The following is a 142,656-nucleotide window of genomic DNA, read 5'->3' on the forward strand; positions in this document are numbered from 1 at the left end:
AATTGTCATTGGACCGAGTTGTTAACAAGTCAACTTATTAGTGACTTGGTCCAAATTAAATGAGTTCAATTTGTTCACTTCGATTCAAAAAAATTGTATAAATCATTTTTTTCTTAAAATAAGGTCCAGCTAAACTTAATGGACCAACTCGCCAACTTAATCCAGATCAGAACTCATTCTTAACGATTACGATCTGAAATTTCAGTTCAGACTTCAGACCAAGCTTCTAAATAGCGTTTATAGCGGTATAGCGGAGAGACAAAAAAAAAAGCTTTAGCGAATAGCGGAGCTATAGCGAAAGCTATTATAAATAGCGTTTTGTTATTTCAAAAATTATATTTGATATTTCTACTAATAGTAAAAATGTCTCGTCAAGAAAAAAAATATCAAATTAATTAAGAAGTTCTAATATTCATATTAAACCAATACAAGGTTCAAATTGTCATTCAAAATATCCCTAATTCAAAAACTAACGATATATTTTATATTCAAAATATACCACTACCATATATTAATGCATGATACAAAATTTAATTGATATAGCGGTATAGCCCGCACATGTTCAATTGTATTGATATAGCTTAATAAAGTTAAAAAAAAAAAAACCAATGTAGATATTAAGGCTCATTAAAATTGCAAAATCATGTTTTCAGAAAAAAATTTGCAAAATCATAACCCATATAGCATAGCGGACCGCTATTGCCGCTACGCGCTACACGCTATAGCGGACCGCTATTACCGCTATAGTGGTCGTAGCTTGATTAGCGCAGTTTTAGCCCGTAGCTGAACTTTCTGGGTCCAAAACCGCTATAGCTAGCTATTTAGAAGCTTGGTTCAGACTCATAATCTCAGCTTGATCCAACTCGCTCAGTTACTAATGAAACCGAATTAGTTGGTTGCCACCCCTAATAATAATTTGAAAATTATCTGAAACATTCAATTTTTTAAAGCAGATAACTTGCTATCAAGGTCCGGTGCAAATTTTTTTTTCTTTTTCTTAACGAACGAATTTCATTTCATATCCTGATAAAACATATCATGTGACAACGACTGAACGACAGAAGGATCAGAATTTGTGATTCGATTAATAGTTAATAACCTAATTCACAAATTTATTTCATTTCCAGTTTTCCACCATACAAATCCAAAAAAATTGATTTGCTCATTTGCGCAGCGAGACATGCGGCACTGACCACCGTTTGCCTCCTCCTCTCTGTCGTGGTGGGTGCCACGCCTCTCTATACAATTACATGTCAGTACCTAACACTATATACATTCACACTCACAAAACGACTAAAAACACCGCATTATCGTATCTCTATAAAAAAACAAAGAAACACTACTGCATTAGGCGGAGAGATCTTAGCCGTTGGATGTGGATCGTGCCGTGGAAAACGAGGATATGACTCGGAAACCAATATTTGGGTCCCTCGTTTTCAAATAATTACGGCGTCCAGCAGTTGCTTGCCAGCTGTGCACCTGACTGGCTTTCTTTTCTGGTCAAGGAGACTTCATATGTGCACATGAAATTTTAATATTTTCTGTTTAAATTTCTTTATTTTTGTTCCATGTCTCTATTTTTTAAATATTAAAAATTAAAATTAAAATAAAACAGTTGAATATGATATATATCATTTTATATATATATATGTGAAAAATATAACATTTCAACTTTGTTTTCATTGTCATCGAGAACTTATAAAAATGCACCAGTATAAATAATTTTTAAACATTGATTTTTCAACTTATTGATTAACATAAAAAAAAAAAACAAAATTGAAATGTGATGAATTTTTATTAGCACATAAAAAAATAACATAGATCATATCTAACGGTTTTATTTTGACGTTTATAGATAAAATTTTAAATTATCAACGTTTTAAAAATAAAAACATGATAGAAACATAAAAAATAAAGATATTTGAATCCTTTTATTTTGGTTTGGTCCTTTTTTTTCAACAGTTAATTTGATTTTTATTTTGTTTATTCGCTTGTCGTGGGTCAAGATAAAAAAAAAATTCATCAATTTTACGTGAAATAAAATAAAAAGGTAGTAGTTAACCTGGCTAATATGAAGTAAAATAAGATAAATGTGCAATTAAAGAGATAAAAGTTCAGGTGCTCTTAAGCTCATCAATTTTTTTTATGAGTTCAACTAAATAATTTATTAAATTGAGTTAAAAAGAAGAATTCAAACTATTAAAATTAATTTATATCACAACTACAACTATTGTGTTTACATGTCAAATTTATTTTTCAAAATTATTTAGTATAATGTTAAGTGGTAAAAAAAATAAAAAATGAATGTATTAAAATTAAATTATAAACATTATAAACACATCGCTCGTAAAATAAATCGATTTAACGGTTTAGATTCGTTGCTTAAAGTTATTTTAATAAATTTTGAAGTTAAGCTCGCCAAAAAAAAATTGTACCCTAGCTTAGTTCTACAAACAATAATACTGAAAAATTAAGATAATTAGTAGTTGAGTAGTTTATTTCAAGAAACGACATTTTGCTAAAGTTGTTAAATTTTACATGTTAAGATGATGGTATATTTTTAATCAAAAAAAAAGATGATGGTATATTACGTGTTGCATCTTTCTTTCTTTCTCTTTTCTATTATTTTTTTGTTTTTTGTTTTTGTGTTAACGAATATATATGATTTGAACCCTCATCTACGCATGAATTCATATCAATTAAGGTACGCATCATTTTTTTTTATCCTTTGGTTAACGAGTGTTAAATGAAGGAATTCTCATCCTCTGAGTTATCTCAAACTTAATTTTAGTATTTTTTTTTTTATTGGAAAATCTCAACTGTTTAAATACGTTCTGCACGAATCTTAAAGCACAAAAATATTGGCTCCTGCGCTATCCTCGAATAGACACCGTATGATGGAGATATCTCAGAGGGGGGACTCGTACTGGCCGGTTTGATAGAGTTGATCCGAATTCTAATTGGATGGTTGAGATTCAAGCTTGAATGGAGCGGATCTTAATACAAACCAAGAGGTGCTTGGTTATTCCTGTAATTTTAATTTTTTTTTAATTATGTATGTAAAAATTTAATTGTTTTAAAAGTTACATAATTAAACCTTATATAAAATGCTAAATTTATATTTGTAATCTAGTGGTTGAAATTATGTTTTAATTTTGGAACAATTCTTAATTACCACACTAAACATTTTATTTTTCAGTTCCTCAATTTAATTTTTTTAATTGAGCCCTTGTATATATTGTAATTTGTAAACGAAGTTCGTGCTCTTCTATTATCACGGGCAGATTCTGAATTTTTATTAGAAGGGGTCAAAAAAATATCAAATCGGATTTAAATAGCTAATAGGATTTAAACCCAGTAACTAATTGGATAGTCGATAAAAAAATAATACTTTGACTTCTATTTTTCAATGCTCTGACTTGTAATTTTTGGTCTTTAACTTATAATTCTAAGAGCATCTGCATCACTGAAACTCTTTGAGTTTCTAATCTGACGTGGCAGTTTCTAAACCAGTTTCAGAGATGCAGATGGATTTCTTATTTAGCAACTTTGCTTCAAAGTTTCTTAATAAGAAACCGTTTATAAACTCTGACATGGCCAAATAATTCGCTGAAATTCTTTTCTCTTGTAATTTATTTGCTGATGTAGCAATTAAGAAACTCTAATTTTAGTTTCAGGAATGTAGGAGTGTAGAAACTTTCAGAAACAAGATTTCTAAAAATTAGTTAACAGTTATTTAGAAACTCCAAGAGTTTCACGGATGTAGATGCTCTAATTACCAATCATGATTCAAGAAATTTATTTTAATTTTAACACTAAATTTAATCCAAATTACAAATCAATCATTCAGAGGAGTACAAAAAAAATTCCAAAAAAAAAAATCAATTAGTGTACCGATAGATCACCACTAAAACTCAAAATAAAAAAGACGACGGCTACCTTGTTATATGCTAATTGCTAGGTCCGCTCCTTCCTCTTATAGTCACGTACTCACGTCCATGATATACATGCTAGAAATCTCGCAAGCATTAATCTCAATTAATGGCAGCAAACAATTGAAATTCACATGTGGCTATTCCGTATAGTAAAATGTGGACACATGCTTTTTAAAAAAATGTTATTTGAAAGAGCAATTTCTGTCGTATTATCTTATTAGTAAGACATAAATAAAGAAGCAGACAAGAAAAGAGAATAATTAATTTTTTTGGCATTTATTTCAGTTATCAGACACAAGATATTACTTAATCGGATAACATTTTTTTATTACAACCTTAATAAAAAAAAAAATTTGTTACACTTTCAACTGGAGTTCTTTACCAATTATGACGCTTTTAGTGTGGAGTTTGGCTAATATAATATCAGTGTTATTTCAACATATATAACACTAACTCTAAAACCTATCAAATTGACTTCAAATGGTGAATCCAAACCGTTCAAACCGATCTACTTTATTAGTTGTGCGTTTACATGCAAAATTTATAACTTTTCGAATTTATTTAGTATTAAGTCAAGCGGTCAAATGTGTGACTTTTTAAGTTAATTTTAATACATTAATTTTTTAATATTTTTACCGCTTGATTTGATACAAAAATAACTCGAAAATGTAAAAAATTTGTATGTAAACGCATCACTCATAATGCAAATCGGTTTGAACGGTTTGAATTAGTCATTCGAAGTCAATTTGATAGATTTTAGAGTTGATATTATATAGGCTGAAATGACACTGATGTTATACTAGCCAAACTCTTTAGTGTGAGTTCATATTTTATTAAACAGTATAAAAAAAAAGGAGGGATCAACTCAAACGCTTTCTTGACACATCATCTACCTTTTCTCATTAATAATATTTCAGATCTCAAGAGAAAAGTTGTTCGCTTTTTTTTTTTTTTTTCGCTAAAGTTACAACATTTATCTCAAAATATCATAATTTTTTATACCTACAAAAAATAATATATTCATTGCATCTAACCGTTTTATTTTAATATTTAAATTTAAATTTTTTTATTATCAAAGCATTAAAGAAAACATTAAAAAAAAACTTAAATCCTCATTTAATACTGTTCACATTAAATAATATTTCACATTTGTGATATTTAAAAAAAAAATTCATCCACTAAAAGTTACAACATTTACCTCAATATTACAACACAAAACACAAACTCACTCGGGTGAACCTACAATCGGACATTAAAAATAATAAATCAAGTAAACTCGCCTGACTAGGACTAAGGTGTTCTTGAGTTCACGGAGCTTCTTGTGAATTCAATTCTAAAATCTATCGAATTGATTTCAAATGGTGTATTTAAACTATTGAAATCCATATATCTTGCGAGCGATGTGTCTGCATGCAAAAATTATAACTTTTAATTAATTTAGCAAGAAGTCAATATGTTAAAATTAATTTTAATGTATTTATTTTTGAACTTTTTTTACCACTTCACTCTATATAAAATTAATTCAAATTTTTTAAATTTTCACATATTGACGCATCGCTTGTAAAAGTTAATGAATTTCAACAGTTCAAATTAGTCATCCAAAGTTAATTTGATAGATTTTAAAATTGAGTTCATATATGAACTTGATGAATTAAAAAAAAATACCTAGTTCTACCAGGGATGAAAAAGGAGCGGATAGTGGTAAAATAATATCCATATTTTTTTTTTTTTCGAATACATATACGAAACAGATATCAGACGAATACGGATACAAATTCAGACCTAATCGAATATTAATTATTAAAATAATATTAAAATATTAAAATTCAAAATATTTAACGAATTATAAAAGTAAATAACATAATTTTTTCATAAAAATATATTAAAATATATAATATTTATCTACTATTCGAATACAGCTAATGAAACATAAAATCATATCAGAATATTTATCCACACAAATATTCGAATGTCCGATATCTACATTTAAATTTTCAAATAATACGGATCGGATAATATCATACCGTTTTCACCCCCTAAGTTCTACTCATACTCGCCAATATTTAACCCGTTCATTGGTCAAAACATACCGTAAAATATTTAATTACCAAATCTGGGAGAAAAAAAAGTAGGAAAGTACGTTGTGTACTCGATAATGATGAGCATTGCCATGGCCATGCGGTCCCACCGTCCCAGTATTATCTGTCGTGGCTGCATGCATGACGCGTATATTTTATACTATTTTTAATTAGTGTTAACATATTAAACTCCATTTACTCTAAAATACCGCTGTTAAAAGGACGTAGACAGATTTGTGTCAGAGGAAAACAAAAATATCAGACTATGTAAATTTTTTTTTACTACGGTACGTGGACAACAAATTCATATTCACACGAGATTCATAAAAAAAAAATTCATAACAATTTTTTAAATTCAAAGTAACTATCTACTTCCGGTAGAACGTGGCTCTGTCAACGATGGGAAATCAATATGCTGTGATTTTAAAGAGATCGCACGACTCTGCGATTTCAAATTTAATCTTTTACTTTTTTGAAATGTATAAATCTTAATAATACTTATTTTTTATGCACGAATTTTTAAATAGATAAATGAATGGATATGGAATAACAGAGTCCTGCGATCTTTTTAGAATCACGACAGATTTATTTTTGTCGACGATGCTGTTACTGTTGTATATATTGGAATTATGTGCGGTCTATTACGTAATTTTTTATTTTGAGAAATAAAAAATTAAATTATTGATAACAAAATTTATTGTTTTTTTATTCACATAGATATAATTCAGTTCTATTGAAGCAAATATTGTGGTCAATAATTTTCGTAATTCAGTTCTATTGAAGCAAATATTGTGATCAATAATTTTCGTAAGCTGCTGTGTGTTAGTGCAGAAAAGTCTAATAATAGTCATGAGATTAAACTATTGATTCAATTTACTAGTTTATGTGAAATATATAGACTCTATCTTATTTCTTTCTTTTTCTTTTCCACCCGAGTCTCATTAGGAAGAAACCAATGTGACCGAACCAGTCTAATTGATATTCTATACTGTGTGCTCGGTGGCATGATAAATTCTGAAAATCAATAGAACTGAATTATTGGTTCAGTCTCATTTGCCCTTTAAAGGTGAAATCAATCCAACAGTACAATCTTATCTACTTATCTAGAAGAAGAAAAAAACAATAATTGACAATTTTGAATTTTTTATTTTTAAAATTAAAATATAAAAAATAACAAGGTTGTTGAGATCAAATCAGTAATTCGGTACTTCAGTCTCAGTAGTTTATATAAATTACATCGTGTTTTAATTACAGAAAAATTGAAAGTTACTGCGACCGAAACATTGATTCGATCGAACCCAATCCCAATAGTTTATTAGAAATTCTTCTTTCTGATTTTTTTTTTCTACCCAGACTCCATGGAAGAGAGGCAATTTCATTAATTTTTCACACTGTATGACTGTTAGTGCGATAAATCATGAAAATTATTGAAATCGATTCTATCTTTATCTTATTTTCGATAATCTAATATTTTAATTCTTAAAAAGTTTTGATTTTTTTTTTAATTCACAAAAATAAAAGTTTGCTATTATAACTTGGCACTAAAAAATAATAAGGTAGCTGGTAAGGTAACTTAGAAGCGCACGTTAGCGTGTTGGGTTGGCGAGACAGGATCTTAGTTGGCCTCAGACCCTCAGGCCTCAGTGCATGTGCGTCGCATCCCGCCTTTTCTCTTCTTTACTTTAATTCAACACTCATTGCACTATCTCCAGTGAATGCGTATCCTCTGCATTAACTCAAAAAAGAATCTTTTGAGTTAATGAATCTCAACCGTCTGATTTTAAATGGAGTCAATCCGGTCACAGCATATGATATAGAGGTCCTTTACTATTAATTCGGATCTAGTCTACACGAATCGTAAAATAGATCGGATGGTTAAGATTCATTAACTCAAAAGATTCTCTTTTGAGTTGATGCAGAGGATACGAAATCATCCCCGGTACGCTGTAAGCTGTATGCTGTTGCTGTGTGCACCACCAAACTTCCACAACTACCATTTTTTCAAAATCTTTATGATTTTTGCATTTCAACCTCCATTTTTAATTTCCAAAATCATCAAATTTTCTTGATAATCCAATTTTTTTATTTATACCATATTAAAAGAAAAAAAAAAACAAAACACCTCCAATTATAGAGATTTTGAAAAAGTATTAGGGCTTCCAAGCCAATCTGCGGCTCCATTTTTCAGATGCCGTAGATTGGCCACGATATCAACAAACTAAATATAAATATATTTAGATTTTCAACTTCTTTCTCTGGCTTTCTTGTGTTAGTCAGGTTCATCCTGGTGTTAATACTGCCGCAGATTAGCTTGGAGGCCCCTTAAAAATCTAAATATATTTAATATTACAAGATATTTTTTTTATTTTGTAAGAGGCTTCCAAGTCACTTTATGAGGCTGCAGATTAGCTTGAAGACTTTGTTATTTTCAAAATCCTCCAAAACATATCTTCAGTTACTAAAAAACACAAACGCGCGACAGAAGCGAAAAAGAAAATGAAAAAGAAAAAGAAAAGGAAAAGGAAAAGGAAAGCTAGGGTTAGGTCCGTTGCCGTTTTGAGAGTTGGAGGCGTCCCCCTCCGTCCCCGTCCCGTAGCCCCTCGCTTCGCCTCCTCCCCGTCGCTTCTCACCCCGCCCATTTACTGAGCAGAGGAGGTTCTCTTTTCGAACCGAGCCGACGAGGTCCTTCTTTCGAGTCGAGCCGACGAGCTGACAAGGTTCTCCTTTCGTAGCGACGCTTCCCCAACTACTACCACCTCGTTTCCATTGAGCCAACGCTTCTACTTCGAAGCTAGTCGCGGCTCATTTACTCCGCCTTGTTTTACTCCATCGTCCTCGTCACGATCCGACGGCCACGGTATGGATTTCTCGTCTCTGCTTCCTCTAACCTTGGATTGCGCTCAAGGCCACCTTCCCCTGCTTCGTGACGACACTTGGTAGCATCGATCTCCTTCTTGTCTCTTCTCTTTATCTATTATAGCTATATATGTCAATAAGGTAGATGATTTATGGTTGTTGTTGATAACGAGATTGCAAAGAGTTGTCTCCTTCCTCATCTCTTTCTTCTTCTTCTTCTTCTTCTTCTTCTTCTTCTTCTTCTTCTTCTTCTTCTTCTTCTTTCTCCTTTTTGAGTGATGACTGTCCCAGTCCAGTTTGATTCAGTGTCTTTTCAGCTGAGTGATGACTGTCTCGGTCTGATTTGATTCAGTGCCCTCTCCTTTATTCTCTCTGAGTGGTGACTGTCCCGGTTCGATTTGATTCAATGCCTTTCGGCTGCGCATTCCTCTGGGCGGTGTCGATTTTGGAAAGAAGATATTTCGTCCTTATGGAAGGGTAACATATCAAATGCAACTAAAAAATTACTGCTGTGTCTACATTTCCGGGGAAGGAAATCGATTACTAGGACTATAGTAGCTCACATATCTGTTAGAAAATCGATTGCTAATCGGGCAAAAATAAACCAATTCGCATTATCTGGTTTCACATATTTGTTATTTTCTAATATAGCAAATTAGATGATTTTACAAGTAGCTTAATGTATATATGTTTTATGCATTTTAATCTAAAAAAAATCCTATGTAATAACTATCTTATAAATCATTTGATCGCGACTTTTCACCAAAAATAATCCTCCAAAGCATAATTTTTTTAGTTTCTTTTTTTAATATAGTATAAATACAAATTTCGGCTTGATAACATTCTCCTCCGCGAAATCGTCAAGTACAATAATAAACCCGAACCGCATTGGATCCCCTCAATTAATAATATTTTATTCTATTCGCTTTAATTGATTACTAGGACTATAGTAGGAGTTCACGGCGCTTATTATATAGGAGACAAAAGAACCTCGTCTTTTCTCCTCACTACCTTTCTCTCTCTTTCCCCTCCGTTCTGTCCTCTCCATTGCTGTCCTGCTTCAGGATCCTCCGTTTGAAATGGAAATTTCCTGTATTCTAGAATGGAGACTATGACAACATGTTCTGAACCTGCCAGCTATTACTATGTAATATTTATACAAGAGTAGGACTAGGAGGAAAACTAAGGTGTTCTTAAGTTCATCAATTATTTTGGTCAACTCAAGTTTAAAATCTATTAAATTAATTTTAAATGATGAATTTGAATTGTTGAAATCCGCTTAATTTATGAGTGATGCTTCTATATATAAAAAAATTAATTTTGCATAGACTCAACTGGTAAAAAAAACATTCAAAAAATGAATGCATTAAAATTAATTTATTAACCTTCTAATTTTGACCGCTTGACTTTATACTAAATTAATTCAAATGTTTAAAGTTTTCATATTTAGATGCATCACTCATAAAGTATGCGGGTTTCAACGGTTCGAATCCATCATTTAAAACCGATTTGACGAGTTTTAGACTTTAGTTCACCGAAGAACTTGGTGAACTTAAGAGCATCATAGTCCTACGAGTAGAACTATGGTGCTCTTAAGTTCACCAAGCTCCTTAGTGAACTCAAGTCTAAAACCCATCAAATCAGCTTCAAATGACGAATTCAAACTGTTGAAACCCGCCAACTTTACGAGTGATGTGTCTACATATGAAAATTGTAAACATTGGAATTAATTTAGTATAAAATCAAGCGGTCAAAAAATAAATGTATCAAAATTAATTTATTAAGGTTCTAATTTTGACAGCTTGATTTTATACTAAATTAATTCAAATGTTTAAAATTTTCACATGTAGACGCATCACTCGTAAGATATGCGGGTCTCAACAGTTCGGATTCGTAATATGAAGCCGATTTAACGAGTTTTATACTTGACCAAAAGGCTTGGTGAACTTAAGAACACCCTAATTCTACTATTTATACAGTATCTACTATCTACTCGCACCCTAGTTCTACTATTTATACAGTATCTACTATCTACTCGCTTTGCCTTGCCTGTGGATTTTCTTTTTTTAAATAAAATCAATTTTAAATATTTTAACAGAACAAGCACTATTGATTTCGTTTTTACAAAAAACAACTTCACCGATTTGCAGGATCGATGGAGGCACAAACATATTTGCTCCACCAATGCGCAAGATCTGTGGAGCTATTTATTATTGATTTCCTTAGTCAGATAATATATATGAGTTATAAAATGACTCCATCGATCTAGCGGATCAGTGAAGCAAACATCTTTGTGCCTCGAGTGGTGAAGTTTTTATTTGTAAAATTCAAATCAATGATACTTTTTCGTTAAAAATATTAAATTTGATTCTATTAAAAAAAAAATCCATGGCTATGGGTTGATATTTATATTTTTTATTGATAAAAAAACATAATATATATTTAAATTTTTAAAATTTTATGCATGGTATTATCTTTCAATTATTTTAACTATATTTTGAGATAGAAAAACAGAGATATAACCTTCCAACTTTTGTTTAATATCTATAATTTCTAACTCACGATACTTTTTCCACCCAACCGATTCTTTATTAGTAAGTCCTTTATGACTATTTTTTATTATTCAAATTTTCTTACTTACTGTTATCATTCTTCAAAAAAAAACTAATTTAACCATAAATCAGAAAGTAAACCTTTTAATCTTCTTAACATCACCAATTACTCAAATAAGAACATGCTTACGTAATTTGTTTTATTAATTTATTTCATTATCTCTACTCTTATAATTACAAGATTGAATCTTCTATACAAATTTGTTTTAAAAAAAAAATATTTCGATGAGAAATAATTTTTATTGTAGCTTTTTTCATATAAGAGAGTAATTTGTGAGGGACAAATTTGTAAAACAATACTTAACATTATAAGTTATTAGCATTCAGCATCCCTAATACTTAACAAAAATACGGTGTTAATATCAGCATTCAGCACCCCTAATAAAACTTATTCATATTACCTAAGCTAACATAATTTCTCCATTTAGATCTGGACCGTTCAATCAGAATCTGCACAAATATTATAGGAGCACGTCCATTCCATCTCAGACCGGATTAGTCCAGATTCTGATCGGACGGTCTGGATATAAGGATAAATATTCTGTTACCTCAGAGGATTCGGATATAAATAAAAGCAACCAGCAAAGAGAAGGAATTCGTATCCTCTGAGATATCTCAAACTTTGCGTGACTTTATGGAAAATCCCAACCGTTTAAATACGTTCTGCACGAATCTCGAAGCGGACATAATACTGACCCCCTACATCACCCCCGAATAGGCACCGGACACGTCGGTCACGCAAAAGTTGAGATATCTCAGAGGATACGCACTCAAAGAGAAGAGTAGCAGAGTAGGAGCGAGAGAGGCAGGATTGTGTGACACAACTGCGGAGTAAGTTCGGTGAGCTCTAGGACCGTCCAATCTTCGTCAAGCTATGTGCTCTAGGCTTTAATATTCGTACAGCCTATTGTCTATTGCTGTACACGAATCTTAAAGAAATTGAACAGTTATGAAACCCATTGAATAAAAAGTACATTCAACAGACATCGGACCTACTTTGTCGATACAATTACAAATTCTCTGGAACAGAGCAAGAGAGAGACGGTACAGTGGTCATATTATCTCTCTGCTTTTCGCAGTAAGGAGACAAAGCGGAAGAGAGAGAATGCGCTTCAACTTGTGCCACCATTAACACTGCAAGCTGTACTCTCTTTCATTCTCCACTAAACAATGCGTCAGCTCCAGTTTCTCGTTTTCTTTCTCCTCTACTTCCTCCATCCCTCTCTCTCCTCCTCCTCCTTCCAATCCCAATCTCTCCGGTACAAACTCCACCGCCGCATTCCCCACCGACGCCACCATGCCTTCCACCTCAAGCCCCTCTACCTCTCCGATCTCCAACGGCAGCATTGGATCAGATCCACCATCAAACGAAACTTAGCAAACTCTGACAACTACCATCCCACATGCCACCAATCAACCAGTGAAGCATTTGAAATGCCAATCGGATCGGGTGCGTACACCGGCATCGGGCAGTACTTTGTGCGGGTCCGGGTAGGGACCCCCGCAAAACCGTTTCTTCTAGTGGCTGACACAGGAAGTGATCTCACCTGGGTTAAGTGTCGGAGGCATCACAGCAATGGCATCAAAGAAAAGAAAGATAATGGCGGAGCGAGGGTTTTCAAGCCCGAGCAATCTTCATCGTGGAGTCCGATCGGATGCTCAACCGACCTGTGCAAAAAGACGCTTCCTTTCGCATTGGCAACCTGCCCTGCACCAGATAGCCCCTGCGTGTACGACTATGGGTACGCAAATCATTTCATGAAAATAATTGCTTTGTTAGCATTTAAACCACTAGATGTCTAGATATCGGATTTTGTTGGTGCTTAATTCTTTTCAGTAGTAATGTCGCTCACAAAAAGTCTCGCGTGGGTAAAGATATTGACAGAGCAGTTATTTGGTTCATGCGCCGCATTAATCATATGCCGTACGGTTTCGGCTCTACTGTTCGTTTGCTGCATGAAGTGAAAACTGCTATGTCAATAAATTTACTCGTCTCGAGTTGCGGGCTTGAGGATATTGGTGTTACGCTGCGTTTTATCTACTTAAATTCTGTGCAAAATCTGGACAACTCATATCCTGTATGCACGAATCTCAAAGCACATTGAACTGGCGCCCTCCATTTCCAATAGGCACCGAACATCGTTTAATTGTACTCGTATGTTTGAGATTTCTCGGAGGATACGGTCATACGGACTCGTGGTTGTTTGGAGTGTACCGCTTTGAGATTAGGATAGATTACAAGGCGCCGTGATCGCTACGGTCAACGAACCTTATCTGACCAATTTCTCCACAAGCAGCGCACATTGTTTTTGTTGGCGTAGTGCGCTAATTAAGGACGCCCATAATGCACGCAGAAAATCCTTACATACCGGTCCTACTGCAGCTGCCCGTAAAAAAAGTTGGATGAAAAATCCAAATTATTAATCTCACACTGTTGAGGTAAAATCTAAGTAAAATCCAAATTTATTTCCAGTAGAAAGTAGTATCTGCTCCGTAGCTATTTCAATTCTGAAGGGAAATTGGAATTCTATAATAGTGTGCACCAGCACCACACATTGAATGCCATCATCCTCTAAATCTTTAGTAGTGTGATATAACTGCATAGCAATGTAGCATAGCTGTAAATAGGCCCTTGTAGTGAAGAACAACTTTGAATTTCCACCAGAGTTCTGCAATTCTTTAATATTTGTGCCGGGAAGTAGGTTGGTTAGTTGGTGCTTAGTGCATGTGCTATTGCATTTGGTGGTTGCATTGATTCCCGCGGTGTGCTGATTTCTTGGGTTTGTTTTGTAATTTCCTCATATGTGTGTGTATATATATATATATCAATTATTTTCCCCATATCTCAGTTCTCACCTGATAATAAATGGCCATATCTTTGCAGTTGTGTCCTTTAAGCTGGCACTTTCCTGGACTTAGCTTCCTTTTTTTGAATTTGGATCTCCTAATAAACCAAAATTTGAGTTTGAATCCAGACTGGCCGATCTGTTTTGGCACAAATATTTTTTTTTGAATGAGAGAGTTGGACCTTTGTTATTACAACAAATGACTTTTTCTATCCGGATTTCGAACCCATGAGTTTTGGCGCAAATATTAAAGGGGCAGATTCTAATTGGACCGTCCCGATGCAAACTCAACATTTGGGTTACTTTAGGGGATCCTGACTCGTTGTTCTTAGGGGTGTTTGGTTGGTTTAGTTAAAACTTAAACCAAATTAAAATAGTCAAACTAAAATTTTATTTGATTTTTAAAAATCTAACAAAATCAACCGAATTAAACTTGTCAATTTAATAATAACCGATAAAAAAAACCATAGTAAATTTTAATTTGTTTGGTTGAACCAAAATAAGAAAGATTAATTTCAAAAGATCAAAACTCAATACATACACAAATACATTTAATAATCACAGAAATATATACCAAGATATATCAATCGAACCAAAATAAGAGAGATTAATTAAACCAAACCAAATATAGAAAACCGAAGTAATTCAAGTAAATTTTGGTTTGTTTGATTGAACCGAAATGAGAGGGACTAAACCGAATCAAATATAAATAACTGTAGTAATTAACAAATTCAACCAAACCGAACCATTTAATCCAAAATTTGACGGTTCGGTTGAAAATCAAATAAACCTAGATCCAATGAACACCCCAGCTGTTCGTCAGGGATTCTTAGCATGTTAACTGCAGCTAAATGAAAGCTTAGCCGTTTAGTTGACTGCAATTGATCTTATTAATGTCAAAGATTTTCCTAAAATTACCGTAATTAGCAAAAGCTTGATGTGAAGGATTCAACTCAAAACCATTTTTCTGTTGCATCTTAAACTAAGGTTACCTATTGTGTGGTCCTGTCTTGGTACCGAAGTACTTGATACCCTGATCCCAGTTACCAAACCTCCGAGTCCGTATCCTCTGCATTACCTCACCATTTGAGTTTAAATTCAGACCATCCGATCAGAATGTGGGTCAATCCGACCCAAGTCTGTAATGCACGGGTCCCCTTTAAGATTTGTGTCAATATATAACGAACGGACCGGATTCAAACTCAAAAGGTGAGGTACCTTAGGTGATATGAATTCCTAAACCCCCACATCCCCTACCCCATTCTTAGGTAAATAAAAATCCTAGAACTGATAAGAATATTCTGCAAATTTTGTTTGCGGTAGATTCTTAACAGTACTGATTATCACAATATTACCACAGTCCACAGCTGAATAATTTATCCTAATTAACTCAGTTTGGAATTGTATGCCTGTAAAGGAAGTATTAGCACAGTTGCTAAAAGTTATACATTTCGTAATTAGTGACAAATTGTTAAAATTCAATTGCTTTAACATTTTACTAGTTCATATTGGCACCAAAAGTATACCGATAATTTCACCAAAAATCTTGACTTGTCCTGGTAGTGACGTGCATTCGTATCTGCTATTATTCTTGAGGGAAATATGTTCGTGTTTTCTATTTGGATCCTTGAATTTAAGAATTTTTCAGACCAGATTAATCCATGGACATCATCTGAGGGTTTTTTGTGATGTGAATTTGATCTATTTTTTTTAGATTGAATGAACCAAAAATACATAGCAGGACCCTACAATTTTGAATGAGAATAACAGCAGAAATGAATTCGCAGTGGTGTGGTGGTTGTGGGGAATATTTATTGCTTCTAGGTTAGATTATAAAAGGAAAAGATACTAAAAAACTATCAGGATCATATGTTTTTGTTTCAGATCTGGCCAGGAATTTAGCTCCAATAGTGTAAAATTTCTAGCAGTCTAGGAAGCTATAATAACTTGTGTGAATTTGAGGAGTTGAGAGAATTTGACGTTTATTTTCTGGAAGTAGCTAATTTTTTTTATTACAATTAAGCCATCGCTCTTTCGAATTCGGATTGTTGATCTTAATCTGCTTAATGAGCCAACTTCAATTTTTTTTTTTTTTTAGTACATCTTTTATAGAGTAAAGAGGTGGCAAAATGAATTGTTTTGGGTGAGGAACTTTCAACAATTTTGACATCTCGATCTTTTATACAACACAAACTTAAATATTATAAATATAAATGTGTGGCTTATCAAGTAGGTTAAGATCAACAATTCAAATTCATCATCTGAATCCAATCCAGTGGCTTTGGAAGTAAGCTCACAAACTCCTTTGTGAGTTCATACTAGCTTTATTACGACAGTATTAGTCAAACATGGTGCATACTCATAGTCTCATATATGCACTAGAAAATCCGAATCGAACCAATTGGTTACCCCCTATGCATACTGCATGGATAGGCCATCAATGCATTTCTCTCCAGGTGCAAGTGTCCCTCATTAATGTCTCCTTGCTTTATAGATACATAATACTATTCAATTGCTCTTGCATGTTAGGGATTTGATTTGCTTTTTGATATTTTGTAAAACAAACCATTGTACCTAAAACCAAAGTACCCATGTATATTTCAACTTAAATGCTAATCTACTTCTCAACTGCAGTTACTCAGATGGGTCCCGTGCAAAAGGAATATTTGCAAATGAATCTGCTACAATCACACTATCAAGTGGAAACAAGACGAAGTTACACGGGCTGGTGGTCGGTTGCACCACAAACTCATCGGGCTTAAGCTTCGGCTCCTCTGACGGTGTTTTGGGCTTAGGCTACAGTACCACCTCTTTCGCCTCACTTGCTTCATCCATTTTTGGTGGACTTTTCTCCTATTGCTTAGTCGACCACCTAGCACCCCGCAACCTCTCCTCGCTCCTGACATTCGGCCCCACAATTTTCACATCCCTTGTCCCATCAACCCCACATATCACACCTCTTATCCTTGACTCCCGGTTGAGCCCTTTCTATTCGGTTTCAGTCAAATATATATCTGTAGATAATGAAACCTTAGACATCCCGTCTAAGGTTTGGGATATAAACTCTGGCGGTGGCACAATTTTGGATTCGGGTACCAGCTTGACAGTTTTAGCGGACCCGGCATATAAGGCTGTAGTGTCTGCTTTAAGTCGGAAGCTTTCTGGGTTGCCACTGGTTCAAATGGACCCGTTTGACTATTGCTACAACTGGACAAGTATAAAGGCAAAACCTGAAGTTCACATACCGAAATTGGTATTGCATTTTGAAGGCGCAGCACGGCTGGAACCACCATCTAAGAGTTATATAATTGACGTGGCAAATGGAGTGAAGTGTATAGGATTTACGTCAGCGCCATGGCCAGGAACATCGACTATTGGAAATATTTTGCAACAGGAGCATGTATGGGAGTTTGATATAAGGAAGAAACAGCTCAGATTCGAGCACTCGAAGTGCCAACAGCACTGATTTGTTTTGGCAGAGACCCAAAGGATGTGATTCTTTTGAGAATTTTTTACTTAATATTTTTTTTGGGTTTTCAACTTTTTTTTTTTCTTTCTGTATTTCATTTTCTTTGCTTGTGTGAATTAGTGACGTGAAATGTGAAATGTAATTGTAATTGTAATGATGATCAGAATTGGTGATCATGACAATAATTATAGAGATCAGAATATTGTAAGTGCAAAAGCTGGAGAAAAATGACTATTATTAGTGATTCATTAAAGCGGTAACAAACTAACAATTGACAACTATTAAATTAAAATGCTAACTAAATACCCATTATGGAAGCTTAAGTGCAATTACCTGAAGATCAAAACAAATGGAAGAATAACAAAAATATTATATCTATTATGAATAAATACTTAATGGATGTCCATTAATCACTTCAATTGTTCTCCACAAAGAAATATGGTTCATCTTCATCTCTCCAAATATGATTTATCTGAATTTCTCCATTTAGATGTTGTAACCTATAGATAAAGATTTTGGAAGCTTGTATTGTATTTTACGCAAAAAAAAAAGTTACCAATAAGAAATAACTATAATTTATATATTCTCAAGTTATATTTTTTTTTATCTTCAGTTTATAACAAAAAAATAAATATAAAGAAAGGAGAATGTATCTCTTTCTAGTTGCTAGGCTAGATTAATTAGTAGACATGTTCTGGTCAAAACTAGACTTAAAAATTTGGTTGGAGGAGAAGTTGATTTGAGAGAAGGCACATTAATTTGAGAATGGTACTTCCTAGAAGAAGCAACAGTGTTATTATGGCATCTGTACTAGACTGTTAGACATTAATGGACAATTCTGAGAAGATAAATGCCAAGGGACTTGATGACCATTTCTCATCGTGTACTGTCGGCAATCAAGCAATCACTTGTCATTGGCTTTTTCCAGGAAGCAACTTAACCGTTCCAGTGTTCCTCTTCACACCAAACTCAAGATATCTTTGGTCAGTGATTAGAATTTTTTTTATAAACCATAATTAGAAAAAAGATTTTTATGAAACCAACGTGATTACTTTTTGTTTTTTACAAAAATCATTAAAACCGAAATGCCATTTCGGTCCTGAATTTTTTTCTTTTTGGACCGAAATGACAATTCAGTCTCAGCTATTTTTACAATTTTTCAATGTATTTTTTTCTTGAAATCTGTGAAAATGGCTGAGACCGAAATGAAAATTAAGTCCCCCCCAAAAAAAGGGGATTGAAATGACATTTCGGTTCTTATGGTTTTTGAAAAAAAAAGTAATCATGTTGGTTTCATAAAAATCTTTTTTCTAATTATGATTTATAAAAAAAAATTCCAGTGATTATCCTCTAATTCAGGGAAATAAATCTGCTGTTATTCTTGAGGAATAACAGGAATCTGATCCCAACCGTTCAGATTTTTCTACACACGAATCTCAAGAAAAAAACATTTTCATGTGCAAATCTCAACCAATATCAACGGCTGGGATCAGAATAACAGGTTCATGTTATTCTTCAAAAAAAGCCTTAATTCATGCATGTCTTAGATGCACGAAGATTTTTAAAATTCATGTTATGTTAAAATAAATAGTTTGAATCTCATTCTACTAGGTCAGGTACCTCATTGAATCTGGATTCATGTTTGGTAAGGTTTTTTTGAGATTGGATCTCAAATTTTCTTTTTCTTACAGAAAATTAATTTGATTTTTGGATTATAAATAGATAAATGTTTTCTTAAAAACATAAGCAAGAGAGAGAAAAGAATATGATATTTTAGTCTTTATCAATTTTGTATCATTGATCACTTTAACATACCTCATATGTTTCATTAATTACATTTAGTGCCAGAGCCATATGAAATCAGGAAATGCACTTGTCTATCTCTCGTCTAATTTTTGTTTTCTTTTTTTGAAAATATACATCTTTTGTTATATCTTTTCAGAAAAAATACAACTTATGCTTGTATATAAAATAATAATATAATTACTGATCTTATTGTTGTTGGTAGAGAGAGCGAAAGGGAGAAAATTACTGATCTTATTGTTGTTGGTGGAAAGAAAGGGAGGAAATTGTGAGGCAGTTGCTTCGTATGTCCCACGCTGCTAAAAATATCTTAGTATTCTCATTTCTCAATTGTTGGCATAGAAGGTGCAGGAAAGAGTATCCTCACTAGGTTAATATGTCATGATGTCTGAATGGAGGATTATTTTGAGATTATACTATGGGTTGATGTCGGAAATGAATTTAATATTAATAGAATTGCAAAGTTTGTGATTGATTAGGTAATAGGGAAAGATTGTTGCTTGTCTGAAGGTGACCCTGATTTACTACAGCGCCGCATTTACCAAGAATTAAGCGGGAAGAGATGCCTTCTTGTGTTGGATGATGTCCAGATTGAGGGTAATTTTGAAGAGTCACAGATATTGATATCATGGCTTAACCAATCTGCCATTTTTTTAGTTACCACTCTAATTTTCAAAATTAAATGATTACTACCTGATTAGTTCGAATTTCATTTCTACCACCCTCGCAGACTGGATCCGCGCACAGATCTCAATCGGTTCGCAGACTCATTCTGCGCAAGGATTATTATGATTTTGAGATGAAACTTAGATGTGAACGTCACCTGTCCCGCCAGCAACGCACCAACATCTGTTTTTTATTCTTTTTATTTTTTATTATCGGGACTGTCAACTTATTAGGAATCTCGGTATTCACACGATGGACTTGTTTCAAGAGAACCATTCATTGAAATTTGGTCCCCACGTTATAATGGACCCACTATTCAGTGGAATGAGAAACTATTCGTCCTGTGTCTTGTGGAATAAAAAACAATTGGTGCGCAGACACAGTCTGTGATCCGATTGAGATTCGTGCGCGGACTCAGTCTACGAGGGTGGTAAAAATGAAATTCTGGCTAACCGGATGATAATCATTTAATTTTAATTTATTAGGGTGGTAACTAAAAAAAAAAGGATAGATTGGTTAAGCCATGATATCAATATCTGTGACTCTTCAAAATTACACTCAATCTGGACATCATCCAACATAAGAAGCCATCTCTTCCCGCTTAACTCTTGATAAATGCGGGCTGTAGTAAATCAGGGTCACCTTCAGACAAGCAACAATCTTTCCCTATTACCTAATCAATCACAAACTTTGCAATTCTATTAATATTAAATTCATTTCCGACATCAACCCATAGAATAATCTCAAAATAATCCTTGATTCGGGCATCACGACATATTAACTTAGTGAGGATACTCTTTCCTGCACCTTCTATACCAACAATTGAAAATACTACGATATTTTTAGCAGCGTGGGACATATCAAGCAACTGCCTCACAATTTGCTCCCTTTTGTTTTTTCTACCAACAACAAAAAGATCAGTAATTTCTTTCAGACTTGGTAAGGTTGGGTCTTGCCAACCTTCAGCAGATGGCATTAGCCCCTGGCCTTGTCAACTGTTGATATAAGGTAACCTTTGAACAAGATCTCCCATTCTGATCACAATTTCTGTCAGCCTCTCCCTCATCATGATCTCTTTCCCTTGGAGGGAATTAGCCTCTTTGCACTAGTAATTAGTTTACAAATTAGGGAGAAGTTACAACAGTTCTTACTTTGTCACCGCTCTGGTGGCAGTCAGTCTCAGCCTCTGCTCGAAGAGTTGCATATCTGAACTCATCTATTATGTCATCAACTTCATATGCCGCTGAGTCGAGGTCACTAAGCAAGGTACTATTTTCACTTAGGGTCCTTACCAAGGTTCTAATCTCTTCTTCGCCACATTTAGCACCATCTTCTTCACCTTGATCAGCACAAATAAGTTGGCCAAGAGCTGGGATCATGGCTGTCAGAATAGCGGTAAACAGTTGGAGCAGCTGTTGATGCTCTTCCTCCATTCCCGGCATCAACCCGGGATGTTGCAGGACAGATCAGTACACTCGCCATTACTTAATTAATTGCTACTGTTAATTAATTAATTTGAGTTTGAAAACAGTTGGAAGGGAGCTACAGTATCTTTAAACACAGGAAAAGGAGATTATAATCACTGCAAGCAAAGCACATGTCCAATTTTGGTGGAATATAGTTTTCACTTTCCACCAATTAAAGTCCAATTTGGCCACACCTTTGAGCAAAGCATAAAAAAAAGGAGAACGAATCTATTTACTTAAAGAAAAGCATAAAAAAGAGAGAGAAAAAGAGAATGCAACAGTTGTTGGCTATATATGCATGTAAATTGCAGATGTTTGCATCCGTGTCATTTTTTCTTTTCTCTTTTTCTGTTTGGTATAGGGAACCGAATTCTCTGCGCCCCCAGAGTCACTGTCGGTGAGTCCGAGGTGGACCCCCAGTTCAAAAATTTTAATGTTAACAGTGCTCCGGCCCCACACGACAGTGACTGTAGAGGCAGAAAATTCCTGCACCCTGGAGGCAGGTGATCTCATTCCTTGGTATAGAGGAGTGAAGCAATGAGAACAGAAAGCTTCAGTCTAATAGCGAAATTAAAAACCCCATCTGTGTACCCAGTAAAGATATCGAAATTACTAACAATGAAACCTTTTTTTTTTACCCTGATCGTTTCTAGGTGGAAATAGGTTCTTTCATTATATTATTTTGTCAGTTCAATAGTGGTTCATATAGAATATAGTCTATACACTACTACAAAAATGTTAATCATACACGGCATATCATATATGGATGCAAGAAAATTTCAAATAAAAAGCGTGTAAAAAGAAGAAGCGCTCGCGCGAATATGAGCTCAACTATACATACAGTCATTTAAAAAGCAAATACACGAACGTATATTTGTACACGGTTTTTTTAATAAGAAACTGTGTACGACCTATGTTGATCACACACGGTTTTTACGGGAAAAATGAATGGATCAAATCGGATCGAAACTCATTATGAAAAAATGTGGGCTAATATATAACAAATGGATCGGATCAGATTGGATTGAAATTTGTGCTAATATGTAACAAATGGATTGGATTAAACTCAAACGGTGTGTTAATGCTCGATGGTCCGTCTAATAATAATGAATCAATCAAATTTAAGATAAAATCAGATCAATTCAAGATAAAATCAGATCAGTTGATAATTTTTTTGTGAAATATTTTAGTGTGGTCAGATCCATCCGTTATAGGTTGGGGAGACCAAGCCTAAAAAATATCTCATTTTTATACCATGATTAACATAAGAAAGAAATCTAATGACAGGACGACAAAGTCTCAACCTAAGGATAGTAAAAAGGTGACCCTTGTTCTCTGAATTTTCTCTTCCCTCTAGTTTTTCCACCTTCGAGGTGTGTCTTGTACATATGAACTCATGTAATTGTCCCTTTTACAAGAGGCAATCACCTACTTCATATAAAAACTAATTGCAACGAGAACAATTGATTTTATTTTATAATAAGAATTAGTTGGAAGTTTCCATGCTTAACAAACAAAACTTCACAAAAGAGGGACCAACAATACTTCCAATACCCATGCTTGATAATTCTCTCCTCAATAGAAGGGTAATATGCAATAATAATCAAGAATTGGTTTAGGAAAAAGGAGTATATATGATGAAGGGTATAATGGACATTAATGTTGTATCTTGCAATAATTTTTTTCGTCTATTTCACTAATTTACATACAATTATTGAATTTTACGATTTCTTCTATTTTAGAATTATGCAGGTTCGAGCCAATTGGAATTGCAATGAAGATTGCTTGAACTGAAGAAATCATGAAGACATTTATCAAGAATTTAAATTGTAAAATTATAAACTTGGTAAAGTGTTTTTGATGTTGTTTCAACAGGATACAAATGTTGGTAACGTTTGTAACACATTATAACGATTATACTTGTAAGAAAACGCTGTGGAACAGCTTGGTCAAACTCAGAAGGAATCACAAAAGTTATAATGTTTTAAAAAGTTATAACGTTTGTGAAAAAGTTAAAACTTTTATGAAAAATATCTGTAAAAAAGTTATAACGTTTTATAAAAACTTATAACGTTTTAAAAAGTTATAACGTTTTACAAAAAGTTATAACGTTTTAAAATGTTATAACGTTTGTGAAAAAGTTATAACGTTTTAATTAAATTTCTAAACTTCAGAAATTCTTGCTTTTGATCAAGTTTTTACAGTGCAAAACGTTACATAATGTTTTACAATAGTTGGTAACGTTTTACTGAGCTCATAGAAAATTGAAAACCCCTAAATCGTATTTTGAACTAAAACGTTGTAACGTTTTAACAAACGTCTGTAACGTTTTAACAAACGTCTGTAACGTTTTAACAAACTTCTGTAACGTTTTAAGTCAAATTGCTCTTTCTGGAGCTATATCTCTATAAATAGAGCTGTGGGGTCTCTTCCCCACTCAACCTAGCCGCCCCTAACATTGCAAAAACCTATTTTCTGTGAGTTTGAGTTCCTCAATTGTTGTGAGAGCTTAGAACTTCAATATCCCTCAAACAACCTGAAATCCACTTCACTAATCTTGAGTTAGATTAGGTTAGAGTGAGTTTTTGAGTGTTTCTCTTGCGAACATTGATTTAGAGACTTCGTTATCTTCTTGAGTTATCCGTGTGACTTTCCTTGGTTGTAAGGGCTCATCGGTTCACAAGTTGTAAACCTTTCTCGTTGGGTATAGAAAGGCACGCCTAGAAGAGGTTGCGACGCCTCAGAGACGTAGGCCTTTGTTTTGCCGAACTCTGTTATCACCTCGCGTGTCAAATTTCTCTAAACTCATCTATTTACTTTTAATTGTAATTATTTTTCAATTTTAAGCGATTAGCGGTGCATTTAGTATAACAATTAATAGAAAAGACAATAAAATGGATATATTTGTAAGTTTTTGAAATTCAGAAAGGTAAATATGATATTGCGAAGTATTGATGTGGAAATACATAATTTTGAAGTTTTTGAGGGCTATACATGAAATTTTCCCCAAAAAATTTGTTAAATTATAAACAATCTAGACTCTTTAACAATACAAATTATAATAATTTTTTTGATAATTAAACAGGGCGAAGTAATGTGAGAGTTCGGTCCTAATTTCTTTTATTTTCTCTTTATTTTGTCTAGTAAATTGAAATTTTAAATGAATGGCACAAATAATATATTAACGAAAAATTTAGAATATTTTTAAAAAATTCCGGAAAAAAATTAGAACTAAATTATTCCCGATACATTCATAATGATTAAAAAGATTTCAACCCTAAATCAATTTGGGAATGGCTAAAATGTCTTCATTTTTTATCTCTATCATGACTTCACATTTTAATTTTGTAATGACAATTTTTTTTAAAATTTATTTGTCCAAATTAAACATTTTGATACAATCTATATTATTTTTCCTCCACGTGCACATAACAAACTATCATTTTTGGTTTTATTTTATACAAATTAATTAAGTTGAAAAATAATCATCTAGATATTATTCACATTAGTGTATTTTTGCAAGATTGTAATTTTTTATATATAAATAGAGAAAATAATACATAACATATATATATTTTTGCATAGTAAATTATTAAAATTAAAAAAAAAAGTTAGACATCAATTTTATCATAATAGAACTTGAATATTGATTCCGATCAAAAGTGATAAATTGATAAACCCTCTTCTACTCTGAATTCGTATCACCTGAGGTAACAGAATATTTCTATTTGAATCTGGACTGTCAAATGGAGATCCGCACGACTATTAAAGTGCCCCATGCGCTTCACCTCGGTCCTCGGCCGGATAGGCTCAGATCCGATTGGACGGCTGTGATTCCAAACAGATATACTGTTACCTCAGAAGATACGCGTTCCTTCTACTCTTCTCCAAGTAACAAACAAAATATCTCCAGTGTCACCTCTTTCCAGGAGGGAGACATTGCCACCTGCCATCACTTGATCGCCATCGCCGCAGAGATAGAGAGAGAGAGAGAGAGAGAGCAATGGAAGGAGAAAGAGGTGCAACCCCGCCGCCAGAGTTGGTTCAGCTTCTAGAAGCTTCCTCCGAGTTCGCTTCCTACCCCGGTATCTAATCAACACAAGCAATTTGAAATGCTAGGGATTCTAGAAGTCCTCGTTTTATTTATTTTCATTTTGATTCCTGATTACAGGTTTACAGAATGATGCCTCTGTCAAAGAGTTCCTTGATCGTTTTCCCCTTCAGGTGCTTTTGGGGTGAGTATTTCTAGGGTAAAGATTTTAACAGTGCAGTTTTGGCTTCATGCAGCGCACAAACCATATGCAATGTTGTTTCAATTCTATAGTCTGTGCACTGCATGAAGCCAAAACTGCTATGTTAAAATCTTTATCCAAGTTAACTCTCCAAGTAATCAGAATTTTCAGTTATGACCTACAAAAGTTGTACTTTTGCACTATGAACCATGAAATCGGTTCTTGTAATTTCTTCTTTCCTGAGCACAATCCAGTGTTTGGAAAATATATAAAAATGAAATAAATCACATTATGACCATAACATGCAAAGCATATTCAGTCCTTTGTGGCCTAAATCAGACACACATCATGAAAGAGTTATCAAAATTACTTATGTTAGGTGCAAAAATATTTCAATTTGTATCATTTTCCTTTTATTTTGATTTCAGTGCACTACAGAGTGAGGTGTATGTACCAGGGCTGGAGGATAGTGTTGTTTCTTGCCTAGATAAAATATTTGGTACGAAAGATGGCGCATTATTCATTCCAAACCTCATGGTTGGTACACATCATACTATTAACTTATTTCTCTAACTTCTTTTTCGTGCTTAGTTCTTTTTTAAAGGTTTCAAGTTAGAACTTCAGATAGCAAGGATTACCACTCTAAAGCAAATGTATTTACATTGAACAATTAAGATAGTCATGTTATAAGCCAAACTAGCACTACTTTAAATTGATTTATCTTGTTTTGTTCAGGTTTGGAACTTGGTTCTTAATACCAAGGCCTTGATTTCTGACCTTTAAATTCCAAATTTCACACAAAAGAGTGAGGCTATGGTAACTATGCATAGCGCGGATTGGTCTATACTATGGATCAATATCTCCGTTTTTAAAGTCCAAACAATTGATACGAACCGTTCAACATGATCACCATATGAAAATGTACTCGTAAATCTAATTTTACATTTTTTTAGAATTTTTTTAGAATTTTTTGAGGTAGGTAGAAAATCACTTGATCTAAAGATTCTAGACCTTTTAAAAGTTGTGATTTTCTACATATCTAAAAAATAGTAAAAAATATAAAATTTAGCCTGCAAGTACATTTTCATATGGAGATCATATTGAACTGTTGGGATGCACTGTTCATACTTTGAAAATAGAGATACTACTCCGTAGTATGGACCAATCTGCACTATGCATAGTACCATAGCCACACTCCATACAATAAATCATTTCTTGATTTAACTAAATTGAGGCTGAAAGACTAACCATAGCCACACTCCATACAATAAATCATTTCTTGATTTAACTAAATTGAGGCTGAAAGACTAAACTGAAATTCAGTTGCGTTAAAAAATCTTATAAGAAAAGTCGTTGTTTTGTTGTGTAATCTAATAAATGATGTTTCGGTTTTGTATATTTGCAGTCTTTTTTACAAGTGGGATTGCAAGCGAAATCTGAGACCATAAAGTGGCTGGCATGTAGAGCAGTATGAATTTATTCTATTTTAATGAAAAAGAAAAATGGTGCATGCAAAGGATTATATAGTCTATGAAATATCAACTTTATGAACAACATTAATGAATTATTCCTATTTGCAAGGATTTTTTCTCTGTTTCCATACTTAGTTCCAGAACATTTTAATTGGTTTCTTTTTCTTTCTATTTTTGCTTGATTCTAAAATAAACAAAAGAAGTCTTAAAAGAGTTAAACTTTTTTTTTGTTTATTAGGTTTGCCATCTTATGGACATGTCTGATGACAAAGGAGCTGCTACACATATTATTATAGATCATAATATCTACCCACTCCTGCTTAACTGCTTGATTGATGGGTATTGTACAAACATACCGCTACTTATATTTTCTGAACTAACGATGGCCACAGTGACCAGTACAAGAATATATGGCACTAACAAATTTTTAGGTGGTACTGAAACAAAATCTTGGTCATGAAGATTCATGGTAAATATTGGGAGAAAACCGGTATTGAACTGGTACCTTTATCTATTGGTATCTGTCATGGCAAGCTGTTACTATCTAATAATTTATGTTTTTACAGGAACGAGCGAACGTCAGCAGCTTCTTTGGATGCTATAAAAAGTATAGCACAAACACCTCAGGGAATTGTAAGAATATAATTTACTTTCCGTATTCTATTTCAGATCATTGATCTTAATGCATGGATTCTTACATGCGATTTTTTGCAGGATGTTATATTTGCTGCTAGTAGTGAAGACCCAATTCAACTAAGAAATCTAGCAGCTAGATCCTCTTCCCTTGTGAGTGAACAATGTCATATTTTTATTGTTAGTAATCTTTTGAAGTATTTTTTAGTAATTGATATTGATTCATCTATAAAATGCAATAAGATGTACTCACAGTTTAAGGCATACCAGTCCAGTCCTAATATATTTGGATCAGTAAGATGTAACACTGATCAATTTTCCCTAATTAATGAATCTTGAATTACTGAATTTGTTATAGCAAGTTAGCAACATTAAAGCAATTAAATTTAAGAATAAAATTAGCACCTTAAATATTTGGTGATATGTACCACCAGTTTTTTTTCCAAGTGAAATCAAAATAGTGGTGAGAATTAGCAAACCAGCACGAGCGAACTTGGTCAACAACTAGAATGATTTATTTTGAATTTGGAACAAAGTAGAAAACAAGGTCAAAATTTTTGGAAGTGGTCCCAACGAATGAGATTTATTTAAATTTGCAATGACCCTTCTTTCTGAGCTGGTCTCACTCAACCTAACCTGCTAATAATTTGGATCTGAGATGACCAATATATTTATATTCTTTTACTTTGAGAAATAATTTCTATAGTTTACACTTTGCTTCATTATTTTTTATGCATCTGTAATAAAATGGCATCAATCCAAGCTGAATCCTACTTGACCCTGACTATTGCCACCTCCAAATTAACGCATTAGAACACGAAGGCAAAGCATTTTATGTTCAATGGAAGTTTTTGTGAAATTTACTGTACAAGCCAGCTATTCTTGTAATTAGTACTGTCCTATAGTCTTGGAACTCCTTTTTTTTTTTTAAGTATTTATGTTCTGCATTTCTTTCTTGGGTTGTTTTTTCAGGGACGGATCCGGATATTAGCACTAATAACAAAATTGTACCCGGTTTCTAGCCAAGTTGCAAAAGCAATTCATGATTGCGACCTCCTTAGTTTGTATGAATTAGAAATCAACAATGGAAAGGATCCTCTTACTTCCCTTAATGCCATGGAGCTTCTCTATGAGGTATAACATCAGCATTTATAATTAAGCCCTTCAAAAGTGTAAAAAATTTAGCAAGTTTGGTTGTTATTTGCGAATTTGTTCACCCTTTGATGCTTTTGTTTCAAACAGTTGGTTGAATCTTCGAATGATGCCACTCTTCTTCTAAGGTCAACCTTGCTTCAATTATTGATTGACATAATCAGGTACTCTTCAAAAAATTATTTCCCTGATGGTGCAGTATTTATTTTAGAGTTTTTAAATCATGTTTTCAAAACATTTCTCCAGCAATCCTTCGTTCGATTCAATTTTTCGATCAAGAGCTGTCTTAATTGGTGGGAGGCTTCTTAGGTCAGCTGATGCCTACACAGCTATTGACCAATCTGGTAGTACAATAATTTATACTTCCATAGAAGTGTAGCTTATAAATGAACATTATATCAATGTTTGAACTTCTTTTTGAACTTTTGGGAACTAAACCAATTAATTCTCATATATTGCAACTAAAAATACTCGAACATATTTTCAGTTAACTTCAAATCACACCCTACCATCAGTCTTAGAAAATTTGCAGCGAAATATGGGGGATCAATTAAGTTAATTTTTTCATATTTTTTTTATCTAAAATACAACACATAAATATATGAGTTGTGAAATAGAATAGGAGTTAATTGATCCCCATTGTTTCTTACACCATCTGCCCCTAACTATTTCTATTGCTTTTGCAAAACATGGTTGTACTAGCGTTAATTTTGCAAAAAAACAATTATTTTATTATTTTATTTTTTTGTGAAAGTGGGGGTTATCCCACTGATTTCATGGAATCATTAGATAAAGAGGTGGGTACCAAATAACTGGTGCCGTTCTCTCTAATACGAAAGTAGCTCACCAATTTTTTTTATTTTATACATGTGTTGTAATGTTTTCACAATTTTGTGCTTCCTGATATGTCTCTCATGCATTTGTTGTGGATTTTCAATTTGGCAACAGTCGTGACAAGCCTACTGTCGTCCATTGGGGGAAGACTCTTGCAGCTAGAAAGTCAAATGAATGATGAAGCTGAGGCAGCATTGGAATCTTTGGGACTAATTGGAACCAGTTAGTTTTTTTTATTTTTTTTAATTGATGAAATAACGAGTCTAGATTTTAATATTTTTCCATGAAAAATGCTTTTATTTGCAATTCGTTTTGTTTAATCCTAGCAATAGCAAAAAAAATAGAATTCACTTAGATTTAGATTATCTATTTTTTGGTATTTTGAAAACTTTCAACTGTGTTTTCTTTTTTACTTCAAATTATATCAACAAATTTTTCTTATATTATGTATTTGTCTGTCATGTCATGTCTTGTTTTCTTTTTTTTTTCTTTTGATTTATTTAGGCATAGTTGAGTCGTATATATTGCAAAGATGATCTTAGTACATGTTGTAATACTGGGTTGGTCAAAATATTCGCTATTCTTGTTACCTGGACTTAAAATAATTGTAACAATTTTTAAAACGTTTTTCAGCAAAACCTGGTGCAAACTTGTTGCTAACAAGTTCACAAGATGCAGCAAAATTAGTTGTTGAGTCAGCCTTCAATGGCCATCACAGAGGAAAACAATTGGTACATTCATACAACTATAAGAAATACAGCATAAAACGTGACATCAGATCAGGTTATATATACCTTTAATTTATGGAAGTTGTTTTGACCATGTTTTATATCTGTGACAGGCAGCTTTACTTGCCCTTGGAAGCATTTGTGGGGCCGATCGATCAGAGGATAACATAATATTAAATGAGAGAGCAGAGGGATGTCTCAAGCACTTGATTTATACTACTGCTGCTAATAGTTCCAAGCTCACACCATCAGTTAGTATTTTTTTACAAACAATATTCTGTTGATACTTCTACAAAACATTGGCCAAATTTAATAATTGATAAGAGTTTTCCATATAAACATTACCCAAATTTCCTATTCTCTGAAATTAATTATTTTCCTTCTTTTGTTGTTTACTGTTTAGTTTTGGATTTCCATAAAAGATTACAAGTCATAAATTGCAATTTTTTCACTTATATTTCAGGGTCTTCTTCTGTCTGTACTAAAACAAGAAACTGAAGTGCGATTGGCTGTAAGTTTGTCTTAAGACCTAAATATGTATTTTAATGCGTAATTTAATATTTCCTAGCTTTTCAGCTTGTAATTTATATCTTTTATTTTACGTGCATTGGGTTCTGAAAACAGGTCTATGGACTTGTAGCTGTCTTGGTTACTCGGCAATGGTGCCTAGCTGAAGTATGCTCCAGACAAGAAATCATTTCTATTGTCACTGATCCACACATCGAGACTTCAAAAAATGGTTTGTCTTATTTATTTTCGAGTGAGGCTATGGTACTATGCATAGTGCGGATTGGTCCGTACTATGAATCAATATCTCTGTTTTCAAAGTTCAAACAGTCGATTTGAACCGTTCAACATGATCTCTATATGAAAATGTACTTTAGATCAAATTTTACAATTTTTTTAGTTAAGTAGAAAATCATTTGATTTAAAAATTCTAGACCATTCAAAAGTAGTGATTTTCTACCTATCTAAAAAAATAGTAAAAACATTCTAAAAAATATAAAATTTAGTCTGCAGGATTTTCATATGGAGATCATGTTGAACTTTTCAGATCTACTATTTGAAGTTTGAAAAAGCAGATATTGATCCATAGTACGGGCCAATCCGCGCTATGCATAGTACCATAGGCCATAGCCTCGCTCTTTATTTTCAACTTATTTTGAGTTATATACTAAAATTTAAAATTTTGGCAAGAAATTGCAGTTTGAAAACATGAACCTAATTAACCCTGCATTGTAGAAGAAGCTCACAAAAACACCCACTGTTTGCTTTTTATATAGTATTAGTACTTCTAACTAGATAGTCAATTATGAGAGAGAAAAAATTGATCTTATAAAATAATGGAGTTATTGCGAGATCCATTAATTCAATGTTAAGCATTATCGAGTGTTTAATTTAATCTAATCTTGGATATAAATATTTCTTGTATGGATGGTTATTTTTTTTATTCATTGCCGTTACATACAGGGATGGATGCACGACATGACTGTTGTGTTGCAATAAACAGAGCTTTATCAGCTTCTAGCTTGCTCCATGATGCAACTGCTACTGGTTTTGCTGGAAAGGTAAATACAATTAGCTATGCATAAAACCTTAAAATTTATATGTCAAATTAAAATCGTTAGATGTGATCTATATTATTTTCTCTACATGCACATAAAAGAAATATCAATTTTCGATTTTGGTATTATAGGAATCACTAAGTTGAAAAATAAACGTCCGGAATTCATCCACATCAGTGTATTATTGCAAGCTCTTCATACTAATCAAAACAAAATCGAAATGTCATGATCATTTATGTGTACATAGAGAAAGTAATATAGATCATATCTAACGGTTCTATTTAGACATTTAAGTTTTTGACTTTCAAGTTATTTTAATTCTAAAAATGGAGGCATTTGAACCCTCTTCAGTCTTCATGGTTAAGAGTAGCTAGTATTTCTTGCATCCAATTTTAAACATTTCTTTTACTTTATATTAGTTGCAGGAAGCAGTGAGAAGGGGCCCATACCTGGCGAAGAAAAACGTTGAGGCACAGCCACTGGTTGGTACCATGGAGAGATTTTGATCAGTTGGTTTCAACTGTTATTCGTTTTTTGTTCATATAGAAGGAACACTTGATGTTATGCAAATGATAAGATTTTTGTAATAGGTACTAAATGCTATTCCTTCCTGCCATTGGTTAGCTAGGGTTGAACTTTAGTTTTTGGAAAAATTAGTTATTTGTCACTCCAAAACCTTAGAATTTGAAAAATATCACCCCAAAATTAGAAATTTGAAAAATGCCACTCTAAACTAAGTTGATTTTTAATTTTGCCATAAATAATAATTAATACCTAAAATACCCTCCCTACCAGCAAGGTTCAATTCAGCCATCATTAATGATGGATGAGGAGGGTTCAAATGCCTCTATGTTTTTGTGCCTCCATCATGTCTCCATCTCTCTCCATCATTTTTAAAGTTCAAATAGTCGATCCGAACTGCTCAACCTAACCTTCATACTAAAATATGTTTGGAGACCAAATTTTATATTTTTAGGAATTTTTTTACTATTTTTTTAGATAGGTACAAAATCAGTAAATCTGAACCATCTAAAAACAGTATTTTTGTACCTGTCTAAAAAAATTCCTAAAAATATAAAATTTGGTCTCCAAACATATTTTAGTATGGAGGTTAGGTTGAGCGGTTCGGATCGACTGTTTGAACTTTGAAAATGATGGAGAGAGATGGAGACATTTGAACCCTCCTCATGATGGATTCAAAGGAAATTGAAACAAAGAAGGGGATAAAAAAAAAATAGAAATCATATGCCACGATACAAGGAATCAAGCTAGAGTGGATGAGGGTTCTATGTACTAACCCTCATTCACTTTTACTAACCCAACTTTTAAATTAATCAGCTAATCAAATTTTAAAAAAAAGGAACAAAAAAATATCATAACATAGGACCCTTATCCACTTTACTAATCCGGTACTGGCAAGAGATTAGTACCGTATGTGCCAGTTTGACTTCTTTGATTACCCTTCTGGCAGCACACAATTGATTTGTACAGTGAGAATTGCACTGGTACGGTGCTATTTGGGGTTGGTACATTTGAAATGTAGGCTTACATTAAGCATTGTATCATTACCTTGTCAGATTCCTATTTGCAAATTAAGGTTTATAATGGAGGGTCACAAATGCAATAAAAGGTTTTAAAGGGAGAACAGCAGAAACAGTTATCTTTTTTTACTTCTTTAAAATATAAATTATTAATCCAACATTGCAAATAAACATCAAATAAAATTAACATGGTAAGTACCAGACCACTATCCAACGCTCGCCTCTTTCCTCCCTTCCGATTCTCAATTATGCACAGAGATAATTCAATCCAGCAAACAATCTCAATTTCCTGGAAAGCATGTCGGGGCCGGGTAGGGAGAAATGCTTGGGGGCAGGGCGGACGCAGAATTTCTACCAGGGAGGGGCAGAAATCAGATTCAAATAGTTTACAGGATTCAAACCCATTAACTATCGGATACCAGATAAAAAACAATATAAATAACATACTCTTACATAATAAAAACAACAAAATAATATCATTTTACATATTAAAAACAACAAAGTTGGTCCGAACCTGTAAATTTCTATAAAATTTATATAAAAACAACACAATTTTTCATTAACAATGCTTTTGAACTGGTCTGGCGAGATTTTCAGTTCCAAGGAGTAAAACAATTTTCAGGGAGAAGCAAAGTGGTACCGAACGTGTATTTTTCCACTGAATTTCTAGGGAGGAGCAAATGGTTGCCCCCCTCTGGCTCAAGGTGGGTCCGCCCCTACTTGGGGGTTTTACTTCTTCTCTGTTTGCTGGGTGTTGTGGAAGGAGAGAAACAGTAAAATATTTGAAGGAAAATTCCTGGATGCAAGGGGGGTTGTGCATCGAGCATGGAACGAAGCTCTCCTATGGATGCGTTACTGCTGAAGACTGATGTTCTAGTTTGAAGCTCAGGTTTTTACATTTTTCTTTGAGATGTATTTTTCGGCTGCTGTTTTGGCTGTTTTTTTGAATGTTTTATTTTACCAGTAAGATGTTGTAAGCACTGATAGTCACTATTATTTTTTCAAAAAAAAAAAAAAGAGTTTGGATTCGACCAGTCCAATCAGTTTCGGGCCAATCCGGCCTGAAGTGAAATGGACTGGCCCCTTTAATACGTGTCATAACAGATCGGACGGTTCGGATCTAAAGTCAAAATTTGAGTTAATTTAGATGATATAAATTTGACATGGATAGGTGATATGAGTCCGGATGTAACTCAAATTTTGAGTTTGTATCTGAACTGTTCGATTAAAATTCGTATCAATCTGGACCGAGATAGAATTCACTGGTCTCTTTGATAATAGTGCAAGAAGCGGGGCGACATGAATAGAAGATATGGGCCGAGTAATTTTTGATGATAAATATATATACTGTATTGGCCTAGATAATAGAGGACAAGTATCCTTCCATTACTGTAAAAGATTTCCTTCACTTTACGGTTTAAGATTAACTTTCAGCCGTTTTGGGATTCAGGCTAGCTCAAGAACAGTAATGTTGGGCTTTGAGATTCGTGCCAAATTAAAAATAATGGTCCAGATTCAGTAATTGTAAAAGATACCCTATTACGGTACCAAAGAAGGTCTGAATTTAATAAAATATCTATTTTCACGACTTGTTTGATATATATTTTTTTTTTTGAGTAAAGATTAGAGGTCAAATCATTCAACTATTAAATGTTCAGAAAAGATTGTTTATTTTGGATTTCAATTCTACAACCTTCTAAACGGAGAGTATTGCCTTTGTTACTAGACCAAAAGTTAATTATCCAAGACTAGTATGATATTAGTTGCGTAGTAAATGATATCTCATGAGAATGATATGACAAAAAACTTCTGCGTGATATATAAACCAGAGTCTTAGATGATCGTATAACACTAAAATCAACTAATACAAATATGCAAATGAATTGACGGGTGTTTTATAGATTAACTTGCATATAGTAAAAGAACAAATGAAATAATTTAAGCAAACAACATCTCGATCATTCAATAGATGAGCCTTTTATAGACTTGTTTAATTTCCCAATTATTAACTAATTACATGCAATTAACAATTCCAAATTCCTTTCTTCTCCGTGTAAAATGAGATATGTACCGTTCTTTTTAACCTGACACAAATCTCAAAGCAGACCATCTATGATTCAAATAGGCACCGAATTTATTTTGGTTCGACTGGGACTCATTCTAAGGTGTGGTAACTCAAGAGATACGAATTCATATCCTCTGCATTAACTCTTAATAAGGGATTATTTTGAGTTAATGAATCTCAGCTATTTGATTTGTTTGAAGAATCGTGCATATTAGATTTGCACTAATATTAAAGGACCTCCTATATTATAGACAGAAGTTGAATTGACTCCGTTTAAAATCAAACGGTTGAGATTCATTAACTCAAAAAAATTCCTTTTGAGTTAATGTAGAGGATACGCATTCCAAGAGATACTAGGGTATATACTCGTCAGCTGAATATTGGTGGGGGGTATCTAGTGCGGGATTCTATGGACCTATTCGGTACTAAGTAAAATAGTAAAGGAATTGAGAAATTGTAGAATTGAGAATTAATCATTCTTTTTTTGTATTTTAGTCTTTGAACTCACATGTAGTTTCAGCCTACTTTTTTCAAGATTATTCACAATTTTTTTCAACAAAAGAACATTTCCTTTGAAATCTAAGGCCCTGTTCGGTTATTTACTGTTTCCGTAGAAAAACAAAATTTACTCAAAGTGAATTTTTTTTTCCCACGCACACAGTGTTTTGATCATTCAAATTGGACCCATTTCCATTTCCGTTCCCGCCTGGCAGCCGAACAGGACCTAAGTCTTACATCTATAGAGAAGAGGTTCCTTTGTTAACACAAAGCTGTGATTAAACCTTCTTGAAAACACAATTTTTAGTTATTGAATATTGATTTCCCTCTTCTCTGTCTGATTGGGGTTGCCGAGTCTTATAGCTCATCATAGTTCTTCTAAGCGCCATCGTGTTAAACCTGGACAAAAAATCATGGGAAAATAAAGATGAGGGACGAAGACTAGATCAACACCAATAAGAGGGAAGAAAAGGAAAATGAAGAGAAAATGAAGAATCAAATTAAGGAATGTAGCTTGACTTAAATGTAGGAAGTGTGTGAAGACGCGATTGAGAAAAGATATCAATTACTAACAAGATTTTGGTTGAAATGCACGAATGAATCGTACATGACTTTTACTAAAAAGCAATGTTTAGAAAATGAGCAAAATCATATACAGTTTGTTCAAGAAAGATTATGTATGAAGTCGTACAACAGTACACGGTTCATTAATATTAAACTGTATTCATATAAACATGACTTCTACACACGTTTCAAAATTTTCAGACCGTGTGTATGTTGAAGCTTCTTTGATGCGAACATCTCTTCTTATTATAATACTGTTAATATAAAAACTTTTTATATCTATGTATGTCAGTATGATATGCTGTGCATGATTAATGTTTTTGTAGTAGTGTTATAGCTAGATGTATGATGCTATTAATAGAGTCTGAAACTGAAATAAGAAAAATAGAATTTAAACGTTAAAGCTTTTTTTTTTTTCACTTTCACATATTCTAATGTCCAATGCTCACTGGCCTCAGGCATTTAATTTTTATTTTGACTTTGTTACATAAAACTTTGACTAGATTTAATGTGAAAAACAAGCAAGTATTTTTGCATTGATAACAGAAAGGTGACACGAAAGTATACATGAAATATGCGAATAAAAATATTTATATAATAATGAAAATCTAGATTTAGGTCTTATGCTCTTGGCCTAAAGGCGAGAGAACAGATTCGCTACCTGACGTCTCCTGTCTAGTAACGACAGTCAGTCCGCGAGTCGTCTTGTCATAGGCTCCTGTCCTGAACCTAACTCCTAACCGAGTCCGACTAGTGCTAGCCTTTCAGACTCCAGTTCGAGGCTCCCATTACTATCTCTGAAAGTATGGATTTGATTTGTAAACCCACTTCTTGGTCGATTGGTGTACGGCATGCCGAAAGGAGCACGAATTCGTATTCTCTGCATTAACGCAAAAAGGAATCTGGATCGTCCGATCAGCTTTAAAAGTCGTGCAAATTAGATTCACACTAATATCTATTAACCAAAATATACTCTTTTGAGTTAACGCAAACGATGCAAACTCAAGGAGCACCACTACTAGGTTGCCATGAATCAGGTCCACTAGAGGAAGGTTGAGTATTCCCGAGGCCGGGTGGCTGCACTAGACTTCTCTAGTGCATAGTTGACGGTACCGATGTATCCGGAATATGAAATTATATTGAGATCTTTAAAAAGAGTTAGACTTTCAAAATTATGTGAATCAAATATATAAAATCTTCTTACTATAAATAGAGTCAATTTAGCACAATTTATAATATTTTACATTAAATTTTATTACAAATAAAATATAAATATAATTTTTTTTTAAAAATAAACGAGGTGAATTCACATTATTCATATAACCTAAATTTGCCAATAGAGGTTCAACTGGTGTATCGGAGGTTGGTTTGGGCCGGTGCAGTTATGGAGCCCCACGGATGTACATACAAAAATAAGGATTGATCCTGAAAGGTCGATTATTTATTAATTGTTTATTCCAAAAACTAATGATGACACGAGTCAAATTTATTTAAAAACAAATTTGACCGATGAGTATTGTCATTTCAGAAAAAAAAAAAAAAGTGACTGATCGGTTGCTCGAGTCATAAATTTGTCTCTTCCCTCAAAAGCTCCGCTCTCAAATCAAATACAATCCGCAACTATTTCCTTTTCTTTCTTTGTTTCAAAATCCCTGTTAGCATAACTCCAGAGGGATCACTTCCATTCTTGACTGCTAAAATCTGACTGCGCCTGAGATGGACTCGCCTGTTAACGGAACTCTAGAGGTCGAGTCCTGTTCAGATGACATGGGGGACCCACAGCCAGCTCTATCTGAGTGTCAGGCGGTTCCTTCAGGTGGATCCTTGCTCTCATTTAAGCTCTTTTCTTCTTATGTCCATGGCTTAATAAAATAAGCTATTTAGATTTATTGGTGATACACCCATCAAACTTCATTATGTGACATTTCCCCATGCAAAATCAAGTTTGCATGGTATTAATCTCATGTAAATTATTATTAGAACTAAGATTACTATTATACCTTCACCTCCAAGCATGACAAGCAAACCTAATAAAATAAAATCCTGGTTAGTTGGCTCTAACCACAAAATTGGAATCTTTGGTGATTTTTGCAAAACCTCAAATTTTATTATAGGCCTGACTTTGCGTAGTACAGATGGTGATATCAAATTTGGGGATGATGGTATCATGGTAACTTTGGTATCTATAATAGCCTGACCAATTGTTTAGATGAAAATATCTTCATTGAACTTGAAAATAGAGACATGAAATGTTATTGTCTTTGAAAGGTGAAATATAAAGTTTGAAGTTTTAATAGGACATTAACATGACAAAATATTTTGTATATGAATAATCATTCTCTTTTCAATGAACAAAAGCAAATCCATGAAGCATGTTTTGTCTTGTTAAGCCTTTCAAGCACACCTTTTTAATGAGATACTGGCCCCCACCTACTTTTTTTTTGCTTTTGATTTTATTTGACAGGGGCTGGTGACATAGCGACATCATCAGCACAAGCCGATTTTCGTCATATTAAGGTAGGTTTTTTTTACTAGTCCCTAGTTTTACTGGTATCATATGAAGTGGTTTGAGTTGTGTAAATTTGCTACAATTTTCAGTTGTAAGAGTATGGACATATATTGCTGTTAATCATGGCATTTAATTGTAGTTATTTATTAACATCTTTTGTATTAAACTTCAAAGATTGTGTTTTTTTAGTTAACTATATCTACAGTTTAGTTGAAGTATTAGTTTCATTAGAAAAGTATATAACTAATTGTACATTGTAGTACTAGTTTAGTTGTTGATTTTTGGAATTCTATTATAATGTAGAAATTTGTTAGGAACCAAAGTTAACTTTGTTAATTTTATTACAAACATATCTTTTTGTAAATAGTGGTATTATAGTGCCACTGGTTTTGCATTAGAAGTTTAAAACCCATGTACAATAATAGCGACAGCAACCCTTTGTTGATTTGTTTTAATTTTTTTGGCATGATAACTATATTAATTTTTTTGGAATTTATTTTATGACGATTGCAGTCAGCTGGAATGTCTTCACACACGCCAGGATGTGTGAGTAAAATGAACCAGATGGGCTCTGCACAGGTGGACCCATCCCAGCATGCTTTACAAACGCCCCAAGAAAATGGACCACAGCATTTTACCTCGCTGTTGTGGATGGCTCCTTCCCAGCACAAAACTTCAAATATTTCGAAATGTGTGAGTAAAATATGTCACAAACAAATAGTTTCGTGGAATTCTTAATTATATCTCGGATGTTTTCTAACAAATAATTTTTGTTTCAGCCATCTGAGATAATCACTGTGCGATATCAACACCCAGTCATCCCATACCATCCGTTGTGTGAGCCGGCACTGAAGAGGCTCGGCCTATACCAAATTTCTCAGATGCAACAAATCAATGTGGATAGATTTTTAATAGCAGCCTTGGTAGAGAGGTGGAGGCCTGAAACCCACACCTTCCACATGCCGGTAGGGGAAATGACAGTCACGCTTCAAGATGTGAGCTGTCTTTGGGGCCTACCTATCCAGGGGGATCCGGTAACTGGCGAATCTGATGCAATGTGGGGCCCTGTCATTGAGGAGTATCTTGGCATCCCTATTTCAGAGCAAGGGATGGAACGAAAGATACGAGAAAAGAAAGACACAAAAGATGTGATGATCACCAACTCCAGATACTACATTCGTTTACCGATGCTGCGTGAGCGTTTCCATGCAATGCCTGACAATCCCACACAGGAACAGATCAACCACTACACTCGAGCGTTTGTTTTAGATCTATTTGGCTCAGTAATTTTTCCTGGCGCATCAGATAAGGTACCAGCAATGTACCTCCAATTTTTGAAGAATCTAGAGGAGCCTCAGCAATACAATTGGGGGGCTGCAGCTTTAGCCGTGCTGTATCGAGGGTTGTGCTTTGGTGCTGAAACAGATACCAAGCAGATTGCGGGACCATTGTTGCTTCTACAACAATGGTCATGGACACGTTTCACTGTTGAGCGACCAATTTATCGGGACAACAATCTCCCAAAATGGGGCACCCCAGATTTAGAGTCATGTCCTCCATATGGGGCAAAGTGGTGCACTGGGCATTTGTCTCCTAGCACCACATATAATGCTGGGGTCCAGCGCTATCGGAACCAGTTTGATCAAGTACGCGAGGGTTGGGTGACCTGGAATCCATATGATCAGGTCATGCATCTGATGCCTATACAAGTTCAAAATGATCGTCCTTTTTGGCTAGCTCGCATTCCGCTCATTCATTTCTGGGCAATTGAGTATCATTACCCAGATAGAGTGATGCGACAATTTGGTCTCTTTCAAATTGTACCGCCTCCATTGCCTTATCATAAGGAAGCTGAGGTGTGTCGCCTCCACAAAATCAATCATGTGTCTTTGGAGGCATATGATTGGAGTGTGATTCACCACAATTATGTCCAACAATACTACGATTCCGCTCAAAGGATGGTCATTGAGGACAGGCCGTACGACCCTAACAATCTAATAGCCTACCGCCAATGGTTTCAACGAGAAGGCATGTACACAGTAATCGTGGAGGGTCATTATGTGGCTGGATTCAATGAACCTATTCCTATACCTCGTGACACAGTTGAGGAGGTGTTTGGTTATGTGCCCAGTGGGTCGGTTGATGCCCGAACGGTATGTTACATATGTAAGGTCTTGGCAGTTGTTTATTTATGTTTGTTGACATGAACTAAATTTATACTTCTTACAGGCTCTTCGCTCATTAAAGATGGCCGCTTGGGGGATCAAGCTTCAGCTTGCTATAGGTTGGAAGGAAGAAGGCAAGCTTTTTATTCAAATGAGTCATGGCTATTTAAAGGATCTCAACATGGAGCGTAGGTTGCAGGAAATGCTCAAGGAGGCTGGATTGCCACTTGAGGTTGATCAACTTCCTTCTGATGAGAATCCACCATCTGACTATTATAGTCCGATGCCGCAACCACCATATGATATGAATGTCCGTGTGATGAATGATTGGCTATACTCGGGCAGAGGCTTCACAAGATATCTCAAAGCAGGGTTAGACATTGGAGAGACTCAAATACCTGTGAAAGATGATCTCTCTTCTAATGTGAATTTTGGCAAGATGTTGCTTCATATAAGCCATGGCTATTTAAAGGATCTCAACATGGAACATAAGGTTCAGGAAATCCTCAAGTTGGGTGGATTGCCACCTGACATCAATGACATACCTTCTGAGATTCGTTCTGACGAGAATCCACCGGCTTACATTACTCCGATGCCGCAACCACCAAATGTGATATTCAATAACTTAGATGAGGTGGATGATTGGCTATACTCGGACACAGGCTTCATAAAATATCTCAAAGAGGGCTAGTCATTTAATTACATTAATGTTACAACTTTACTTTTGTTACCTATTGTAGCTATCTAGTTTCTTAGATCTTTGACCACCTGCAGTGTTTCCACTTTCAACTACAATCTTATGACCTGAACTTTGGCAACTTTTTACTTATCTATCCCCCTAATTTTGAACTTTTTGCATAGTAGGTAGTTTGATTATAATTTGAAAATTGCAAATTTTTTGAACTTGGCAATTTTTTAGTTATATGCTCATCGTATCCGCAAGTATTGTTGAAAAGAGAATAAAAAACCATCATGGTCAAATTTAAAAAGGCTGAAGAATTGAACGGAACCAACTATGATTGTTTCACAAAGAAATGTTTGCTACTTCTCATTTATTGACTGCTTTTATCATTAGTACTAAAAGTTCGCTAAAAGCTATTTAAGCCTTAGATGCGGAAGATTATTAAATTTGTAATCTTCTCTTGTTGATGTGCTAAACAAATCAAACATAAAAGGCTGAAAGCCATATTTGTAACTTTATTTATGACTGCAAAATATGAGCATCTTTAATTACTCCGTGTCTCAAAAGAGGAAATTTATCTTATTTTTTTTAAAGATAAAAATCCATTTTTAGATGGTTTCAGTTTGAAAATATTAAAAGTTTGTATTTCAGAATTTAAAAAATAATGAAATTGTCTGATTTGAAGATCTTTAGATGAAAAAAAAAAGAATTGTCCAAAGCCAAGGGAAAGATCAAGTCCTATATCCTTTCCATGTTGGGATTCGTCTTTTTCAATGTACAAACCTGACACTTTTCGTATTTGGTACGTGATACGTCCTGTTCCGGAGTGACAAGTCGTATTGTCTCGAGGCTGGCTCGAGATGGAAACATGATATGTTCCATGGTGGATGATACGTCCTGTCCCGGAGTGACAGGCTGTATTGTTTTGAGACTTGATTGACATGGAAAGAGGAATGAGTGTAAGGTGTTCGGACTCTAACATCTAACATCTAGACACCTTGTGCTGTGTAAATTTGTGAACTTCTTCTTCAGCCCAAGTTTGGGTGTAAAAGATCGGTCTCTTACTGTCATGTAGTGTCAACCAGAAGCGTATCCTCTGCGGAGCTTTTAATCTAGTCCGTTCGTTTCGGATCGGACGGATCAGATTAGATCTTGCAAATTTTGAGAATAGTTTCTTTTTTTTTTCAATTCGGGCAAGATCTGATCTGATCTGATCCGTCCGATCCGAAACGAACGGACCAGATTAAAAGCTCCGCAAGGATTGGCTCCGCAGAGGATACACTTCCGTGTCAACCTGAGGACCGGACAATGTGCCTGACAGATTGTACATAATTAGTTACAGAGGATAGAAGTGATATCGAATTCGGACCGGACCCCTCCGTGTCGGGATGGTCTGTCTAGGAAGGCCTTAGCGGGCCTTGTCTCGGACCTTTCGGGCCCATCCTGTGAAGTTTGATTTGAAGGCCTTGGGAGTCTTTTTCGGCTGGTTCCTGGTTCGGTTCAGAAGTCATTTCTTAAGGCTTACGACATGTGGCCTTATCAGTACGAATGAACAAATTAGATTTGATCATATAAAACCAATCAACATCACGTAATTAATTATTTAGACGTAGATGAGATTCATTAGTATTGGGTTAATTGATTCAGTACATTTAGTAGAGATAACCTTTCTCGGGTAATAAAATGGATGCACATATAATGTCTGTGCAAATAGGTGATGGAGAAATTACAACACCGATTATGTATTATGGATTGATGGTTAATTTTGCGAATCAATTGTCCGATTACCTTTTTAGTTACGGATAATTGATTGACCTTGGCGGATGCTGGATTTTTGCATGGAGGAATAGAAATCAGGTTAAAATAGTTTATTGGGTTCAAACTCATTAATTAATTAGATATTAGATAAAAACCAATCAACACAATAAGAAACAATAAAAATAGTATACTTTTACAAAAAAAAAATACAACAAAATAATATCATTTTACATATTAATAAACAACAAAGTTGGTCTAGATCTGTAAATTTCTATAAAAACAATAGAGTTTCTCATTAACAGTGTTTTTGAACTGGTCTAACGGGCTTTCCAGTTTCATAGAAGGGCAAAACAATTTCTAGAGAGAGGCAAAGTGGTATACCAAATTCGTATATTTTCACTAATTAAATTTCTTTTTTTTCAAAAGCTGATAGAAGCTATCAGTAATATTTTCACTAAATTTTAAAATCCAGACAAAAGCAGCTGCCCCCCTCTGACTGTGTGTGGGTCCGCCCCTGCTTTTCTTTATCCATTGTAGACGTATGTACATACATAAGGGTGCATCAAATCCAAAAGAGACAAAATATAAACAACAACACAAGTTCATTGCAACAGAACCACATGAAGAAAACACAGGAAGTACATGATACATACAACATACATATCCATTAGATGGATTTATTATTGCAACATCATCATTCTTTTATTGAATAAGAAGGTAGAGAATTAAGCAACACAGAGACATCTCATGATAACGGCACATTACATAGGCAAGTACCTCTCCTCCTGGTCTGCAACAGAAACATGGAAAAATTAAGCACATAACTAATAGAGATTTATTTGTCTTTGTCAAATTTAACGAGACAGAGATAAATAAATATTATATACCCCCTTAAATTAAGAGGCAGGTTGTCAGAAGCAGCAATAGCAGTAGTCGGGTCCTGAAACAAGGCATGCGTAAGAGAAATTAAGGAACAAAAAATATACAGGAAAGGGAAAAAAAAAACACCTAAGAGAATCTCCATCGGCTTTCAAATGGAATTGCAAAATCCGACGTGGCAATCACCGAATCCTCGTTGGCAATTTCATTTTTGCTTTTAGCGCTGCGGAGACCTTTAATAATTTGCAAGCTTTCATAATATGAAAGCTTGCAAAAGCGCTTTCATTTCGCTGAATTCCGTCTCTTGAACTCTCTCTCTCTTCCATAACATGAGAGAGCTTTTAAATTATTCTTCTCTCACCGTTCATGTTTTCAGAGAGAACTACAAAAATTTCATAAAAAGAATTTAAAAAATATAAACGATCTACAGACTATAGCGAATTACATAAATATGGGAGAATTTTATTTTCCATTTCAACGGAGATCCATCTTGTATGATTTTTTTTCTTTCGTAGTTCTTCCCCTTTTCACCATTAATGGCTGCGCTATAGAGAATTACAGAAATATGGGAGAATTTTATTTTCCATTTCAACGGAGATCCATTTTGTATGATTTTTTCTTTCATAGTTCTTCCCCTTTTCACCATTAATGGCTGCGCATAGCTGTTGCTTTAATTAAAAAAGTAAGCTTTAAAACTATATATCTGAACAATAAATATCATATAATTCAAGGAACAACATGACAATGTAACATTCCACAAGAAACATCTATTTTACACATTTGACAAAAATGCAAATTTACAACAACATGAATCTAATGTCTTGGCATAAGCTTCTCTCTGCTTCCCACAGTACTCGAACAAACTCACATAGAATCAGCGCCTCATCGCTTCCCTTTGATATCATAAGATAGATCCAGAGTCACTTCCATGCTTGGCTTTGTGGATGTTTTGTATATATATTAGAAACAGAGGGTTTGAGAACCTACCCTTCAAAATTGAAATTTAGAATATCAATTAGAACCATACAATGGGCTAATGTGGTTGATTAAAATGTTATCTACAACCAAGCATCACATAAAGCTTACTGGCAAAGTCGGATATCTGTCATGGGTGCTTGAAGTGCCATGATATTTATCACCTCTCACTCTAGTCTTCATATTGTTATTGTCTCCTAGCAATTTTCTTTCTCACTTGATATATCTTGAACTCCTTTTCTCTCTCCTTTGGAAGATATGGCAGCTATGGATAAAGTCATAAAGAGGAGGAGAATTTGACGGAGGTAATAAGATCAAGCAGGACAAGTGTTTGCAAAACATAGTTGATTGTTTTGGCATGAGACACGTCTCACAAGTACAGCAGATGAGATGAAACGTGGATGCCTTGCATGAATAGGGATTCAATTATATTTTGTTTTCAGATGGCATGTGAGATCATGATTTTTTTTAAAATTTTTTGAGGAAAAAGGTATCATGAATTGAAAGAGAGAGAAACAGAGATTGGTGGGGTGAAAATAGAGATATGTTCTCAGTTTTTAAGTTACTGTTTTCATCAGTGTGAGTGAATTGGAGACGGAGAAAGAAATGGAAAGGTCCATTTGTACTTTAAGATCCGTGTTACATAGATTTTTGCAATTAGTATTATTTCACCGATGCAACTGATTTGCAATTAATTGATAATTTCAAATTAACAGCTGTCTTGAAATTGCAAATCACTTTCAGCGTTGGATATGCTCTAAGGGGTTATTGTACCATTAATTGTTGCTATAAATTGAGGACTAGAGAAAGATATTAAAATGCTTCTAGCTACTTGTGTATCTTGCCAGGCCTGAACTAGCTAGCTAATTCGCTGATTCTTATAGAGAGAATGATGGGACTTGATCCATATGTAAAATTTTAATTCAATTTATTTATCATATCTTCTGAGGCAGGTAACATCTTGCCTTGCTAGCAAGTCAATAAAAATTAACATCACCCAAATACAATAATCAATCATGTTTTCCTAGCTACTTAATTGCCGACTTCCAAATAATTTACTAACTTAATTATCGCCTTTTCACAAATCAAATTAACCTCAAGTTTTGATTACAGCAAAATCCTTATCCACTTAATAAACTAATATATCGTTTATTTTCTTTGATTAATACTAGTTTGCTATAATATATCACAAAAGACGAGGGTGGTTTTTCTTCTCCTTGTCAAATTTTCAACTACTCTCGTCTTTTGTGATATATATTAGCGAACTGGACCAGGCAAACCCATTTTTGTTCTAATGTTTGGTGCTGTGAAATTAAAATCAGCTGTACACTTTTATTATATTCCACGATTTAATCGGAAAATTGAAATTTACAACAATGATTATTTGGGTGAGAGTCTCATAATAAAAGCTAATTTCGTTTCTGGTTCAATGATGTATTTATTAATTATTCTACGAAATCCACTTGTTACGTAATTATATTAGACATCATCTACAAAACAAAAATGCTTGCATGTAGATTTGGAACTTTAATTGTTCTTCAACTATGCAAAAATTGTAAAATTATCACTAGTGTCCCTCATTTTGGCTTTGAATTTGCTTCCTCTTTTTACTTTATGGCGACGGAAAGGATGGTGTCAAGAGACATCCTTCAAATATTGGTGTGTACTTGGGAAATCTCTTCTGGTATTTGTTTTGCATTTTGAATCCTATTGTACCCAGTTATTTGTACCGTTGATTTAACTGGAGTACTATATATGTAATGTTTGTCATAACATTGCGATACTGAGCATTTGTATTAGCACTTGGTTATGTCAATCTTGATCAAATCATCAACAATTGTCTATCTGAAAGTTTTGTGTAATGCTTTGGCTTACTTACAGTTTGCCCTGGAAGAGAATTCGTATCCTCTGCATTAACTCAAAAGAGAATTTTTTTGAGTTAATGCATCTAGACCATCCGATCCGCTTTAAAATCTGTGCAGATTAGATCCACACTAATATTAATAAGTCCCTGAATTATAGGTTGTGGCCGATTTGACTCCGTTTAAAATCAGACCATACGAAACTCAAAAGATAGCTCTTTTGAGTTAATGCAGACGATGCGGACTCGATCTCGAGTGGTACACTACTTGTCTGACTGGGTACATAAGAGTTGGTAAATAATGAAAACATAACATCTTTTCCATTAATGCAGCAACTAATTAATAACATGAAGTTTTATCCCACAAATATCAACAAGGTCCAAACAAAATTCAATCTGATCATCGGAAATGAAAGAGATCAAGGGTATAATGGGTAAAAAGTAGATTCTAATAATATTTAATTGTGGTTAATTAATTTTAAGGGTAAATAGAAAAAATAAACATAGTTCATTCGCTTTACTAATATAGATTTAGGGAGCATACACATAAAAAATATCACTTCGATTTTGATATTATATGAATCAATAACTTGAAAAATCAACGTCCATAATTTATTTACATCTATGTATTTATCTATGTATTTTTGCAAGCTCTTCACACTAATTAAAACAAAATCGAAATGTCATAATCATTTATGTGTGCATAGAAAAAATAATATAGATCATATGAGTGAGGCTATGGTACTTTGCAATGCACGGATCGTTCCATGCATTGGATTCATATCTCCGTCTTTAAAGTCCAAATAATTGATTTGAACAGCACAACATTATTATCATATGAAAATATACTTGGAGACCAAATTTTATATTTTTTGAAATTTTTTTATTATTTTATGAGACAATTAGAAAATCACTTGATCTAAAAATTCCGGACCATCTGAAAGTAGTGATTTTCTACCTACCAAAAAAAAATAGTAAAAAGTTTCTAAAAATAAAAATTTGGTCTTCAAGTATATTTTTCATATGATCGGATCGGCTATTTGGACTTTGATGACGGAGATATGAATCCAATACACAAAACGATATGCGCATTGCAAAGCACTGTAGCATCACTTTAGATCATATTGAATGGTTTTATTTAGACATTTAAATTTTTAACTTTAAAATTATTTTAATTCTAAAAATGGTGGCATTTGAACCCTCTCTACTGCCATTTAGTCAAGACTGTACCAAGTGGTCTGTTAATTCATGGCTAGAGAAACTAGTAATTTTTGCATCAAATTTTAAAAAGCTCTTTTATGTTATTTTACTTGCAGGAAGCTGTGAGAAGAGGCCGTACCAGTGGTTGGTACCATGGAGAGATTTTGATCTTCTGGTTTCAACTGTTATTAGTTTTTTGTTCATATAGAAGGAACGAAGCAGGTTTTGCAAATGCTAAGAGTTGGAACTTTAGTTTTTATGTGTGTTGACTTGTTTCTTTGAGAACTTGAGAAATGCATTTTAAGGCGTGTATTAGTTTTGCTGGTGAAAGTGAAACCCTTGAACAGCACAAAAAAGAGCATCATCCAATCTAATATAAGAAAAAAATAGGTGTTCGGATGCTTGTAGTTGTATCATACCTCCATTATCAACAAGTTAAATAAAAGAAGGTTTAAAATTTATATGACTGAAAGTGTTGGATGTGTTTTATTTTGCTTCTTTTTCTTGCACAAAAATTTAAGACATTTTGGTTTATAAAAATTCAAGAGCATGATAAAATAATGCTTAAAAAACTTCTGCTTCACTTCAACTCACTGCACTCATCAAATTTTAGAAAAAGAAAGCACAGTAGAAATAGAAAATGGCAGTATCTAAATGCTTCTCCGAGATTACCGTAGCGGAGAAATTAAGCTTACTACTGTCAATTAATAACTGCTGAACTTCAGTTGCTTTTTTTTTTGGTATGTGGCAAAACTATTGTGAAAAGCTGAACATTGTTATGTAATTTAGCCTAAAAATTTGTGCAAAAAGATAAAACGTACAGAACCCACAAGCATTTTGCAATTAAGTCCTTCCCAAGGAAACAAAAAATGTTCACAGTAAAATTAAAATCATGCTGAGACCGAAGTAGGGGTAGGGTTTTCAGTGGCAGCAGCAGGATTGTACCAGCCACGGTAAATTAGTAGGTCCCGCTTGCGCCTTGCCAGCCTGGACTTGCGGTGCGATGCGGTGTTTTTGTGAAGAACACCTTTCCGAACCGCCTTGTCTATTTTTGAGTATACAACTGATATCATTTTTTCAACTGGGAGCACATCATCTGGTGTTGCATCCTTTTTCTTTCTCAGAGCACCTAATTCCCATACCACCTACATTAAACATAGCAAAGAATGTTATGGTTGCCTATAACAACTTCAAAAATCACAGACTCCCCTGGAATTCTTCAGTATCATTTATATACCCCTTAAAAGTGTGAAAAAATATTACCTATTCACCTCCATTATAGCAATTATGATGAATAGCTAAAGCAGACAATATAAATGTTTCCAGTTGAGCAATTTTATAAGCAAGCACTCGTGCAATTTTATCTCAATTAAAACCAGTGTTGTAAAAAACAGCCCTTTAGGTCGATTAATCGGCCGATTAATTGTTGGTGGCGACCAAACGGACACATATTTTCCGACTAATCGGCCGATTATTCCCAATTATGGCCGATTATTTCCGATTAATTGCTTGGCGGTACCCTATCCGTCCGATGAGTGCATACCATTATTTAAAACACTGATTAAACTACTTATATTAGACTCAATTTAGGCAAAGCTAACCTAAATCATCCTCTTCAGTTCTTGCAAATTTAGCAAAACTAACCTGAAATTTATTCCAATTATGTAATGAAACCATTAGGTAGAGAAAAATTAACACTCATATCATAGTTATCAGTCAATATAGTATTTGAATTTGACTAAATTACTACCCAAATCCTATGTCATAACCAAATAATTAAAAAAACATAATGTGTTCCTAAAATAAAATAAAGACCTTGCGGGTGCGGGTACGGATCTCAGACTTGCGAGACCTGTTCCGGAGCCGCCTCTTTGCATTCTGGCGCAAGCGCTTTGCTGCTTGATCGGGTTTCTTTTCTGTACCCGTACCTGCTTCGCAAACCACCAAAGCACCACCCCTTCTCTGATTTGACTTGTTAGATAACCTCAATGTAGAAGGAAATGCACCTGCACCCAATAATTAATTTCTTTCTGTCACCAATTTCTCATTTACCACAATTTACTAATCCTGTGCACTGCGTACCTGTCTGGAGAGAGAAGAGAGAAGCACTGAGGGATCGGGTGCGGCAGGAGAAAGAGGCGAACGAGAAGTATCGATTGGCATTGCTGGAGAGAGAGAGAGGCGTGAGGCCGCAGGGAGCGAAGGAGAGAGACGCCATGGATTTTCTTCAGTGAGCTGTCCAGAGCTCTATCCGTTTTCTTATCTAAACGCAACGACGAGAATTTTAGACTGCTCAAAGCGTTCACCGACTCTTTTTGAAACTAGACCCTGAAAATTACTTATTAGTCAAGTGATACATGCAAACAAATTAACAAAATTTTGGGTGGATTTGTAAAAGTTGTTTTAGGTGGGCTTTTAGTATGGAACCCTTGACTACTGCCTCAAATTTAATTTTGGGCCTCCATTTGGAATAACTGGACCCGGCCTCCAGTTTAATTCATTTTTGGGCTCTGAGACTTTTATTATTGGTCCCCTTTATCTATTTATTAAAAGAGGATGCTCCAGTATCATAAATGGATAGGGCTGCACAAAAAATTCGTAGTTCGTGATTCGATTCGAGTTTGATTCGAAAAAATTCGTGAAAATTTTGATTCGAAATACTTCAAAATTAATTCAAACCAAATTCAAACTGAACCTGGTTCGTTCGAAATAAGTTCGCAAACTATTATAGTTTGAATCTCAAAGTAACGTGAACCGTTGATTTCCGCTGATGATTTATGTTCGCTGATGACTTAAAAGTTAAAACATAAGGCCGCCCAGCCATAAATTATAACTTGTAAGTCGTAATCATCGCTCTTAGTTCTAAAACCCTAGACGACTTTCATCTGTCGCTTTCGGCGACTACGATCACTCTTCCTTGTCGTAAAAAAGTTCGTAAAAGATTCGAAATTGAGTTCCTCAAAAATTCGATTCGAAATTAATTCAAACTAAACTTAGATCGAAATTAATTCAAATCAAACTCAAACTGGAGTAAGTTCGATTCGGTTCGATTCGTTTGTAGCCCTATAAATGGAGGTCGAGAGCGTACTAGGCTACTAGCTAGGGTTGTCAACGGGTACAATGCGGGTCGGATAAAAACATTTTCATATCTGTATCCATTAAATTTAGAAAATTCTTATAATTGAAAGTATTAGGCTTTGTTGGTAGTTAGAATGCAAGGTTGAATACTTGGAAGAAAAGGATCTACTTGATAAATGGTTAGAATAAGGCAATTACTGGAGGCAAATTAAATTAAAATTAAGGACACTTGGTGCTTATATAAGGCCTTGTTATACTTCTTGAGATTAATCTTGACCTTGTTATAGGCTAATCTGGCATAATGTGCTTCAAATTGAGGCTTAAAAGAGTGCTAAAAAGGTAAAATTCATATTCAATTGCATAATCGGATTCGGTACAATAGTTGCCTTACATTGGCGATGCTGTAAGAGAGAGTAAATTTGGAAAAGATACACTGAATGGCGCTAATTAACCGCGCACTGCCATGTCAGCAACTAGCTGCTGACATCTGTAACAAACTCTCAACCGCTGCCACTATTATCGTCTCCGGTTGCTGGAGCTGCACTGATCGAGTTGTCCCCACCTGTAAGTCAGGGCGCTCCTTTAATATTTCGGTCCCGGTCTCCCTGCTTGGTCCCACGCGCAGAGCCTCAGGTTTACTTAGCAGGTTGACTGTCCCTTTGCCCGCCGTCTCTTTCAAATAGGGGTGTCAATGACACCCGTTTACCCGTTTACCCTACCCGTATCGTATTCGATAAGACGGGTATGGGTAAGGTTTTTTTTTCGTTAGTTTATTGGGTATGGGTATGGGTAAATATTTTTTTTCTTTAGATAAACAGGTATGGGTACGGGTAAAGGTTATTTCGTACCCGTTGGGTAATGGGTAATTATATGAAATATATTATATATAAATATATCAATATTATATCCAATTTATTTATTTTTCTTCTTTTCATATTGTTGTATGCTTGTATCAACGCTAGAGACATATATATCAACGAATTCATTTCCTTGTTTTCTTCCTTATTCATCGTTATTGCCTTTTTTCTCAATTCTACAAATGTAAATATTCCATGTTTCAAAGAAAATATATTCTCACCTTATTTTCTGGCAATAATGTATTGTTTGGTTTAAATAAGTAATCCATTAATGTCAGCTCATGTGTTAGCGTCTAAATTTTGCATTACATGTCAGCTTTTTCAAAGTTATACTATGAATATATATATTTAATAATTGAATGAGATGAAATGAAATGTTAGAAGAAAGAATGTAACAAATGACAAAATTGACCATATGCTGTCCGAACCATTATATTGGTATTTTCGTTATTCGCCCACTACCGTTTCGTTACCCGTTAATCATAACAGGTATGGGTAGGGTAGGGTAAGACAAATTCTTAACGGGTACGGGTAGGGTATGGGTAATGTCAATTCTTAGTGGGTATGGGTATGAAAATGGTTCCACCCTCCCCGTATCATACCCATTGACACCCGTACTTTCAAACCTTCCTCCCCAACGGCTACGTTGACCAAGTCCAAATTAGCCTCTTTCTTCCCCATTTTAACTCCTGATCTTGACAGTCTGCTATATTTGAAATAAAATGTTTTTTGGTTATTAATGTAAGTTCTAGTCGGCAATTAGCCACTAACTTTAAAAAAATATTAATGGTGACAAAATTTCAATCACGAAATTTAGTCATGTGCTGCACCAAGCTCCAAATTGATGCGAAATAACGCCAAAAATAAGGAATTCAAATTTATCACGAAAATGATTGAATTAAATCATGAATTGAAATTTTTTATTATTAAATATAGAGGTGAAGGAAATCGAACCCGGTTCGTCTGGGTAAGCTGTTACCACTGATTGGTAAATGGACAGCAGAGAGCAACCAGCCATGTCGCCTGACATCATGGGCCCGCAGCACATGTATATTCCGCCTCTGTACTCGAGTGGCGAATTTGTGCTTCACTTGAAAAACACCAAATCCTAGAACGCAAGGAATAACAGAATTTAACAATAACAACAAAAGCAACAGAGAGGGAAACAACTTGAAGGCCATGGCACTAACAAATTAAATGCCTTCCTGTAGGTATATATGTTTCATGAAATTGGAGGGGAATAGAGAGAGTTGGTGGGAAGAGTTGATGCATGGTCATATAATATAATTTAAAGAAAAAGAGTCGGTGGGAAGAGTTGATTGATGCATGAATAACTTAAATCATAAGCAATTTAATCCTTCTTAATTTTAATTTTAAGGAGCAACCTAAACTAACATGAAACAAGGGATTAAAATGTGAAAGTATGCAAAAGTATGTGAGACTATGAGATGAGACAAATTAATGACAAAAAAAATTCTTGCTAGATTTTAATGGATCGTTTAATTCATACATTTTGGGGATTTTTTTTTAAATAGAATTAATTTTAATGAATCTAACAGAATAAGCACAAAGGAATTGGATTTTATTAAAAACAACTATACCGAGACAAGAAATTGGTTGAGGGAGAAACGTATTTTCTCCACCGATCTTACGGATCAAACCTGCTAGGCCAACCTCTTTTAGAAAATACATACCTAATTTTCAAATTAAATTATTCACTTGTTGATTGAAATAGTATATTAGCTGAAAATGCTGCAAAATTCTGCAATTTAAATCCCATAATTCTTTTTCCCCCCTATTCTAAAAGGAACAAAATATGAACTTAAATATGCCATTTAATTTCTTGTTGCAGATTTTGTACAAGAATCAACCGAGAGCGCAAGTAACACAGGAAAAGATAATATAGCTACGAAAGCTTCCATGCTATGTGTCCTACCCCTTGAGACCCATATGACACAAGCTCAAGAGGAGATTGCAAAAAGGATAGCTCGAAAATCTAAAGCTTCCATGCTATATGCCATACCCCTCGAGACCCATCTGACACAAGCTTAAGAGGAGATTGCGAAAAGGATAGCTCGAAAATCTAAAAAGATAGGGCGGACACAAAATTTTCGTCAAGGGGGAGAAAGAAAATATTAAAACGGGTTTAAATAGCTAATTGGATTTAAACCCATTAACTAATTAGGTATTCGATAAAAAAAATAATGTTTTAACTTATACTTTTCAATACTCTGTCTTGTAATTTATAATTATTTAACCTATAATTCTAATTATCAATCATTCAAAAAAAATTAACTCTAAATTTAACCTGAATTACAAATTAAACATCTAGAGAGAGATTTTTTTTTCAGAGAGTATAAATCAATTAAAATGTTCCAATCTACACTAAAATTCAAAATCTAGGAGGGAGAGCTGCCCCCTCAACCATGTGGGTCCGCACCTGAGAATAGTCACTTGCTCATTTGCTCGTTAAAATCTCGACTTCAACCGATATTCCAAGTAGGGATTGTGTATTGGTGCATACGCATTTTTTCTATTGTCACCGATACAAAAAAATTTATGGCTTGAAGTAAGAAAATTACATATAAATATCTACCGCTGTTGAAAATAAAGAAGAAAATCAAGAGAAATGATCTCAGCCGCACATCATAGATCAAAGGGTCAAAATAGGAAATAAACCTTTAGTGCAAAATAATAAACGGTAACTGTACACCGTATCCATTTACGGTAAAAAAGACTCCAACGGTAACTTGGAGAAAAGTTGTATAAATAGATTTAGGACTTGTAATAAATATGTAGAAAAAGTTTAATAAGAATATTCTCCTCAGAAATCATAAAAATCAACATGGTATCAGAGCCTCAGGCTTGATTCTGATAATATCCGATAATCCCCAATATTCTGATAATCATCCAATAATCCCTCAGTCATACTCATTAACAGAAAATTCTTCACAAGCAGTGCAAAATGGATCAATGGGAGCAGCAATCCTACGAGGCTACCAACCCATCGAAACTCACTTCGCAATTGCTAAATGGTACGAATTATATATCATGGGCCAAATCAGTCTCTATTACCCTTAGTGGTAGGGACAAAATTGATTTCATCACAGGAGATAAGGCAAAACCAAAACCGTTAGACCCAAATAAACCAACTGAGGTTGAAAAACTAATAATTCGAAAATGGCAAAAAGAAGATCATACAGTTATGTCTCTGTTATATGGGTCCATGGAACAACAAGTCATTGACTTGTTTCTCCAAGATTGTGACACATCTCAAGAACTGTGGGAAGAAATTCGAGCCTTTTACGGGCAACAAAAAAATCACTCCCATGTTTACCGCCTCCATCTGGAAATCCAACAAGAAAAGAAGGGAATCAGAACCCATATGGAATACCTAGCCTCTCTCAAAAAGAAATACGATGAACTCAATGTTTATCGACCATTCACAACAAACGCAAAAGAACTCAAAAAACGAAAAGAAGAGGATCAAATCTTCTCATACCTTACCGGCCTTGATTCAAGCTACGAGGTCATTCGGTCACAGATTATTCGAGCACCCGAGCTCCCTACCTTCTCCGAGGTAGTCAACCAGATACAACGCGAAGATTCACTTCGGGAGGCTATGGGAGGTCCACAAGTCAGCCACGACGAGGGACACGAATCCCATGGCCATGCCGTAAAGTTTCCCCAAAATCACCGAAACCCTAGCTCTCAAAATCACCAAAATTGGCCACAGTCGAGAGAGGAGAAGTGAGGAGGGTCACAAGGCCGAGAGGTGTTACTTTCTTCATCCAAACCTCCGGCCGAAGTGGTGGATTGAGACCGATTCAAAGAGAGGCGGAGGAGGAAACTGGAACGAAGAGAAAAAGAAAGGAAAAGAAGGGCTCATGCGTGGAGGCTTCTCTGTCTCAACCAAAGAGACTCTTTTAACTCAACCAACTGAGTCAAGTGAACCGGGTTCAATCAACCAAGGAGCTGGCGGGTCAAGCAGGTCAGGGGATCAAATGCAACAGATCCTTCAGCAATTATCCGCGTTGCTCGCTCAAAAATCTGATAGCTCATGTGGTATTGTATCTCACTCAAATAATTTTAATTTATTTAACCAAATAATTGTTGATAGCGGTGCAACCGATCACATGTTTGGAAATGAAAATTTTCTTGAAAATTTGACAATACCAAAGAATGACCAATATGTAACCGTAGCAAACGGTATGAAAGAAAAAATCAATTGCTTAGGTGAAATTATTTTGAGCAATAAAAAAATTAGTAACGTATTATATTTAAAAACCTTTCCTATAAATTTACTTTCGGTTAAAAAATTAACACAAGATTTTAATTGTAATGTAATATTCTCATATGAAAATGTAATATTTCAGGACCGGGTAACCGGGGACAAGATTGGTGAAGGGGTTCTTAAAAATGGACATTATCTTTTGGATTTAGAAAAATTAAATTTTTGTGCCTTGGCAAGCTCAATTAATTATGATAGATGGCACAAGAGACTCGGGCATCCCTCCAACAAGATTCTAAATAGTGTTTTAAATTTTCCAAACTCAAGTTGTATTAATTGTGATATATGTAAGTTGGCAAAACAAACGAGACTTCCCTTTTCACTATCCACTAGTAGAAGTGAAGCCTCGTTTGATTTAGTCCACTCCGATGTATGGGGTCCGGCCCCAATTAATTCGTATAATGGATTTAGGTATTTTGTGATATTTATTGATGATTTTTCAAAGGCTATTTGGTTGTATTTACTTAAATCAAAAGATGAGGTATTTATGTGTTTTAAAGAATTTCTATGTCTTGTAGAAACTCAATTCAACGCTAAACTTAAAATTTTTAGGTCGGATAATGGAACGGAATTTGTAAATAAAAATTTTACTAATTTTTTTAAAGAAAAAGGAATTATACACCAAACAACTTGTGTCAACACTCCCGAACAAAATGGAGTGTCGGAAAGAAAAAATAGACATTTATTAGAAATAACACGTGCATTGTTGTTTCAAAATAATGTTCCAAAAATATATTGGTCGGATGCCATCCTTTGTGCTACACATATAATTAATAGGTTACCTAGTGTTATTTTAAAAAATAAAAGTCCAACCGAAATTCTTTATAAACAAAAAAAGAATCTAGATCACTTGAGAGTTTTCGGGTGTGTATGCTTTGTTCACATTAAAAGAAAAGACAAGTTTGATTTTATGTCAAAAAAAACTATATTTTTAGGGTATTCACCATATAAAAAAGGCTACAAATGCTATGACCCAATAAATAAAAAGGTATTAATATCTAGAGATGTGATATTTTGTGAAGATGAACCATATTTTAAAAAAAGTGAGATTAATAATAAATCACTTGAGAATAACCAAGTTAGACCAATAGCACCTCTCTTAGATGATTTAGATTTCATACCTAATGAGGAATATGAAAGTGAATCAAATAATCATGAAGAAAAAATAAATAATGAAAATAGTGAGGGAGAAGAAAATGATAACAATAATAGGGAGGAAGAAGAAAATACAATAGTTAGAAGGTCCTCAAGAGTAACCAAACCATCTACTAGACTTAGAGATTTTGTAACCTATACGGTACAATATCCAATACAAGAATTTGTATCATACAAAAATATTTCATCCGAATATAATGCATTTCTTGCTTCTATTGAAAAAGAATTTGAGCCGAATAGTTACCAAGAGGCAATAACCAACCCGGTATGGTGCAAGGCCATGGAAGAAGAATTAAAAGCCCTTGAAAAAAATGAAACTTGGAAAATTGTTTCATTACCCAAAAATAAAAAACCCGTTGGATGTAAATGGGTATATAAGACCAAGTTCAATAGTGATGGTTCCATAGAACGGTATAAAGCGAGATTAGTGGCCAAAGGATATACTCAAACCTATGGTATAGATTATAACGAAATATTTGCACCGGTGGCAAAAATGAATACAGTTAGAATTTTATTTTCTATTGCGGTAAATAATGGTTGGAACCTATACCAAATGGATGTAAAAAATGCTTTTCTTCAAGGAACACTTGAAGAGGAGGTGTACATGACACTACCACCCGGCCATAACATGAAAAATTATTCTAATATAGTTTGTAGGTTAAATAAGTCAATCTATGGATTGAAGCAATCTCCTCGGGCATGGTATGGCAAACTTAGCTCATATTTAATTTCGTGCAATTTTAAGATTAGTAGTGCCGACCACTCCTTGTTTACCAAAACCGAAGAAAAAAATATAACCCTTGTATTGGTATATGTAGATGACTTGATAATCACCGGAAATAATTTTGAGGAAATTAAAAAAATCCAATCCCAATTAAAAGACAAATTTGACATTAAAGATCTAGGATATTTAAAATATTTTTTAGGAATAGAAGTGGCTTTTTCGGATAAAGGTCTCTTCATTTCACAACGAAAATATACTTTAGACTTGCTAAAGGAAACCGGTAAACTAGGTTGCAAACCGGTCTCTACACCAATTGATACCAAATACAAATTAAATACCGAGGATGGTGAACCATTAGAAGACATAAACCAATTTCAAAGACTTGTAGGAAAATTAATTTATCTCACGGTAACACGTCCGGATATTTCATTTTCCGTAAGTCAAATTAGCAAATTTATGCATTCACCAAGAACGCCTCATTTGGAGGCCGTACATAGAATATTAAGATATTTAAAAAGAAATCCCGGAAAAGGAATAAAAATGGAAAATAATAATTCTAACGAAATATGTGGCTATTCCGATGCAGATTGGGCCGGTAGCTTTGATAGAAAATCCACCACCGGCTTTTGCACATTTGTAGGCGGGAATCTAGTCACATGGAAAAGCAAGAAACAAAATGTTGTGGCTCGATCTAGCGCGGAGGCAGAGTATCGAGCCATGGCATCCACCGCAAGCGAATTAATATGGATCAAACAACTACTTAGAGACATGAGTATTGAATTTGATCAACCTATGAAGATGTATTGCGACAATAATTCCGCTCGACATATTGCATCAAATCCGGTATTTCATGAAAGAACGAAGCACATAGAAGTGGATTGTCATTTCATTAGAGAAAAGGTCCAAGCCAAAGAAATCGAAACACCGTTTGTGAGAAGCAAAGATCAATTAGCGGATGTTTTTACCAAAGGGTTGGATCCAACACATTTTGAAGATATCACTAGCAAGCTAGGATTGTATGATATATACACTTCTAGCTTGAGGGGGAGTGTTGAAAATAAAGAAGAAAATCAAGAGGAATGATCTCAGCCGCACATCATAGATCAAAGGGTCAAAATAGGAAATAAACCTTTAGTGCAAAATAATAAACGGCAACTGTACACCGTATCCATTTACGGTAAAAAAGACTCCAACGGTAACTTGGAGAAAAGTTGTATAAATAGATTTAGGACTTGTAATAAATATGTAGAAAAAGTTTAATAAGAATATTCTCCTCAGAAATCATAAAAATCAACAACCGCATATGAAATCAGATGATACGGACTTAACCAATTAGGCTTTTGGAATAGAATGGAAGTGACAGTTAAGACCCATTTATGGGGAACAACAGGTAACTACCGAATTATTTATTGAAAATTACTTAGACCATCTATCTTGTCAAGTCTCAAATGACAAGTTAAACAAGGTACTCAAACAATGAACGGGGTCAGGATATTGACAGCATTTTAAAAACTGCGCTGTCTTTACCCATAAAATATTTGTTCCTAAGAAAATAAGTTTGCTCTTATTACTCAACAACAAGTAAAAAAAATTGAACATGGCACACCAACACTTGCTTTAATGGCTTCCTATTCCTCTTTAGACATGGTTTTGGGTTTTGAATCCTCTCGCTTTCTCTTTTTAACATCAATAGTTTTGCAAGAACCAAACCTGGCGCTGCTCCTGTAAACTTGGTACCAGCTGATGGTTGGCCTATATCAGGTTTAGTGACTTTGCCAGATTTCATGCCTCTTCTAGAATCACCCATTTACCTAAACAAACTTCAGGAATAAAAGGGACTAATAATTAATTTTAGCAATAAACTAAGTTACTGTGACAAAAGTAAATTTTTTTAGCAATAAACTAAAGCAGCAGAATGATCACGGGACGCAATTGAAACATTATAATATAAAGAAAAAAGTCATACTTGATGAAAATTTGTTTTAGAAATTGCAATTTCAGCATCCAACAGATGCAAATGAAAATCAAAATGTATTTTTAGATACCAGTACACACCAACTCTAGCCTAGTAATTCAAAATGAATTAATATCTCTGTTTTTAAAGTTCAAAAGGTCAATCTGAACTGTTCAACATGATCTTCATATGAAAATGTACATGTAAATTAAATATATATATATTTTTAGAACTTTTCGTACAATTGTTTTTACTATTTTTTCAACATAATCTCCATAGTAAAAGTTATTTTAGGTGGGCTTTTATTATCCTAATTAAATCAATCTGACTCCAATTTATTGCAATTTGCGATTTGTATGGAGCCCTAGACTCCTGCAACAAATTTAATTTTGGGCCTCCATTTCGTACAACTGGACCCGGCCTCCAGTTTAATTCATCTTGGGCTCTGAGACCTTTATTATTGGTCCCCTTTATCATTTAAAGACGCTCCAGTATCATAAATGGAGGTCGAGCAGGCTAAGTATATTGACAGTGTAGTTTTCTCTTTATACAACGCACCAATCATATAAAATACGTCTTTCATTTATTGTGAATGCGCTGTATGAAGGACTAACTACTCTGTCAATATCTTTACCCCTTGCTATATAAATTTGTGATTTCTCAGCAAAAAGCTTTGTTTGATCTTCTCTTTTCTAGACCCAATCAATGGCGCCATTGATTCCCAATTCATCTCCGAAGCATCGCGTCCTTGCTTTACTCACTTTGCTCCCTCTCTTTCTAGCGGGATTCGCATTCATCCTTCAATGGCGAGGCAATGCCAAATTGAACGCGTTAGATGATTCTATTAGGCGTAATGCCGCATTTCCGACAATGGAAAATTCAAGCCCTTTCTTTTCATCTTCTCCGGTGCACGCGTCATTTCCTTACTTCCGTGAGTTTAAATTTGGGATTCAAGCAGATCCCAAGTCTAAGGTAAGTACATCTTTTGTTCTATTAAACTTCAGTGAGAATTTTTTTTTTTTCCAAGTTCTGAGTTATAATGATAATATTTGATTGAGGCATTTACAGTTATTTTCTCAAGCTTATCGCTTTACAAGCACTTACGTTACAAGGACTTACGTGATAAAGTGCAAACATTTTATATGCAACATAGATCAAAGTGTAAGGTTTAGGTGCTATGAATAGCATATAAGACATTTCGTGTTGCAGTCTCAAAAATCTATCATATAAATTTTGAATATCGATCTAAATAACTCAATAAATTAGTTATATAATGAACTTGTAGAATACCAATTTTTACTATTTTTATAATTTATGAAAGATGACTTAAAAATAATTTTTTTATATTTTTAAATCATTTTTTTGTCATCTCTCATAAATTATAAATTATAAAAAATAATAAAATTTAATATTTTACAAATTTATTATATAATCAATTTACTGAGTTACTTAGATCAAAGTTTAAAGTTTATACGATAGATATTTAAGACCGTAACACAAAAGAGCCGCTATCCATAACACCTAAGCTTTATTCTCTAGATCAAATTCAGGAAGCGTGCTCGCTTGCGTTGGCGCGTTATTATTTAATGACAATTGCAAAATTATCAAAGATATTTTAATTTGTTGTTGAGGTCATAGGTTTGATTAAAACCAATTTTTAATTTGATTAAAAAGTGTGCTTGTAATTTGTTTTTTAGCGTATAGCTTAAAAGTTGGTTAATGAGTAGTTCACCTCCACAACCATAGTGACCTATGACAGGGTCCCGTCATTTAGAGCATGACAAGCGGACCCCACCTCTGCACAAATAATAAGAAAAGTTTCTCTAAAACTTTTTTTCTTCAGGACTAATTTATAAGATTTGTAAAATAACCAACTTGTGGAACAATGGATATGCATGTGGAAACGCTATCCTCTGCGGAGTTTTTCCGTGCGGTGCTGTGCGGCGCTTTTAATCTAGTCCGTTCGTTTCGGATCGGACGGACTGGATTAAGGGTTCACCAAATTTTGAGTTTTTTTAAAATTCGGGCAAGATCTGATCTGATCCGTCCGATTCGAAACGAACAGACCAGATTAAAAGTGCCGCACAGCACCGCACGAAAAAACTCCGCATAGAATACTTTTCCATGCATGTGAGTGTGAGGTGATAGAAAATAACATAATTTGATGCATGCATGAGAACCCTTGGTAAAACAATACGAGAGTATAATTTAAATTTCTTTTAAAAAATCTTGGACATGATAGAGATATTTTTTCGAGTGAGTATATGGTATTATGCATATCACATGTTGGTCCGTAATACAGCTTAATATTCGACTTTTCAAAATCCTAACGGTCGATCCAAACCGTTCATCTTGTTCTCTATATTAATATGTGTTTAGAGATCAAATTTTACATTTTTTGAAATTTTTTTTTGCTATTATTTTAGATTTATTGAAAATCACTTGATCTGAAAATTCTGGACCATCCAAAAATAGTGATTTTCAATAAATCTAAAATAATAGTAAAAAAATTTCAAAAAATATAAAATTTGGTATCCAAACACATATTAATATGGAGAACAAGATGAACGATTCAGATCGACCGTTATAATTTTGAAAAGTCAAATATTGAATCGTATTACGGACCAAATTGTAATATGCATAGTACCATAGACTCACTCTATTTTTTCTTATGAGGAGAGAAAAAGAACATATTGAAATTTGAAAGATTAACAATGAATATGCATGCGGTGAAATAAATTTGGGCTTTCTAAAATTTATTTGACAATTAAATAGGCTACGGTAGGAATAGGATCATGCTGATACATTCATGACAATAAATGTGAGGAGCTCATTAATTAATAAATAGGTCAGCAAGATTACGAGTAATTTTTTAAGCTTTCTCATTTGCATTAAGATTTGTGTGCTGTTCATCCATACAAATTTTGATAAATCAAACAATTGTTACAATTCTTACCTGACATCACACCGCCCTAATTTATCGAACACCTTTTTAGGGTGTTTATCGGTTCGGTTCGGTTGAAACCGAATCAAATTAGGCAAACTAAAGTTATAATTCGGTTTCAAAAATAGAACGGAATTGCATCGAAATGAATCAAAGTTTTATTTTGGTTTGTTCAATTCAAATCGAAATATATTATGTTTTATTTAAATCAATTGATTTATATAGACTGAAGTATAATAAGAAATAAATTGGGTTGTTAAGAAATAAACTGGGGCAATTCGGATCAAATTCATAATATATAAAAGTTCGATCGATTCGGTTATTTTGGTTTTGAATTTTTTTAAATTGAACAGAATCGAAGTTATAATTCAGTTTTAGAAAGCAAACCAAACTGAACCATTAAATAAAAAAAATCGAACCGTTTAATCCAAACTAATTCAGTTCAATTCAAAACCGACTAAACCGAACCCAATGAACACCCCTAACCTTCATTTTCATCCAAGACCGATATTTATTAAAAGGTGATGGATATATCCATGAAATGTAATATTCTCTCTTTTTGTTACCTACTTTTGATCGTCATATTGATATTCTCCTTCTTCTTTTTTTAAAGTATATTCCCCGTGCCATCATGCTGATAAAGTTATCATCATAAAGCGTCAACATCGATATCATTATCAATAATTACTACAATGAATGTTATTACTGTTTAATACTATTATTATGTTATTTTGCATTACTATTTTATAGTTATTATTTTGTTTTCTTTATTTTTATTCTAGTCATTATCATTATACTAGTCACCGTCATCATCAAAATTATCATTATTGTTATATTAACATCTATGATAACGTTTTAGGTTTTCATTTTGGATACCTTGACATGTGCGTTTATTGTTTCAATATAACATTGGAGGTCTTACCACTATTATTCCAAAAACAAACAAACAAAAACATCGATGACAACCATATATAACGATGTCGATGCTAACCTATATATGTGCAAATAAAAGTTTGCAAAAACAAATTATTCATACAATTAAATAAATTAAAATATATTTGAAAATTATTAAAATAATAATACAAATATTATTTCAACCTTATACAATAATACGCATAAACAAGATTGTCCTACGTAGATGGAACTGAAGAATACAAATTACAAATAAAAACAAGTTCGAATCCCTGAATAACTCAAATTGAATTTGAATCCAAACCGTTCAATTAGAATTCGCACAAACATTAACCTGATATCGATCGGACGGTCTGATTCAAACTCGAAAATTAAGTTACTTGGAAAAATTCGGATATCAGGGCGTCCTAATCAGCGGGTTCGCTGACGTAGTCTACCAATCACCGTCTCACGCGCAACCTCATGCAATTTGCTTACATTCCTTCCTTAGACCTGGTTTTTTAATACGTTCGTAAAGGTCAACGAGAACCTTGTACACAGATGCAGCAAAATCTTAATCTGTTTATACCGGGTCCAATTAAGAATATGGACTCTCTAGTGCTTCTATCAACTCTATACGCATTCTAGACTTGGTCTGTCGTTTCTTTTCACTGAGAACTAGGCCCTACATTTACAGCTCGAATGTTCCAGGTCTTAGTAGTAACATTACATGGACTAGGTTCATTATTGTCGTGGCATTACGCTTACTGAACATGGGACCCCCCCTGTTTATCTAACGAAACATTTGCATATCCAAGGTAAGATTAAACAATATTTCATTCCTCTCCAGTCTCCAGAGGCTAACTTTACGAGTCAGAATCCTCTGAAGTAATTCAAATTTTGTGCTTATATCCCAACCGTTCGATCAGATCCGGGCCAATTCGGTCGAGGTAAAATGTACGGATGACTTTAATATTCATGCTAAAGAAGATCGGACGGTCCAGATCTAAACTCAAAATTTGAGTTACCTCCTCAGGTCAAATGAATTCTTTCTTGACAGTTCGAGTTGAGGCCACTTTCGACCAAATCAAGCAGACAAGCAATGCAAATACCCGAAACTGAAAAGGGACGAAGAAAACAAGAATCGTTGAAACATCTCATAAAAGAAAATCATTTATAAAGAAACTGTCTTTCTCTACAATTCGATCCGAGCAAATCAATGGTTTCCCCTAACCGTTCATCTCCTATGCATCGTCTTCTCCTCCTACTCACTTGTCTCCCTCTCTGTCTTGCGATCTTTGCGTTCATCCTTCAATGGCGGGGAGATGGAGACTTGGATGATCCTACTGGACGCTGGCCCGGTCACCACTCTGCTGGTTTTCCTGGAATGGAGAACTCCAGTCCTTCGTCTGATACGGTTTCTGTAAAAGTTTCTTCCTCCTCAGTATCTGCGCATTCGCACTCATCGGATTGTGCGGAGATACTAGGGGGCAGTTCTAAACCATCTTTTCCGTACTATAGGGGGTGGAAGTTCGGATTTGAACCCGATCCCAAGCCTAAGGTTAGCTAGATTTGATACCAATTCTGAAAAGTTCTTTTCTTTTACCTTTTTGACCTTAGATGTGAGGGAAAGCAAGAAAAATATGTTTTGCATGCAATTAAGTCTAGTTATGCTTAAAATGCAAAGTCTTGAATTTTCAAAAAGGTCTCTTTTTGGAAATCTGACAGTTTTGCCCTTGAAAGTTACTCTTTGGCTTATGTTCTGGAATTTTGAATATTCACTCAAAGGAGCAATCTTGTTAAATAATTTTACACCAAAATATTCAAAAAATGGCCTAGAAATGAGTGTTTGTGTGTAAATATGTTATGCAGATATGTATCACAACTAGTACTTCAGCCGGCTTGGAGCAGATTTTGCCATGGCTATTCTACCATAAAGTAATGGGAGTTGTACAGTTCTTTCTATTTGTTGAGGGAAAGGCTGCGAAGCCTCAGGTCTCTGCTATTCTGGAGTCGATTCCAGTAAGTTGGCTGTTTTTATATCCAAGGTTTTTTGTTGTATATTATCCTAAATTATAATCTTGGTTTTTTTTTACTGATATTTTTCTATATGTATTCTAACATATTGTAGGGTGTTAAAGTTATATACAGAACTCGAGATCTGGAGGAGAAACAAGCAAGAAGGTTCTTCTTTAGTTCTTTTCTTGATTTATTGCTCTTACTTGTGACTATATGGAAATTAAAAATAATTACATGTATGTGATATAAATTCTTGGGCATTTTTTACCTATAGTCGAATATGGAACGAGACATGGCTAGCAGGGTTCTTCTACAAGCCGTGCAATTATGAGCTTTTTGTTAAGCAATCACTAAACATGGAGATGGCTATTGTTATGGCACGGGTATGTACATTCAATTTTTTTTATTTTTTTTATTTTTTTATGAAATACACTGGTAGTCTCCAAATTCTAAAATCTGTGTTAAGATATGTTACTTGTTATGTATTGAATAAAAACTAAAAGGAAGCTGGGATGGAATGGATAATCCATTTAGATACTGATGAACTGCTGCATCCATCGGGGGCCGCAGAATATTCTTTGAGAAGGCTTTTAGCCGATACTCCTAGTGATGTTGATATGGTTGTTTTCCCGAACTATGTAAGTATAATTTTTTTTTTTCCTTTTTAATAAGGTTGCTGTTGACCAATGCAAGTTAGTTTCGCAAATAAATAATTTCAAAAATCAAATAAACCAAGAAAAAGTAAAAATAATGGTACACGAACCATATATCGTGGGTCTGGAGTTTTCTGAACAGCATTTGAAAACGAGAATCAAATCCTTAAATTTCTTTTTCTATCCTGCTTTCAAATCGGAATTTATTCATGAGAGTTAGTTTTTATTTTGTATTACAGGAAAGTAGCATAGAGAAGGATGACATAAAAGACCCGTTTAGTGAGGTATAACTGGTCTCTCTCTCTCTCTCTTAAAACCTTGGCAGAAGCTAAGCTGGTCACTACTGGTACCAAGGATTACTAATTTTCTATTGGTACAGTGCTTTTCAGGGCTTTCATTGTTATCTGACTGTATCCTAATTACATGCTTTTCAAATGATCTTAAGCATTGGTTAAAGAATTAGATGAGAATCAAATAAATAGGCTAGTAGTAAATTTTAATTTAGTAATTGGATACTTCTTCCGTTAATCAAGGACATGTTTCCTACTTTTTACCGAGAATTTCATCAAGTTGAAAAAGAAAAGGTATCTTGCTAGATATATATTATGTCAGACCATAAACTGGTATATACCATAAGTGAATGAACACGTGATAATTTGCTAGCTTACTATTATAATATTATAGGTATCTATGTTCAAGAAAAACTATGATCATTTGCCAAAGGAGACGTACTTTGGAATGTATAAGGAAGCGACACGTGGCAACCCTAATTACTTCCTCACATATGGCAATGGCAAGTCAGCTGCCAGAATTCAAGATAATCTCCGACCTAATGGTGCACATAGATGGCACAACTATATGAAAAGTCCAAAGTATGGCCAAATTATTACTGTTGTATTTTTTTTTTTCTTTGGAGCACATCATTTTGTATTGCTTGATGCTTTCTTCAATGGTTGGATGTCATTTGCAAATATTTTTGTATCCCTGTAGTAAAAGAAACCCTTTGGCCCCATCCGATTATAAAAAGAAAAACAGTCTACATTTGTTTGTCTACATTTATTTGAGAATAATGAATTCAAAAGTTCTCCTTTTTCACCAATTTATTTACGAGGGCAAGTAGTAATAATTAACTGTTTTTGGCTATACTTTCCAAAATTTAACTTGAGTTAAAGTTTGAAATTTACTGCATAAATGAGGATAAATTGGCTCACTTGGTGCCAGATTTTAATGAACTATTGGAATAACACGCTCAATATCTTTCCTTGAGCTTTTACCAAAACCTGTATATAGACCAAATGTGATACCAATTCCTTTCCAATTTGATTATCTCTGATTTATTGTAGGGAGATAAAGCTGGAGGAGGCAGCAGTTCTACATTACACGTACACAAAATTTTCAGACTTGACTTCTAGGCGTGATCGATGCGGTTGTAAGCCAACAAAAGATGATGTTCAAAGATGCTTTATGCTTGAATTTGACAGAGCTGTAAGACCTGAACCATTATATTTAATCATTAACTTTAGATTCTTTCGTTGTCAAGTTTTTACTAAAATGCAAACCCCCAAATCATGCTACAATGGTTGTTTTTTTTGTTTAAATGTTTTGTTTTGTTAATTAGATTTGCTCTGGACCACTCTTGTATTAACTGGTACCGGAAGATATAAATGTATAAATATATTCATTTTCTTTTCCACAGGCTTTTATTATTGCATCCACTGCAACTGAAGAGGAGATGAAAAACTGGTACTATTTTATGTTTTCAACATTATCATGTATATGAAGTAATCCGTTGCCTCCAAAACTCGGTTTCTTCATTGGCTTCAAATATAAGTTAGGCATCAACAAATCAATTGATGTGAAAATTCATGATATGAATAATTTCTGGACAAATTTTCCATCTCTTGATGTCAATTAATGGGGAATAGAGATCTCATATACTTTAGTTTATGATTTTAATTATATTTTATCACGTTTAAATGGAGGGGTGATGTATGATTTAAAATGAACATGGATCCTTCGTATATCAACCATACATTTTAAATGTGCAATTAAAAGATGAGATGAGATCCTTTAGGTAACATCTTTTTTTTTCAGGTATAATGACCATGTTGTGTGGAACGACAAACAATTAAATTTGAAGCTTATCAGAAAGGGTATATTGACCCGTATTTATGCGCCAATGGTATTTTTTTTTCCCAGTCAATTTAATTTTGTGAAAAAAAAAGAAGAGATCTCTGGTTTGGAATTGTGTAAGGCTAACAAATTACTAAGTAAATTTCCCCGCTGCATGAACCGAATTAGTACAAACCGGGACCAATTTATTATGCTAATGGAAATGGGTATATGGAACACATTTTTCTGCATTGATTCTAAAACAGGAAAGAGAAGTATTTTATGTTCGTAAAAATTATTATGAGATTTTTTTTTTTTTGCATATATCGAGCTCATAATTGAGGCCTTCTTTCATAATTATAATATATAAAAAAAAAGAGTAGGTTTTCTTGGGTAAAATATTATATTTGTTCCCGTCTACTTGTTTGAATTCCTAATATAAGGTGAATATTCATTTAAACAGTCAATTATTCAAGGATTGCGCGAGTCGGGTGTTTTTGCATCTGCCATAGAAGAAGGCCAACCTCGCTTAAAACAAAAGCTTGCATTGGCTGAAAACAAGACCGAAAGCCCCATATCAAATTCTACTGGGTCTTTTTTGCAAAATTCATCTGCAAGAAGGGTATTGGAGGTAAATGAACTTATGCACAGTGCAGTTCCACCCTTATCACCACCTGGATTCGGATCAAGGATACCAATTATAGCCTGAAACTCTCTAGTTTACCCTAGAATTTCGTCTTGTGGTTTTTTCATTTGTATTGGTTTTCTTGATTATTTATCTGACCCAATTCAAGATTTTTAACATACTTGATGACGTTCCAAAGATAGGTCAGAGGGGATTTTTTTCTAGCTTTTGCTGGCACATTTGGCAGAAATACACGATAGGAATCAGGTTGCAAACCATTTTTGTTGTGTAATAGAATAGAGGTGGCTGTATAGAATTAATTTGCGTGGAGACATTTTGTAGTCATGATTCTTCAATGTTTAGATTCATTTATAGTGATCAAATCATTTGTGGCTTACTTAGAAAGTGGTTATGTTATATATACGAAAATTTTATGCTCATGCATGAATAGTGATGAACCAATAGTACTAAACTTATTAGAATCGACTTATATGCATGTATTCTGGTGAAAGTAGTTGCAATCTTTGTTGCTAAATAAAAAGGAAATCCACATCACTAAAAGAACTGTTTTTGCCTAATTTTAGCATGAATTTTTTGAATTTGATGTTATCTTAACTTGCTTATGATTGTAGTAAAGACAGTAGGAATGAAAAGCATAAATCTGGTACTGTTTACAGTGATTCTGTGTACCTTATATTTTGTTAGGCTACTTTTAGAGGACATTTATTGCTTTCTATCATATGATAAAAGAGTTGCTTTGTATTAGTTAAGCATGAAGTACACTATATTGGTCTATTTTTCCGTAGTAAAACTTGCTATAAATGAACTTTGGATGCTTGCATTGAAGTAAATCTAAACTGACAAGTAATAAAAAAAACTTTGCTCATATCGTGATGACATTTCAGATAATTTTGACCCCTGTGATTCTGTCATTAATTGAGACTAAATAATTAGAAAATAAGGTTGGTTTCCTATTGTTTAATGACACTTCCAAAAAAATGGGACATGTACGTCCAGCACTCCAGCCTCTATTTTGTTTACATATTTAATTCTGTATTTAGTATCTATGATCTAAAATTACAAATAGTGGTCACAAAGTTCAATGAAACCATATGAATTGAGTGAAGGACGATCTGATCTCTAATTGGAGCTGTCTGATTTGCATCAAGATGCATGCACACTTTATTTGCACAAAAGTTGCCTATGAATCTTGATGCAAATTGGACAGCTCCGTCCTGGTATCAGACTGAATTTGGTCTGATTATAACAAAGTGCGTATCCTCTGGGATATCTCATATTTTGTGCAACCGACGTGTTCGGCGATTATTTGGAGATAGCACAAGGGCCAGTATTATTTAACCTTTGAGATTCATGCAGAACGTATTTTAAAAAAGTTACGCAAAATATGAGATATCTCAGAGGATGCGAATTCCATCAGACGGACCCTCGATTCCATGAACTGAAACTACGAGTAAATAGAATAGTAGGCCATGAAAAATCCGGAACTCATGCTACACAACAAACCATTAATTTCCCAGCATTTCCAATATTTGAGCATCAATGCAACAAATCCATAGATCACATACAATACAATCCCACCTCAGAAATTGCAAAAGTATATTCAACTTGCATCATCATCACACAAACCATCGGTTTCCTTTTTCTTTTTGTTACACCAATGGTGTTATAAATCATATTTCACAACACCCGAAAGACTTCACCGAGTTGGAGGTCCGAAAAGACACCTGAAATCAGACATAAATTAATTTAATGAGCGGAGAGATGAGACACCTTTTGTACTACATCAGTGCACCTGGTTTAATAACAGCGGATGTATCAGACTAGTAAGATACGAAATAGAAGGAAACTGAATTACGATTGATTTTATGTTTGATGCATTTACTTAAATTTACTTGGTTCACCATCAATATTTGCAACTAAACACCAAACATGGCAAACAAGCCAAGAACTACAAAAAAATGATCCTACTGACACAGCTACAATTCGAGCTGGTTTATAATTATTTCGAAGTTTTGATCCCAGAATTGTCATGTATCTCAATTTTCACTCTTTCATCGAGAGACCAAAAAAGCAAAACATCAAGCTAAAGGGATCTTTTGCAAATTATGTACAATATTTTATGCATTTCCAAATAAGCCCCAACACATCGTACCAAAACAAGTCAGGTTGTTTGCAAAACACATCTGCGGTCTTAGTTGCAGACATGAGATATGCAGGGTTTGATTTGCAAAAAAAGGAGAAGATTTGGGACAAATCTGGAAAAAAAAACTTGCATATAAATTAACAAAACAACTACTAGAGATATACCTCGTGAAATAGGTCTGGCCCACATATCCACCGGACATGGCACGTCTGACATTAGATTCAAACAGCTTGGGGTTTTCTCTCAGCACTGCTGCAGCTTCATGATTCAATGGATCCTCATCATTTGGTTGCTTCATTTTTACAAAGAGAAAGAAATCAGATGCATGAGCCTACTTTAAGTGTTGATCTGAGGGAACTCCAAACCCACTTGGTCCAGGATAGTACCCATTTTTATAAAGTCTAATCCCCTTAACTCAAATTTTTTAGTTTACATCCCGACCGTTCAATCTGCTCTCGCACGAATATTAAAGGAGCCCCATGCATTCCACCTCGGCCTGGATTGGCCCGAATTCTGATCGAACAGTCCGTATTTGGGTTACTTTAGGGGATCCGGACCCCAATTTTATAAACCCTCATTATTTTTCTTAGCAAGAGGAACAACTTCATGTCTATGAAAACCTCAAATATTACATAAGCTACAGCATAATGAGTGAAATATCTGGAAAACCCCCACAACAGATGAAATTAAGTATCTCAATGCATAGCAAGATGGCCCAAACAACCCTTCTTATTACAGTAAACAAACAGGATGAAAGCAAAGGGTAGTTTGTATCTTTGAAACAACTACGAAGAGGCTTTTGTGATATTTTATTTTTCTAGTAGAGCACACAGGTGATATATTGAGCTTTGTTGGTGCACACGAAAATTTTCCCCTTGAATAAAAAATAAAAAAAAACAATATACAAAGTTACCGAGAAAAGAAGATTGAGTCCATAGATAACAGTGTTTATGCTGAGTACAGGTTTCCAATCTTCACGCAGGATGTTCAAGCACACATTCCCTTCTAAGTCAATATTTGGGTGGTAAACCTTCAATTTTGACAAACACACAAATAAGATGATGATGATGATCAGGGGTGGAACTAGAAAATTTAGATAAGAGCTGAAAGGTAAAATGCATAATATGTGAAAATACATAATGAGTGGTTACTGGGATTTGAACCAAGTCTCCACAACCACTAAAATGAAATTCTAACCACTATGAATCTACGATACAAGCACACATTATGAGGGGCACTGAACTATATAGAAAACTGAAAATTCAATTAAATTTCAATATACATGATTAAAATTTTAAAATCATGAAATGAGAAAATATCATCATAAAACTCTGACAGAGGGATAAGAGAAAAATGGCCTGATCAGGATAGTACATGCAATTATGGCAGAACTTTTACCAGATCAGTTATGAAAAAAACCCTAATTAACCCTTCTAGTGCAGCCAAGCCTAGATGCAACCCAATCTCATGTCAATTACCCGTCAATTTAACATATATGGTGTCGATTAACCTTGTTATTCAATCAGATTAGCATATTTTGCCTTGTCTTAGCCTCTATTATCCTCAAACCGCAACTAGGCACAGAACAGAAACGGAAAGGCAAAAATAAGAAATACATCTTAAATTGCTGAAACAAGCAGTCGTAACATATCATGAGGTCTTACAACTATATGGCCAAAATAGCACAGTCAAAACAGGGTAGGAGTAAGCTTTAGTACCTTGGTCTTGCACTTAACCTTAGGTGGCTCATGAGGATAAGACGGCGATACTTGGAAGGTGAAGGTAAACATGCCACCGCTACAATAAATTTCAAGAAAATGTTACAATATTTGGAATTGCTTAGAAAACAAAACAGGAAAAATTGCATTTAAACACAAACAAACCAAAAGTATAACTTCACACAACTTGCATTGAATTCTCTGAAAAAAAATGTTTATTAATAGACAGTGTCTGTTGGGATAAAGAGGCACAGAGAGAGAGAGAGAGAGAGAGAGAGGAAACATACAAGTAATATCCCTCATCAGGACGGATGCTAATCTCAAAGTTCATCAACTCATCTTTTCCATTTGGGAAACAAATGGAGGTGGTGTTTGGAAGGTTAAGCTCGCTAATATCTGACATTGAAAGCAAATTACACAAAATAAGTACACACCTGAATGCAAGTCAATTACAGTACGTAACTATGTATAATTTTAAGGGATATAGATACTTGGTCATTTGAGTAGAAACTTTAACTGTTACATACCCTAAAATTGACAAACAGCCCCAATTTATCTAATTAATGCTGCTTTTGTTTGATTAACCCTTGTTCTACAGCTGTTCAATCACTAAGATTTAAAGAGATTTAAGTTTTAAAAGAGAGTTTTAGTGAGAGAAAGGGGGGGGGGGATTCATGGAGAGAGTACAAAAGAGAGAAAATAAGGAGGGCAAAGGAACTTCTAGAAAGAGAATCCTTTAATTTATCATTAACATGCTCCATTACAAACAGTATGAACTCTTATGTAGGCTTGACATTACTAACAACAATAAAACTACCTAATATTAAAACTTGCAATAAAACAACATAAAATCAAAACAAACTGACAAAGCTAACTTTAATTGCAAAAGCCATCTAATTTAACAAAATAAATAAAACCTAAACCAGACTTGCAACGCCTCAAAATTCTTATGTGGCTTAAATCAAAGCAACAAAGAAACAGCCTAGATTAAAACTTTGGAAATAGACTATAAAAACAAAGCAAATAAAAAGCACCAAGGTTTCCATAAGAACCTCCAATATCCCTCGATCAACTGCCTAACCAATCAACAATGGGCATCAGACCTAAGCTTGAATCAAATGACTTTAACCAAACAAATAAGATCAGAATCCAATCAAATTGGACTCAAATTTAAACAGAATCAACATACCGCAATCTATGAAATCGACAAGAAGCCTGGCTAACTTTTTAGCTAGTACCTAAGGTTTAGAGATTTAATTATTTCTGAAGGGAAAATATCAAAAAATTATAATATTTCCACTCATGCAACAACAGCTAGTTGTTTAGTTTCATACAAAAGCAAAATAAAAAAAAAATAAAAGATACCTTTGTTAAGACGCAATTCGCCGGCACTTTGTTTCTTGACATTACCTCTTCCAACTGCATTTGCTGCTTCTTCCCTCTTCTGTCCTTTTATCTTAAATAGGTTTATCATTATTTCCTTTAAAACAAAGAAAACAAAAATTAATAAACAAAATACACAAGTCGAATAGTTAATCAGACTGTTACTCAATTTTACTAAAAACTCCATGCAATTGCCACAAATAAACACTAATTTCAGAGAAATCAAAACTAATACAACACAAATCAAATTAAACGCTAAGTTTTTAGCTCCGTTACGGTTAGGGTTTGGGATTAATTTAAGAAAACCCAGTGCAAACGAGAAGAGATGAGAAAAGTAGAGGTGAGATCAATTTCACATACCGATGAATCACTGAAGCAAGATCGGAGAAAACAATGGTGTGAGAGGTAAGAGAGCAAGCTTTGCTGAGAGAGAGAGAGAGAGAGAGAGAGAGAGAGAGAGAGAGAGGGGAAGGTAGAGAGAGAAAGGGGGACTGGGGAAGGAAAGCAATTAAAAGAAGCAATTGAAAAGAGAAGGTCGGTATTATAAATGCCAAATGGTAAATGCGGTATTTTCTAGTTTTATATGGGGTTTATTGTAATAATATATCGAATTTTTTTCATAAATCATAATTAATGAATCGAAAATTAGGAAACCAATATGATTATTTTTTCTTTTGAAAAAACACAAGGACCGTATGGTCCCCACGGTCTTCAAAATTGCATTTCTCCAGACCGTAGGGACCATACGGTCTTACCATTTTTTTTTTATAAAACAGAAATTAAAAAAAAAAATTATTTTTTGCATTAAAATATTAGAAATATTGAATATATTTCTTTGAAAATAGATGAAATATAATATAATTTGATTTATTAGAAAGACTGCAACAAATAATTCGGATCAATATTTTTCAGGTCGGATTTTTCGCGGCTGTAAGAAAAATTAATATATTTCTTTATGTGTTATTGGAAAAAAAATAAAAATGCTTAGATTCTGAGTTATTGATCCCGGTTCAAAAGTCACTTCTAGGTAATTCAGAAAATATTGTGATCCTTCTAGTACATTTAATTTATGAAAAGTTGTATCTATTTTTGAAAAAAAAAACAAAAACTTTAAGTTATTTAATGATTGTTATTCAAAAGAATTCTCAAAATAGATACAACTTTTTATAAATTAAATGTCCTAGAAGGATCACAATATTTTTTGAATTACCTAGAAGTGACTTTTGAACCAGGATCAATAACTCAGAATCTAAGCATTTTTATTTTTTTTCCAATAACACATAAAGAAATATATTAATTTTTCTTACAGCCGCGAAAAATCTGACCTGAAAAATATTGATCCGAGTTATTTATTGCAGTCTTTCTAATAAATCAAATTATATTATATTTCATCTATTTTCAAAGAAATATATTCAATATTTCTAATATTTTAATACAAAAAAAAATTAAAAAAATTATGTTTTATAAAAAAAAATGGTAAGACCGTATGATCCCTACGGTCTGGAGAAATGCAATTTTGGAGACCGTAGGGACCATACGGTCCTTATGGTTTTTCAAAAAAAAAAAAAATAATCATATTGATTTTCTAATTTTCGATTTATTAATTATGGTTTATGAAAAAAATTCTAATATATCAAAGTATCATTAAAGTATTTGAATTAAAAGAAATATGAAGGGTCCTGTTGATAATTGTCCATAAGAAGCGTGTAAAAAGTCGCTGCGTACGGTATCCGTGTAAATACAGAGGAATAGAGATTTTTGACTGGCGGGGTTTATACAGAAATTATTCCAGATTATTTGAATTAAGAGTAGGGATTCAATTTTTTTCTTTGTGATGTCTAATTATATTTTATATTTTTGAAATTTTTTAAGTTTAAATACTAAATAGTGAATTCAAACCGTTTAACATGATAGATATATTAAAATGTGTTTGCAAATTAAATTTTACATTTTTTTAATTTTTTTATTTATTAAACATTTTACAGTCATTGTTTTTAGACTATTAAATTTTTGTACTCATCTTAATAAATACTAAAAAAATTCAAAAAAATGTAAAATTTGATTTGCAAGTACATTTTATATATTTATCATGTTAAATGGTTTGGATAAGCTATTGAGACTTTAAAAAAGTAGGATGTAATCTGCTATCACAAAAAAAAATGTAAGTGGATCCTCCAATCAATTTGAATTTGATAATTTTATTTTGAGGGTTTTGAAAATTTCGTAAATTTTGCTCAGTTTCGGATGAATCTTTTGCAATTTTAAATGGATCAAATAAACCCCTATTGTTAAAGTCGTTTGGTAATATAATCCTCGAAAGCTTCAAAACACATATTTTTCCGAGATACTTAATATCATATTACTTTTCTAAATTTCAAAAATTTGCAATTTTATTCATTAAAATTTATAAAATACACATTTTATCCTTTATTAAGAAAGATAAAATATGTGTAGCTTCTTTTAGAAAAATGTCAGGCTTTTAATTGGTCGGTTTATGAGGATAAATATGTCATTTCTCTACTTCTGACGCTTACAAAAGCATGTACCTAATGTACCTAAATATCACCATGTATGCATCAAAAGTAGAGAAATAACATATTTGTCCTCGAAAACGGATGAATTAGAAGACTGGCATTTTTTTAAACATACTACATGTTTTTATTTTTCTTAATAAAGTGTAAAATGAATGTTTTATAAATTTAAAATGAGTTTTAATAGAAAATATGATAAATGGGTAAATTTATAAGTTTTTGAAATTTAGAAAGATAAATATGATATTATGAACTTTGAGAGAAAAATACATAATATTGTGATATTTTTGAGGGGTATACATGAAATTTCCCCTAAAATAATATTGTGTTTGGCAATGGAAATAATATTAACCTCGAAATATTTCAATGAAAGAATAAAATATTTCAATGAAAGAATAAAATATTTCAATGAAAGAATAAAATATTTCAATGAAAGAATAAAATATTTCAATGAAAGAATAAAATATTTCAATGAAAGAATAAAATATTTCAATGAAAGAATAAAATATTTGAAATAATTTAAAATAAAAACATAAAACTCAAATGAAAGAATAAAGTAGTTAATTATAACCAAAGCTGCTCATTCTACATGCATGTAAAAATTACGGATCTCGTACTTGTTTCTGTTGTCATACAAATATTTATAAACAAAATACTAATGTGGACAATTTTCACACAATATTTGTCTATCAAATTTGCAAAAACCATATCAATATTTTAAACGCAGAAACAACAAAAACTTGATAATGATTTTTTTTTTATTTTGTTAACTTGGATATAGGCTTTCATTGATACATTCTTGAAAAGTACAAGCATGGAAAAAAAAAATAAGAACATCTAAATCCTAATCGTAAACAAATGATGGTCAAATAAATCTAAAAGGTGGAATCTCATTCTCAAAATGCAATTACTTTTTTTTTTTTCTATTATAAAAAGTACTTTCAGTGCATTTTGCTGGTAGCCAATGAAAAAGAATAATTCAATTGAACGATAGTTGTTGCCTTAAAGAGTTGGTCCCAAAATTTTTAAATGACGTTCCAAGGATTACAACCGGCTTTCAACCAAAAAATAAAAATAAAATAATAATACCAAAAAGAAAAAGAAATAAAAATAATACATGCATGGGCAAGAATCCATTTTGCCTTAAAGAATCCTCATGATTGCCTCTAAAGCTCTCTTCGTCACTATCATCGCTCTCTTCATCACTATCACTCCCTTCATCAACATAGCTCTCTTCATCACCAACGCTAGCTCCCTCCATGATAGAATATCCAAGAACGTTGAACAAACAAACTGTGAAATGTTTTGCTGCTTTCTCAAAGAATCTGTGGTAGTCCCAGTTCATTTTGCTATTAGCCATTGGAAAAGGCATAATTCAATTGAACGATACTAGTTGCCTCAGGAGTTGGTCCCAAAAATAAAAATAAAATAACAAAAAAAGAAAGGAAAAAATACATCTATAGATAACAAATTTGACTCGACAAAGCATCTATTCTGACTATGTAAATTCAAAAAGAGAAATAATAATATGAAATGTTTTGCTGCTTTCACAGAGAATCTGTGGTAGTCTTAGTTCAACTGGTGCAAACTCATAACCATATGTAATTTGGCAGTTTAGCCTCTAATGTTATGTAAAATTGTAAATTTCAATTTTAGCTCTGAAAGACTTATTAAAGTTTACAATAAGGGACCACCACATCACTATTACATTCCAAAATCTAGTAATGAATTCAACAAAGTAGAAAAAAAAAAGATAAAATAAGAAAGAAAAAAAAGTGATTAAAATAATGTAAGAGAAAAAAGGAAAGCTGATTCAACTAGAAATAATGTCAAGCTGCCACAGAAAGAGCCTCGGACTTATCTATCCCTCGAATGTCAGTGATTCTCAGCTTTGTCAGCTCCTAAAAATTCAATCAAAAAAATAAAAGTTATATGAGAGAGAGTATTAGTTAACAAATTCCCGTTTAAGTCAACAGAAAATAAGTTACAGAGAGAGAGAGAGAGAGAGACCTGACGGTGGCCTTTGGTTCGGCGGTAGTTCTTTCTTCTCTTTTTCTTGAAGATGATTACTTTAGCATCCAAAGCCTAACCCAAAAAAGAATGTTTTTGTATACCATTTGAGAAATGGTCGAAGAAATGTATTGACCATTAACTGACAGAAAACTTTAAAATATCACTGTTTAAAACTTCAGGAGAAAAGGGAAAACAGCAATTGCTTCCACAGTTTCTCAAATAAACATCCGCTGCCAAATACCAATGAAAATATCTCAAAAGCTACATGATATATTAGGCGCTCTTGCAGCTTGTAAAGATAACCTTTGTAAATGCCAATTCATGGGCATGCCCAAAGCATCTTCTTTCAGGTCTTACATGAGTGTTTTCTTAGGTTTTCTTTAGATATAAGATTATTCATGAAAATCAACATGCACTTTGAGTGTAAGCATACACAAATTACCCTGCTACAAAATATGGAAAGTACCTGATATGTCCTTTAAAAAGTGAGAAACATAAAATAAAATCATCATTCAGAACTTTCTCTAAAACCCCCTTTTAAAAATTCAGAACTTTCTCTAAAATAAAATATGGAAAGTACCTGATATGATTTAAAAAAAAAAAAATAGAATCAGGGATATAGGAACAAATTTTGTTTTTCTCATTTTATGTACATGTCTATGTTTCACGTGCACTAATGAAGGCTGCAAAAAAACATTAAAACCCCCAACAGCACCAATAAAATTCTAACAACATGGCTACCAAGATACTAATTATATATACTAAGAGCAAGGAAAAAATAAAATTGTCTAGGACTAGAAAAGGTTTATCAGACCAAATAATATACAGTGGGTTAAAAGAAGACGTTGTAGACAATTAATCAGCAATGCCAACTTTTGGTGATAGATATCATTAGTCTTTCTCACTTTTCAACAGCAAAAGGAGGAAATAAAATCTTACATGCTCCTCGACCACAGCATGAACAGCCGCATCAACCAATACTGGCCTGCCAATCATTGTCTCATTTTTCGACCCAAGCATCAAGACCTTCTTTAATATTAACTGTACCAAAAGGTTATACAAGAAATCTGAACCATTCAGCACAAATCTTAAAGTAACTCATTTTGTATTAATACTGCCCTGTGCATCTAAATAGGCACCGAAAATATTTTTTGGCCCGGTTTTGTCATCAACTGAAAAGTTGAGATTGAGATATCTCAATATTTTTGGCCCTTTATATAGAGAGTCTAAGTTCACAGTCTGCGAGTCATAAATAGACATTACCAACATTGAAAATTTGTTGTGCACAGTATGACCCTTTATTGGGACTTGAATGAAATGAGCCAAACAAAAAAAATATAAAATTTAAGGCATGCCTTGTCATTAACACCGCAATACTTTAACTTCTCAGTGAAAATTGAATCCCCATTGCTGACCTTGAACTGGTGAGAACCAATCTGCATAATAAAAAAAATTAGAATTCAAAAGAAATCGAAGAAGAAAGCAAAAAATCTGAGCAGGTATGATGCAATCGGCACTATTGAGAAGATTTTAGCAAAGTTCATCTCATTAAAGGCTTTCAAGTAAGACATTGCCAAGCCATCTGGAGTAGCAATACCTATCTGTACCAGCAGGAGTTAATATCAGTACAATCCCACTCACTAATCAGGTCAAATAACCTAACATGTACAAACTAGATTGCAGTCACCTAAAGAATCGTTGCATGCACTTATGATTTTAGATCCGAATTAGTATCTATTTGACACTCCAAGTACTTTAACCTATGATTTTAGATCCGAATTAGTATCTAATTGACACTCCAAGTACTTTAACCTAAGTTCAATTGGAAATAGCTTTATCTAAGGTGATACCTAATTTACCAGTACCATTACAGTGTCACATATCAGTTAAATTAGATACCAGAAACAGACCTGAACAACAGCAAAGGCTGGCTCGTATGGCTTGAAGGGGTTCTCTGAAGAGGGATCAAGTGGACCTATGACCTGATAGCCAATCTCCTCTGCCTCCTTTAACTTCTCCTCCTCTGATTTCCCGCTTTGAACAATGCGCCTTGTTCCCATGTTATCGCTTTCATCCCATCCTTCATCGTCCTCTCCAGTTTCAACGTCTTCTTCTCCGTCCGAGCCGTCGGTCGGTGGAGGAGGAGAAGAAGAGAAGTGGCGGAGAAGTGAGAAGGAAGAAATGGATGGTGATGGTTTTGGGGTTGGAGGTGATATAGAGAAACGGGAAGGGAGGGGTGAAATTAGGGTTTGCTGAGGTCGAATGGAGAGGAGAATGGAGCGGAGATGGAGAGCCGCTAGGCAGCGCCGAGTTGCCATGATCGGAGCAGCAAAGAGAGGAGGAGACTGGAATCTCGATTGTATAATGGGCCTTGTTGGGCCTTGAAGGGTTTTAGTAGGGTTCTGATGCGCTCCAGTTCTGAACCACTGGAGGCCTCCTGGAATACCTTTGGAAGAAAATTAAGTTTACATCAATGCTTGTTGCATTTCCCTTGCCGGTACCAAACTGGTACCAAGTACCTGCCTCCTTAAGCCAGCTCTATCAATGCTTTCCACTGTATCTGAAATTGCTTAATGAATATATTTCATTCAAGGAATATCTAATTCAGCCATCCGGATTTAGTTATGATATATTATATAATCATGGCATTGTGTAAATCTGGAGGATTAATTACTGGGAGAATCATAATTTAGAACGAACGAAAATCAAAACTTTTTTCAACAGTTAATCTCGGAGAATTGTAATCCATAAAACATCAAGACACAATCTTTCAAACAAATTGAAATACAAAAAACATACATTAACACAAGCGAAAACAAAAGAAACTAAATTGTTGGATTTAGTTTATGTCATAATGCCATCAAATTTACAAATCTACACACAACGCTGCTACTTTGATTTGACCTCCTTGTAATTTTTGCGTTGACACCTTCCATGCTCGATCAGCAACTGAACAGTTTCAAAACTCTTCTCGATCAGCAACTGTACAGTTGCAAAACTCTTCTTGCACCGATCACATTTAATCAAAGTCCCCCTAATTATTAAAATCAGCAGCTTTATTAATTAAAAAAGTACAAAAACACACTACAAAAATATTTCTAAAAATAAGATCTTAAAAAAATATATTACACTCAAAAATTGAAAATAACAATTAAAATCAAAACATTAATTAGTACATAAAAGATTATAAAATTACGTCTCAATTATTGTAGAGGAGCCAAGTTATGGCGCCGGTGGTGGCTCCGCTTTGTTGACCATTTTGACTAACGACCATGGGACTGTCTAATAATTAATAAATTAATTGAGCGCTTAAACTAATTTGGGGTTTGATTATCCTCTAATATCTTATATATATTGAGTATTTATTCTTCAATTCAATGAATTTGTTTCACATTATATTGTCTAATAAATATATTGACAGAGTGGTCTTTGCTTCATCCAGCATAAAAATTCGTATGAAACCATGTTTGAACTTTATTGATAACTAGATGCCAGCCTCGCGTTGCTTCGGCACTGGCTGTTGCATCAGAGAGGAAAGTACATAGAATGTAGTAAGATATTACAACAAAAAAATTGTATAGCTTTTATAATTGAAAATACTTATACAGTGACACAACAAAAACTATACAAAACTATACAGCTGAAACTGTTCTGGCTACGTGAAATAAATTAACATGACCTGTGTGTTATGCTTGGAAGAGAATTAATACCCAAAGAGACAAGACCCGTATAAAGAACCAAGATCCGAGTTTCATCTGCAAAACCAATAAATATACTGTATAAGACATCTCGTGCAAGAAATGATGCAGGAGGCTGTAATTTTTTAAAAAATGAGCATAGATTGACCATTCATAACCGAAAACAGTTGCAAAGTCATAAATAAGAGAGAGCTATAAGACTTGAAATAACCAGGTCAATTTTTTGGTAATTCTCTCTACGTCCAATGAACATTTTTGCACACTTGGTAGAATTCAGAAAACCTCTGTATGTAATCCAAAAAAAAAAAAAAGAAATACTATCAGTAATTGATATTTACAACATTAAATCAACATTTATCATGTTTTTCATCAAACACATTATATGAGATCACTTTTCTCATTTTTTAAGAAAGGGAAATTTTTGTTTCCGTTATTGACTTCCCTTTTGCAATCTTTCATCCAGTCAATAGCAACTTAAAGATATATGCGTTGTAAGAAAAAGTACAAAAAATTTAAAATATTTGGATTTCAAAGAAAACACCACCTCTAAGATGTGCAGTGGTATAGAATTGCTCCCTTCTTGAACTCCATCTTGCGGCTCATTGTAGCCCATTGGTGAAACAAATTGACATTGACATCTATAGACTACAATCAGATCCCAACAACTCTTTTCTTGTCATATCTTTTTTTTTTCTATAATGATCTATAAGATAAAATTTCAAAATGAGAAGCCCTAAATAGTAAATCAGCATTGTAAATCTCAATTCAGAAAATGAGGCAGTTTCATATTTCAATCTAAACCCTAAATATATGCACTAAGTTATGCATAAACACTATTTGGTATCTGTTCTCATGAAGGGTTCAGCGTGAGGAAGTTCCAATCATGTGCCACTAACTTTTTACTGGTAGTATGTATCAAACATAAGCTATAGATTGAACATCATCTAATTCAGAGATCTACCAAACTATAATTTCCATAATGCTCTCGAATAAAGAAATAGATATGCTGCTCTTTTGAGTCCAAAGGAATTGCAAAAAAAAAAAAAAAAAAAAAATCCATACGAAGCATGTAAAATCCAGCTGCAGCCTTAATTAATATGTTTATAGTATATTTATATTAGTTTGAAAATATATTAATCTGGCTTGAGCCAGACCATAGCACTACTTCAAGCATCAGTGAAGATTATGCAAATAAAACTAATAATTACATGGGCAATCCCTATATTTATCTGTTTTCTTTTTGAAAAAATAAGATCAATCCCAGAATTTACTTGATTTAATCAAAAAGTTTAGCCACTTTGTCTTTCTAAAGAAAAGGCTTTAATAATACCACAACAAATGTAATTACTTCAAGTGAGCTAAGGGTTTGAATATACATAGATCGTTTACTGAAGTTATAAGTGGCAAGACTTGCATCATAATTTGAAATAAACACACAACAATATTCTGAAAAAAGCTCAGAAAGAAAAAAATCAGTCTTTCAAAGAACTAAAGAGGGCTTTCAATAATACCTATCAGCCGCTCCATCAGCTTTGTCCAGCTTCTGTACATAGCAAAAATAGATAAGCTTCAATAAAAGAATTTTAAATAATCCTGCAAATGCAAAGTAAAGCAAATATTAGCATATATCTAATGATAGCGACGGTCATCATCGGGCATTACACAGCTATTACATCATTTTTGTACAGCTGATGTTTATAATTATTAATTGTTTATAGCATATTTTTGTTTCTGTATTAGTTGGTTGGTACCATAAACAGATACTGGTATACAATACTGTACCTGTCCTGAAACCTGAAAGGTCCTCTTTAAGTTCTGTTAAGACATGAAAGAAAAAATATGCAATTCTGATGAGTGTATGTGATTCTGATGAGTCACAGGAGACAAATCTAGACTTCGTACCAGGAGGAACCGATATGTTTATGGTGACCTGTTGGAGGGTAAGTGTCCAAGAGTATCTCTCCAAATGAAGCCCATTATTGTCAGAGGCTTTGTAATTAATTGATGCACCATGGAAATATTATTAGTCTTTTAGCCTTAATCATCAAGCCTAAACCCAATTTGAGCTCTACCAGCATCGTTTGGGTTGACAAGTACCCATTGGTGTGGTACTGCCTCCCCTTACGTAGAGCTAAAAGCCAACTTGAAGCCTTGATTGGGCAATTAGACTTGCAATTAGAAAGTAGCTTAGATTTAATGTTGCTTTAAAAAAAAAACAATAAAGCCTCGATCGGCTTCAGAAATAAGGGCCCTCCCTTCTATTGTGCAAGTAGACACCCGCTCCGCTGACTGATAAAGTTGTAAAAAAACTGCTAAATGACAATCAACTCTGTTGCGTTTATCATATGGAATACTTGTTTAACAACACCTTCAATTTTCAGCATTTCTAGCTGAGACTTGTTCTTCTCATAGTTGACCCCTTAATCAACTTATTTTAATGTTATATTATATTTGTCTTGTTGACCTTTATACATGCAAGCACAACCACACTCTCAGTTCTATACAAAATGCATGAAAGCTATGTTTTAGCAAGAAAACTTCATGGTTGGACTTACTATGCCGTATAACACACGATTAAAGCACGAATAACGTCATACCAGCTAAAAAGGGACTCATATGGCTGCTTCACAAATGCTGCCGCCATGTCCCACTCAAACTGTAGCTCCATTCCTAAATAGGAAATACAATTCAAAATCGTAAGTAAAATATAAAATTGGAAATGAGGGATTTTATTTTTGAATGGAAATTACCGATAAAGGCCACAGCCTCTTGAGTTGTAACTCATCCGCAGCTTGACCCAAGATTACCAGTGGTGTTGCATTCCACTAATTAAAACGCGTTACCCACCTAATGCTTCAGTTTGTGCCACCCACCTAATGCTTCGTTTCTTCATTTTAGACGTTGTCACTATCGGCGAAGGAGAAAAGCCTCAAGCTGAAATTTTGTATAGCAAGATAGAGCTGTGGCGTGAGGAAGAACACCCAATTGAGCTCAACATTTAATGCATTATGCAACTGAACACAATCAAGCACGATCCAACACCCTTTTCTCAAAAAGTATAGGTCAGTTAACCATTGCCTAAAACAACTGATACATACACACTACCAATTTTTGCAACTAAGCATGGATATAATCCCATTGGCTACAATCTCACATCCCACCCCCACACTGAACTGTGCAATCAGCGCCAATTTATCATTATCTGCAAAACTGAGTCTCCGTGAATAAAGTTGGGCTCGGTTACATATCAGTTCAATGAAACCCAATTCGGGCAGTACTGACCATCATGCAGATAAGCACAATTTGTTACAACTGGTTTACATTCGACCAATTTCGGTGTCTTTCTACGCTCTAACACCTGACCCTACTCGACCCTAGCAACACAGAGAAGACACCAGGAACGCAGATTTTGGAGGGTTGCGACCGCTTCGATGGTGGCACAGTCGAGAGAGGAGAGAGGTGAGGTTAGGATTTTTTGAAAGAGACGGGAGAAAGAAGAAGGGAGGTGAGGTGGGAAAAGCAAGCAGAGAATATTGGAATCAGACGAGGGAAAATTGTAAAAAGGTGGATAGAACGGAAGGGAAGGGTCTGGATTCTGGAAGAATAGACAAGACGAGAAGAGAAAGGTGGACGGGAAGAGACGATACACGCGTCAACACAGCGAAAAGCGAAGAGAGAAGTACGCGTGATTGATCGTTGGATACGGATCAGACGGTTGAGAAAGAGCCAGCACTGAATGAACTGTGCCAAACCCATTTATATATAAATAAAATAGATATGGGCCCCATCTGTCAGTGTTACTGTAGTTATCACTGTTGTAGTACTGTAGCAGACTCCATCAAGATTATATATATATAATAGATGCGCTGTATGAACTATGAAGTAACAAAATCTGTCAATATCTTTACCTGCGACTTTTTAGTTCTTACACTCTTTGGATGAAAAATTATCAGCAGGACTAAGGACTGTTTCTTGTAATTCAAATACAATCTGATGATACTTGGATGTAATATTACAAATAAACCCCAAATAAATATAAAACTAGAAAAAAAAACTGTATTTGCCATTTGGGATTTATAAAACACACCTTTTCTTCTTTTAATTTCCTTCCTTCCCCAGCTCCCCCTTTTTCTCTCTACCTTGGGCTCTCTGTCTCTCTCAGCAAAGCTTGCTCTCTAACCTCTCACACCATTGTTTTTATTTATGTTTATATTACTTTTTATATTTTTGGGCAAAATTGAATGCTCGATTACTTGCAAATCCTTTCAAGTAATATTGTAGGTGAGGAAATTAGAAAGAAATACAGTTGCCTATTACTAGGCAAAAATAGGGGTCAGCCGTGCCCCATTCTTTAGTCAAAATTTCATGTTGATGTGTTGGATTTTAGGTAAAATTGCTACAGGGTTATTGACCTTTATACTTACCTACATATTTTCTACAAACGACTCCCTACTTATTCAAAACCGATTTTTTTAAAAATACCCATTTAATAAATAAATTAAATTAAAATACCCAAGTTTCAACAAAATTTATAAAAATACCCAAACCGCGGATTTTTTCCGCGGCCCGGAATTTTTATTCCGGGGCACGGAAAAAATTCGCGCCCGGAAAAAAAAAAAAAAAAAAAAAAAATTTTTGGTCCCGACCGCGGATAATATCCGCGGGCCGAATTTAAAATTTTTTTTTTTTTTTTTTTTTTTAAGTCTGGAGAAAAAAAATTATTTTTTTTGTCAAACTTTGTACCTCTGGTTAACATAGCAAAACACCTTCAAATATCATGAAAATTTACCGACATTCATTCTTGACTTCATAGAATAAGACTGTAAAGTTTCATACAAAATCTCAAAACAGATCGTGAGATATCGGCTCTCAAAAATTGCCCGAACTGCTGAAGGAGTGCTTCTGACCCCAACTTTGCACCCCTGATTAACATACCAAAACACCTTCAAAAATCATGAAAATTTACCGACATGTATTCTTGACTTCATAAAATAACACTGTGAAGTTTCATACAAAAGTTCAAAACAGATCGTGAGATATCGACTCTCAAAAATTGCCCGAACTGCTGAAGAAGTGCTTCTGACCCCAACTTTGCACCCCTGATTAACATATCAAAGCACCTTCAAAAATCATGAAAATTTACCAACATGTATTATTGATTTCATAGAACAAGACTGTGAAATTTCATACAAAATCTCAAAACAGATCGTGAGATAATGAAACATAACAAAACTGAAAACTGAAACATAATAAAACATATACTAAGAAAATAATAAAACTGAACATAACAAATCAAAACTCAAACATAACAAAACTGAACTCTCTCTGAAGGAGTGCTTCTAAACCCAAATTTGCATATCTGATTAACATATCAAAACACCTTCAATCATAAAGCACTCCTTCAGCAATTCGGGCAATTTTTGAGAGCCGATATCTCACGGTCTGTTTTGAGATTTTGTATGAAACTTCACAATATTGTTCTATGAAATCAAGAATACATGTCGATAAATTTTCATGATTTTTGAAGGTGCTTTGATATGTTAATCAGGGGTGCAAAGTTGGGGTCAGAAGCACTCCTTCAGCAGTTCGGGCAATTTTTGAGAGCCGATATCTCACAAACTGTTTTGAGATTTTGTATGAAACTTTACATTCTTATTCTATGAAGTCAAGAATGCATGTCGGTAAATTTTCATGATTTTTGAAGGTGTTTTGGTATGTTAATCAGAGGTGCAAAGTTGGGGTCAGAAGCACTCCTTCAGCAGTTCGGGCAATTTTTGAGAGCCGATATCTCACGATCTGTTTTGAGATTTTGTATGAAACTTTACAGTCTTATTCTATGAAGTCAAGAATGCATGTCGGTAAATTTTCATGATATTTGAAGGTGTTTTGCTATGTTAACCAGAGGTACAAAGTTTGACAAAAAAAATAATTTTTTTTCTCCAGACTTAGAAAAAAAAAAAAAAAAAAAAAAAAAAATTATTTTTAAATTCGGCCCGCGGATATTATCCGCGGTCGGGACCAAATTTTTTTTTTTTTCCGGGCGCGAATTTTTTCCGCGCCCCGGAATAAAAATTCCGGGCCGCGGAAAAAATCCGCGGTTTGGGTATTTTTATAAATTTTGTTGAAACTTGGATATTTTAATTTAATTTATTTATTAAATGGGTATTTTTAAAAAAATCGGTATTCAAAAAATAAACATCAATAGCTCCTCTGTATACATTGACTCCCATAGTCTAAAATATATATAATGTTTGTGCTTGAATTGGATCAACATAATCATGTGTTACTGGCAAATTAGTTCAATCTTTTTATCTATTCATACTACCTAATCATACAACTGACAGGGCTTCTTCATTATTTTTTTTTCTTTTTTCCAATTTTTAGTGTTGGGACACCGGGTGATCCACCACCATATGTTGAAGGTTCGTGGATATTTAAATCAATCCGAGACTGCTTGTTTAAACACTTGGAGGTTGTGAACATTATTTATCGTCAGGTCTCTGGGTCCTTGGATAGGGCCAAGTCGATGCTAGAATTTGCGGAACATGTGTTAAGCACTGCACCTGTGTTAGAGAAATTCCATGTCAAGAATTTAAAGGATGACATTGTAATTTTCAAGGAGATCAAGTTGTTCCCCAAGTTATCAGAGAAGTGTAAAATCATTCTTCTCAAGGGGTGATGAAGAGATCTAGAGCGATGATAACGAGCATGAATAGTGTCCCCTCATGCAGTATGAAACTTTTGTGGTGACATTTTGATAAATGTCTCTGTTTGATAGGCAATCACTTTGCACTTTCCTTTTTGGTTTTTATGTGTAGTATGAAAGATTTTTGGATTTAATGAATCTATGGCACTTGGTTGGCTTTCTTACACTAATGGATCTGAGGTGATTGATATACATATTGGCATTATTTCTAGTTTCATCTCTTTTTTTCTCTTACATTATTGTTATTACTCTTTTTTCTTATTTGTTACTACTTTGTCGAATTTATTGATAGATTTTGGAATGTAATTGTGATGTGGTGGTCTCTTATTGTAAACTTTAAGAAGTCCTTTGATTAGTATCTTAATAAAAAGACTGCTACACTATGCTTTGCGTTTCACAGTCCCACCTAAACATATTTGTTAACCTTTCGAATGCGGTATTGATAAAGTTACAATCATAGTTCAAAAAATTGGAATCGGAATCGGATTTTTGACCGCCGAGTTAGAATCGGATGAATCGGCCGGAATCAGAAGAATCGGATCGGTAACTCGGGTTTTTTTGGCATAAGCCTCGTTTTGTAGCCAAAAAGTAGGAAAAAATTGATAAAAATAATTTGTAAAAAAACTAAGTTAATTAAGACAATATTACACTCATATAATCCACTAATTATTTAATTTATTACAAACATTACAAATAGAACACATTTTTATTGCCAGAAGCTATGCCGAGCTGGCTGGATCATCTCATTGTCCTCTGTATTAAAAAACGAATAGGGATATTGTTGTACAGAGCCAAAAAATAAAGACATTAATGTAGTGTCAAATGGAAAATTATTAGCATCCTCATATTCAACATATGAATTGTATGTGCTAGAAAATTCTGGATTACTACTTAAATTGTAGTCTGGTTGTACTCCATACGTAGATGAGCTTGAATTATATCCTCCACTAAACTCTGAGGTCCCATACATGCCATCATAATATAAAGAGATTCACATGCAAGAAAAAACAAAAGAAACATTAGTCATGCTGTTGAGGGTATTTCACTAAATTAATACATGCATGAGGGTCTTTCACTAAAAAATATATATATATATATACATATTAAGTTGTAAATAATAAAAACATGGAGGGCCGGATTTCAAAAATGCCACAAATCAGACCCTTCGGCCTTCCTTCTCCTCCTGCGCGATTTTGCTTCTCCTCAGTCCTCACACGATTTTCTCTCCTCTGACGCCTTTCAAGCTCAAATGGCCTGCGCAATTTTCCTTCTCCTCACACGATTGAAGCTCAAATGGCCTGAACGATTTTCTCTCCTCTGGCGCGATTGAAGCTCAAATGGCGCGATTTTCTCCTCCGCCTTGAATCGGCACAGGTTAGTGAAATTGAAAATATTTTTGCTTTAAATCGGCTTGAATCGGTGTAAATCGGACGGAAAATCGGAAAATCGACCGATTCCGTCACTGTTCATCCGATATTTTTGAAATAAATCACACAAACTTGAGAATTGGGCAAAAATCGGCCCGGTCCCGTCCAATTCCGAGTTGAATCGGCCGATTTGACTCGGAATTGGCCGATTTTTCGAACTATGGTTACAATTGCTCAGTGATGGTTCATTTTGATTTGATATAGAGTTATTTTGATTTGATATAGAGTTTAGATAGACACAAAATTAAAATTAGGTGACACATGCTTCATAGATACCTTTTGATACTGTTGACACATGTTAGAGAAGCTGGTTATAGAAGAAAATTATCAATACCTTGGCCCAGTAATACAGCTTCAGTAAACACAGCTAGGCCTGCTAAACAAAGAACTGAGTTTATTTGCTTGAGAGAATTGGATTTGTGTGCTACTACACTATGTCCAAAGTTCCTAATTTCATGATTAAGTGGTCAGGTCAATCACGTTACACTTAAAATGGGAAGCTAAATATATGTTGATCAACTTAAATCAACTGATGGTAACATTGTATTTATTTAAGAATATATGTTAATTTATGTCCTGTTTTCTATTTTTCTTAATAAATTTGATGTTTTTATCGATAATTTTTAACATTGTTGAATTCTATTGACTAGTAATTAGATTGGAAATCTTATAAAACTAATTAGGGGACATTAGTTATTTGCTTTACTAGATAACAACTTTGATAAACTAATTTGGTCTATTAGTGATGTGAAAGAATTAACTTCGGAGGAAATAATTAAGGAAGGGCAAAACTGTCTACCAATTTAAATTTACACCTTGTGCTATGTCAGTAGTAAACTATGTTGTCTTAATATCAGCTCTCACTGTATAAGAATGTCGTTTAACCAATTGAAATTTAAACAAAAAATAAGGTTAGTGGCTAATAGCCCGCTAACAAATATATTGATAAAAATAATATTTACCAGCCAAGTAACTTAATTTTACAGGAAACTTCTCTATATTGGGTAAAAAAAAAATTTACGAGTCAAGCAATTTAATTTAAATTTGTTTATTGAAAATTTATAGAAGTTTCCAAACAATTATAGAAAGATTCTTTGAAATATTAAAATGAAGAATTAATGTTAGAAAAAAAAAAAACATGACATGTCGACTAAGACGTACAATTTTCATGCCGTGCTGTGTATTTTTTACCAACAATTATATTAGTCATAATATGCGAATAGTCACAAAATAAAACGTGAGAGTTATTGTGTGTCGTTTCGTACTGTAACTGTCCGTAACTGAACCGGCTCCATCATACAAATTTTCCCTTAGTTAAATACTACAAAGAGTTTACAAAGCAGAAATCTGTAATTAGGTTTTAAGGCCATAAATAAAATACATTCCCAACAGCCTAGAAAAAGTATATAAAAAAAACATTTCAGTCTGAGAATTGTACCATGCTTCTTGGTCTTTGATTCAGTGCAATACTACTGATCTACCTACCAAATCACGCTTTATCTTAGGTTGTATGGAGTAAATATAGTATTTGTCTATACTATAATAATATGTTGGGACAGATGAATTGAACAAAATATATACATTCATGATAAATCTTAATTTCAAATTCATTCACTTTTTTTTAGTTATTTACAATTTTTTTTATCTTGGCTTAGTTTACTACTTCTTCTTTTTGTAAAGAAAAACAATCGAGACGAGTTAAGTTGAACTTATTCCTCATATAAAAGTTGTATCAATTTCTCATACCAGTTCAAAAAGAAATCATCTTATTATATTTCCTAAACGAATAGTTGAATGAAATAATATGGTGTTTTTGTCATTTTAAAGTGTTGGAAGAAAATATAAAAACATGAATATAATTAACAAGGTGATTTTGTCATTTAAACTTTATGCAGGTCTTTGATGTGAATTTCAACTCTGGATGCTGGTCTGTCTCTGCTCTGTCCAACATTATTTAGTTTCGCTCTTATCTTTCACTTTGCTTTTACTTCTCATATCTTTTCTTGCATTTAATGAGAGAAAGATAGCTTATAGTTGGAGAATTGGAGTGATCTATAACCTCTAGTAATTGATAGCGCACATAATAGAGAGTTGCAAAGTGCAGCTTTCATTTATTTTCTTCTTTTTATAAAATTTGCATATTATGATTTTTTTTTTAATATAATACAAAGTCAATCATGTATATATATTGAAGAGTGTTGAATAAGTGTTTTTTTTAATTTCATTATAAAAAAATCAATTCTGATATTATTATATATAATATTTATAATTTTTTTTCTCAAAGGCTTTCAATTTTATAAAGGGCTTATATTTTTTTTATCATGACATAATAATAGTTTAATACAATTATCATATAAAAGTCCAAATTTTACAATGTTATGTTTTCTCTCTTAAAATATATTCATTACCTTTTTTTTTTGTGAAAATAGGCTTCCTATTATTTTGTGAAAATGAAAATGTAAGTTTTAGTCTAACACATTATTTTTGTGAAATTTTTGTTGAATATTTTATATACACATAATATACATATAATTGTCACAAAAAGAAATTAGAGGTCAACGGGATTTAGTAAATTAGCAGCCATAAAAAAAGTTAGACAAGTTGAATTGGAGATGTTTTAACTGAAACTAGAAAAGATGAAGATGACACAAACTGGTACTTAAACAGATTACATAATAAAAAGCAACAAAAATAAAATATCAGCTGATTAATTTGCAGTTCTCAAAAGAAACATCAATCAGCATTAGATTCCATTGGTTGCTGTTATTACCTAGAGATGTTGTTTGCAACGAAGATATTAGTCTTGATCACAAGCGTGTCATTTCTCAGATAGCTCGAGGTCTCAAAGTCGGACCGTTTGATGAAGCAGAAATAAGCACATCCTGTATGCGATGATGAGAAGGTATTGGCATTAATGGTGTCCATGTTGGTTGACCATGTTAATGTCTTCCAGTCTTTGAAACGGTGGGTCGACATTGCCTGGACAACATTCGTGGAATTTATCAGCCTGACCCCTATTGATATATAATGAGAGGAACTATAATCTCGTCCTTGCGGATAGAACTCAATCGCCCATTGATAGCCGCCAACAGTAAATATATCAGATTGAATGTAGTTCCCAGTCTTAATTACTTTCTTCACGATGGAGTAGTCTGTGATTTCGAGGGTGTTTGATCCGGCAAGAAACCCGGTGGCCGTTACTACAAGAGAGTAGTTGTTAGAAAAGTAAAGAATAAAGTGATTAGAAGCAACATGACTATTAAATTAATTAATAGATAAACTGGGGAAGGTTTCGATGAGATTGATGAACTAATATAAATTAAGAAGTTGTTCAAATTCAAATCAAAAACCTATTTATGAACAGATTTGGTTAAAGCAATACAGAAAGTTACACAACTTAGGTATTAATTGCAGTTTAAACAATAGAAGAAGTTTGCATGTAATGCTAAAAAACGTTCAACTGAAACATTAAAAACAATAAAACATCTCACCATTATTGGTCTTATGCTTCTTAAAAGGAGGCTCATCAGTGTCAGTACTCAAAACCTGAAAGATCTCTCCGCTTGCTGTGAATATTTAATCATTAGTATGTTGTAATAATTTAGTGTACATTTATATAGTTATATTAAAGGGAGAATTTCAAGACCTCAATATATATAATATAAAATTTCTCAAAAACCTTGACTGTAGTTAATACCCTACAAAGCACCAAATTATATATCCCACCAGTATTGATGTGTAACAACAAACAGCAGAATGTTAAAAAGTTTGTCGAACCATGATCTCTCCGAAATGGCTGCTCCTTTGACTCACCAAAGAAGAAAAATCGACTATAGAAAAGATTAAAACAATGAAAAATCAAGATGAGACTCACATCTAATAGTCTTTTTGGGGTAGGCCTTGAGTATTTCCTCAAGAGGTAAATCAGCTTCTGCCTTTAAAGCAGCCAGCTCTTCTCTCATCTCTGCCTCTGTAATTTTAGCTTCATCTTCCTCTTCATCGTCATCGCCATTATCTTCCTGCGATTTACATTTTCAATTTTTTAATATAAAATTAATACAATATTCAAAGCAAAGTACGGAGTTTGATAAAACTTACGGTTTCATCATCAATGTCCAAGTTATCTAGCTCCAATGCTGCATGTAGCAAAAAACATACATCTAATCAATGAAACATATAAACACCACCAAGTATAAACAGGAAAAGAAGAGTTAAAAGATACTAACAACGGTCATTAGCAAATAGCAACCTCCATAGCATGCTTCACTTTTCTCTTCTTCTTAATTAGAAGAGGAAGGTTGACAACCGATATCTTTCTCTCTTACAAATTTGAACAAATTTCAAATGAAAGCCTCTCTATAATTGGTTAAAAGTTAAAACCATAGTAAGAAAACCTAGAGAGTAAAAGAGAGAGCTTGAAGTGGCTGTGACGTGTTCGTAGGGGTACCTCGGGCAGAGATCTGACGCAGCCGTACTCGGCGTAGAGATTAGAGGGTTCTTAATGACGATGTGCGGCGTGGGAGATAGAAGCAAAGAGAGAGGGAGATGGTTTCCTTCGCCAGGGAGGAAAGAAAACGAGAGAAATTAAACGGAAAGAATAATAGACGAAGGAAATGGAGTCAATTTCTAAATCTTCAAATTCGTTTATTTAATTTGCTGACTGGTCAGCAAATTTCATTTCTATTTTTAAACGTTAATCAAAAGTTTATTTTATGATGATTGTTGATGCTCATTTTGTTAAGTTTAAATGTCCTAACTATTTGTTCAAGTTTATGTGATCTATTAATTTGCCAAGAATTTAATTTTAATTTTTTTTTGTTTAATTAATTATAGACCGTTATACATTTGATTAAAAATTTTTATTAGTTTTTGACAAATTTATTCATCCATAATCATGTTTTAGTTAATTGTTATTATATTACTATTGTTTATCATTAATTAATCCAACTTCAAAATTATGAGTTATCACAGTGCTCCATTGTAATTACTCTTTTATTAATACAAACTAGTGTTGTAAATAACAGTATGCGGTTGTCGAACGGATAGAGTCCCATCAAGTGATTAATCGGGAATAATCGGAATAATCGGTCATAATTGGAAATAATCGACCGATTAATCGGAAAAATCCATGACGGTTTGATCACCGCCAACGACTAATCGGCCGATTAATTGGCCTAAACGGACATATTTTACAACACCGATACAAACGATGATGAAGTGATCCAGCCATCTCGATATAGTTTTTAGTAGTAAAAGCGTGTTTTTAGTTGAATGTTTATATTATATTGTATTAGTAAATTATTCGTTTAAATATAAATTGTTGACAAATTATTTTTTTATTATTTTTTTAAGTACAAAACAATCTTGTGATCAAACAAATTCGATTTTTCAATCCGATTCACCTAATTTCTACCAATTTATTATTTTTATTATTATCATTAGAGTAGAACTAGGTGCTCTTAAGCTCACCAAAGTTTTGGTAAGCTTAACTCTAAAACTTATAAAATTGATTTCAAATGATGAATCCGAACCGTTGAAACCCGCCTACCTTATGTGTGATGCATCTACATGTGAAATTTTTAAACATTCGAATTAATTTAGTATAAAGTCAAGCGGTCAAAATTAGAAAGTTAATAAATTAATTTTAGTGCATTCATTTTTTGATCATTTTTTGACTGCTTGACTTTATACTAAATTAATTCGAATGTTTAAAAATTAGGTGGGCCCACTTGTAAAAGAAATTAGAAGAAAAGAGAGACATGGTTGAGAACTTGAGATAGCTGCTAGATATATATATGGATTGGTACAATAAAACTTCAAAAAGGAATGCTACTATTTTTGTTTGTGCACTTTATAGTCATAAAGTCCTTTTTTTTTTAAGGAATATTTTTAAGGTATAAATTAGGTGTATATTCCATATAAATAATTCATAAACAAACATAATGATTTTCTAAAAATGTGCTTACATGTGCAGCACACATGAAAAAGGATCTTAAAACATTTGACATAGTAACAAAATTATAATGGAATTTGTACAAATTTGATGTCTGGTTTTGAGAATTTATAAAATTATCTTTTTTTATGAAGCAAATTTTGTGTTTTTTATAGTTGATTTCTCATCCTACATAATTACAACGAAACGAGTATTTCAACAAAAATAATAGAGCTTGTTTTGAAACAAAAATGTCAAAACACATTTGTACAAATTTAATATGTCAGGTTTGACCATCAGTCTGATATCTTCATTTACATGTAGATTTTAAGATTTTTTTAAATTATCTTTTTTTTTTATAAAGCAAAATTTGTTTTTTTTTTATATAATTGATTTCTAGTGCACTAAATAGAAAACGAATATTTAAGCCAAATTAACAGAACTTCGTGTTTAAAACAGCATCGTCAAAATACTCTTCTCGGCGAATAAAATCTTGTGAGATTTGATAAATTGGGTCTACGACTCTAGATCTAAGCATAGAGCATGATAGCACAGAGCATGATTCCAACATCACTTCTCAAGAAGACAAAGACAAGACAAGGGCTTAGACCAGCTCGTCGTTCATAGTTTGAAAATAAATATTTAAAACCTCCGCCTCTCTGGTAGGAATAGGATATTTTTTAATCATTGTTAGCTACATTGGAAAATACTATTTCACTGAGACCCTTTAATTTCTCATAAAATTTCTAATTTTTTAATATCATAAAAATACCCAACAAAAAATTATCAAATAATTTAAAAAAAAATTTAAATACATGAAAGAGTCCAGCAGGGAGAGTGTGTATCCGCTCAGGTACGTGCAATTTAAAAGAACGAACCGGTTACTGTGGGGTCTGCTTTGAGATTCGTGCCACATAAAAAGAACGGTTCAGATCTATGACTTGAATCTCAGGTGGTGATACGGATTCCAGCAGGGATCGGACCGGAAGGCAGAGGAGTGCGTATCCTCTGGGATATCTCAACTTTTGCGTGACCGACGTGTCCGGTGCCTATTCGGTGATAGCGCAGGGGCTGTATTATTTTTGCTTTGATATTCGTGCAGAACGTATTTAAACGGTTGGGATTTTCCATAAAGTCACGCAAAGTTTGAGATATCTCAGAGGATGCGAATTCAAGGCAGAGAGCTGGAACCTAGAATTCTGGTCAACACACAGAGCCACACGATCTTGTGAAATTTGACATATTGAGTCTAAGTGTAGGCATAGAGCATGGGTAGCACAGAGCCACAGAGCATGATTACAAAATCTTGTCAACAACACTTCCCAAGAAAACGAGACGAGACGAGACGAGACGAGACAAGGGCTTTGACAGTTAAGACCTCCTCAGGCCTCAGCTCCTCGTTAAGTTTGAAAATAAATATCTAAACCCTTCGCCTCTCTCATCGGTCATCGCTGCTGCCTCTCTGTCTTCTCCCTCACGCCTCTACAAACACTTGTTAATTAAAAACAAAATTTAAATGAGCAATTTAATTATTTTTTTATAGAACTTTACAAACCGTACTACATGAACTTTATTGAGAAAGCTAGTATTTATGACAATATAGATAAGGCTTGGATATTTCTCAAATAAATCGAATTCAATGTAAAATGTCATAGGCTACGTTGGAAATTATACAAATTAGCGAAGAAAAAATATTGAGAATATTGGCTATTGAGGTTGACGTCTTGAGGCCTTAAGAGCCGAGATTTTTATTTTTACTCAATTAAAAAATTATTTTAACAACAATAACCAAGGAATTTTAATTTCCACCCGTGGAAAAATTCCACGGGCCCAACCTTTTTTTTTTTTTTTTTTTAAAAAACAGAAATTTGTATTTATTTTTTATTTTTTGTATTGAAATATTAGAAATATTGGATATATTTCTTTGAAAATAGATGAAATACAATATATTTTGATTTATTAGAAAGACTGTAACAAATAACCCGGATCAATATTTTTCAGGTCAGATTTTTCGCGGCTGTAAGAAAAATTAATATATTTCTTTATGTGTTATTGGAAAAAAATAAAAATGCTTAGATTCCAAGTTATTGATCCCGGTTCAAAAGTCACTTCTATGTAATCTAGAAAATATTATGATCTTTCTAGTACATTTAATTTATTAAAAGTTGTATCTATTTTGAGAATTATTTTTGAATAATAATCATTAAATAAATTAAAGTTTTTCTTTTTTTTCAAAATAGATATAACTTTTAATAAATTAAATGTACTAGAAAGATCATAATATTTTCTAGATTACATAGAAGTGACTTTTGAACCGGGATCAATAACTCGGAATCTAAGCATTTTTATTTTTTTCCAATAACACATAAAGAAATATATTAATTTTCCTTACAGCCGCGAAAAATCCGACCTGAAAAATATTGATCCGGGTTATTTGTTGCAGTCTTTCTAATAAATCAAATTATATTGTATTCCATCTATTTTCAAAGAAATATATCCAATATTTCTAATATTTCAATACAAAAAATAAAAAATAAATACAAATTTCTGTTTTTTTTTTTTAAAAAAAAAAAAAAAAGGTTGGGCCCGTGGAATTTTTCCACAGGTGGAAATTAAAATTCCAACCCGTGAAAAAATTTCACGGGTTGGGTATTTTTAAATTTTTTGATAAATATTGGTTATTATTATTAAAATAATTTTTTAATTGGGTAAAAATAAAAATCTCGGCCTTAAGAGTTGAGCTTTGAGATAGAGAGAGTGATTATAATTTGGTGTTGAGGCCGATATTTTTATTTTTACCCATTTTTAAAAATATTTTAATTAAAATAACCAAGATCTGATCAGAATTTTAAAAATACCCAAACCGTGGAATAAATCCACGGTTCTGAGTTTTTATTCAAAACCGTGGAATAAATTCACCGTTTTGAATTAAAATTCAGAACCGTGGATTTATTCCACGGTTTTGAATTAAAATTCAGAACCGTGGATTTATTCCACGATTTTGAATTAAAATTCAGAACCGTGGATTTATTCCACGGTTTTGAATAAAAAATCAGATAGACCAAATAAATGAGCACTTAAAAATACGATTATTTATTTTTTTAAATGGATTCAATTTCCTTGGATAACCTCAAAATATTTCATAATTTTCATACCTCTGTATTTCTAAGTTTCTACAATGAAACAAAATATTTGCCAAAATATTAATGTTTAACAAGATGGCTTGATCTATCTATAATTCTACATACATGTATATTATTTTTCAAATTACAAATGAGTTTGCTAACCGAAAAAGACTATTATATTAATATAAAAAATGCCAGGGGCCTATGTAGATACTAAAATATGCTCATTGATTTATGGTAGATTTCATTTTCTATACAAATGATGACATTGATTGAACATTCTAAACATCAATAATTTCTTACCAATCCAAATGAAATAATAGTTGTGTAAATACTACCATAGAACGATAAACTACACTAAACAAAAACTATAAAACTAAACTCAAACATAATAAAACATAACATAAATAAACTGAACTAAAACTATAAGAAAACTCTCTATCCATGGAAATCCTAAGGCGAATATCGGTCAGGTGGTCTACCCCTATTTTCCCTACTAAAATTCCGGACATGCCAGTCATTCCACTGTGGTTCTCCTTCCTGCGCTCTACGAGCTGGTGTAATCTCCTCCTCGGGCTGGGCCTCTATGCTCATCGTGAGTGCTGTACTCCATGGATCCTCGGCTTCGTGGGTAGCTGGCGGTGGCGGGGGGGGGTATGGAATACAAAATCCACAAACTGGGACGCATAGTCAGGCTGAGTCCCGCTACCAGAGGCCTCCCAATCGTGAGCCCTCGCCGGATACAGCTGACGTAGGGATGTGTCTGTGGGCTCAAATGGATACACCGATGGATCAACGCTGATCTGGAAATTCGGAGACTCATGCATAGGTTGGGGGTCCGAAAAGTCATGCTGCTCATGCGGCTGAGGCGGTGGCGGCATGAAGGCAGGACCCTGCAAGGATACCAACAATTCAATCTTAATTTACCGAATGAGAAAATTTTAACTAACTTAATTTAACTAATTTGACATAAAATTAAAAATGAGATACCTGGGGAAGAACTGGACGTCCATGCTCATCAAGGAAGGCGTGCCAACCGGATATGCCCAGTACCCGACGATGGTAGTCCCACTCTGGCTGCTCTGAGGGCTCCGGTGGCATCTCACTAGCCCTAACAAATGGCTCGTTGGGCTCGGCGGCTTGTACTCTGCGCCAATCAATTTCCTCTCCGGCATCTCGCAGCATGGTGACTAGCTTTGCCTCGTGGCCGTGGTTCTCAACGCAGGGGGCAACCAAGTTCAACATCGCATGTCCAAAAGCTCGGTAGCCACGTTTTCCAAGACAGACGATTGATCGCGCGGCACCTTTAATCGCTAGTAGCAGCTAAAAAAAACAAAGTTAAGATAAAAAAAAGTTGATAAAAAAATGTGTTGTCTTAGGTGCATTACTTACATCGCGAGCCCCTTTCCGGCCAGTGGGGGTATAACCATCATCTTCGAATATCTTCGAGCGTAGAAAATTACCGTAATCTCCCTCTAGATATACTGATGCCATGCAGATCCGCAGGTACCAAGCCAGATATCTCAATAGGGGATGTCCTTGGAACTGTATCCCATCCGCTGGCGTCTGCCACAAGTTGTCCCTCATATTCGCTGCCCTATCGTAGTGTACCAAGTAATGCGAACTCCAATCTTTATCGGGGTAATGAGCGTGGGCCGTACTGTAATTAATATGTTAGTTACAATTTAAATGCAAGAACTAATATTAAGTACAAAATGCTAAAAACCATAACTTACCCGTACCCGTGTAGACTCCTGACCACATTTCTCGGGACGTCTGGATCTGCAGGGATGAGTGGATCATATCCAAACTGACGGAGCACCCTGTCTGGATAGTGGTGCTCCACTATCCAGAAGCAAACCAGCGGACCCCTGTAGAGCCACACCTCATCATCATTCGCTACAATCTGCGGCAGATTATCCTCATTGTATAGCTCCTGGTACGGAGTCCAGATCACCTGCGTGTCACCCAGGCTCTGAATCTGACTTCGGACCAGCCTGATACTTACTGGCTTTCCATGAGGCTGGTTCGTGAACTCGTGTTTTCCGTGCCATTTCTTGCCAAATGCCGGGCATTCAAAACCATTGGGCTCTCCCTGTTGGGTTTTCGTGAACGGTTCAAACCCATTTAATTAGCTTAAGCTGCGGAAAGAGTAAAACAAAAATTTTTACATCTAACTTAAGCTACGGATTAAATGAATCAAGAAGATTCGTTTAATCCTATTTACAGATCTACTCCATAATTGATTTCCTAAAGCATTAAATCTATTTACAAATTAAATAGATTAATATAACAATTTATACCTTGATTCCAAATCTCAGTTGGAATGCAGACCGAGCGAGTAGAGCCTCACCAGGGATGGAATCGACTCGCAGTATCACACGTGTGATACCTCTATTGGTTATCCACCAGGACTAACCGGAGAGCGATTTACTTCTTCTGCCAGAAATACCGTAAACCGCGGAATTCTGCAGAAACACTATTCACCAAAAAAGAGACAGATTAAATATATTTAAGAATGCAAGTTATTCCGTTTTACTAATAAAGCAAAACATGAAATACCGCAGAATCTAAAAATATATTTTTCCGAATCTCGTAATAACCGAAATCAGGGAAGAGAGGGAAAACCGATCAACGAAGTAATCAGATTAACACGTGAATTAGTGAGTCTTTCTCTCTACCCCTACCCCTCTATTTATAGACTTTTGAGGAGGTTGGCAAAAGACCAAAATACCCCTCAAAACAAATCTATTTACCAAAAGCCCTTGACACCTCATCCTTTTATCATGTGAAATGACCAAAATACCCTTGCCACCTCACATGACACATGTCAACACAAGGGAAGTCGGCATAGGGTGAAAAAGACCAAAATACCCTTGGCCCATTAAGGCATGAATAGTGTTGGGCTTTGATTTTGGGCTTTTGACTTTGGGCCTTTAATTTTAATTAAGGCTTTGATTATTTTGGGCTTTTAAATCCATAATTCAAGCCCATAATTAACAATTAAAATTCCAAATCATATATATATAATTGTTATGTACAATTATATTTCTTTTCGGTTATTGTTCGGTAACTTTTATACAACGTAACGTGTACGTTTATAAATTAACTGTTGTTTCTGCTTGTCATTCTAAATGACATTTATAATTTAATTATATCACGTATAATTAATTATAACCATCTTAATATTAATTATAATCAATTTATAATTAATCAGTAAGATTCTCCGAGTAGCTCCTATATGGTGTGACCCAATAGGATCTGTGTTATGTTGGTAAACAAAGTTAAAACTGTTTTAACTTCTGTTAGTCATGGGTGGCATCTGGCAACACATCATGACCATCCAATTACACAGATGATGCTGTACTGTACAATATCACGATCCAGTAAACAATTTACTTGTGTCAGTTCTTCTGTCTCATAGCTATCAGATCAGTTTCAAGGTAGATGTGTGTCATCCTTGGTAACTGTATCTTTTCTTGATCTTGAGTAGATTATCAAATATAATTACTCTTGTAATTATACCGCATGCAGATAATCTAACTCTATCAAGGGGCCCAGTGATGCTATAGCTCGTATAGAGATACGAGGGACAAATAGTATTCTTAGCAGACTATCACTTCCTCAGCTAAGTTATATATATGGAAATGCTACCGTTATGGCTGCTTTTTACGGACAGCGTTAGATAACACTTACTCATATATATTTCTTAGTGGGAACGATAAATACCTCATACTGTAGAACTTTGACACTGAATGAAAACATAAATGACACGAACACAATTCTATTTAATGTTTCATTCGGGGTCTGTCAAATACCATGTTCCTAGAACATGTATCCATGTGATTAAAATGACATCTCGTGTCAGGTGGTTTGTAAAACTTAACCATCTTTTAATCCACATGCTAACCTTATCGCGGTAATTAGTGTTCCTGCTAATTACCTTGGTCAGTGACTTTTAAGAGTATATATTATCTATATTATGGAGTTTCACAATTTCAGTCATGAACTCGAAATGATCCATAATTTCAATAATACTCAAGGCAACAAAATGATATATAAATAAACATTCAATTCATGAACAAAGCTTTATGATTAACTTATCGTATTATTGACTTCTAGATTATTACAAACTAACACTCCCCACTCTGGCGAGACATTCGGTGCAGGTACCCCCACTGGTAGACGTGACCATGACCAATGCTGCAGTAGAAGTACCGGCCCGTGTATGCCCTTACTTTTCGGCTGTAATTTAAAGAATATTAGCTGTCAAGGACAAGTTCAACAATTAAAATAAGACAGTAAGTGCATGACAAGTGAAATAATTAACACAAGAACATACTGACCTTGCAACTCTGGCACAAATTGGAGTAAAGATGTGCTAGGACAGCCCCACCCCAGTTGTACTTTTCTTTCGGTTGAAGATCTCGCAGCAGCTCTAGATACATCATCGGGATGGCATCACCACTTGCATCAGCGAACATGACAGAACCAAATAGGTCCATCACGAAGCCCCGTGTGTATCTGTAATGTCGAAATTATAAAGTTTGTATGTATACCTCTGAAATAGGGTACAAAATAAATATATCTAGAATAGTTTGTATGAGTACCTATGAACCTCGTCTGGCGTAGAAGACCAATCAATTCCTTCCGCAAACATAGTTCGCAACTTCTTCCTATTCAGACAGTACTTGGACCTCCCACCATTATCTCGTATATCTGGCGAGGCTCCCAACAGATCTTCTAGTCTGGCATTAATCGTGTGCTCATCCTTGGGGTCAGATATGCCACCAACGGGCATGCCCTGGATGGGAAAACCCCATAGGGCACTAACGTCCTGGAGAGTCACTGTCATCTCTCCGAACGGCAAGTGAAACGTGTGCGTCTCTGGGCGCCATCGCTCCACTAGTCCTGCAATGAGAGACCCATTAATGGCCTTACTCTGCGTCTCCATAATATTGACCAAATGGTACAACCCCCAATTTTGCAGATACTGGTCCATCAACGGATAGTACTTCATAGCATAATGCCGACTCCTGACATCTAAAATGTCATCATTCTGCGTTGAAAAAAATAAATAACATAAATACATGAAAATACGAGACCTAGACAAAATTTAATCTTAAAAAAACAAAAGAAAAAAGTAATCAAGTACCTCAACAGATGCCAGTGAGACTCGGTGCTCATCGTGAGGCATCCATAATAAAGGACTGAAATGGTCCTTGCTGTTCTCGGAAATGGGCTCATCAACAGGGTCGGGTGGTGGTGGTCTCCTAGGTCGTCCCCTAGCCATCCTACGTTAGACATCGTTATGTATATAAATATGGGTTGCCATTTAATATGGGTCATTTCGTTCCTAACTATTATTAAATAAAATGTTAAAGAGTTATTGTATTTGTTATGTAGATATAAGCAAGGTTCAACTAGATTTTTTTTATTCCACACAAATTTATGTTAACAATCAAGTGAACTCATTTTTTTCCATGGTTCTTTTATGATTTTTAGTTTGTCCTTAAGAGAATTCAATATTTTTAATTTATTAGTTAACTATTACAATGGTTTATATATATACAGTCACACGGTTAGGATATAAATATTTGTAACTATATAATAAATTAGAAGTCATTTTAATTAATCTTACACTTAATAAGATCACAAAAAATTCTCTTAAAAATAATTACTCAACAACATAATTTTAGTATTTCACCGTAACATGTAAGAAATAAAGAAATTCAACTAATTAATCACAATACATATATTACATTATATTATATATACATATATTATATTATATTATATTATATAGAGGTTGGCTACTTTTAAAAATACCCAAAACGTAAAAAAAATTCATGGTCCTAATTTTAATTTGAAAACGCGGAAAATCAAAAAGGAGTTGACCAATTCGATCCAATCGGGAAAATCAACAACCCGCACTCGATAATTAATCATTATATATTCTACGGTTTTCTCGAAATAAATCGATCGACATAAGTCGCATAAGCAATCATCAATTGATCGAGTCGGGAAAATCAACAACCCAACTCGATAACTAATCAATTCGATCAAATACCAAAAATTTGAGAGAGGGGTTTACCTTTACTCAAGATAGCTTGAACACTGCGGTTCGGCTGGTGGCTCGTCGCCTCAGAGATAGTAAAGATGAGAGGGGCAGGGGTGGGGTGGTGTGGGGCGGAAAAGAGAGAGGGGGCGGAGGTGGGTGGTGGTGGGGCGGAAAAGAGAGAGGGGGCGGAGGTGGGTGGTGTGGGGCGGAAAGGAGAGAGGGGGCCGGAGTGGGGTGGTGTGGGGCTTCACCGAGAGAGATGGGGACAGAGAGGGGGGTCGGGTGGGTTGGGGTGGGGTTTCACGGAGACAAGAGAGAAGAGACAGAAGAGAGGAAGAGATCCGCCAAAAAAAAAAAAAAGGCAGAACCGTGGATTTTTTCCACGGTCCTGATTTTTAATTCAAAACCGTGGAATAAATCCGCGGTTCTGAATTTTAATTCAAAACCGTGAATTTATTCCACGGTTTTGAATAAAAACTCAGAACCGTGGATTTATTCCACGGTTTGGGTATTTTTAAAATTCTGATCAGATCTTGGTTATTTTAATTAAAATAATTTTAAAAAAGGGTAAAAATAAAAATGTCGGGTGTTGAGGTCTTGTTTTCTGTCTGTCTTAATAAAATGGGGGAATTACATATATACCACTCAAAAACATTGAAATTACATATTTACCACCCTAAATTCTATAATTACATATATACCACTCAAAAACATTGAAATTACATATTTACCACTCTAAATTCTATAATTATATATTTACCATTCTAAATTCAAAGAACTCACATATTTATCCAATATAATTTTAACATATATCAAATATATCCAAAACTCAGATTAATTATGTTTAATATTCTAAAAACTATAATTAATCAAGAAAACCAGCTAAATACGAGTATAGCTTTTAGGTTCTATTTTCATCTGATACACTCGTCTAAGCACATGCATGCAAGATAAGATGTATTCTTAGCAGCCTCCATATTTGAAAATTATCTTGTATTGATTCTATTAAATAATTATCCAATTACTATGATTCCCACCATACTGGTACATATCTCATTTCGTTTTTCTTTTTTTTTGAGAATGGGAGAGATGGAGTTTTTAGTGTGCAGGAAGATAGAGTCACAATTTTGGCAGTAAAAAAAAGCGGGAAAGAAGAAGGAAAATCATTAAGTCGTTAATTATATTTTATATAATATTAAATATAATTAGTCTCAGTTTTGGATTAGTTGGATAAATATGTGAGTTCTTTGGATTTAGAATGGTAAATGTGTAATTATAGAATTTAGAGTGGTAAATATGTAATTTCAATGTTTTTGAGTGGTATATATGTAATTATAGAATTTAGGGTGGTAAATATGTAATTTCAATGTTTTTGAGTGGTATATATGTAATTCCCCCTAATAAAATTGATGTTTTTTATCGATAATTTTTAATTGTGTGGATTTCTATTGACTAGTAATTAGATTGGAAATTTTATGAAACTAATTAGGGGACATAAATTATTTGCTTTACTAGATAAAAACTTTAATAAACTAATTCTGTCTCAATATCAGCTCCCACTGTATAAGAATATTGTTCAAGCAACTGCATTCAGTCATAATAAATCTTAACTTGAAATTATTGACTTTCATTTTTTTTTTTATCTTGGCTTAGTTTCTATCTTTTTTTTTTTTTAAAAAAGATGAGTGTAAGTTGAACTTATTCCTCGTATAAAAGTTGGATCAATTTCTCTTACATGTCCAAAAAGAAAAGGGAATCATCTTATTATATCACCTAAACGAGTAGAATAGTTCAATGAAACAAACATGGTGTTTTTGTCATTTTAAAGTGTTGGAAGAAAATATAAAAACATGAATATAGTTAACATGGTGATTTTGTCATTTTAACTTTGATGTGAATTTCATCTGTGAATGCTCGTCTTTAGTCTTTGCTTTGTCCAGCATTGAATTTTTCTCTTACCCTTCACTTCGCTTTTATTATTCATCTATTTTCTTGCATTTAATGAGAGAGAGACGACCTATAGCAAGAGAAAAGAGTCTATAACCTCTAGTAATTGATGGCGCACATAGAAAGTTGCACAAGTGCATATTTTATTATTTTTCTTCTTTTTATACAATTTAGTTTTACATATGAAATCTTAAAAAAAAAATTAACATTATACAAAGTCAAACATGTATATTGTACAGTGTAAATCACACTTATTTAGTGTATTTTCTTCATTATAGAAAAAAAAACAATTCTGATATCTTATAACATATTATATTTTATAATTTTTTTTCAAAGGCTTCCAATTTTATTATTGCCTTGTGTTTCTACAATAGTATAAAATACAAATTCAAATTTAGGATGTTATGTTTCTCTCCCTTAAAAGATATTCACTACTTAATATATTTTTTTTAAAATAGCCTTCCAATTATTTTCGTGAAAATGTAAGTTTTATCGTAACATTTTTTTTTTGTGAAAATTTTGTTGATATCTTAAATGATTAACTAATAAATAAAACCTAATCAGATCAAATAACTTAAAATAGATGGATCAAAATTATCAATGAATGGAATCTAAACTGGAACTTTAAATTCAATCAGAATTGAATTATATAATAATAAATTGATTACAACTTAAAAGAATACAATAAAACAACCCGACGCACGAATGACCACACAGAATTGAACTCATCTCCTGTCTCTCCATTTCCTTTTACCTCTCTTTCAATGACAGCGGGCCCCAGCAAAACCCATTCGTTTGTTTTGTTCCTTCCCAGAGAAGGAAACCAAAACCCCTCAAATCTCCTTTAGCTCCAGCTTCTCTCTCCCTCTGTCCCGTCCCGTCCCGTCCCGTCACTCCTCTCTCTCCCTCTCTTCAGATTTTTCTCTCTTCCGGATAAAAACCCTCGTTCTCTCTCTCTCGGATGAGAACAATCTCTTTACCTCTCTGTCACACTTTCTTGTGGGTTCGAATTTTTCCAACTTCAAACCCGGTTAGAGTTTTCTCCCCTCTTTCATCTTGAGTTGCGACTTTGCTCACAACCGGTTAAGGATTCTTTGTGTCCCTCCTGCTTACTGTCACGTGTGGCCGTCAAGTGGGTTGAAGAAATTTCCGGTGAGTTATCGAAGGCTTTGAATTCTTTCTTTTCATTTTCGAGCTTTGTGGGCTGAGCTTTGTTGCTATTTGCTTGTGGTTTGGAATGTGAAAATCAACCCCTCAATATGCTTAATGTGATGAATTGTAGACCCTATTTTGTTTAGTGAGATGAATAGTGTGTTACTTGTTGAGTAAATATTGATATGCTTTTAACTATGTGCCACTCTTCTTGATTAATAGTAATCTGCGGCTTTTATTTTTTATAACCACAAAAAGTATTCTGATGCTGCCTCTCCTTCAGGTTGAAATTTACTCAAGTTTTCAATGGATGATTATATCAGCAAGCTGCCTGATAATATACAAGAGAAAATTCTAGCTGAACTTTCACTCAAAGAGGCGGTCAGAACAAGCATCCTCTCCAGAACTTGGAAGGATTCATGGACTTCACTTCCAAATTTGGTGTTTCCAGATTTTCCGTTTGAAGAAGAATCTACAGAGCCTAGGCTTATTGAATTGGTTGACAAGGTACTACGGGTTCACCGGGGTCCGATTCAAAAATTCAAGCTTGTCAGTCAGCATGCCTGCATTGAGGCAATTGGTCGCTGGATGCTCATCTTATCTACAAATGAAATTGAGCATCTTGATCTAAATTTTAGCAGGATGAATGGAAAAATTCCTTCGTGCTTCTTTTCTTGCAATACATTGAAATCTGTTTGCCTGTCAGGTTGCAGTATCAATGTTCCTCTGTTTTTCAATGGCTTTACTCTGCTACACACCCTTTGCCTATCTTATTTTAATTTGTCGGAGTTTGATATAGAGAAATTGGTTTCGAGTTGCCCTTTACTAGAACACTTGGAACTTGCTAATTTTTTCCAGCAAGGTTGCCTTCGTATCCTTGCACCAAAACTCACTTTTTTGGCTATCAATGGTGATTTTCAAGATATAAGTTTGGAAGCTCCAAAATTGGTCGAGGGAAGCATTTGTCTATTTGAAGAAACTGGAGATTATCAAGAGTTCAGTGCCGGAAAAGATGGGGCGGAAAGCAACATTACACGTGCTCTTGGTCATCTTTCTAACATTCAAAAGCTAGATATACGTGGTGAATTCATTAATGTAAGTTTGATATATGGTTAAATTTTTTACAATGATATTAGTGTACCTATCCCTTGTAATACTATCAATATAGAACTTTGGTACATAATGGTTATATTCTAGTAAATTAAGCCTCAAACACTGCACTAGAAAACGGTGATAGAATCAATAGATAAGAGTCGAACACATTCTGGTATGTACATGTTGTATTGTAGTGTTGACACATCCGGTTGTCACAGATTTGTCTGATACTTCAATAATATATGACCTTATTATTTGGCTAGATGTTTATGATTTCTTCTACTTTCTTTGCAAGTACTTGTCCATGGGACCAAATCCAGAGAATCTTCCATCTATGTTCCCTCATTTGACAGAGATTTATGTGCAACTAATGATTTCCCTGGATGAGATTGTGACTGCTCTTTGCTTGTTTGAAAATGCACCCAACTTAAAATTACTCCATATAGAGGTGATTCACTACTTGTCTGAAATTTATATATATGATTTAATCATTCTTCTATTCTATTTACTTTTTTCTATTACTTTTTGGGTAAAAGTAAAACTAAATGATCAATTAATTTCAAATCTTTTAAAGTGATCCTGTAGCTAGGCAGGGAAACTTGAAAGAATTACAGAGCTACCAATTAATTACTAGGCAAGAATGGGGGTCAGGTCAACTGAGCTCCATTCTTTTGTAATAATTTCATGGTGATGTATTGAATTTTAGGTAAAGCTCAGAAAAGTTCTGACTTTCCTACATATTTTCTAAAAATGACTACTCCCTACTTGTTCAAAAAATAAACTTCAATAGCTTCTATGTATACATTGACTCACATAGTTGTTAAAAAAAATAAACTGGTCCGTACTAATTTATATAAAGTTGGTGCATGGATTGGATGAACATAATCATATATTACCTGCAAATAAGTTAAATCTTTCTATCTGGCTTTCATTCTTCCTATTGATACCACTAACGGGGCTTTTTTTTTAATTCCATTTTTCAGGTATGCAACTCTCTTTTTCCACTGCGTGTTCAAGGTTTGCAGGAATCTAAAGCAATCCTAGACTGCTTGTTTAAGCATCTGGAGGATGTGAATGTTTTCTATCATCGGGACCCTGAGTTACTCTCACGAAAGGCCAAGTCAATTTTAGAGTTTGGACAGCTTGTGTCAAGCACCGCGTTAGAGGAATTCCGTGTCACTGCCTTAGGGTATGACATTGGAGTTTTTGAGGAGCTCAAGTTGTTGCCCAAGTTATCAGAGAAGTGTAAACTCGTTCTTCTCAGGGATGAAGAGAGCGATGATGAAGAAGAGAGTGATGGTGATGCATGAAGATAACAAAGATATAATGTTTCATGTATTTGTATGCTTTTGTTGCACTATTTTTTTATTATAGTGGACATCAATATCATCTATATCCTGTATGAAATCAATTTAGAACCAAGTTTGATTGAGCACAGAGTGGTAGCATATCCTAGTAGAAACCAAACAGACAGTCTGGCTCTTACCAGTACACAGCACTCAATATTCATACGAACTAACTGGTGCCTGAAAAGTAGCAGTACTGTGTACTAAGATAAATTAATATAAATTAATAAAGTAACAGGTAGTTTGAAGCAACAAGCCAGGTTTAAAGTTCCATTAGTAACAACGGGGTCCATGACAAGAAGTTCATTTACTGAATATCTGACTTTCAATCTCAATTATTTCTTAGTGGTGCCAATCCAGATATACCAGCTAGCTTGATAATTGTACCTCTTGATGGTTGGCTTTGACGTAGTCTAATACATGTTTTAGTGCATCATCTCGTATCGTTTATTTATCTCATGTGCCAATGAACACGGTTTGCTCATCAGAAACCAGCACTGAATTTGATATGATGATTTGGGCTTGTCACCCTTAGCTGCCAATAGTTCTGTGGTCCTGCGTTTTTAATTTGAATTCAGAGGTCAACGAAATTTGGTAAATAAGACTTTGACAAGTTCTCTCTAAATTTTTCAAAATTTGACAATCTTGTCTTGACAGCCAGATATATATGGATTGGTACATTAATTAAAAGGAATTAATGCTACTATTTCTATTTATTTTTTGTTTCTGCACTTTATGATTTTAAAGTCCTCTTCTTTTAAGGAATATTTTTAAGGTATAAAATATAAATCAGGTGTATATCCCGTACAAAGAAATAATTCATAGACAAATATAACGATTTTCTAAAAATGTATTTATATGTGCGGTACATTTGACATTGTAAGTTTGTAACAAAAATTTGTAATGGAAAAATTTGATATGTCTGGTATGATGACCCTCAACTTCAGGTGTGATAACCCAAATTTTAAATCGGTTAATTATTGATAAACAATAATTAATTAGTAATGATTAACTAAAACAATTTTTTGAAGGAGTAAATTTTTAAATTTTATTTCAGATAATAAAACCCAACATACAAGCATAAATAATTAAACAAGGGCTATTGAAAATTTCAAATTTCAAATTTGATACCTGGGTAGTAAAATAAATTTAGATAATTTAAATGCTAATAAATTATAACAAGTTAACAATAATGAATACAAATGGATATATAGAAAATATAAACGTAATAATAATTATAACGTTTAATTTAATTTAAATAAGCTACAACAATTAAACTAAAATAAACTTCATTAATCAACAACTAACAGCATCTCAATAAAGAATTTTTTTTTTTTTTTTTTTTTTTTTTGCGTCAAAAGCCCTTAGGCAAAACTTTACTGATACGGACCTCTTCAAGAGAGGCCAGGTTTTACATTGGTATGCTTCTAAACAGCATTTTTCATACTCAGAAACCATTTAAGAAGAAAATACACCTTACTTTTTCCCCTCTATCTATCCTAATCCTTCAAACATTTGTAGAGTCAGGTAGAACAGAGTGATGAAACATTGGAAACGTGTAACCGTTGTATTCCCATCCCTGTGTGCTTCCCAATCGTGCCAAGTTGTTTGCCATTTCATTTTGGCAACGAGGCACGTGAAAGCAAAGCATGCCCCCATTCAACTTTAGGGTCCTCCAGAATATAACTCATTGACATGTGGGCTCCTATGTCAGACTTGAAGCACATCAAAGACTAGACTAGACTACACAACCTTTTCTCTTATTTCTCTCTCTTACATGCGGACCCTACCCCACATTACCTATCGCCCTTTCCCTTCTCCCGCTCAGACCCGTCCTTCCGCCTCTCTCGTTCTAGGTTTTTGAACAATCTCTCCACACTTCCTTCTGGGTTCGAATTTAAGGATTCTTTGTGTCCCTGTTGCTTACTGTCGCTTGTGGGCGTCAAGCGGGTTGAAGAAATTGAAATTTCCCGTAAGTTATCCAAGGCTTTGATTTTTTTTTTTTTTTTTCATTTTCGAGCTTTGTGGGCTGAGCTTTGCTGTCTCTTTGCTTGTGGTTTGGAATGTGAAAATCAAACCCTTGAAATCTGTTTTGATCAATTGTTTCATATTGAGACTTCCATTACTTCAAGTCGTTAAAAATTGAGTTCTGAAATTAAACCCCCCTCTCTGATCTGTGTAAAAATTAAGTTGTGAAATTGAAGTTGCTTAAAGTCTGAGGCTTCTATTTTTTAAAACTTGATTCAGTATTCTAATGCTGACTGCAGGTTGAAATTGACTCAAGTTTTCAATGGATGGACCTCAGCCTAAAAGAAACCGTGCTGATATCAATGTAAATAGTGATTATATCAGCAACCTGCCTGCTGATATAAAAGAGAAAATTCTAGCTGAACTGTCACTCAAAGAGGCGGTAAGAGCAAGCATCCTCTCGAGCAGGTGGAAGGATTCATGGACTTCATATCCAAATTTGGTGTTTGAAGAAAAAAATACAAAGTCTAGGCTTATTGAATTGGTCGACAAGGTACTACGGGTTCACCAGGGTCCAATTCAAATATTCAAGCTTGTCAGTGAGTATGCCTCCAATAAATGCGTGATTCCTTCCCGCTTCTTTTCTTGCAATGGCTTTACTCTGTTACACACCCTTTGCCTATCTCATTTTAATTTGCCGGGGTTTGGTATAGAGAAATTGGTTTCAAGTTGCCCTTTACTTGAACACTTGGATCTTAATTATTTTTCCCAAGAAGGTTGCCTTCGTATCCTTGCACCAAAACTCACTTTTATGAAAATCATTGGTGATTTTCATGATATATGTTTGGAAACCCCAAAATTGGTCGAGGGAAGCATTTGTCTCTTTGGTGATTTTCAAGAGTTCAGCGCGGCAAAAGATGGGAAGGAAAGCAACTTTACACGTGCTCTTGGTCATCTTTCTAACATTCAAAAGCTAAAGATACGTGGTGAATTCATTGATGTAAGTTTGATATATGGTTAAAAAAATTTACAATGATATTAGCATACCTATCCCTCGTGATACCATCAATATAAAACTTGCATACATACTGGTTATATTCTAGTAAATTAAGCCTCAAACACTGCACTTAATACAGAAAAAGGTGATGGAATCAATAGATACGAGTTGAAGACATTCTGGTATGTATGTACATGTTGTACTATAGTGTTGACACATCCGACCATCATAGATTTGTCTCATACTGTAATAATATATGACCTTTCAATTTGGCTTGATTTTTATGATTTCTTCTACTTTCTTTGCAAGTACTTGGCCATGGGACCCATTCCAAATAATCTTCCAGCAATGTTCAATCATTTGTCTGAGATTTCTGTGGATTTAATTAGTGGCCTGAATGAGATTGCGCCAGCTCTTTGCTTGTTTCAAAATGCACCGAACTTAAAAGAACTCCGTATAGAGGTCCACTACTTCTCTATTTTTTATATATTATTTAATAAACTTTTCTATTGATGTTTTATATTATTTTTTATATTTTTGTGCAAAACTGAATGCTCGAATGGGGGTCAATTGAACCAATATAATTTTGGGCAAAACTGAATAATATTTTATAAATTTAAATAATATTGTAGCATGTAGGCAAGGAAACTGAATAATATTTTGAACACATTCTGGTATGTACATGTATTGAGCCCCATTCTTTTGTAAAAATTTCCTGTTCTTGTGTTGGATTTTAAGTAAAATTGCTACATATAAGCTTATTGACCTCCATACTTCCCTACATATATTCTACAAACAACTCCCTCCTTGTTAAAAAACTAAACATCAATAGCTCCTCCATATTAGTAAAAAATATTTGTAATGTTGGTGCTTGGATTTGATCAACATAATCATATGTTACTGAAAAATTAGTTAAATCATTCTATCTAATACTATTGCCTAATCATACCACTGACAGGGCTTCATTTTTTGTTTCCAACTTTAGTGTTTGGACTTTGTTGATCCACCGTATGTTCAAGGTTTGTGGGAATCAAAAGCAATCCCATATTGCTTGTTTAAATGCTTGAAGGTTGTGAACATTATGTGTTTTGATGACCCTGGGTCGGAAAGGGCCGAGTCAATGCTAGAATTTGCGAAACTTGTGTTAAGCACTGCACCTCTGTTAGAGGAATTCCATGTCACTGACTTAGGGGAAGCCATTGTAGTTTTTGAGGAGCTCAAGTTGTTTCCCAAGTTATCAGAGAAATGTAAACTTGTTCTCAAGTATTTTAATGAAGAGACCGATGATGATGAAGAGAACAATGGCGATGAAGAAAGCGATGATGACGATGAAGAAAACAATAGTGATTAAGAAAACAATAGTGATGAAGAGAGCGGTGTTGATGCATGAATAGTGCTCCCTCATGCTCCAGTTGTATGAAGCTTTTTTGGTGACATTTTGATAAATTTCTATGTTTGAGAGGCTATCACTTTGCTCTCTGTTAGATTTTTATGTCTTAGTATGATATGTTTTTGTAGTTAATGGTCAGATTATATTGAATCAATGGCATTTGATTGTCTTTCTGACACTAATGAATCTGCAGTGATTGATATACTCTTCAGGACAGATGTTATCGTCTCTAGTTGACATTATTTCTAGTTCCACCAACAACTATTTTTTCTCTTACATTGTTGTTATTACTTAGTTTTCTTATTTTTTTACTACTTTTGTTGAATTCATTGATAGATTTTTGAATGTAATAGTGATGTGGTGGTCACTTATTGTAAACTTCAATAAGTCAAGCGGTCAAAAATATAATTAAAAATAAATAAATAAAATAAGTTATAAATTAATTTATATAATATTTTTTTACCTACGGTTGACAGTCTGAGCATAGCATGTAGTGTTGATCCCTCTGAGCATTGAGAACATATGTCAGCAGCGCATCCAGTAGTGTGAGCGCTTCAGCTTGGAATTAATGGTGTCAAAACCTTGGTCGCTTGAAATTTTGTGTGGATTAGCCTTCTTCCTCCCTGGTCGTAGCATAATACTCCTGTTCCGGCTCTGTGTTGCACGTCCCAAGATCCGTCTAGCTGCACCAGCCAAGTACATGCATTTAAAAGAACGGGGAAATATTTATCCCCTGTTAGTGGTACTGTACCAGTAGGTACTGACCAGTACGTTACTCTGTCTCTTATGTTGATTGCCTTTGGCTCAGTTCTTTCTCTGTGAAGATGTATTCATTTCTCGACTTCCATATGCATTGCAGTGTATTTGCTGACTTTTTAGCCCCAACCTCTGCTATCATCAACAAAGTTGCGGTAAAATCAAGTGGTAAACTATATATCTACCTGTAACGCCAAGTTAAAGGTGAACCAGGTTGCTCTTGCCACAGGGCAAAAGAACATCGTGTGTGGCCAAGATGTGTCAATTGCTCGAATTCTCCATGACTGCCAATCCATCGTGTATTGTTTCTTTGCACGACTATCAACTTCCATGCCTTCGATTCCGTTTAGACACACTGTAGACGTGAGGGGTGGTATTCTGTTTAATTTAATAGCATTTCATAACTTTCCTTCACATTGTAATTCCCTTTTTTCTTTTCTTTTTTTCTTTTTACTGCAGATGAGTTGTACCAGTTGAACTGAAAGTAACAAAGCATTTCAAAATAGATTCTTGCATGAGCACCATCAAAGAAGACATATTATATATTGGGCCCATATTTATTCTTTTATTCCAAATTCTATGAAATTTTTTACAAGTTGTCGAGTCAACATGTTTTTTTTCGGGACCAACTCCTGAGGCAACTAGTATAGTTCAATTGAATTAAACTTTTTTCATTGGCTATTAGAAAAATGCAACGAAAATGCTTTTTATTTGCAAAAGAACGCCAACATAAAAAAAAAATGCATGGTGACAATGAGATTCCAGGTTAGATTTATTTGAACCTCCTTTGTATAAGAGTAGGATTTAGAATTTGAATAATCATTTGAGAAACCACTCCTCCGTCCCCTCACTGTACCCACATATTTTCCAACTCAGTCAACCTTCTAATTTGACCATCCTAACTAACGACTTTCTAAAATAGATTCTCTCTCTCTCTTCCCCCACCTCCATTAGCAATACTTGATTGGATATATATCTACATTACTTATAACAGATATTAATACTTTCCATCTGTAATATATAAAATGTTGAACTGATAAATAATTTTCATTTTATTGTTCAATATCAGAATGGATATTAATCTAAATGTGTATTTTTTAGATGATTTATGCATACAAGATAAATAATTTTCATTTTATGATAACTGTATAGTTATAAACACTTTTTGAGATTGCTGTAAGCACAGCGTAGTATAGATATAAATACTTTCAGTCCCCACATGCAGTTATGGTTCCCCCATGCCATTTAAGTGGTTCCTAATGCGGGTACGACGTCAGAAATTTCAAAAAAAAAGTGCGGGTACGATTAATTTCAGTCCTCACAAGTAATTATGGCAGTTTAGGAGCGGGTACGACGTCAGAAATTTCAAAAAAAGGTGCGGGTACGATTATTTAAAAATAATTAATTTATCGTTTACATTGTTTACTATATAGATATAAATACTTGTGTTCTTTGGACTACATACTTCAAGATTTGCCTATTAATATTTTAAAAAAAATTTACAGATCTGAAACGGTTGCGGTGCGGGTATGATTATTTTCAGTCCTCACAAGTAATTATGGCAGTTTAGGTGCGAGTACGACGTTAGAAATTTCAAAAAAAGATGCGGGTACGATTATTTAAAAATAATTAATTTATCATTTACATTGTTTACTATATAGATATAAATACTTGTGTTCTGTACACTACATACTTCAAGATTTGCCTATTAATATTAAAAAAAAAAGTTACAAATCTGAAACAGTTGCGGTCCCCACAAGCAGTTATGGCAGTTTAGGTGCGGATACTGTGCGGGTACTCATATCAGCTTCCTTAGAATTTTTATTTGTAGCCTATACTTAAAATTCATAAACATTAATTTATTTACATTTTGGCCTGTTGATGAGAAATTGAGAATAAAACTAGTTGCAAAATTAATTCTAAATACTAATCAGTTGATGATGTTATTTTTTCATCTAATTATTAAATAACTTAGCTTGTTAAATTACAAATATGTTAACCTTCCGGATGCGGTATTGATGAAGTTACAATTGGTTAGTGATGGTTCATTTTGATTTGATATAGAGTTTAGATAGACACAAAATTAGTGACACATGCTTCATAGATACCTTTTTGGTGCTGGCGTTTTTTTTTATTAAAACTGGTACTTACACAGTAACACTGCTCCCATGTTACAAAAGCTGGTTATAGAAGAAAATTATCAGTACTTCGGCCCACTGATACATGCTATTTGAGTAAATAGGCTGAACAAGAACTTTGCTGCCATTTGACTTAACGACTTCAGAATTTGACAATCTTGTCTTGATAGAGTTTAATTAGATCAGTGCCGGTAATGAACTGGTACACTAAACTTTAAAAAGAAGGGGATGCTACTATTTTTGTTTGCCTTTAATGCACTTTATTATTTTAATATCCTCTCCTTTTAGTTAAGGAATATTTTTAACAGAATGATTTTTCAAAACTTTGCTTGTATAACCGAAATTTCTTTAATTAGCACCCCAATTAATCAAACGGGCCCAGGGCCCTGGCAAGCAATTTTAAGATGTACTAATTTGATTTGAATTTCAAATGTTTTAATTTGATTTTCAACTTTGAAGTACTAATTTGATTTTCAAATGTTTTATTAAAGTAATTAAGATAAGGGTTGAAGTTCCTTATCTTAATACTACTAGTGTTACACATAATAGTTGTACCCATTGAATACCTTTTTCCATTAATCGCATAAGAAACCGCATCCATTTGTGCAAGAAACATGTTGAGTATGTGAGACATGTTCCAATTTTTCACCATAAAATTTAGGATATAGACTTGTGGATCCAATTAGGTTGATTATTGGGAGAAAGAGGAGGAGACTAGAGAGGAAGAGATTATGAGAAACATAGGGAGGTTTTATCACAGTCCGCATCTTCTGCATTAACTTTTGAGTTAAATGCATCTGGGCCATCTGATCAGAATCAGGATCAATTCGGTCTGAAATGAAATACACAGAGCATCTTTAATATTTGTGACAACACGGATCAGATGGTCCGGCAATATTTGCCGCAAGGACCTTTTTTTTTAAAATTCATTTGCTCGCAAGGACTTGAATTGTGCTTCTGCTCATGATACTTGCATAATTTATTTTCTGTTCTTTGGGGTTTTCTAGGTCGAAAATATGCCAATTATATGTTCTGGCACCCTTTTGTTGTTTGTTGAACTAAAACGTTTTGTAAACTTTTTTCTAAGAGAAATTTGGATTGATCGTTCGGTTTGAAGTAGATCTGCTAATGAACATGAAATTTATGATTAGTAGTAAAACATCAATTTTCTTCTTGAGATCTAGTTCTATCTTCAACTATTTCTCGAGATATCTTTTTGCGAAGTTTTGTTATAGCATCTATAACTGCCTCTGGTTTAGGCGGGCATCCCGGTAAATAAACATCCACAGGAATTAGCTTATCAACTCCCCGAACAGTAGTATAAGAATCAGTACTGAACATTCCCCCTGTAATAGTACAAGCTCCCATAGCAATAACGTATTTAGGTTCAGGCATTTGTTCATAGCTTTGGTTCATATATACTCGGCGTGGATCAGAATTTATATGATAATTGTCCAGTTCATAACCGGTCCGAACTTGAGGAGCTTTTGTCCATGCTCAATCCGTTCAACTTTTTTACATTACAAAGCTCAGTTCGTTACTGACTTTGTTTGGACAAAATTGTATAGACAACCAACGGATTTTTTATGGACAACATATATATATGGATAGAGGCGGATCTATAAAGCCCTGGGAATAAACAAGTCTGATTTTTTTTTTATAAACCCAGTACAATTTCAGCCCAGTGCCTACCTCTGGTCCAGAACGGTGTCTACCCCTAGGCCGAAAAATCCCTTCGCGCTGGAGAGAACTCTTCGCTGTAGAAAAAAAAAACATTTCATCCGAGAGAGAATTCGTATCGAATCTCTGGAAAACCCCTTTGCTGGTTCGCTCGAGAAAAATAACCCTTTGAAAAGGAATTTCTGTGTGGCCCATTCAGTAAACCATTGGAATAGAGGAAACATGAGGAAATATAGAATTTGGAATAGGCATCAATTTCTCACTATTTCGGTCATGTTCTGTTGATGATGGAAGAGTGGAAGCCGAAATTTTAATTAACATTAAAAAAAAATATTAAATTTCAAAATCTCCACACATGATACATTTTATATTTGGTGTAATTTAAAAAATTATCTTTCGCACTAATCATGTGTAAGGCTATATTATTAAAAATTCAAATCCCTTTATACATGACGAAATGTTTTTGAATTGCCCAAAACTGACTTGTTAAAACATTAAAATATATCTGCAATATTTTTAATTTATGATAAAAAATACATTGTTTATCACAACTTCAAAAGAAAATTATTGAATCGGGGCTGTCCTTAATTCAAACAAGGAATTTGGCGCTCATGTAAAGATGGTGGTGGCGTGAATACACAAAACCACACTCGCTTTGGATAGAAGTCATAACGGGTCTCAAGCTGCATAACCGATCAATAGAGGGGCCAAAATTTTGGATAGGAGTGGGTTCATTTTCCTGGAAATATGTGCAATTAATTAGGTATCTTTTCATTAATTTGGTGCACTCAGTGGGAAGTGGGGTCAGGTACGGAGATATCATTCTGGTTGGATGGCTGGAACGGATCAACGATTAACTCAGTTGTGTATAGCATTGTACCTGAATACCTGCTGCATTATTCATTGGGAGAGCTAATACAGAACACGCTGGTTATACCCCAAAACTATTCTATGTCGGTACTGCATGTAACTCAGAGGAATGATAGACTTGTTTGACGTTGGGACCCAAGTGAACTATAATCGGCAAAAAATGCTTATGAGGTACTCACCAGTGGAGGTATGGTGGGTTGGTACTTGAAAACCACGTGGCAATATAAGGTACCGTGACATCGCCCAGATCATGCCGTTCGGATATTCTTTTAACCGTAGGCGTCATCATTCAGTGACATGCATGTCATATGGACGCTTTAACAGACCTTGAGAACATCCAAGAGCTTAAACAAAACAGAAATGGCTCCAGCAGTGGATGTTGAATCATCCAAAGCTGTGAGAGATCCAAGGACGAGAATTAATGCTCACGCAAAAACTCACCTATCTATAAATTAGAAAATTGGATGAGTCTATTTGAGTTTATCAATTCTTAAACAACACCCGTTTCTATTTTGATTGTCAATTTTAATGCGCCATCTGGTAATCTGGTATGTTGTACCAGCATATTTGTAATAAAAGTTTAAAATTAGATGGCTAGCAGAATTTTCTTTTCTATTTTAAACTCAGAGCAAACACAAATAATAATTAATAATTAATTGTATATATTTTTTTGGATGCCTACACAATGTCTATAATTAATTAACAGTGAAGCAAATTAATTTGTAATCATATATTTTTTAGATGTCTACAGACTACTGGTAACGAACGGAAGGATTGATGCATTCAGTATTTCATAACAATATTTTCTGATTGTTGGGACTAATACATTGACCTACGCCCTACATCGATCCCAAGCTACTTGCCAAAGAAAAGGACATACATATATATATATATATATATATATATATATATATATATTAACATATGCAAGCGCCTTACCACCTCCTGATACCTTGTTTTGTAACATCACTTATGTATCAAAACAGTTATCAATAAATTAGAGGCTAGACCTCTATTTCATTCAAAAAAAACATATGCAAGCGCGCGCCTCCAGCTCCATCTGTTGCATATATAGAGATTAATTAATTACAAGAGAATGCAGGCTCCAATTAATGAGGCGCTTAATTTGTACCCTCCTCGATGAGGCTCTCTCTTAACCTCTTTTAATCTCCAAAATTAAACAAAAAATAACAAAAAAAACAGCTTCTTTTGGCATTTCCGCGTGTTTACATCCCACCGCCACGTGTACAGTTGAAAAACCAAAGGAAGATAAAAATTAGTTTGTTTTTTGCCGATTGTTTGAAGACTGATGTAGGAATATTATATTGGAGATCGAGTCGAGAAAAAATTTGTGGCCGAATTAAGTAAGTAATTTTATATTAATGGGTTAATTCCAACTTTTGATCTTGTTTACCTTATATACGAGGGATGCTTCAGGATAATATTTCACAATTTTGTAGTTTATTAATTTTACAATATATTAAGATATTGAAATCAATCTATTCGTAGATAACTAGCTAGATTAACTTATTCATTTTGTTTAGCAATCAATATTTTTATTTATATAAATGCATTAAAATCAATCATGCTTTCAAGATATTTTTGTTACTAATTGTGTTTTTTTTTTTCTATTTAAACAACAAAATAACGCAAAATCAATATTTAATCTATTCGATCCCTTTATTAATTCGCAAACACTTACATGTAACTCAAACTGTTTTAAATTATAAAAATATCGAAGAAAATCCAGATAGAAATTAAATTATAGGATTATACTTTCTATAAATAATTTCACGTATCAACATATGATGTGATTAATCAAGCACAACCAACATAATAGAATTTAAAATAAAATACACACACGCACACACATAAATTATTTGTAAATTTATATGCGACTTCCTAAATTGGGCTCCAGCCATACACAATTGTATGGTTCCTTCAAGCACTTGAAATCAGAATTATGCATTTTGGTTTTCATGTTGTAGTAAAATGCTGCCGTGCGGGTGTCATCACGAAGCCGTGGCAAGTACAGTTTGTTACTATAACTCTTACGTGACAATGATCTTGCAATAGAAGTTCTGAAATCCAAAAATAGTGTCAGATCTCCTAAATCTTTGATCCGAGTCCAAGACATCATTGATCTATCCAACTTGTAAACTCGGATATAATCCATATTTATTGCTCGAAACACGGAGATTAAGTCACCGCTGCACTCTAGCAAATAGCAATACTCTGAGGCAATCTCAGGTGCATGATCTAGATCTGAATAAATTGGTGACGGTTTATCGAGAATTCTCCATGTGTTGTTTTCAGGATTGAAAACACCAAGGTTACCCAATCTACCCAAACAATAGAATTCTCTATCAATGAAAACGGGATTGTTGTTCGCCACAGGGAATGGACAATTGTTGTGGAAGTCCATATGACACCATTCACCCTGCCCGTAATGCCATGTGATAATCGTCGTAACTTCACCTCTAGGTGGACTGACAAGTGCAAATACCACACAATTACTCAAAGAATTTGGCGCATAAGACATTGTGATACCACTGTAGGAATAACCATACTCTAATATCGGGAGATAATGAAAATCATTGGTGAACGGATTTAGCAAACAAAGCTGATTGTAACCTTGTAGTGCTAGAACCCACCCGTCTTTGGAGCAGAGCAAGCGGCTTGGCTCATTGGAATTAAGTTTCTTCAAATTTAGCATAAACTGTTTGCCTTCGAAAGGATTGTACATTTGACATGTACCTGATATTTTTGGGCAATACATAAGCCACACTCGTTCTTCTTTGATCGGATTGGATAGGTTCATCCATGGCTTGCAAACGGCTCGAATGCGACCAGAATCCTTGAAAGGTAATTTTCTTGAAATTAATTGTACCATGTGTATGGGCAGATAATTAGCGAATTGCAAAGAGATACCATTTTGCTTGCTTTCATGTTCTTTTATCTGTGCTTGTGAGCTTTTTTGAGAAACCTGCTGGAATTTAATAAATTAAGCTAGTAATTACTAATTAATTCAGATAATAATAATAAATTCTTAATTAATAAAAAATAGTCACAAATATAATTGAACATACCTCAGTGCTGCACGAAGTGGTTTCAAATGAAACACACAGTTCAAGCTTGAGGACAGGTCGCCTACAATTAAAATTGAAGTCAGTTTGTTTTTGTATCATGCAACAAAATTAAAATAGCACCAATTAAAAAGGCAAATAAATTATGCATGCAATCTTTAATATATTTTGTAACGTGTGTGTATATATATATATATATGTATGTATGTACCTCACAGGCAGTAACCAATTGAAAGAGGAAATATATTCGCCCTGTACTGCCTCTTCAGTTAGTAATTTAAAACTGATGGTTTGATTATCCAAGCATATTTTGTAGAGTCTTTTTCCATCATAGCATGACAACAACTGATAAACACAATTTTGGTCCATTCGAGCATCCTTTGCATGAAACGACTGTCCACCTTTACCATGTGAGTTGAGAAAAAATGCACAATCGCCAATGCTCTCCACTCTCACCCAAGTAGATTCAGTTTCAGTTTCTTCTAACTTGAAAATATCAAGATCAACAATAGTTTTTGTTGTACCAGGAAAGCATGTTTTCACGAAGAAAAGCTCTCCACATGACTCCACCAAGTGATCAAGACCTCCAATTCCAAAGGAAAAAATGTGATTAGGTGTATTATCCATGCTTATAGTTTTCACAAAAGTAGTATTGGCGCCCGTCAAAAGGGATGCTATGTCGATTATCTCTATACTGTTTAGAAGCACAACATATAACTTTTCTTTGTACTTGAGCATCGTTGTTACGTGAGTGACATCTAAGTCGACAGGCAACTCAGTCCATTCTTTATCGCCCGGATGGCAAAACAAAAGAAAATTATCTTCTTCGCCAAAGAATATAATGGTGCAGTAAGGAGAAGTTGGTGATGATGTTAAAGTGCACAATCTAACGGATTCAAATGACTCCTCATCAATAGGCGGAAGATGAATCTTCTCAAGCGAGTAGATGTTCAACAAGAAACAATCGTCAGTTAGATCGCTGACTAAAAATAACCACTCTTCGAAGTTAGCTAAGCACAATTGCCCTTCCATTTCGGGGATTTTTCTTTCTTCAATGCTTCCATTCAAGGGATTGATCAAGGTCTGAGTTTCTTTATCTGATCCAGGTGTTCTAATCAGCCAAGCTTGGTCGCCGAAACCACACGAGGCCATGTTTTCTACCTTCTTGATGAATATAATTACCTAAATTTAATTTCCAATATATAACAGCAGACTTATTAAGTTGTTCATTAACTACGGCAAGGTCAAACTAATTACTTGAGGCTATTTACAACGAAATTATTATCCACTATATAAATATATTTGTATAACTAATAACAGATATCTCAATATATTATTCTCCTTAATAAGCTTTCAAAGGGGTATATATATGGATTGAATCTAATTTTGAGCTGGGAGATTAAAGCTCCACCTTATAACTTTCCTTAATTAGCAGAAACTGGTGCAAGTTCTAAATTGGGGGTAAGCTATAAGAATCTAATTTCCACGTTAGACTAAAAATATTTACCGTTAATTTGGAAATTGATTTTTAGTTTGGAGACAATCAATTTAATTATATTTCTTATTTATATTTAATTGTATTAAATTAACATAATAAAACACTTGAGTTTCATTATTAATTTGTAAGAAATGGATTTCAGAATTGCATTCGTTTAAAGTTATATATTTTCTTATTATGCAAATAGTTGGTGTGATTATGCATTTGCATATTACTTGAAAATTGAATAGTATATAATTAATCTGTATATTAGGGAAAAAATTATTTGTAAATTAGAGAAGATATAATTTACCACGAGAAGCGTAAAGGAGCAACGCAGCGGCAGAGTGTGTGTGTGACCTTCCTCTCTTTTCCTCTGGTTTGCGTGTTACACAACAATAGCTAGCAACCGCTCTTCCGCCGGTATTCACACGAATTGATGGAATTTTGTGAGTCGATGCGCTAGTATCACGAACTAGCTAGCCGTTCCCTCCTAGTTTCCTAGAATTTCTTTCCGCTTTCTCTCTCTACCAGTTGAATAAAGATAGTGTTAGAATTTCTTCTTTTGCATTTGTGAATGTACATGAGCAATTTATGGATGCTCATCCCATCAACCCGTCTTTTTATAGGACCTACGAGTAGTTTTCTAAAAACAACATTTTCCAAAAATAACGGAGACAAATTAGAAAGAGTGGAGAGTCAAATTTTGAAGGATGCAATTTAATTTGAAAGCACAATTTTATCATGAGACGCTATTTTGAGAGCAACAATTATATTATTAATTGAGCGACCGAGCAAAAATATTCTCTCTGCTTGTCTAAATTATCATTTTAGAATCCTTTTAATATTTTTCTATTTCTTAGTTGTTCATTCTTTAAAAAAATTTATATTTTTTTGCTCAAAATATGCACCTTTATGCTATTGGAAGAGCACATATGTAACCTTATATGCACCTTTATGTGGATTTTCTAAAACAGCTAGCGGCGACGTAACTTTAAATGTAGATTTTCAAAAATCCATATAATAACTTAATTACATGCACCTTTACTTGTGATATATTATATTAATTTTTAGAAAATATTAGAAAATCCACATACATTTAAAAACATATATGTCACCTTTATGCCATTTGAAGAAGCATCAAATGACATTATAAGCAATTGCCGCTACTGTATCTTGTTCTCCATATTAATATGTATTTGGAGACTAAATTTTATATTTTTTGGAAATTTTTATTATTTTTTTTAGATTTATTGATAAATCGTTGTTTTTTATGGTCCAGATTTGTTTGAAAAACAATGATTTTTAATAAATCTAAAAAAATAGTAAAAAATTTAAAAAAATTAAAAAATTTGGTCTCCAAACACATATTAATATGGAGAACAAGATGAACAGTTTGAATCAGTTATTTAAATTTGGTCTCCAAACAAATATTGACACTCACCAACCTAGCACACCTATACTGGTACCAAGGGGCACAATGACATTGCTAACAAGACACGACGACAAGGGCTAAACTCCCCCCCCCAATCAGAGAACCATGCAGGAAATGCGAATACAAATCCAACTTAATGATACTGATTTTTTTATAAGCACTAAGAGCATCATGATTGTTTTACTGGTACGAAACGAAGCAGGCAAATGGGTTAGCCAGCTTATTAATTAGCACCAATGGTACGTATGATTTAGATTTATGTAGTAGTCTTGGAAATTTTAGGCAGTAATTTAGATCCTTTCCATTTCATGCTTTTTATATTTTTGGTTAGGTAGAATTTGTAATTTGAACAATGTTTTATTTAATCAAATATGCCTACTTTTCTCAAAAATAAAATAATCGGATTGTTTTTCACATGATAAGTACTTATATATGTTTTAGAAAACCAGCAATCAAACCGGTTGAGTCCGACTAGTGAACCGTTGAACTGAAGCTTTGCCGGTTCTGTGTCCGGTTCGATTCTGATAACATTGGTATATATATATTTCTCTTATAACGTGTGTGTGTATATATATTATATATATACACACACGATAACACTTTTTGTTTATGTTTTTTGATATCATATTATATGTTGATATTAAATTGTTGTACGATATTTGATATTAGATTCGAATCGAGCTATTATTTGATATCATTGATACTTAAAAATAAAGAATCATCACATCATCAAATTATTGTCAAGGATCACGATTCAAGTTAATTAAAAATATAGAATCATATAAATTATCTATTAACATGTCTCTTAATTTTTGGATAATTATTATTTTCATTGATATATTTTTTATAAAAATATATTTTTTTCCTTATAATATGTCCCGTTGTAACGCACGGACACGATACTAGTAGTGATATATATAGGTAGATTTATTTATTACATCTACTAGGTAATTTATGTATCATTCAACTGACCCAGTAGGCCCAATCCTTCAAGGTCAAGCCCAAAAAGTGAGATTTTTAATCTTGGTGGTAAACTGTACAAATCCAACCGGACTTTTTTTAGACCTAGTCTGCTTTTTCGATAGATAACAACAGAAGGTATATCACGATACATAACGCGTGAATCACAACAAGACAAGGGTGCCAGAACATATAATTGGCATATTTTCGACCTAAAAACCCCCAAAGAACAGAAAACAAATTATGCATGTATCATGAGCAGAAGCACAATTCAAGTCCTTGCGAGCAAATGATTTTTTTTTAAAAAAAAAAGGTCCTTGCAGCAAATATATATTGTCGGTGTTGTCATGAATATTAAAGATCCTCCGTGTATTTCATTTCAGACCAAATTGATCCGGATTCTGATGAGATGGCCCAGATGCATTAACTCAAAAGTTCAGTTAATGACTTAATGCAGAAGATGCGGACTCTGATAAATCCCTATATTTCTCATAATCTCTGCCTCTCTAGTCTCTTCCTCTTTCTCTCAATAATCAACCTAATTGGATCCAAGTCTATATGACTATATCCTAAATTTTATGGTGAAAAATTGGAACATGTTACAGGTCTCACATACTCAACATGTTTCTTGCACAAATGGATGCGGTTTCTTATGCGATTAATGGAAAAAGGTGTTCAATAGGTACAACTATTATGGGTAACACTAGTAGTATTAAGTTAAGGGACTTCAACCCTTATCTTACTTATTTTAATAAAACATTTGAAAATCAAATTAGCACTTCAAAGTTGAAAATCAAATCAATTATTAAAACATTGAAAATGAAATTAAAACATTTGAAAATCAAATTAGTACATCTTAAAATTGCTTGCCAGGGCCCTGGGCGGATGCCAGGGCACTTGATAAAACTGTACTTCAAAGTTATATAAAAAAGGGGAAATTTTTTTTATGCCACTCCAAAACTTGGAAATTATCAAATTGCCACTCCAAAACTTAAAATATCAAATTGTCACCCCAAAACCATTAAAATTATGAAATTGCCCCAATTATACATCTAATATACATATTTGATTAGATTTATTCTGAAAAGTATTGTATTAAAAACGTATTTTGATATTTTCAATTTTACCCTTTATTTGAAGGGATAAAATTAGAAAAACAGACTCTCCAGTACCCTTCCCTTCTAGTCAAATTCGCCTCTCCTTTGCCTCTCTTCACCCTTCTCTTCACCTCTCTTTCACCCTTCCCTTCCAGTCGGAAAGCTAAACCTGAGAATCTCTTCACCTCTCTTTCACCCTTCCAGTCGGAAAACTTGTAAGAGCTGGAGAATCTCTTCTTCTTCGATCGGAAAGCTAAACCTGAGAATCTGATGACTTCGACATAGAGGAGCGAAATTGATGCAGCAGGGTGCTCCAGTAGTCGATCATTATGGTATTAACTATTAGAGTTACTGTTAGAGTTTGTTACTATTAGAATTTTCATTACTCAATGTTAGTCGTATTAGTCTTAATTGAATTTTATGGACCAAAGATGGTTAATTGAAATTTATGGTGCTCAAATTGAGAATTTGCTCAAAGCAATTGGCCATGTGCTTTTTTATGTCTTTCTCGCGTGACATGATCTTTGTTTGTCTTGCTAGATTTGTTTGGAGATTTGCTATGAACCAAGCACTACCTTTTGTGGACACAGGTAATCCAAAACTTAGAATTATTATCATTTATTAATTCTTCATTTATGAGCAGTAGATATTCTTCATTTAGTACTGAACAGTAGATATAATTCATGATTTACTGAGTAAAGAACTGCAATGTCAAGTATTCCACTTTTCATATCGTATATGTAGGGTGAACCAACATTGATTTATGTTTGCATGAATTAGCATAGGAATTTGTACTGATGTGGAGGCAATGCACTATATAGCAGAACAGGGGCAAAATCGGAAATATGCAATCTACTCGGGCTGCAACATTCTGGTACAGGTGTTTTTGGCAAATTGTATTGAAGACTGCCATCATAGCAGGCAGTAGAGAAGGTAGCAAGGTGCGTAAGATTGCATCAACAGTACAGAGGTAGCATACAAATACAACATGTAACAAGAAAGGCGCTACATGGCCCGCATGATATGGCAAATTGGTGAAGAAGAACTAGACAGACATTCAAAGAGACTCCACAGCAGTGGCCAATACAACAGGGGCTGGTACAAGTGCAAATAGGGATGGATGAACTAGAAACTGATTTTTTTACTTTTGCAAATGTTTAAGATTTCTTTGTTTTGCAGATATTTAGGGTTTCTAAGATTAGATGCGGTTTAATTACATGAATGTTATACTTGTGAACTATCTCAGTAATAATGAAAATTAACTACGGTTTTTCATGAAAAATAAAGTTTCTATTTTCCTATATTATGTTCAATTACTGTTTCAACTAGTCATTGACACCAAATGAACAAGTGAAAAAAGATACATAAAAAACTGAGATGTATGCGCATGGAACTCCAAATTGTAAAACAACACCAAATTGTACTCAAATGGATACCATAACAACTCCAATTTGTAAAACATGCTAATATGTCTAGTTTATATTTCACATCCAACACACAGTTTACAACACAGTAATAAATGAAGATCAATTACAAAACTAAATAACAACTAATACATGTGTCATTAATGGATGTACAAGATGAATACTTCAGAAATATAACCGAAAAAAATAGAACTTCTTTTTTTCATCTTTAACCTTTCACAGCATTCGTTGTGTAATCTAAATTAAAAAAAAAAAAAAAATAGCAATGATAGTTTTTTTCCAGCCTGTTATCTTCTTTTTTCCTGTCAGAATCAAGACCTATAATCTTCCTTGCTGCATCTACCTGGTAATTCAAAACACAATTTTAAAGTCAACAATTTGGACTAATTTTAAAAACTAAGTTAAATAAAATAAAAGAAAAAGAACATAACTTGAGACTATATTGTTGCTTTTAGGGACTTCTTGTCTTCGATGTTGAATCTATTTTACCATTTAATGGGAATAAGAGACGTAAAAATTAGAGGCATTTGAGCCCCCTCTTTATTATTTACTCGTTGTTTAAGAAGGCTAAATCCAGACATCACTTTTTCAACAATAATATTGAACTTAAATATATTGTGGTGTTGGTAGTGTACCAACATTTACTGCCGACTTCTGAATGAATACCATTTGTCAGCTCTCTTGATTTACAAAAGTTTCTTGCTAATTAGTAATTAGTTAGGAGCAAAATTCCACTGGTAACTTCAGAAATGAATTATTATATAAAAAAGAAAGATTATTATATATTTTTGAACTAGTGAATTTTTAATATGCTTATGACTGATTAGTAGATTGTTGTAAAGAACAATTCATTTTCTACTGCTCATAAATGAAGAATTAATAAATGATAATAATTCTGAGTTTTGGATTACCTGTGTCCACAAAAGGTAGTGCTTGGTTCATAGCAAATCTCCAAACAAATCTAGCAAGACAAACAAAGATCATGTCACGAGAAAGACATAAAATCAGAAACTAAAAAAGATTCTGAAATATGTGCTTACAGCACATGACAGCTCTTCTCGCAGCCAATCTATAATGGCAATTTACTTGGCAAAGATTTCTCAAAGGAATTCCTCTCTTGTACTTTCTTTTCTTCATTTGGAGCCTCTTTTTCAAGTTCTTTTCTCTTCTCTATTAATTAAGCATCAAAACTAGGGACTCAGTGACCACCATTATTAGAGACACGCGGGCATATATATATTTGTTTCTCCAACTACTACACCAGCAACTGTGCATGGTCATTTATTTCTTATTTGAAATATCTAACTTTGCATGGTCATTTATTTCTTCTGGTTCATTGCTTCAAAAATTATCAAAGCAAAATTGCCCACTAAGCACTAAGCACTAAGCACTAATCAGACTAATGAACCCTTGATCATCCCATTTATAATCCACAAGTACCTATGTGCCATTACGTTTCATCAGATTACCCAATTACTTCAGCCTCCTTACATTTGAGGTACAAAATAAAACATTTACCAATTAATAAACACAAGCAATACCTCCTTTCTAGAAATCCCTTAATTTCAACTTGAGCAATCTCGTGATGAGCTCATCGGTGAGCAAATCAATGACCGTTTGAGCCATCAGATCCTTCTCCTAGGGTATTAGAATTGGGATGCGATATCTGAGTCATCAGTGGCGTTAGAGAGTGAGACAGCAGGGTAGGTTTGTGCTCAGTGCTCGGGCTAAGAGAGAGAGGGGGGTTTTGGGCACAATGCTCGGTAGAGAGAGAGAGCGAAGAAAATGGTGGAGAGGGGCGACGCTTGCTCGGCTGCCCATACAGACGGGAGGAGGGGGTGAAAGAGAGGCGAAGGGGACGAAGGGGAGGATACTAGAGAGATCAAGTTTCTAATTTTATGTAAAATTGGAAATATCAAAATACGTTTTTAATATATACAATACTTTTGAGAATAAATTTAATCAAATATGTATATTAGATGTATAATTGGGGCAATTTCATAATTTGAATGATTTTGAGGTGGAAATTTGATAATTTTAAGTTTTGGAGTGGCAATTTTGTAATTTCCAAGTTTTGGGGGGCATAAAAAAAATTTCCCCTATAAAAAAAGGTTGTGTCAGGCAAAGGCAAAGGCCTGTTGGTTGTCACTGTGCGTCCGTCATCTTCATATCTCCTTTTTTGTTCAGATTAATTGTTCATACAATTTTGTCCGAACAAGATAGTAACGAACTGGGCTTTGTAATGAAAAAGAAAAAGAAAAAAAAAAGAACAGACTGAGCATGGACGAAAGCTCCTCAAGTTCAGTCTGGTTATGAACTAAACAATTATCATATAATGATATAAATTCTGATCCAGGCCGAAGCCGTAAGGGCAAAAAACATAAGCACGAAGCCGTAAGGGCCGGTGCATGTGCTTTTGTTCTGTGCTATCAGACACATGACAATGATGTTGTATATCGTGTCATTTTGGCGACTTGAATTTAATGGGTATGTCCCAAAAATGTTACAATAAAAATATCAATATCATGTGTCTGATAGCAATTAACAAAACCACACCTCTGCAGCCTGGTATGAGAAATCTCAACTTTTGCATGACGGACGTGTTCGGTGCCTATTCGGGGATAACACAGGGGCTAGTATTATTTGTGCTTTCAGATTTGTGCAAAATGTAGAATGGGACAGTATCTATGAGGGTATACCGACAAAACGTGTTTTTTCTACTAGTGATGGTAGTATCCGCGAAGGATACTATCGGTATACCCTCGCGGATACTACCGTCACTAGTAAAAAAAACACATTTTGAGATATACTGTCGTTATACTTTCTTTACAAATAAAAAAAAAAACATGCAAGTTGAGAATTTGAGATATCTCGGAGGATGTGAATTCGCCAGCTTGTATGACCCTTTATACTTGTGTCTTTGCATTATTAATTCAATTAGAATTAAAAGGCTTGGCCAACATCATAGACAAATTACGGGTTCTTTATACATCGTTTACTACTGACACAACATAAGGTGTAAATTTTTAATTGATGGACACTTTTGACCTTACTTAATTCTTTCCCATGTAGTTAATTCTTTCACAATCACTAATAGACCAAATTAGTATACTAAAGTTTTTATCTAGTAAAGCAAATAACTTATGTCCCCTAAAATTTCCAATCTAATTGCTACCACTACTACCACTCTGATTTGTTCTCATTGATCCTGGTGAAATTGATTAAGAAAAATTGTGCATTTTGATTAGATATAGAACAAGCTTATAGCTGCAGAGACAAACTTCTTTCAGTGCATTTTGATTAGATATGGAATTAATAAGTTTATGATTTTTCAAAGATTATCTTTTTCGACATACCAATAACGTATCAATATGCACATAAATTTTCAATTTTTGACTACCTGGCTTGATACTTAATGAATTCAAATTTTTTTTTTTTTTAATATGTAAATGAAGATCTTTATAAGGTGATCGGTTTGAACGGTTTATATTTTTCATTTGAAGCTGATCAGATGAATTTTGAATTGAAAGCATATATACAGAATTACCTTATTTTGTTTTGATCATTTTACCCTTCCTGATTGATTCTTTGAATAACATAGTAATTACTAATTTCTAGTCCAACATAATTTGTAAGCACGGGTATCAATGGCACTATTTTATTTGTTTACTCGACCCGTACCGTTAGAGTGGGAAAAATGGCACGGCGGAGCCGGCTCTGTTATGGAATGGCACGGCACGCGTGTTAGCTATAGATACGTATCCCGACTCCTGTGTCAAGTGTAATTAGGCACATAAGGCACGGCAGGGCATGTAGTCACGCGAGTCAAGTGTAATTAGGCACATAAGGCATGTGAGGTGCGTTTGATCGATCACAGCACGTTTAGGCACGGCATGACTCATGTGGCGTGACCATTCGCGTGCCGTGACCATTCCTTGATATTTTAGTCACAGTACGACACGGCACGTGAAAAATTAACTTGGTCAAAGCACGTACGGTACGAGATCAAAGTCACCGTTTCATTATGTTTTAACAAAGTACTATATATATATATACATATGTAAAGTAAATGCATATGTTTTAATATTTTATTGAATAAATAATAAAAAGAATTATTATATTAGCATTATCCGTTATTGATCCGTTACCGTTTCATTATCGGACAACTATAACGGGTAAGGATAAGGTACGCATAAAATAATTCGTAACATGTAAAATATTATTATGATTTGAGCATTTCATCAAATACCTTTAATGCATTCATCTATTCAATAAAATCATCTCAAAAATTCAAGTTTTTCAAGTACATGTTTTACAAATTCGAACTAAATGATTAAATGAGATTACTTACAGTATTTGATGCATGTTTTTTTGGTGGTTTCGCTTCAAACTTAGACTTATTTGAATGAAATTGAGCCACTGTGAAATAGTGTATTAATAATACCCTTAACGGGTTACCCGTGCCCTGCCCGCCCGTACCCGATGCCCGGGGTACCCGTGCCTGAGCCCGGGTATAGGTCGGGTACGCGGGTACGGGCAAAAAACGGACCGGACCGGTTTTTTTGGACAAATACCCGACTATACCCATACCCGACCATACCCGTACCCTTATACCCGACCCACTTTAATTCAAATTCAAACCCAAAATTTGATTTTCCCCCCACCCGGTTAAAAAAAAAAAAGAAAAAAGAAAAAAGAAAAAACAGAAAAAAAAAGAAAAAAAAAAGAAAAAAAAGAAAGAAAAAAAAGAAAGAAAAAAAAACAGAAAAAAAAACAGAAAAAAAGAAAAAGAAAAAGAAAAACAGAAAAAAAAACCGGACTGGACCGGACCCCCCGTACCCGGACTGCCCTGCCCGTCAAGGGTACAACGGGCACGGGTATAGGACGGGCAGGGTACGGTTTTTGAAAAATATACCCGAGATACTCGTGCCCGTATACCCTAGTACCCATCATACCCGTACCCGAGGCGTACCCGTACCCGTGCCCGGATATGCCCGGACTGCCCGTGCCCGCCCGACCGTTAATACACTACTGTGAAATACATCTCAATAAATATTATAATATTGAAAGAGAAAGCCAACTTCAGGAGAAATGAGAACTAATTTCTTGTTTCTTTCTCTCTCTTAGCGTGTGAAGAAATAGGAAGGAAATGGAAGATTTAGCAAAGATGTAAGATACGCGAAATCAGAAGAGCAAGCGAAGCGAAGATATATCAAATTTGATTTGAACCGGGGTTTTACACGGTTCGGTCCAGCGAAATTATAATAAGAACCGGTCGGTTTAATCGGTTTTTCCCGATTCAAACACTTAAGTGATAATATAAAAGAACCAAACCGGACAGGTGACCGGTTCCGGTTTTTTCTGGTCCAACCGACCAGTCCGGTCTGGTTATGATAAAAATGATATCTCTATCTCTATTTTATTATTAAGCACGTTGGGTGTCCGATCTGCCAACGGCTACGATTGAGAGATGAAACTTCGGATTTGATCTCAGCTCTCCAATTACATATTTTGTCTTTTTTTGATTAAATGCATCTGTTTTATGTGTAGAAGTCTAAATTTGGTTAAAAACATACCCACCACATATGCTGCCACACGATACGTTACAATTAAAATTGAATAAATTCTGAAATTTAGCGATATATTTATCCGTTTTTTTTTTCCATATTTCTCCTCTTGAATTGAGAAGACTCCACCTTCCATTTTCTTATTTATTGTTTCCTTCTTCGTTTCTATACGGATCACAATGGAAATCATTTTTTTTATTTCCTTATTTCTCTTTCTTTGTTTCTATACATATTGGTGTGGACAATTTAGAATATATTTCCGATATAGAATATATCAATGTGTGTGTGTTCTAAATTGAAAACAAAGAAGAATATAAATTGGAACGTGTGTGTGAATATATATTTTTCTTGTAATATGTGTGTGTGTATATATCCTATACATACACACGATAACACTTTTTATTTATGTTTTTTAATATCATATTATATATGTTGATATTGAATTGTTGTATGATATTTGATATTAGATTCAAATCGAGCTATTATTTGATATCATTGGTACTTAAAAATAAAAAATCATCACATCATCAAATTGTTATCAGAGATCACGATTAAAATTAATTAAAAATACATAATCATATAAATTTTCTATTAACATGTATTTTAATTTTTAGATAATTATTATTTTCATTGATATATTTGTTTCTTATAATATGTCCCCGTTGCAACGCACGGGCATGATACTAGTATACACATACGTTCCAATTTATATTATTTTTTGTTTCCAATTTAAATTATTTTTCTTCTTTGTTTCCAATTTAAAATATTCCAATTTAGAATATATGTATATCTACGCACACATTGATCTTCTGGAAATGGTACAAATCGTCATAGAACAAGTTGTGCCAGAGAAGGAAACACCGATTTATTCCAAATCATCAAATGGAATCAACTTCACTAAATTTGAATCAATTTGGAAATAATGATAAACCTATTTAAGATATTTGGAATAAATTAGAGTAATTTGGTTAGAAAGAAATTATTCCAAAATTATCAAATTGAATCATTGTTCTCTTTAAAACTGTCAAAATGAAATTATCAAATTGATTCAAATAATTTGAAATAATTTTCTATATAAAAAGATTTTTAGGTAAATATATTGACAGAATGGTCTTTTGCTTCATGCAGCGTAAAAGTCCTATGAAATACTTTTTGAAATTTATTGTTAATGCGCTGCATGAAATACAAACTCCTCTGTAAATATCTTTACCCGCGACTTTTTACACGCTTTGTGCCTTTGTATAGACTATAGAGAATTGTCAAGTATCAACAGGACCTTCATGTTTCTTTTAATTAAAACATACTTTGATATATTATTACAGATCATAAAACCCATATAAATATAGAACTAGAAAAACAGGATTTGCCATTTGGAATTTATAAAACACACCTTTATTTCTCTTTTCTTTTTCTTCAATTAATTCCTTCCTTGCCCAGCCCCCCTTTCTCTCTCTCTCTCTGCAAAGCTTGCTCTCTAACCTCTCACACCATTGTTTTCTCCGATCTTGCTTCAGTGATTACTTGGTATGTGAAGTTGATCTTGCCTCTACTTTTCTCATCTCTTCTCTTCTCTTCTCCTTTGCACCAGGTTTGCTTAAATTAATCCCTAACCCTAACCTTAACGGAGTTAAAAACTTAGCGTTGTCATTTGTCACATTGTAAGGTCTTGTGTCCTTCTAGAAGTCAATTTGTAATTTGGTTGGTATTGTGGTACAGTGTTTGTTAGTTGTGATATCTCTCAAATTAGTTTTTCTATGTGGCAATTGCATGGAGTTTTTAGTAAAATTGTGTGAGTTACAAACGCTCTGATTAACTATTGGACTTGTATGTTTTGTTTTCTTTGTTCTAATGGAAACAATGACTAGTCCACAGTCCCATACCTAAACCCTAACCGTCCTCTCACCAAATCACTAGTCCACTTTACTTCTGCCTCTCCATCTTCTCTTCTCCCTCTCGCCTCTATAATTCTATGATTTTTTTTTTTTATTCTCACCTCTAAACTTTTACTTGGGGGTAATTAATCAACCCCTCTCTCCCTTCCTTGATTTTGACACTACATCCATGCATTTGTGACTTTTACAGAGGAAAATACTTGCAGTATCAACTTATCATTATTTCTTTTTTTCATGAGTGTAATAGTTCATGTCTTATTAGAATTTTGTGGTGAACAAATAAAAAAAATGCATCGTTAGTGTGGTTGTGTGACACTAATTGTTTCAAATGTTAAGTGATGTCAGATCTCCTCTTTTCCTTTTACTCTTGGATTTTTGCGTTAGTAGCAAACATTGGTTTTGTTTTTTATCAACATTTCTACAGTTGAGGTTTTAGTTCATTAAATAGCCTTTTTTTTATTATTATATATTTGTATATTATTGATATGCTTCATGTGCTACTCTTCTTGATTTAGTATTCTAATGTTGCCTGCAGGTTGAAATTGACTTAACTTTTCAATGGAGGGACCTCAGCCTAAAAATAACAATGCTGATATCAGTGTAAATAGTGATTATATCAGTAACCTTCCTGCTGATATAAAAGAGAAAATTTTAATTGAACTTTCACTCAAAGAGGCAGTTAGAACAAGCATCCTCTCGAGCAGTTGGAAGGATTCATGGACTTTACTTCCAAACTTGGTGTTTCCAAATTTTATACGTGAAGAAAAATCTACAGAGTCTGGGCTTATTGAATTGGTTGACAAGGTACTACAGGTTCACCGGGGTCCAATTAAAAAATTCAGGCTTGTCAGTAGGCATGCCTGCAATGAGGCGATCGGTCGCTGGATGCTCATCTTATCTACAAATAAAATTGAGCATCTTGATCTATTTTTTTGTGGTGATGCATGCAGGAAAGGAGAAATTCCTTCCTGCTTCTTTTCTTGCAATACATTGAAATCTGTGTTCCTGTCAGGTTTCAGTATCAATGTTCCTCAGTTTTTCAATGACTTTACTCTGCTACACACCCTTTGCCTACATCATTTTAATTTGTCGGTGTTTGTTATAGAGAAATTGGTTTCGAGTTGCCCTTTACTGGAACACTTGGATCTTAGTACTTTTGTCCAGCAAGGTTGCCTTCGTATCCTTGCACCAAAACTCACTTTTTTGGCTATCTGTGGTGTTTTTAATGATATATGTTTGGAAACTCCAAAATTGGTCGAGGGAATCATTTGTCTCCATGGAGTTATTGGAGATTATGCAAAAGATGGGAAGGAAATCAACATTACACGTGCTCTTGGTCAACTTTCTAACATTCAAAAGCTAGCGATATTGGGTAAATTCATTGATGTAAGTTTGATATATGGTTAAATAAATTTACAATGATATTAGCATAATGGTTATATTCTTTCTAGTAAAGCCTCAAACTATGCACTTAAAATTTTGTTCATAATGGTTATATTCTTCTAGAATCAATGGATATGAGTTGAACACATCCTGATATGTACATGTGGTACTGTAGTGTTGACAGATCCCACCTGCATAGATTTGTCTGATACTGTAATAATATATGAGCTTATTATTTGGCTAGATGTTTATGATTTCTTCTACTTTCTTTGCAAGCACTTGGCCATGGGACCTATTCCAAAGAATCTTCCACCAATGTTCAATCATTTGTCTAAGCTTTCTGTGGATTTAGGTAGTGGTTGGAATGAGATTTCGGCTGCTCTTTACTTGTTTCAAAATGCACCGAACTTAAAACAACTCCAAATAAAGGTCTGCTACGTACTTCTCTACACTTTATATATTATTTAATAATCAAGTTTTCTATTTATGTTTTATATTATTTTTTATATTTTCGGGCAAAACTGAATGCTTGATTATTTGCAAATCCTTTTAAGTAATATTGTAGGCAAGGAAATTAGAAAGAAATACAGTTACCAAATACTAGGCAAGAATGAGGGTCAACTGAGCTCCATTCTTTTGTAAAAATTTCATGTTGATGTGTTGAATTTTAGGTAAAATTGCTACAAATAAGCTTATTGACATACATACTTGCCTACATATTTTCTACAAACAATCCCTACTTGTTCAAAAAATTAACATCAATAGCTCCACTGTATACATCGACTCCCATAGTCAAAAATCTATATAATGTTGGTGCTTGGATTGGATCAACATAATCATATGTTACTGGTAAATTCGTTAAATCTTTCTATCTCATACGTTATAATCATACTATTGACAGGGCTATTTTTTTTTTTTAATTTTTAGTGTTCATACTTTGACTATCCACCATATGTTGGAGATTGGTGGGAATTGAAAGCAATCCGAGACTGCTTGTTTAAACGCCTAGAGGTTGTGAACATTTTGTTAGATCAGGTCTCTGGGTCGTTGAATAGGACCAAGTCGATGCTAGAATTTGCCAAACTTGTGTTAAGCACTGCACCTCTGTTAGAGAAATTCCGTGTCAGGCACTTAAAGGATGACATGGTAGTTTTCAAGGAGCTCAAGTTGTTCCCCAAGTTATCAGAGAAGTGTAAAATTGATCTTCTCCTGGATTCTAGGCCATGGCGATGGTGATGAAGAGACCGATGGTGATGCATGAATAGTGTTCACTCATGCTCTAGTAGTTTGAAACCAACTTTTATGGTGACATTTTGATAAATTTCTATGTTTCAGGGGCTATCATTTTGCAGTCAGATTAATATCAGTTTCATTGAATTTTATTGGAACGTGAATGAATGGATGTTTAATTTCAATTTTGTTGCATTTTATTTTGAGCGCAACTTTCTATGACGATAGGATGAAGCAATATACGTGATAGTTTAATTATTTGTACACATCATCATAAATTATCGAGATTGTCTTGATCTTATTAATCATGGTAGAATCATTGTTTAGAAACAGATATACTGGTAAGAGGCTCAAATGGAGCCATGTTATCAGACGCACCAAAAAGTAAAAGTATAATAGATCTTAGGTTAGTTAGGCTGCTTAATTTGTTGGTGATTTTAGCTTTCTGATACGATTTTTTATTTGGGCCTTGTTCACATCTTATAATTTTTATGAACCAAATCTTGCGTTTGTTTTTGTAATATACTTATGTAAATTAATACTTGATATGTACAATTTTGTTTTGCGTCAAAATCTCTTCATTTTTTGTAAATATAAATTTGACCAAAAATGGATTTCTACGTGGCTCTTTATACCCTCCAGTAAATTGTTTCAACTTCTC

General features: G+C 34.0%; 11 protein-coding genes and 4 long non-coding RNA genes across 25 annotated transcripts; 8 read left to right on the forward strand and 7 right to left on the reverse strand.

Annotated features, from left to right (window-relative positions):
• The first annotated feature begins 12,498 nt into the window (after positions 1–12,498).
• On the forward strand, positions 12,499–17,991 carry LOC144548271 (aspartic proteinase NANA, chloroplast-like). The gene is made up of 2 exons (XM_078296957.1): positions 12,499–13,223; positions 16,962–17,991. Exons 1-2 carry the CDS (start codon positions 12,652–12,654, stop codon positions 17,791–17,793), a joined length of 1,404 nt encoding a protein of 467 aa, XP_078153083.1. The 5' UTR covers positions 12,499–12,651; the 3' UTR covers positions 17,794–17,991.
• A 7,656-nt stretch (positions 17,992–25,647) lies between these two features.
• Positions 25,648–49,351, forward strand: LOC144548270 (ARM repeat superfamily protein). 2 transcript variants are annotated; one of them, XR_013509330.1, is made up of 18 exons: positions 25,648–25,816; positions 25,903–25,966; positions 26,392–26,500; positions 27,369–27,431; positions 27,674–27,774; positions 28,002–28,068; positions 28,150–28,221; positions 29,041–29,202; positions 29,311–29,384; positions 29,467–29,564; positions 30,169–30,276; positions 30,688–30,785; positions 30,896–31,033; positions 31,246–31,293; positions 31,407–31,521; positions 32,253–32,350; positions 32,767–32,987; positions 49,298–49,351. XR_013509330.1 is itself a non-coding variant. In XM_078296956.1 (17 exons), the coding sequence occupies exons 1-17, from the start codon at positions 25,735–25,737 to the stop codon at positions 32,851–32,853; spliced, it is 1,584 nt and encodes a 527-aa protein (XP_078153082.1). In that variant the 5' UTR covers positions 25,648–25,734; the 3' UTR covers positions 32,854–33,000. The 2 variants fall into 2 exon arrangements, 1 of the variants encoding a protein (XP_078153082.1); XM_078296956.1 differs by lacking the exon at positions 49,298–49,351 and having other exon boundaries at positions 32,767–33,000.
• LOC144548269 (serine/threonine-protein phosphatase 7 long form homolog) lies at positions 38,690–42,498 on the forward strand. The gene is made up of 5 exons (XM_078296955.1): positions 38,690–38,831; positions 39,480–39,532; positions 40,038–40,217; positions 40,304–41,677; positions 41,754–42,498. The coding sequence occupies exons 1-5, from the start codon at positions 38,732–38,734 to the stop codon at positions 42,378–42,380; spliced, it is 2,334 nt and encodes a 777-aa protein (XP_078153081.1). The 5' UTR covers positions 38,690–38,731; the 3' UTR covers positions 42,381–42,498.
• A 449-nt stretch (positions 49,352–49,800) lies between the features above and the next one.
• Positions 49,801–51,349, reverse strand: PRPS20 (chloroplast 30S ribosomal protein S20). Its single transcript, XM_078297438.1, has 3 exons — positions 51,127–51,349; positions 50,860–51,050; positions 49,801–50,189 (listed from the first exon to the last, which is right to left on the reverse strand). Exons 1-3 carry the CDS (start codon positions 51,260–51,262, stop codon positions 49,935–49,937), a joined length of 582 nt encoding a protein of 193 aa, XP_078153564.1. The 5' UTR covers positions 51,263–51,349; the 3' UTR covers positions 49,801–49,934.
• Positions 51,350–52,463: 1,114 nt separating this feature from the next.
• On the reverse strand, positions 52,464–54,181 carry LOC144548249 (uncharacterized). The gene is made up of 3 exons (XR_013509313.1): positions 53,934–54,181; positions 53,582–53,682; positions 52,464–52,779 (listed from the first exon to the last, which is right to left on the reverse strand). It is a non-coding gene; the product is annotated as an uncharacterized LOC144548249 (long non-coding RNA).
• An 11,834-nt stretch (positions 54,182–66,015) lies between these two features.
• On the forward strand, positions 66,016–70,741 carry LOC144548469 (glycosyltransferase-like KOBITO 1). 2 transcript variants are annotated; one of them, XM_078297142.1, is made up of 11 exons: positions 66,022–66,499; positions 66,811–66,960; positions 67,070–67,122; positions 67,232–67,340; positions 67,461–67,595; positions 67,850–67,894; positions 68,295–68,482; positions 68,954–69,095; positions 69,307–69,353; positions 69,705–69,792; positions 70,186–70,741. In XM_078297142.1, the coding sequence occupies exons 1-11, from the start codon at positions 66,158–66,160 to the stop codon at positions 70,429–70,431; spliced, it is 1,545 nt and encodes a 514-aa protein (XP_078153268.1). In that variant the 5' UTR covers positions 66,022–66,157; the 3' UTR covers positions 70,432–70,741. The 2 variants fall into 2 exon arrangements, with proteins under 2 accessions (XP_078153269.1, XP_078153268.1); XM_078297143.1 differs by lacking the exon at positions 69,705–69,792 and having other exon boundaries at positions 66,016–66,499.
• A 1,115-nt stretch (positions 70,742–71,856) lies between these two features.
• On the reverse strand, positions 71,857–76,161 carry LOC144548470 (NEDD8-conjugating enzyme Ubc12-like). 2 transcript variants are annotated; one of them, XM_078297145.1, is made up of 8 exons: positions 75,973–76,161; positions 75,595–75,709; positions 75,419–75,467; positions 74,517–74,625; positions 74,230–74,308; positions 73,425–73,541; positions 72,676–72,803; positions 71,857–72,092 (listed from the first exon to the last, which is right to left on the reverse strand). In XM_078297145.1, exons 2-8 carry the CDS (start codon positions 75,652–75,654, stop codon positions 72,065–72,067), a joined length of 570 nt encoding a protein of 189 aa, XP_078153271.1. In that variant the 5' UTR covers positions 75,655–75,709; positions 75,973–76,161; the 3' UTR covers positions 71,857–72,064. The 2 variants fall into 2 exon arrangements, with proteins under 2 accessions (XP_078153271.1, XP_078153270.1); XM_078297144.1 differs by lacking the exon at positions 75,419–75,467 and having other exon boundaries at positions 75,973–76,155.
• A 3,254-nt stretch (positions 76,162–79,415) lies between these two features.
• Positions 79,416–79,956, forward strand: LOC144548673 (uncharacterized). Its single transcript, XR_013509421.1, has 2 exons — positions 79,416–79,482; positions 79,717–79,956. It is a non-coding gene; the product is annotated as an uncharacterized LOC144548673 (long non-coding RNA).
• NFD1 (Ribosomal protein L21) lies at positions 79,788–82,513 on the reverse strand. Its single transcript, XM_078297388.1, has 5 exons — positions 82,067–82,513; positions 81,512–81,592; positions 81,096–81,197; positions 80,154–80,228; positions 79,788–80,044 (listed from the first exon to the last, which is right to left on the reverse strand). The coding sequence occupies exons 1-5, from the start codon at positions 82,472–82,474 to the stop codon at positions 79,973–79,975; spliced, it is 738 nt and encodes a 245-aa protein (XP_078153514.1). The 5' UTR covers positions 82,475–82,513; the 3' UTR covers positions 79,788–79,972.
• A 406-nt stretch (positions 82,514–82,919) lies between these two features.
• Positions 82,920–87,440, reverse strand: LOC144548245 (uncharacterized). Of its 7 annotated transcripts, XR_013509311.1 has the most exons (5): positions 86,605–87,440; positions 86,452–86,524; positions 84,399–85,447; positions 84,066–84,138; positions 82,920–83,911 (listed from the first exon to the last, which is right to left on the reverse strand). It is a non-coding gene; the product is annotated as an uncharacterized LOC144548245 (long non-coding RNA). The 7 variants fall into 7 exon arrangements; XR_013509309.1 differs by having other exon boundaries at positions 82,920–85,447; positions 86,605–86,788; positions 87,137–87,440; XR_013509312.1 differs by lacking the exon at positions 84,066–84,138.
• Positions 87,441–101,249: 13,809 nt separating this feature from the next.
• On the reverse strand, positions 101,250–106,337 carry LOC144548279 (serine/threonine-protein phosphatase 7 long form homolog). The gene is made up of 7 exons (XM_078296964.1): positions 106,200–106,337; positions 105,655–106,103; positions 105,391–105,568; positions 102,781–103,139; positions 102,437–102,704; positions 102,035–102,367; positions 101,250–101,937 (listed from the first exon to the last, which is right to left on the reverse strand). The coding sequence occupies exons 1-7, from the start codon at positions 106,335–106,337 to the stop codon at positions 101,635–101,637; spliced, it is 2,028 nt and encodes a 675-aa protein (XP_078153090.1). The 3' UTR covers positions 101,250–101,634.
• Positions 106,338–110,044: 3,707 nt separating this feature from the next.
• Positions 110,045–112,958, forward strand: LOC144548658 (F-box/FBD/LRR-repeat protein At1g13570-like). Its single transcript, XM_078297377.1, has 4 exons — positions 110,045–110,204; positions 110,488–111,299; positions 111,595–111,747; positions 112,283–112,958. Exons 2-4 carry the CDS (start codon positions 110,511–110,513, stop codon positions 112,607–112,609), a joined length of 1,269 nt encoding a protein of 422 aa, XP_078153503.1. The 5' UTR covers positions 110,045–110,204; positions 110,488–110,510; the 3' UTR covers positions 112,610–112,958.
• A 1,522-nt stretch (positions 112,959–114,480) lies between these two features.
• LOC144548659 (F-box/FBD/LRR-repeat protein At1g13570-like) lies at positions 114,481–116,976 on the forward strand. Of its 2 annotated transcripts, XM_078297378.1 has the most exons (4): positions 114,481–114,617; positions 114,913–115,613; positions 115,920–116,072; positions 116,596–116,976. In XM_078297378.1, the coding sequence occupies exons 2-4, from the start codon at positions 114,936–114,938 to the stop codon at positions 116,959–116,961; spliced, it is 1,197 nt and encodes a 398-aa protein (XP_078153504.1). In that variant the 5' UTR covers positions 114,481–114,617; positions 114,913–114,935; the 3' UTR covers positions 116,962–116,976. The 2 variants fall into 2 exon arrangements, with proteins under 2 accessions (XP_078153504.1, XP_078153505.1); XM_078297379.1 differs by lacking the exon at positions 114,481–114,617 and having other exon boundaries at positions 114,899–115,613.
• A 14,360-nt stretch (positions 116,977–131,336) lies between these two features.
• On the reverse strand, positions 131,337–133,775 carry LOC144548653 (uncharacterized). Its single transcript, XR_013509409.1, has 4 exons — positions 133,465–133,775; positions 132,835–132,884; positions 131,817–132,266; positions 131,337–131,728 (listed from the first exon to the last, which is right to left on the reverse strand). It is a non-coding gene; the product is annotated as an uncharacterized LOC144548653 (long non-coding RNA).
• A 6,143-nt stretch (positions 133,776–139,918) lies between these two features.
• Positions 139,919–142,045, forward strand: LOC144548657 (F-box/FBD/LRR-repeat protein At1g13570-like). The gene is made up of 3 exons (XM_078297376.1): positions 139,919–140,768; positions 141,042–141,194; positions 141,693–142,045. The coding sequence occupies exons 1-3, from the start codon at positions 139,941–139,943 to the stop codon at positions 141,999–142,001; spliced, it is 1,290 nt and encodes a 429-aa protein (XP_078153502.1). The 5' UTR covers positions 139,919–139,940; the 3' UTR covers positions 142,002–142,045.
• Positions 142,046–142,656: the final 611 nt, after the last annotated feature.

Source organism: Carex rostrata, chromosome 33 (assembly GCF_964058835.1).
Source record: "Carex rostrata chromosome 33, lpCarRost1.2, whole genome shotgun sequence".
Taxonomy (NCBI): domain Eukaryota; kingdom Viridiplantae; phylum Streptophyta; class Magnoliopsida; order Poales; family Cyperaceae; genus Carex; species Carex rostrata.

What these genes read in the sequence shown, in the direction of transcription:
- LOC144548658 (XM_078297377.1), top strand. Translation starts at nt 110,511, where the DNA reads ATGGATGATTATATCAGCAAGCTGCCTGATAATATACAAGAGAAAATT. An exon ending in TACGTGGTGAATTCATTAAT is followed by an intron (nt 111,300 to 111,594) that starts GTAAGTTTGATA and finishes TTTCTTTGCAAG; the next exon opens with TACTTGTCCATGGGACCAAA. An exon ending in TAAAATTACTCCATATAGAG is followed by an intron (nt 111,748 to 112,282) that starts GTGATTCACTAC and finishes TCCATTTTTCAG; the next exon opens with GTATGCAACTCTCTTTTTCC.
- LOC144548469 (XM_078297142.1), top strand. Translation starts at nt 66,158, where the DNA reads ATGGTTTCCCCTAACCGTTCATCTCCTATGCATCGTCTTCTCCTCCTA. An exon ending in AACCCGATCCCAAGCCTAAG is followed by an intron (nt 66,500 to 66,810) that starts GTTAGCTAGATT and finishes TATGTTATGCAG; the next exon opens with ATATGTATCACAACTAGTAC. An exon ending in TGCTTGAATTTGACAGAGCT is followed by an intron (nt 69,096 to 69,306) that starts GTAAGACCTGAA and finishes TCTTTTCCACAG; the next exon opens with GCTTTTATTATTGCATCCAC.
- NFD1 (XM_078297388.1), bottom strand. Translation starts at nt 82,474, where the DNA reads ATGGCAACTCGGCGCTGCCTAGCGGCTCTCCATCTCCGCTCCATTCTC. An exon ending in CAGCCTTTGCTGTTGTTCAG is followed by an intron (nt 81,593 to 82,066) that starts GTCTGTTTCTGG and finishes TTTATTATGCAG; the next exon opens with ATTGGTTCTCACCAGTTCAA. An exon ending in ATTGCGGTGTTAATGACAAG is followed by an intron (nt 81,198 to 81,511) that starts GCATGCCTTAAA and finishes CTTTTGGTACAG; the next exon opens with TTAATATTAAAGAAGGTCTT.
- LOC144548269 (XM_078296955.1), top strand. Translation starts at nt 38,732, where the DNA reads ATGGACTCGCCTGTTAACGGAACTCTAGAGGTCGAGTCCTGTTCAGAT. An exon ending in CTTCAAATATTTCGAAATGT is followed by an intron (nt 40,218 to 40,303) that starts GTGAGTAAAATA and finishes TTTTTGTTTCAG; the next exon opens with CCATCTGAGATAATCACTGT. An exon ending in GGTCGGTTGATGCCCGAACG is followed by an intron (nt 41,678 to 41,753) that starts GTATGTTACATA and finishes TACTTCTTACAG; the next exon opens with GCTCTTCGCTCATTAAAGAT.
- PRPS20 (XM_078297438.1), bottom strand. Translation starts at nt 51,262, where the DNA reads ATGGCGTCTCTCTCCTTCGCTCCCTGCGGCCTCACGCCTCTCTCTCTC. An exon ending in TCTCTTCTCTCTCCAGACAG is followed by an intron (nt 51,051 to 51,126) that starts GTACGCAGTGCA and finishes TATTGGGTGCAG; the next exon opens with GTGCATTTCCTTCTACATTG. An exon ending in TCCGTACCCGCACCCGCAAG is followed by an intron (nt 50,190 to 50,859) that starts GTCTTTATTTTA and finishes TGTTTAATGTAG; the next exon opens with GTGGTATGGGAATTAGGTGC.
- LOC144548270 (XM_078296956.1), top strand. Translation starts at nt 25,735, where the DNA reads ATGGAAGGAGAAAGAGGTGCAACCCCGCCGCCAGAGTTGGTTCAGCTT. An exon ending in AGTGGCTGGCATGTAGAGCA is followed by an intron (nt 27,432 to 27,673) that starts GTATGAATTTAT and finishes TTTGTTTATTAG; the next exon opens with GTTTGCCATCTTATGGACAT. An exon ending in GTTCCAAGCTCACACCATCA is followed by an intron (nt 31,034 to 31,245) that starts GTTAGTATTTTT and finishes CTTATATTTCAG; the next exon opens with GGTCTTCTTCTGTCTGTACT.
- LOC144548271 (XM_078296957.1), top strand. Translation starts at nt 12,652, where the DNA reads ATGCGTCAGCTCCAGTTTCTCGTTTTCTTTCTCCTCTACTTCCTCCAT. An exon ending in CCCTGCGTGTACGACTATGG is followed by an intron (nt 13,224 to 16,961) that starts GTACGCAAATCA and finishes TCTCAACTGCAG; the next exon opens with TTACTCAGATGGGTCCCGTG.
- LOC144548470 (XM_078297145.1), bottom strand. Translation starts at nt 75,654, where the DNA reads ATGCAGTTGGAAGAGGTAATGTCAAGAAACAAAGTGCCGGCGAATTGC. An exon ending in TGTCGATTTCATAGATTGCG is followed by an intron (nt 74,626 to 75,418) that starts GTATGTTGATTC and finishes TTTCAATGTCAG; the next exon opens with ATATTAGCGAGCTTAACCTT. An exon ending in GGCCAGACCTATTTCACGAG is followed by an intron (nt 72,093 to 72,675) that starts GTATATCTCTAG and finishes GTCTGATTTCAG; the next exon opens with GTGTCTTTTCGGACCTCCAA.
- LOC144548657 (XM_078297376.1), top strand. Translation starts at nt 139,941, where the DNA reads ATGGAGGGACCTCAGCCTAAAAATAACAATGCTGATATCAGTGTAAAT. An exon ending in TATTGGGTAAATTCATTGAT is followed by an intron (nt 140,769 to 141,041) that starts GTAAGTTTGATA and finishes TTTCTTTGCAAG; the next exon opens with CACTTGGCCATGGGACCTAT. An exon ending in TAAAACAACTCCAAATAAAG is followed by an intron (nt 141,195 to 141,692) that starts GTCTGCTACGTA and finishes TTTAATTTTTAG; the next exon opens with TGTTCATACTTTGACTATCC.
- LOC144548659 (XM_078297378.1), top strand. Translation starts at nt 114,936, where the DNA reads ATGGATGGACCTCAGCCTAAAAGAAACCGTGCTGATATCAATGTAAAT. An exon ending in TACGTGGTGAATTCATTGAT is followed by an intron (nt 115,614 to 115,919) that starts GTAAGTTTGATA and finishes TTTCTTTGCAAG; the next exon opens with TACTTGGCCATGGGACCCAT. An exon ending in TAAAAGAACTCCGTATAGAG is followed by an intron (nt 116,073 to 116,595) that starts GTCCACTACTTC and finishes TTCCAACTTTAG; the next exon opens with TGTTTGGACTTTGTTGATCC.
- LOC144548279 (XM_078296964.1), bottom strand. Translation starts at nt 106,337, where the DNA reads ATGGCTAGGGGACGACCTAGGAGACCACCACCACCCGACCCTGTTGAT. An exon ending in ACGCCAGACGAGGTTCATAG is followed by an intron (nt 105,569 to 105,654) that starts GTACTCATACAA and finishes TCGACATTACAG; the next exon opens with ATACACACGGGGCTTCGTGA. An exon ending in ATTTGTGCCAGAGTTGCAAG is followed by an intron (nt 103,140 to 105,390) that starts GTCAGTATGTTC and finishes AAAACCCAACAG; the next exon opens with GGAGAGCCCAATGGTTTTGA.